At 46.0% G+C, this 144,179-nt stretch overlaps 6 protein-coding genes, 1 non-coding gene and 2 pseudogenes across 9 annotated transcripts; 6 read left to right on the top strand and 3 right to left on the bottom strand.

Annotated features, from left to right (window-relative positions):
* The first annotated feature begins 40,340 nt into the window (after positions 1-40,340).
* On the top strand, positions 40,341-43,195 carry LOC125535677 (uncharacterized). The gene is made up of 2 exons (XR_015615757.1): positions 40,341-41,182; positions 42,761-43,195. It is a non-coding gene; the product is annotated as an uncharacterized LOC125535677 (transcript).
* A 1,300-nt stretch (positions 43,196-44,495) lies between these two features.
* On the top strand, positions 44,496-46,728 carry LOC125535676 (large ribosomal subunit protein eL18y). 2 transcript variants are annotated; one of them, XM_048698742.2, is made up of 5 exons: positions 44,496-44,652; positions 44,736-44,825; positions 44,916-45,044; positions 45,149-45,331; positions 46,377-46,728. In XM_048698742.2, exons 1-5 carry the CDS (start codon positions 44,650-44,652, stop codon positions 46,533-46,535), a joined length of 564 nt encoding a protein of 187 aa, XP_048554699.1. In that variant the 5' UTR covers positions 44,496-44,649; the 3' UTR covers positions 46,536-46,728. The 2 variants fall into 2 exon arrangements, with proteins under 2 accessions (XP_048554699.1, XP_087399284.1); XM_087543158.1 differs by lacking the exons at positions 44,496-44,652; positions 44,736-44,825.
* On the bottom strand, positions 46,616-47,766 carry LOC125535675 (ethylene-responsive transcription factor ERF071-like). 2 transcript variants are annotated; one of them, XM_087543157.1, is made up of 3 exons: positions 47,442-47,766; positions 46,916-47,334; positions 46,616-46,832 (listed from the first exon to the last, which is right to left on the bottom strand). In XM_087543157.1, exons 1-2 carry the CDS (start codon positions 47,635-47,637, stop codon positions 46,931-46,933), a joined length of 600 nt encoding a protein of 199 aa, XP_087399283.1. In that variant the 5' UTR covers positions 47,638-47,766; the 3' UTR covers positions 46,616-46,832; positions 46,916-46,930. The 2 variants fall into 2 exon arrangements, with proteins under 2 accessions (XP_087399283.1, XP_048554697.1); XM_048698740.2 differs by lacking the exon at positions 46,616-46,832 and having other exon boundaries at positions 46,853-47,334.
* Positions 47,767-53,961: 6,195 nt separating this feature from the next.
* On the top strand, positions 53,962-64,621 carry IBR3 (acyl-CoA dehydrogenase-like protein). Its single transcript, XM_048698737.2, has 16 exons — positions 53,962-54,312; positions 54,851-54,991; positions 55,449-55,580; positions 57,329-57,517; positions 57,620-57,697; positions 60,736-60,855; positions 60,957-61,055; positions 61,124-61,241; positions 61,473-61,741; positions 61,874-62,068; positions 62,386-62,528; positions 62,945-63,029; positions 63,115-63,324; positions 63,403-63,555; positions 63,938-64,042; positions 64,122-64,621. The coding sequence occupies exons 1-16, from the start codon at positions 54,040-54,042 to the stop codon at positions 64,311-64,313; spliced, it is 2,502 nt and encodes an 833-aa protein (XP_048554694.1). The 5' UTR covers positions 53,962-54,039; the 3' UTR covers positions 64,314-64,621.
* LOC147983831 (uncharacterized) lies at positions 59,518-60,729 on the bottom strand (annotated as a pseudogene).
* LOC125535673 (pectinesterase) lies at positions 64,618-68,638 on the bottom strand. The gene is made up of 2 exons (XM_048698738.2): positions 67,397-68,638; positions 64,618-65,464 (listed from the first exon to the last, which is right to left on the bottom strand). Exons 1-2 carry the CDS (start codon positions 68,463-68,465, stop codon positions 64,770-64,772), a joined length of 1,764 nt encoding a protein of 587 aa, XP_048554695.1. The 5' UTR covers positions 68,466-68,638; the 3' UTR covers positions 64,618-64,769.
* Positions 68,639-71,824: 3,186 nt separating this feature from the next.
* On the top strand, positions 71,825-75,002 carry LOC125535674 (uncharacterized). The gene is made up of 10 exons (XM_048698739.2): positions 71,825-72,142; positions 72,248-72,313; positions 73,020-73,100; positions 73,191-73,244; positions 73,744-73,812; positions 73,889-73,951; positions 74,071-74,153; positions 74,221-74,286; positions 74,378-74,478; positions 74,617-75,002. The coding sequence occupies exons 1-9, from the start codon at positions 71,924-71,926 to the stop codon at positions 74,406-74,408; spliced, it is 732 nt and encodes a 243-aa protein (XP_048554696.1). The 5' UTR covers positions 71,825-71,923; the 3' UTR covers positions 74,409-74,478; positions 74,617-75,002.
* A 26,976-nt stretch (positions 75,003-101,978) lies between these two features.
* Positions 101,979-103,438, top strand: LOC125535004 (aspartyl protease family protein 2-like; annotated as a pseudogene).
* A 3,276-nt stretch (positions 103,439-106,714) lies between these two features.
* LOC125540992 (aspartyl protease family protein 2-like) lies at positions 106,715-108,204 on the top strand. Its single transcript, XM_048704499.2, has one exon. It carries the CDS (start codon positions 106,742-106,744, stop codon positions 108,101-108,103), a length of 1,362 nt encoding a protein of 453 aa, XP_048560456.1. The 5' UTR covers positions 106,715-106,741; the 3' UTR covers positions 108,104-108,204.
* The last annotated feature ends 35,975 nt before the right edge of the window (positions 108,205-144,179 follow it).

Genomic DNA, 144,179 nt, shown 5'->3' with positions numbered 1-144,179 from the left:
GCCGGCTGCGGAGGAGCCGGAGGCGGCTGACCAGCAGGCGGAGGCGGCGCCATCCCCTCACCCTTGGAGATCCGAGTGAGCCAATGGCATTTTCTGGTCATGTGGTTTAAAGGCTTTGCGCCGCTGTGAAACTTGCATGGGGCATTAAGTGCTTGCTCGTAGGAGAAAGCCGGCTGCCAAGCCGGCCTGCCGCCCTTCTGCTTCTTGGGTGCGGGCCGTCCTTCGGGTTGTTCGTCTTCGACTGTGGCCACCTGCCGACTGGTGGAAGGCGGCAGGGGAGCCTTGCGCTTGTGGTCGTTCTGGTGCGGGCGTCGGCTGGATTCTCCAGCTGGCGTCTTGGGACTCGGAGCGAGCACCTTCCCGGAGGCGTCTACTCGGAGCTCGGTCTTCATCGAGGAATCGGTTGTGGCGTATTTATCAGCTATGACCAGTAGCTCGTCAAGCGTAGTCGGCTCGTCGTAGAGGAGACAGTGCTTGAGGAGGGTGCCTTCTTGGCACCCAGCGGTGAAGTACTCTATAGCTTGGACCTCGTGCACTCCCTCGCAGGAATTGCGGAGCTCGGCCCAACGCGTGAGGTGGTCGCGAGTCGATTCATTGGGCCCTTGGATGCATAAGGAGAGCTGTCGGGGCTTAGGAGCCCGCTTGTAGGTGCTGGTGAAGTTGTGTATGAAGGCTTCAGTGAAGTCTAGCCAGCTGTTGACACTGTAAGGCTTGAGGCTGTTAAGCCAGGTGCGCGCCGTGCCTTGGAGCATGAGGGGCACATATTTTACGGCAACACGCCTGTTGCCGTTTGCGATGCTAACCGCGGTGGAGTAGTCGATCAGCCAATCTTCCGGCTTCACGGAGCCGTTGTACTTGGGCGTGTCTCTTGGGAGCGAGAACCCTTTGGGGAAGGGCTCGTCGCGGATGCGGGGACCAAAGCAAGTGGGGCCGACATCATCTTCTTCTTCCAGGGCCAGGGATCACGCAAGGCGGTCGATCCGGTGGCGGGCGTCATTCTCGCCGACTCCTTCGCGGCGACCCAGCCGGCCGCTGAGAGTCGGGTGCGTGACAGGCGGCGGGGTAGGGTATCTCTCCCCACGAGGTGGAGGAGGAGGAGGGTTGCCCCGCCACTCCACGGCTCGAGGGCGGCCCTCGGCGTCACGCTCGATGGAGATTCGAGTCCGGTTGCGGCTGGCAGCCGGCTCCTTTTCTTTTCTCATGCGGGTGTTGCCCGCGGTCGGTGTTCGGGACGTCGCACCGTCCTCTCGGCGCGGGGGAGGACTCTCGGCGCGGACGCCGGCTTCATGCCGCTCTGTGGCCGCGTCGATAAGTTGTTGGATGCGTCTGGTCATGTAAGGGAGCTCATCAGGCCCTAGCCCATTCAACTCGTCTGCGGCCGCCTGGGCGGCGCGCAAGTTCTCGAGAGGCGTGGCATAGACTGGGCGGTCTGCTCCCATCATGTCGGCGATAGCCGCGCCGTGTTTCTTGACGATACCGACGCGGCTCGGCCCGTCGGGAGGCGGCATGCCGAAGGCAGCTCGGTCGACCTCGCGCTGGTGCTCCTCGGTGAGGCGTCTCATGGTGGCGAGCCTCTGGCCCTCCGCAACGAGGGCGAGGCGGCGCACCTCCAACGTCTTGGCATCCGTGTCCGCGTCGTGGGCATTTTCGCCTGAGGGGGCGCCGTGGCTGATAACCAGTACCTCGGTGATGGCACTGCCGCTGCTGTCGGCTCGAGGAAGAGGGTCATTGAAGACCACCATGTTGGTGGGGAAGGCGTCAAGGGATGTTGTGTCGGAGTCGACAAGCATCGGGTCGGTGGAGCCAACCGACTCCAAGTCCGCGGCAAGCTCGCCGGAGACGTGGAGTTGATCGAGGAGGCTGACGAGGTGGCTCTCGGGGCAATCTATGCCCGCATCGGATGCGGGCTCGTCAGAGATGCGAGCCTCGCCAAGAAGATCGGCGAGCCAGCTCGCCGCACAGGCGTCGGTGACGTCTTGCAGCGTGTCGGGGCAAGCGCCATCAGGCGAGCCAGGCTGGCTACGCACGTTGGGAAGGAAGAGGGTTCCCGTCTAGAGCAGGTCTCCGGACGATGGTGCACCTGGCCCCACGGTGGGCGCCAAATGTTGGGTGGTTGGTGCGACATATGCCAATGGATGGCTTATCATTGTGGAAGCCAATAAAACACCGTCGGTGCCTGGAAACGGTATAAGGCGAAGACATGCACGCCGGCGAATCTTACCCAGCTTCAGGGCTCTCCGTGGAGATAACACCCCTAGTGCTGCTCTGCGGGGTCTTCGCATGATCACTAACTCGATGGGTAGCTACAGAATGCTCCTTGAGTTGTTCGGTGAAAGGATGAAGGAGGGCCTGGCCAGCCCGCTCCTCTTCTCCTTGTGGTGTCTAAAATCTATCGAAAGAGCGATCTCCCCTACATGGGAACCCTGGGGGGTTTATATAGGCCTACCCCCCATGGTACAATGGTAACCCGGCTGGGCGTGGGCCCTAGCCGTCTGTGTCTACGCCCGCCGGCTTCTCCACCGACTGGTGGGGCCTGCCGACTGGTGGGCCCGCCGGCTGCCGACCCTTTGGTTGATAGGCCGGCCCCACCGCTCGGGGGTCTTGTCGGGGGCTGGTTACTGTTACCTTGCCCCTGGTGACGATGGCTTTGTCGTGGTAAGCATGGCTACAGTGCCGCCGCGAGGCGGCTCATCACTGTAGCCTTACCTTCTCTTGTCTCCTTAATGGAGCACCTCCTTGGAGGGAGAGAGCTGGCCGGCTGTTGGAAGCCGGCCATACCCTTGGCTGACTGTGGGAAGCCTGGCCGCCTTTGGGATCTCCCTGACCGAGGGGGCCCGCCACCCACGGGTCGTACTGACCGCTCGCCGTGGGTGATGTCACGATCATCGTGGCAACAGTGCCGCGCCGGACGGGGATGGCCACCGCGTACGGTGCACTGTGGCCAGGCGTGTGCCGGGATTCGGGGGTGGCAGGCTTAACTATAGCCATGCCTCGTCTTGTCGTCGTTATGTGGGTGCAGACTCTGAGGGCAAGATCTTAGTCGCCTGCTGAGGGGCCGGCTCCTGGGAGTCGGCCCTTTTATGGCCGGCTTCTGGAAGTCGGCCTTCTCGTGGTCTTGTTTCTCAAGGATTTCAGGGCTGGGCCGCCTTCGCGCAGCCGGCTTGAGAGGTAGCCGGCTAGGGGAAGGCGGCCCCGTGTCTTGGACGCTTGGAGGCTTGATCGGCCTGTAATTTTTCTGAAGTGCCAGGGGAAGCCGGCTAGGCTACCCGTGGTCATTTACTCTGACAGAACCTTTGTATCCTGAAGGCCACCCTAAGAGAATTGAGCAAGATTCTCAGAGAAATAATATAGTTGTACCTAGTTCTTCTAAAAAGAAGAAAAAGAAAAATGATAGGACTTTGCATGCTTCTAGTGATCCTATTGTTGAAACACCTGAGAATCCAAATGATATTTCTATTTCTGTTGCTGAAACTCAATCTAGTAATGAACCTGGAACTAGTGGTAATGTTAATAATAATGTTCATGATGATGCTCAACCTAGTAATGATAATGACATAGAAATTGAACCTGCTGTTGATCTTGATAACCCACAATCAAAGAATCAACATTATGATAAAAAAGATTTTGTTGCCAGGAAACATGGTAAAGAAAGAGAGCCTTGGGTTCAGAAACCCATGCCTTTTCCTCCCAAACCATCCAAGAAAAAGGATGATGAGGATTTTGAGCGCTTTGCTGAAATGATTAGACCTATCTTTTTGCGTGTGCGATTAACTGATATGCTCAAAACCAATCCTTATGCTAAGTACATGAAAGATATTATTACAAATAAAAGAAAGATACGGGAAGCTGAAATTTCCACCATGCTTGCTAATTATACTTTTAAGGGTGGAATACCAAAGAAACTTGGAGATCCAGGAGTACCCACTATACCATGCTCTATTAAAATAAACTATGTTAAAACTGCTTTATGTGATCTTGGAGCCGGTGTTAGTGTTATGCCTCTCTCTTTATATCGTAGACTTGATTTGAATAAGTTGGCACCTACTGAAATATCTTTGCAAATGGCTGATAAATCAACTGTTATCCCTGTCGGTATTTATGAGGATGTGCCTGTTGTAGTTGCAAACGTTACTATTTTAACGGACTTTGTTATTCTTGATATTCCCGAAGACGATAGTATGTCTATTATTCTTGGAAGACCCTTTTTGAATATTGTAGGGCTGTTATTGATTGCACTAAAGGCAATGTCACTTTTCATGTTAATGGTAATGAGCATACGGTACACTTTCCGAGGAAACAACCTCAAGTTCACAGTATCAATTCTATTGGGAAAATGCCATCGATTATATTTGGAGGTTTTGAATTTCCTCTTCCTACTGTCAAGAAGAAATATGATATTCTTATTATTGGGGATGTGCATATCCCCGTTGAGGTAACATAGTGTTATTCGAAATTTCTCCGGATCCATGTTATTCAGAATGAGTTCGTTAACAAGACTTGATCAACCTTGTTAGTGGATTCCTTTTGATGATCATGAGATGGATGAAACTAGAAGGCACGACCTTCTATACCCCACTTTTACTTTTTGTTAATTATATTAAATTAAATAAAATAAATATTTTTTTGTTTGTTATCTGATTATCCATGCAATATAAAAATACCTCGAAAATAAAAGTTCTCCAAATGCCCTGAAATTTAAATATGCTTTTTTCCAGAATATTTGAGAATATTTGGCACAAAGAACACAGTAGGGGGGTCAACCACCTGCCCACGAGGGTGGAGGGCACGCCCTGCCCCCTGGGCGCGCCCCCCTGCCTAGTGGGCCCACGGTGGTCCTCCTCCACTTATTCCTGCACCCACACACTTCATCTTCCTCCCACAAACACAAATATCCAGCTCAAGCACGAGTTCTAGCTCATCTTGCTGCCATTTTCGATCTGCTTGCTCAAAGCACCTCTCACAAAACTGCTTGGGGAGATTGTTCCTTGGTATGTGACTCCTCCATTGGTCCAATTAGTTTTTGTTCTAGTGCTTTATTCATTGCAAATTTTTGTTGCTTAGGTGACCCTGTTCTTGAGCTTGCATGTCAAATTTATATGGTTCCAAGTAGTTTTGATGCATGATATAGGCTCTAGGCACTTGTAGGAGTAGTTGCTATCAATATTGTTGAGTTTGGTTTACTTTTATTTTGAAGTTACTAAAAAAATTCAGAAATTTTCAGAGAAAGAAAAATGCTTAGGAAAATGTTCCAAGGTGGTTCCTCAAGGAAGCAAGGACCCAGGCTTGCAATGCGTGATGCTGATGAAGAGCCACCAAGAGACGCTCCAGTGCGTCCTTGTGAATGGCCTTCTGAGAACTTTATGGATCGGGCGGGAATTAAGGAAGAATTCAACGCATATTTGCGTAACGCTGATCTCGTGAGCTTCGAGGAAGAGAAGTGCAGCTAGTATCACAACCTCACCAGTACCTTTATGAGGAGGTTTGAATTTTCAACTTCACGTAATTCTCCAACTGTCCTGTTTGATCTTTATGATAAATATTACACTATGGACTTAGAGGATTTTACCACTGTGTCGGTGTCAAAACCGGCGGATCTCGGGTAGGGGGTCCCGAACTGTGCGTCTAGGCCGGATGGTAACAGGAGGCAGGGAACACAATGTTTTACCCAGGTTCGGGCCCTCTTGATGGAGGTAAAACCCTACGTCCTGCTTGATTAATATTGATGATATGGGTAGTACAAGAGTAGATCTACCACGAGATCAAGGAGGCTAAACCCTAGAAGCTAGCCTACGGTATGATTGTTGTATATGGAGTTGATTGCCTACGGACTACAACCCTCCGGTTTATATAGACACCGGATAGGGTTAGGGTTACATAGAGTCGGTTACAATGGTAGGAGATCTTGAATATCCGCATCGCCAAACTTGCCTTCCACGCCAAGGAAAGTCCCATCCGGACACGGGACGAAGTCTTCAATCTTGTATCTTCATAGTCCGGCTACCCGAACACCCCCTAATCCAGGACTCCCTCAGTAGCCCCTGAACCAGGCTTCAATGACAACGAGTTTGGCGCGCAGATTGTTCGGCATTGCAAGGCGGGTTCTTCTCCAAATCTTGTGTACCTGTAGGAATAATGTCCGATTTTTGTAATGTAGTGCTCCTCGGCTTCCACGCCCAATAATGGCCGTCTTCCACGAATGCGAAAAGCCGGGGCGTTTTTACATCCACACCCCTAGCCGTATAAACGAGCCGCCTATTTAACGGGATGGGGATTTAGGTCCAAACCACATCTTCTCCTTTCCGCGAGTTATCATCAGAGCGCTTCCAGCAAAGGTCCATTCCAACATGACCAGCCGTCGCAGCTCCTCCCCTCGTCCCTCCGGTCCCAAACCCGGGGACTGGGAGAGTTGCACCATCCCGCATAGCGAGTTAGTGTCGCTTCAGGCCAAGGGATTTCTCCCTCAGGCATACATGGTCCTAGTCCGAGCCGGTCTCGCCACCTACAATGGCGGAAAACAAGCAGAGAGCACCCCCAATCCTTCTAAAGGAGAGCAGGTGTGCCTCGTCCCCTATCTAATAAGGGGACTGGGATTTCCAGTTCATCCATTTCTCCGCGGGCTTCTGGAGTTCTACGGCCTCCAGCTGCACAATCTCACGCCCGCCTCCGTATTGCATATTACGGGTTTCGTCGCCCTTTGCGAGCTATTTTTAGGCGTTGAGGCTCATTTCGCGCTGTGGAAGAGGTTATTCTGCCTGGTGCCCCGTTCTCAAGAGGGGTCTATATACCAAGTGGGTGGAGCCGAAGTATGGCGCATCGCCGGGACCGGATACCTATCCGGAACCCCAAAGAAGGCGTCCGAGGACTGGCCTTCGGAATGGTTTTATATAGATGACGTCCCGCTACCGGACCCTATCCGGGTCGGTCTCCCTGAGTTCAACAGTGCTCCATTGAAGAAACGCTTGAGCTGGCGTCCGCGGAGCTCTCAGAGAGAAAGCGACAGAGACGTCCTTTACCTGATGGGCCGGATAAGACTGTTGGCTCATTCTGGACTAACCATGATTGGAGTCATGGCCGCATGCATTATGCGGGGGGTGCAGCCGCATCAATATAGAGGCCACCCCATGTGGGATTTCAACGGGGAGGATGACGCCACACGTTACGGTCGTAAGGGGCCGGCCTCAGCCGCCGCCTTAGTAAAGATCTTATCCTCTTTGTACAAGGGAGAAAAGGAGGAATTCCTCCACGTCAACCCGCGGGCCGGATTCAGTATGTACGATCCTCCAAGTTGGGTAAGTGAACAATTGCGCTTGCCCGTTTGTTTTATACTCCAATGGTTAGATAGGTAGTCTAACGACTTCAATGCAGGAACTGCGACAGGAGGTAAAGGATATAAGCAGCCGCCCTCCACAGCCCGAGGACCCAGAACGGTCCCTCAATCCGGACTCCGAAGAGGATCCGGACATATCGGTGGAGCTTATCGACGGGGTGTTCCATCAGCTAAGCAAGGACAATACCTTGGTAGCCATTACGGCGGATTACCCAGGGTTAATCCCGGCCTCCCAGGTGACAGAAACCGGGGTCTTATTCCCTTGAAAGAGATTCCACCCTCACGTAGCCCGGTGTTTCTGACAACAGCCATGTTTTGCAGGGGAGATTTCCGAGGCAGGAGGCCGAACCTGCGGCGGCTATCCAACGAGGGGCCGCAGGGCCCCGTGGGGCAAAAAGGAATGAAGTCCGGACTGAGATGCCGGCGCAAAGGTATAATGCACCCTCTGTTTCCCTGGAGTTATTTTGTCAGGGCATATTAATGTTCGTGCTATCTTCAGAACGAAGAGACCTCGCCGGACTACATCCGGAGAGGTTGCCAATCGCGCCTCCACCAGCCAGGCTCCAATGTCTGGCCAGGAAGCGGAGGCGAGCACAAGGCGCGCACTGGACGCTCCTCCGACAGAGGATGCGGACAGGCTGTCTGCCACAAATTCTGAAGTGGAGAGTGCCATGAACCACGGGCGTCACCGGACAATTCTACACGACGCTTGTTTCTCCCAAGAGGCTTTAGATGCCTTTAATTCGGGAGATGCGTACCTCCGTGCCGCTCAAAATGGTTTAGCCAGAGCCACAGAGAAGTATGTAAAAGACATACGGGTAAGAAAATTTTGGTTAAATATATATGTATGCCAGTAGCCCCCGAGACTTGAAGCAGTTAGAGCAACTGATTTAAGGATCATTTAATATGCAACTTCTTACAGAGAAGAATACCGTACTGTCCCAGGAGCTGGAAAAGTGCAAGGCCCAACTAGAGGCCGCACTAGCCGCAGCAGAGGAGCCCAAAGAGACCCCCTCAGGTAAGATACACTTCGAAAGATTAGTATTGTGCGGTGTGGGTGCAAATCTGACAAATCATATTGCAGATGGCGCCGGACTCGATCCGGACAAGCAACAACTCTTACACCGGCTAAAGGCCGGTGAGAGTATGTTGACAAAGGTGAGGCGAGAGAAGAATGATCTTCAGGATGCCAACACCAAGCTGGACGTCGAACTTAAAGATGTTCGTGGCCAGCTGTCGGACTCCACGAAGGAGAATCAGTGGCTTCGACGCGGCATTTTTAGTAAGTGCTTGAACGAACTTTGAAAAAAGAGTTCGGCGAGGAAGTCGACTAACAGAGTAATGTCTGTAGGTATGCTCACAGGTCGTCCTGCAGAGGAGATGCCCGGTTCTACGGGTGACCTTCTTCCCGAACTCTTGCAACTGCACGAGCGAATTCGGCAGGCGATGCGGGATATTGCCCAAGCCTTATGGCCTGCCCACTCCGTGCCCGAGGACCTTGGAGAGCTTGCGGAGAAGCTGAAGGGAGCTCGACAGCGCTTCCGGTTGTGGAAGATATCGGCCTGCCGACAAGGCGCTAGGGAGGCCTGGGCCATGGTGAAGACCCGTTTTACGAAGTCTGACCCAAACCACATGGCCGAGGTCGGACCAGTGGGGCCTGACGGGAAGGAGATCCCTGTAAGCTTAGTATACGGCCAAGTAGAGTTGTTCGCGAAGTATTCCCAGCAGGACTGTAAATTAGACAGCCTGTTAGATGGTATAGAAGAGGAATACAATCAGTCAGAATGACTGTGTAATTTTGAATTGACATGTGTAATGCCTTCTAGCCGGATTGTAGATCATTTGTCGTTGCCGACCTTTTCGCTTCAACCTCGGACCTGACAGTCCGGAGTGTGTCTGAATACCCTAGCGGTTATATAAGAACCGGGATATGCGTGGAGACCAGGCGTAGGGGTCATTAGTGCTTTATCAGACAAGTGCCCAACTAGTTATGTTATATTACATGGTTAGTAAGAAACATCTTCCAGAGAGAATAGTTCCGTTAAGGGTTCCTTTCGCTAGGAGGCATGCCCTAAGGTGCATGTCCGGACTGCGTGAAGAGACGCAGAAAAAAAGGCATCTGGGGGTGCATAAAATGAGTAAAAAGATCATCTTTTATTTCACCGACCGAATATTCCCTTAAGAACGCTAGCTTTCGGCTTCACCCAGTCTGAGCTACACATCCGGCTGACCCGGTAGTAACAATCGCAGAGGTGCTCCCTTTACCGCCTAGCCGAACAATCGGGAACGTAGGGGTAAGCACAGGAGCCAGGCAACCCAGCTTGGCCAAAACTTAAGTCATATTGATGCATATAATGGTGAAGAAAAAAGGTACATGCGGAAGTTTGACGCATGTGTTGGGCGTGAAGCCCGTATAAATAAGCTTCTGTTAAAGAAGCCCCCAGGATTAATGAGCGCGAGTGGCGCGTCACTAGATGAGCCTTTAAGGGCTATGAAAGAAAAAAAATGGGAAGGAGAGAAATGTAAGACAGAAAAATACAAGAAGGGATGGACAGAGGAAGGAGATGAACACAGAGTCCGGCGCTAGGCATAGAATCTTCGGAGATGGGTGGCGTTCCACGGGTTCAGCTCGAGTCGGTTGTTCGACGCATCTCGCAGGCGGTACGCCCCACCAGTCAGGACTTGGTCGATTATGAATGGACCTTCCCACTTGGGCTTGAGTTTGTCCTTTTTCTTATCCGGCAGGCGTAGAACTAGTTCGCCAACATTGTAATTTTTGGCCCGTATTTCTCTGCTTTGATATCTTCGGGCCTGCTGTTGATAAAATGCGGAACGGGCTTTTGCCACATCACGCTCCTCCTCCAAGGCGTCCAAGTTGTCCTGCCGATCGACCTTGGCTTTTCTTTCTTCGTACATGCGCACTCTAGGTGAGTCATGAATTATGTCGCGGGGCAGAACTGCTTCTGCGCCGTACACCATAAAAAATGGTGTGTACCCGGTGGTGCGATTTGGCGTGGTCCGCAGCCCCCATAGCACGGAGTCGAGCTCCTCTACCCAGTGCGTGTTAGATTCCTTGAGGGACCGCACCAGTCTGGGTTTGATGCCGCTCATGATAAGACCATTTGCACGTTTGACCTGGCCGTTGGTTTGTGGGTGATAGACGGAAGCATAATCAAGCTTGATGCCCATGTTTTTGCACCAGAGTTTTACCTCGCCGGCGGTAAAATTTGTACCGTTGTCGGTTATGATGTTGTGGGGGACGCCATAACGGTGTACAACCCCGGATATGAAGTCTATCACAGGTCCGGATTCGGCCGTTTTAACAGGCTTGGCTTCTATCCATTTGGTGAACTTATCCACCATGACCAGTAAGTATTTTTTTCTATGGGTTCCACCTTTAAGGGGTCCGACCATGTCAAGCCCCCAGACCGCAAAAGGCCAGGTGATGGGTATAGTTTGGAGTGCGGTGGGTGGCATATGGCTTTGGTTGGCAAAAAGTTGGCAACCAGCGCATCGTTGGACTAGGTCCTGAGCGTCTGCTCGGGCCGTCGGCCAGTAAAAGCCTGTACGGAAAGCCTTGCTAACGAGGGACCGAGCGGCGTGGTGACCCCCGAGTCCGGCATGAATTTCAGTTTCCCGCTCGACAACGAGCACTGCGCTGACAACTTGGTGTGTTGCTGCAATGTACAATAACATTGGTTCGCCGGTGATTGGCGCGGCCAGGACTAGGTTTGTTGCCGATATGGCTTTTATTTCATCAAGTCCGGCCGTGGCGGCATCCGTCCACTCGAAGTGTTCGGTGCGCCGAAGGAGGCGATAAAGGGGTAGTGCCTTTTCTCCCAAGCGGGAGATGAAGCGGCTTAAAGCCGCCACGCACCCGGTTAATTTTTGTATTTGTTTAAGGTCCTTTGGGACATCCAATTGTGACAAAGCTCGGATCTTGGCTGGGTTTGCTTCAATTCCTCTACCGGATACAATGAAGCCCAAGAGCTTTCCGGCTGGAACGCCAAAGATGCATTTTTCTGGGTTGAGCTTGATGTCATATTGTCGGAGGTTATCGAATGCAAGCCTCAAGTCGTTTACTAGGGATTCGACATGTCTTGATTTGACGACCACATCATCCACATATGCCTCCACTGTTTTGCCGATCTGGTTTGCCAGACATGTCTGGATCATGCGCTGATATGTTGCGCCGGCGTTTTTCGGCCCGAAGGGCATTGTGTTGAAGCAGAATGGGCCGTATGGTGTGATGAATGCTGTTGCAGCTTGGTCTGATTCTGCCGTCTTGATTTGATGGTAACCGGAGTATGCGTCGAGGAAACACAACAAATCGTGTCCTGCGGTGGCATCGATAATTTGATCGATGCGGGGGAGGGGGAAGGGATCCTTTGGGCAAGCCTTGTTAAGGTCTTTAAAGTTGACACACAGGCGCCAGGATTTGTCCTTCTTTGGTACCATCACCAGGTTTGCTAGCCAGTCTGGATGTTTTATGTCTCTGATGAATCCGGCCTCCAATAGCTTGGCTAGCTCCTCTCCCATAGCCTGTCTCTTGGGTTCGGAAAAACGCCGAAGGGCTTGTTTGACAGGTTTAAATCCTTTTAGGATATTTAAGCTGTGTTCGGCCAGCCTGCGTGGGATCCCTGGCATGTTTGAAGGGTGCCAGGCGAAGATGTCCCAGTTCTCTCGTAGGAACTCTCGCAGTGCGGCGTCTACATTAGGGTTCAGTCGTGCCCCGATTGAAGCTGTTTTATTGGGGTCCGTTGGATGGACCTGGAATTTGACTATTTCGTCGGTTGGCTTGAAGGATGTGGATTTGGATCTCTTATCGAGTATCACATCATCCCTGTTAACCGTGGAGCGCAGCGAAGTCAGTTCCTCGGCCGCTAAGGCTTCGGATAGCGCCTCAAGGGCTAATGCAGCCGTCTTATTTTCGGCGCGGAGTGCTATGTCCGGATCACTAACTAGAGTGATAATTCCATTTGGCACGGGCATCTTAAGCTTCATGTACCCATAATGGGGTATTGCTTGGAAGATTGTGAATGCTTCCCTCCCTAGTAAAGCGTGATATTCGCTCTTAAACGGGGCCACCTGAAACGTGACTTCTTTGGACCTGTAATTATCCGGCGTGCCGAACACCACATCTAGTGTGATTTTTCCTGTGCAGCGCGCTTCCCGACTGGGGATTATTCCTCTAAAGGTTGTGCTGCTTTGCTCGACGCAGTTCCAGTCTATTTCCATTTTTTGAAGGGTTTCCTCATAAATGAGGTTCAGTCCGCTGCCTCCATCCATGAGCACCTTGGTGAGGCGAAAGTCGTCCACTATGGGACTGAGGACCAATGCGGCTGGTGCTCGGGCTGTTCGGAATCTAAGTTCATCACTTGCGTTGAAGGTAATGGCGGTGTCGCTCCATGGATTTATTGTTGCAACTTGATAGACTTCGGCGAGGCTGCGGAGTGTTCTTTTTCGCACATTGTTTGATGCGAAAGTCTCAAAGACTGTGAGAACGGTACTGGTGTCCTTGGGCTGGCTTTCTGCGGCCTCCAGAATTAAGAGCTCCTCGCCGATTTTGGCCACCTGCCGGAGTATCCAACATGCTCTAAGGCTGTGAGTTGGTGTGGCGTCCTCTGTACTGTGAATTCTACAGGGTCCATCAAGCCATCTTTCTAGTACGGTTCCATGCCCTGTAGAGGGTTTTGGCTTTTTGGTGTTTATCCCGGGTGTCCTGTGATGATGCACCCTCTTAGTTCGGACGGGATTACTATTCAAGGCCGGATTATCCCAATAATTTATTTCGGTTTTCCAGGCGCTTTCCATCGCACAGTATTTTTGTACTATGGACGCCAAGTCAGCGAAGCGTGTGATATCACGATGACTTATGGCGTTAAGGATTCCCTTGTCCGTGCAATTACCGCAAAAAATTGAGATTGCATCTTCCTCGCGGCAATCCTTTATCCTGTTCATAACCAGGAGGAATCTGGCCCAGTAATGATGTACGGTTTCCTCGGGCCTTTGCCTGATTTGGGAGAGATCGCTTATGATTAGGTGGGCGGGTGTCGTTGAATCTGAAACCTCACCCAATCCAAGATTCGGAGGCCGAAGAGTTTCCGAACTCTGAAGTTCGGATTCTTGGATGTTGTCCAATGAATCTGGCCCGTTGCCTGATCCTAAGCTCAAGTCTTGAGTTATATCTCCCCCTCCGTGGGTATCCGGCTTGGAGGAGTCGGGAATTCGGATGTAGCTAGTCCTTAAAATAGATGAAGGGTCGCCGCACAGCGTCTCTACCACGGCAACATGGTGGGTGACTTGGGGAGAGTTAATTTCTCTTAGATCGGGTTTAAGCCCAACCTAGTCGTAATCCGTAGCGACCCCCAGGGCGGCGATGCGATCCAAGAGCTCGTTTACGGAAGAGAGCTCCATTGGATCTAGCTGCTCGACGAGCTCCGAGCTGACGTGTAGGTTGCTTTTGATGACCCGAGAGGTCACCGTCGGCGCAACAGCCGAACAGGCGGTCATGAGGAAACCACCTAGCCGGAGGGTTTGGCCAACAGCCAAGGCTCCCTTAGCAATGGCGCCGTCTTTAAAGACGGGAGGAGGCATCCTTCCTGATTGTGACGGCACAGAGGAACTCTCAATGAAAGCACCAATGTCGGTGTCTAAACCGGCGGATCTCGGGTAGGGGGTCCCGAACTGTGCGTCTAGGCCGGATGGTAACAGGAGGCAGGGAACATGATGTTTTACCCAGGTTCGGGCCCTCTTGATGGAGGTAAAACCCTACGTCCTGCTTGATTAATATTGATGATATGGGTAGTACAAGAGTAGATCTACCACGAGATCAAGGAGGCTAAACCCTACAAGCTAGCCTACGGTATGATTGTTGTATATGGAGTTGATTGCCTACGGACTACAACCCTCCGGTTTATATAGACACCGGATAGGGTTAGGGTTACATAGAGTCGGTTACAATGGTAGGAGATCTTGAATATCCGCATCGCCAAACTTGCCTTCCACGCCAAGGAAAGTCCCATCCGGACACGGGACGAAGTCTTCAATCTTGTATCTTCATAGTCCTGGAGTCCGGCTGAAGGTATAGTCCGGCTACCCGAACACCCCCTAATCCAGGACTCCCTCACACTGCTTGCAAACTTCCACAATGGGGTAGTATAAGGGATCCTCGCAAATCTGAATTTAGAGATTTTCTTGCTAGCATAACTGTGGGAGAATCTAGAGATATTACACAAGCTACCATAGGGAGCATTCACTTTCCTGCTATACATTATTTTGCTCTCTTCATAGGTAGATGCATAAACGGTAAAGATGAGGCATGTCACATCTGTATCCCTGACCTCAGTATTCTTAGGAGTGCTGTGTTAGGAGACAAATCATATAATTTGGGAGGCATTGTTGCACGTAGGTTGCATCTTAATAGACTTAATGGAGATTTCTTTGGTGGAATTTATGCAACCCGCATAGCTATTTTTCTTAGTATAGCCATACGCGAAGATGATATTGAATTACCTCCTGCTTATCTAGATTTTAATGCTATGGTTCACCACCAGTTTGTCGAGAGGAACGAATCACCTCTCCAGTATCGACTAATCTTTGACTGACGTCGTGCTGTCCGTATTACTCTCCCTGCTCCTGCCTTCTTTGATTATCAGGCAAGAGGAGGATATACTATTACCAGAGAGGAGGCAGATGAGTACGAGAGGAGAGAGGAGGCCGCTCGTCGCCACGCTGCAGCTCAGCAGGCGATAGCTGCTGCATCGCAGTACGACCCCAACTACTATTATGGATATCCGCCAGGCCAGCCGTCGCCATAGACCAACTTAGGCCAAAAGCCTAAGCTTGGGGGAGTACGTATTTCCCACTGACATTACATTTATGTTCACACACTCATCGCTAGATATCGGTGCTCATACTTTTTCATTGTATTATCCATGCTAGTTTATTTCACTTTTATGCTTTCTTCTTGTGTGTTTAATAAACCTTAAGAAAAACCAAAAAAAATTAATTGTAGCTTTTAATTAATTTACTTTCCATGCTTGTAGTAGTAATTAAAAAGAAAACCCAAAAAGATTTCATGTTCTTCTTTTGCTTGTTGGGAGCTTTCCCATGTAAATAGTTTTATTTCTTTTCTTTGGGGGTCGATAGGAGAAGACCATAATTAAATTGCTGAAGTGGCTCTTATATGCATTATTGTTTATCTGACAAAAGAGCCCATATTGCCTTTTCTTCTCCTGTTTATTGAATGCTTGCAGATTCCAGCTTAGTCCAATACACGTACACTATTATTATTATTCACATCATTCGATCGTGCAAGTGAAAGGCATTATGATGTTATATGATGGACTGGCTGAGATGAGAAAAGCTGGTATGAACTCGAGCTCTTTTGTTTTGTAAATATGATTAGTTCATCGTTCCTGATTCAACCTATTATGAATAAACATGTTTGCAATGACAATTAGAGATCATAGTTTCTTGTGCCATGCTTGATTAGCTATGAGTTATAATGGTTTACCTTGCGTGCCAACATGCTATTAAAATGGTTATGGTGTGGTATGATAGGGTGGTATCCTCCTCTGAATGATTTAAGTGACTTGACTTGGCACATGTTCACGCATGTAGTTGAAACAAAATCAACATAGCCTTCACGATATTTATGTTCATGGTGGATTATATCCTACTCATGCTTGCATTCGGTGTTGATTAATTTTAATGCATGTTCATGACTGTTGTCGCTCTCTAGCTGGTCGCTTCCCAGTATTTTGCTAGCCTTCACCTGTACTAAGCGGGAATACTGCTTGTGCATCCAATCCCTTAAACCCCAAAAGTTATTCCACATGACTCCACTATACCCACCTATATACGGTATCTACCTGCCGTTCCAAGTAAATTTGTATGTGCCAAACTCTAAACCTTCAAATAAATATCCTGTTTTGTATGCTCGAATAGCTCATGTATCAACTAGGGTTATCTGTATCTTCCATGTTAGGTGGGTTATTCTCAAGAGGAGTGTACTCCGCTCCTCACTCACGAGATAAATGGCCGGTCACCGGGATGCCCAGTCCCATGCTTTATGCAAACTAAATCAAAATAATTGCAAACAAAACTCCCCCTCGGACTCTTGTTAGTTGGAGGCACTCGTTCTTTCAAGCAAGCCATGGATTGATGCTTGTTGGTGGAAGGGGGAGTATAAACTTTACCATTCTATTTGGGAACCGCCTATGATGTGTGTAGCATGGAAGATGTCACCATCTCTTGGTTGTTATGTTGACAATGAAAGTATACCGCTCAAAATATTATTCACCACTATTTCAAAACTGAGCTCTGGCACCTCTACAAATCCCTGCTTCCCTCTGCGAAGGGCCTATCTATTTACTTTTATGTTGAGTCATCATCCTCTTATTAAAAAGCACCAGTTGGAGAGCACCGCTGTCATTTGCATTCATTACTGTTAGTTTACATTGAGTATGACTTGACTGGATCTCTTTTACCATGAATTACAATGTCTAGTCAGTCCTTGGTCTTTAAAGGTGCTCTGCATTTATGTTTTGCGATCTCAGAAAGGGCTAGCGAGATACCACCTTGTTATATCATATTATGATTGTTTTGAGAAAGTGTTGTCATCCGAGATTTATTATTATGGCTCGCTAGTTGATTATGCTATTGATATGAGTAAACTTGAGACCTATGCGTTATTGTGAATGTGGTTAGTTATAATATTTGCTGAAAACTTGAATGCTTGCTTTATGTATTTACAACAACAAGAGCAAACAGAGTTTGTAAAAGTTTTTCTTTATCACTTTCAGTTTATCAACTGAATTGCTTGAGGACAAGCAAAGGTTTAAGCTTGGGGGGAGTTGATACCTCTCCAACGTATCTACTTTTCCAAACACTTTTGCCCTTGTTTTGGACTCTAACTTGCATGATTTGAATGGAACTAACCCGGACTGATGCTGTTTTCAACAGAATTACCATGGTGTTATTTATGTGCAGGAGCAAACGTTCTCAGAATGACCTGAAACTTCATGGAGCCACTTTTCAGAAAATAAGAAAAATACCTGCAAAAGATGAAGGCCAGGGGGCCCACCGTCTCTCCACGAGGGTGGGAAGCGCGCCTGCCCCCCTAGGGCGCGCCCCCCTACCTCGTGGGCCCCCTGTTGCCTCTCCGACTCCAACTCCACCTCCATATATTGAGTTTTGGGGAGAAAAAAAATTAGAGAGAAGAAATCATCGCGTTTTACGATACGGAGCCGCCGCCAAGCCCTAAAACCTCTCGGGAGGGCTGATCTGGAGTCCGTTCGGGGCTCCGAAGAGGGGAATCCGTCGCCATCGTCATCATCAACCATCCTCCATCACCAATTTTATGATGCTCACCACCGTGCGTGAGTAATTCCATCGTAGGCTTGCTGGACGGTGATGGGTTGGATGGGATCTATCATGTAATCGAGTTAGTTTTGTTAGGGTTTGATCCCTGGTGTCCACTATGTTCTGAGATTGATGTTGCTATTGTTGGGGAACGTTGCAGAAAACAAAAAATTTCCTACTCGTTTCACCAAGATCCATCTAGGAGTTCATCTAGCAACGAGCCATCGGATGCATCTACATACCTTTATAGATCGCGTGCGGAAGCGTTCAAAGGAACGATGATGATGTAGTCGTACACGACGTGATCCAAATCACCGATGACCAAGCGCCGAACGGACGGCACCTCCGCGTTCAACACACGTACGGGACGGGAGACGTCTCCTTCTTCTTGATCCAGCAAGGGGAAAGGAGAGGTTGATGAAGATCCAGCAGCACGACGGCGTGGTGGTGGATGCAGGGCGTCACAGTAGCAGGGCTTCGCCTATACTACGAGATAGAGACGTAACGGGGAGAGAGGGAGACGCCAGGGGCTAGTGTATGAAATCCCTCCTCTCCCCCACTATATATAGGAGGGCCAAGGGGGGTGGTGCGCAGCCTAGGAGATCTGATCTCCTAGGTGCGGCGGCCAGGGGAGGTTTCCCTCCCCCCCAAGGCACCTCGGGGTGCCTTCCACTAGTGGGACTCCTCCCCCATGGAAACCCTAGGCGCATGGGCCTAGTAGGGCTGGTGCCCTTGGCCCATCTAGGCTAAGGCGCACCCCCTACAGCCCATGTGGCCCCCCGGGACAGGTGGCCCCACCCGGTGGGCCCCCGGGACCCCTCCGGTGGTCCCGGTACAATACCGATAACCCCGAAACTTGTCCCGATGGCCGAAACAGCACTTCCTATATATAATTCTTTACCTCCGGACCATTCCGGAACTACTCGTGACGTCCGGGATCTCATCCGGGACTCCGAACAATATTCGGGTTACTGCATATACATATCTTCACAACCCTAGCGTCACCGAACCTTAAGTGTGTAGACCCTACGGGTTCGGGAGACAAGCAGACATGACCGAGACGATTCTCCGGTCAATAACCAACAGCGGGATCTGGATACCCATGTTGGCTCCCACATGCTCCACGATGATCTCATCGGATGAACCACGATGTCGAGGATTCAATCAACCCCGTATGCAATTCCCTTTGTCAATCGATACGTTACTTACCCGAGATTCGATCGTCGGTATCCCAATACCTCGTTCAATCTCGTTACCGGCAAGTCACTTTACTCGTACCGTAATGCATGATCCTGTGACCAGACACTTGGTCACTTTGAGCTCATTATGATGATGCATTACCGAGTGGGCCCAGTGATACCTCTCCGTCATACGGAGTGACAAATCCCAGTCTTGATCCATGTCAACCCAACAGACACTTTCGGAGATACCCATAGTATACCTTTATAGTCACCCAGTTACGTTGTGACGTTTGGCATACCCAAAGCAATCCTACGGTATCCGGGAGTTACACGATCTCATGGTCTAAGGAAAAGATACTTTGACATTGGAAAACTCTAGCAAACGAACTATACGATCTTGTGCTATGTTTAGGATTGGGTCTAGTCCATCACATCATTCTCCTAATGATGTGATCTCGTTATCAATGACATCCAATGTCCATAGTCAGGAAACCATGACTATCTGTTGATCAACGAGCTACTCAACTAGAGGCTTACTAGGGACATGTTGGTGTCTATTATTCACACATGTATTACGATTTCCGGATAATACAATTATAGCATGAATAAAGACAATTATCATGAACAAGGAAATATAATAATAATGCTTTTATTATTGCCTCTAGGGCATATTTCCAACAGTCTCCCACTTGCACTAGAGTCAATAATCTAGTTACATTGTGATGAATCAAACACCCATGGAATTCTGGTGTTGATCATGTTTTGCTCTAGGGAGAGGTTTAGTCAACGGATCTGCTACATTCAGGTCCGTATGTACTTTACAAATCTCTATGTCTCCATTTTGAACATTTTCACGAATGGAGTTGAAGCGACGCTTGATGTGCCTTGTCTTCTTGTGAAACCTGGGCTCCTTGGCAAGTGCAATAGCTCCAGTGTTGTCACAAAAGAGTTTGATTGGCCCCGGTGCATTGGGTATGACTCCTAGGTCGGTGATGAACTCCTTCACCCATATTGCTTCATGTGCTGCCTCCGAGGCTGCCATGTACTCCGCTTCACATGTAGATCCGCCACGACGCTCTGCTTGCAGCTGCACCAGCTCACTGCTCCACCATTCAACATATACACGTATCCGATTTGTGACTTAGAGTCATCCAGATCTGTGTCGAAGCTAGCGTCGACGTAACCCTTTACGACGAGCTCTTCGTCACCTCCATAAACGAGAAACATTTCCTTAGTCCTTTTCAGGTACTTTAGGATATTCTTGACCGCTGTCCAGTGTTCCTTGCCGGGATTACTTTGGTATCTGCCTACCAAACTTACGGCAAGGTTTACATCAGGTCTGGTACACAGCATGGCATACATAATAGAACCTATGGCTGAGGCATAGGGGATGACACTCATCTCTTCTATTTCTTCCGCCGTGGTCGGACATTGAGTTGAGCTCAATTTCACACCTTGTAACACAGGTAAGAACCCCTTCTTAGAATGATCCATATTGAACTTCTTCAATATCTTATCAAGGTATGTGTTTTGTGAAAGACCTATGAGGCGTCTTGATCTATCTCTATAGATTTTGATGCCTAATATATAAGCAGCTTCTCCAAGGTCCTTCATTGAAAAACTCTTATTCAAGTAGGCCTTGATGCTGTCCAAGAGTTCTATATCATTTCCCATCAACAGTATGTCATCTACATATAATATGAGAAATGCTGCAGAGCTCCCACTCACTTTCTTGTAAACGTAGGCTTCTCCATAAGTCTGTGTAAACCCAAACGCTTTGATCATCTCATCAAAGCGAATGTTCCAACTCCGAGATGCTTGCACCAGCCCATAGATCGAGCGTTGGAGCTTGCTTACCTTGTCAGCATTCTTAGGATCGACAAAACCTTCCGGCTGCATCATATACAATTCTTCCTTAAGGAAACCATTAAGGAATGCCGTTTTGACGTCCATTTGCCATATCTCATAATCGTAGAATGCGGCAATTGCTAACATGATTCGGACGGACTTTAGCTTCGCTACCGGTGAGAAAGTCTCATCGTAGTCAACCCCTTGAACTTGTCGATAACCCTTAGCGACAAGCCGAGCTTTATAGATGGTCACATTACCATCCGCGTCTGTCTTCTTCTTAAAGATCCATTTATTCTCTATGGCTCGCCGTTCAACGGGCAAGTCAGTCAAAGTCCATACTTCGTTTTCATACATGGATCCTATCTCGGATTTCATGGCTTCTAGCCATTTGTCGGAATCTGGGCCCGCCATCGCTTCTTCATAGTTCGAAGGTTCACCGTTGTCTAACAACATGATTTCCAAGACAGGGTTGCCGTACCACTCTGGTGCGGAACGTGTCCTTGTGGACCTTCGAATCTCAGTAGGAGCTTGATCAGAAGTATCTTGATCATTATCATTAACTTCCTCTCTAGTCGGTGCTGGCACCTCAGGAACATTTTCTTGAGTTGCGCCATTTGCCGGTTCAAGAGGTAATACTTCATCAAGCTCTACTTTCCTCCCACTTACTTCTTTCGAGAGAAACTCTTTCTCTAGAAAGGACCCATTCTTGGCAACAAAGATCTTGCCTTCGGATCTGAGGTAGAAGGTGTACCAAATAGTTTCTTTTGGGTATCCTATGAAGACGCATTTTTCCGACTTGGGTTCGAGCTTCTTAGGTTGAAGTTTCTTCACATAAGCATCGCATCCCCAAACTTTTAGAAACGACAGCTTAGGTTTCTTCCCAAACCATAATTCATACGGTGTCGTCTCAACGGATTTCGACGGAGCCCTATTTAAAGTGAATGCGGCAGTCTCTAAAGCATAGCCCCAAAAAGATAGCGGTAAATCAGTAAGAGACATCATAGACCGCACCATATCCAATAGAGTGCGATTACGACGTTCGGACACACCGTTACGTTGAGGTGTTCCAGGCGGCATGAGTTGTGAAACTATTCCACATTTTATTAAGTGTGTACCAAATTCGTGACTCAAGTATTCTCCTCCACGATCTGATCGTAGAAACTTGATTTTCCTGTCTCGTTGATTCTCAACCTCACTCTGAAATTCCTTGAACTTTTCAAAGGTTTCAGACTTGTGTTTCATTAAGTAGACATACCCATATCTACTTAAGTCATCAGTGAGGGTGAGAACATAATGATAGCCACCGCGAGCCTCAACACTCATTGGACCGCACACATCAGTATGTATGATTTCCAATAAGTCGGTTGCTCGCTCCATTGTTCCTGAGAACGGAGTCTTGGTCATTTTACCCATAAGGCATGGTTCGCACGTGTCAAATTATTCATAATCAAGAGACTCTAAAAGTCCATCTGCATGGAGCTTCTTCATGCGTTTGACACCTATGTGACCAAGGCGGCAGTGCCACAAGTACGTGGAACTATCATTATCAACCTTACATCTTTTGGTACTCACATTATGAACATGTGTAGCATTACGTTCGAGACTCATTAAGAATAAGCCATTCACCATAGGAGCATGACCATAAAACATATCTCTCATATAAATGGAACAACCATTATTCTCAGATTTAAATGAGTAGCCATCTCGAATTAAAAGAGATCCCGATACAATGTTCATGCTCAAAGCTGGCACTAAATAACAATTATTGAGGTTTAAAACTAATCCCGTAGGTAAATGTAGAGGCAGCGTGCCGACGGCGATCACATCGACCTTGGAACCATTCCCGATGCGCATCGTCACCTCGTCCTTCGCCAGTCTCCGTTTATTCCACAGCTCCTGCTGTGAGTTACAAATATGAGCAACGGCACCGGTATCAAATACCCAGGAGTCACTACGAGTACTGGTAAGGTACACATCAATTACATGTATATCAAATATACCTTTGGTGTTGCCGGCCTTCTTGTCCGCTAAGTATTTGGGGCAGTTCCGTTTCCAGTGACCCTTCCCTTTGCAATAAAAGCACTCTGTCTCAGGCTTGGGTCCATTCTATGGCTTCTTCCCGGCAGCTTGCTTGCCGGGCGCGGCAACCTCCTTGCCGTCCTTCTTGAAGTTCTTTTTACCCTTGCCTTTCTTGAACTTAGTGGTTTTATTGACCATCAACACTTGATGTTCCTTCTTGACTTCTACCTCCGCTGATTTCAGCATAGAGAACAACTCAGGAATGGTCTTTTGCATCCCCTGCATGTTGAAGTTCATCACAAAGCTCTTGTAGCTTGGTGGAAGCAACTGGAGGATTCTTTCAATGACCGCATCATCCGGGAGATTAACTCCCAGCTGAGACAAGCGGTTATGTAACCCAGACATAGTGAGTATGTGCTCACTGACAGAACTATTTTCCTCCATCTTACAGCTGAAGAACTTATCGGAGACTTCATATCTCTCGATCCGGGCATGAGCTTGAAAAACCATTTTCAGCTCTTCGAACATCTCATATGCTCCATGTCTCTCAAAACGCTTTTGGAGCCCCGGCTCTAAGCTGTAAAGCATGCCACACTGAACAAGGGAGTAGTCGTCAACACGTGTCTGCCAAGCGTTCATAACGTCTTGGTTCTGTGGGACAGGAGGATCACCTAGCGGTGCTTGTAGGACATAATCTTTCTTGGCAGCTATGAGGATGATCCTCAGGTTCCGGACCCAGTCCGTATAGTTACTGCCATCGTCTTTCAGCTTGGTTTTCTCTAGGAACGCGTTGAAGTTGAGGACTACGTGGGCCATTTGATCTACAAGACATAGTGTAAAATATTTTAGACTAAGTTCATGATAATTAAGTTCATCTAATCAAATTATTAATGAACTCCCACTTAGATTAGACATCCCTCTAGTCATCTAAGTATTACATGATCCGAGTTAACTAGGCCGTGTCCGATCATCACGTGAGACGGACTAGTCAACGTCGGTGAACATCTTCATGTTGATCGTATCTTCTATACGACTCATGCTCGACCTTTCGGTCTTCTATGTTCCGAGGCCATGTCTGTACATGCTAGGCTCGTCAAGTTAACCCCAAGTGTTTTGCATGTGTTCCGAGGCCATGTCTGTACATGCTAGGCTCATCAACACCCGTTGTATGTGAACGTAAGGATCCATCACACCCGATCATCACGGCGTGCTTAGAAACGACGAACTTTAGGAACGGTGCACAGTTAGGGGAGAACACTTCTTGAAATTGTTATGAGGGATCATCTTATTTACTACCGTCGTTCTAAGTAAACAAGATGCAAAACATGATAAACATCACATGTAATCAAATAATTAACGTGACATGATATGGCCAATATCACATAGCTCCTTTGATCTCCATCTTGGGGCTCCATGATCATCCTGTCACCGGCTTGACACCATGATCTCCATCATCATGATCTCCATCATCGTGTCTCCATGAAGTTGCTTGCCAACCATTACTTCTACTACTATGGCTAACGCGTTTAGCAATAAAGTAAAGTAATTTTACATGGCGTTTCTCGATGACACGCAGGTCATATAAAAGAATAAAGACAACTCCTATGGCTCCTGTCGGTTGTCATACTCATCGACATGCAAGTCGTGATTCCTATTACAATAGCATGAACATCTCATACATCACATATAGATCATTCATCACAACTTTGGCCATATCATATCACAAACCACTTGCTGCAAAAACAAGTTAGACGTCCTCTAATTGTTGTTGCAAGTTTTACGTGGCTGATTTAGGGTTCTAGCAAGAACGTCTTCTTACCTACGTTAAAGCCACAACGTGATTTGTCAACTTCTATTTACCCTTCATAAGGACCCTGTTCATCGAATCCGCTCCAACTAAAGTGGGAGAGACAGACACCCGCCAGCCACCTTATGCAACTAGTGCATGTTAGTCGGTGGAACCGGTCTCACGTAAGCGTACGTGTAAGGTTGGTCCGGGCCGCTTCATCCCACAATACCGCTGAAGCAAGAAAAGACTAGTAACGGCAAGAAAGTTGACAAATCTACGACCACAACTAATTGTGTTCTACTCGCGCAAGAAGAACTACGCATAGACCTAGCTCATGATGCCACTGTTGGGGAACGTTGCAGAAAACAAAAAATTTCCTACTCGTTTCACCAAGATCCATCTAGGAGTTCATCTAGCAACGAGCCATCGAATGCATCTACATACCTTTGTAGATCGCGTGCGGAAGCGTTCAAAGGAACGGTGATGATGTAGTCGTACACGACGTGATCCAAATCACCGATGACCAAGCGCCGAACGGACGGCACCTCCGCGTTCAACACACGTACGGGACGGGAGACGTCTCCTCCTTCTTGATCCAGCAAGGGGAAAGGAGAGGTTGATGAAGATCCAGCAGCACGACGGCGTGGTGGTGGATGCAGGGCGTCACAGTAGCAGGGCTTCGCCTATACTACGAGATAGAGACGTAACGGGGAGAGAGGGAGGCGCCAGGGGCTGGTGTATGAAATCCCTCCTCTCCCCCACTATATATAGGAGGGCCAAGGGGGGTGGTGCGCAGCCTAGGAGATCTGATCTCCTAGGTGCGGCGGCCAGGGGAGGTTTCCCTCCCCCCCAAGGCACCTCGGGGTGCCTTCCACTAGTGGGACTCCTCCCCCATGGAAACCCTAGGCGCATGGGCCTAGTAGGGCTGGTGCCCTTGGCCCATCTAGGCCAAGGCGCACCCCCTACAGCCCATGTGGCCCCCCGGGACAGGTGGCCCCACCCGGAGGGCCCTTGGGACCCCTCCGGTGGTCCCGGTACAATACCGATAACCCCGAAACTTGTCCCGATGGCCGAAACAGCACTTCCTATATATAATTCTTTACCTCCGGACCATTCCGGAACTACTCGTGACGTCCGGGATCTCATCCGGGACTCCGAACAATATTCGGGTTACTGCATATACATATCTTCACAACCCTAGCGTCACCGAACCTTAAGTGTGTAGACCCTACGGGTTCGGGAGACAAGCAGACATGACCGAGACGATTCTCCGGTCAATAACCAACAGCGGGATCTGGATACCCATGTTGGCTCCCACATGCTCCACGATGATCTCATCGGATGAACCACGATGTAGAGGATTCAATCAACCCCGTATGCAATTCCCTTTGTCAATCGATACGTTACTTACCCGAGATTCGATCGTCGGTATCCCAATACCTCGTTCAATCTCGTTACCGGCAAGTCACTTTACTCGTACTGTAATGCATGATCCTGTGACCAGACACTTGGTCACTTTGAGCTCATTATGATGATGCATTACCGAGTGGGCCCAATGATACCTCTCCGTCATACGGAGTGACAAATCCCAGTCTTGATCCATGTCAACCCAACAGACACTTTCGGAGATACCCGTAGTATACCTTTATAGTCACCCAGTTACGTTGTGACGTTTGGCATACCCAAAGCACTCCTACGGTATCCGGGAGTTACATGATCTCATGGTCTAAGGAAAAGATACTTTGACATTGGAAAACTCTAGCAAACGAACTATACGATCTTGTGCTATGTTTAGGATTGGGTCTAGTCCATCACATCATTCTCCTAATGATGTGATCTCGTTATCAATGACATCCAATGTCCATAGTCAGGAAACCATGACTATCTGTTGATCAACGAGCTAGTCAACTAGAGGCTTACTAGGGACATGTTGGTGTCTATTATTCACACATGTATTACGATTTCCGGATAATACAATTATAGCATGAATAAAGACAATTATCATGAACAAGGAAATATAATAATAGTGCTTTTATTATTGCCTCTAGGGCATATTTCCAACAGCTATGACTTTGCTATGCTTAATGCTTGTCACTAGGGCTCGAGTGCCATGATTTCAGATCTGAAACTATTATGTTTTCATCAATATATGAGTGTTCTTGATCCTATCTTGCAAGTCTATAGTCACCTATTATGTGTTATGATCCGTTAACCCCGAAGTGACAATAATCGGGATACTTACCGGTGATGACCATAGTTTGAGGAGTTCATGTATTCACTATGTGTTAATGCTTTGTTCCGGTTCTTTATTAAAAGGAAGCCTTAATATCCCTTAGTTTCCGTAAGGACCCCGCTGCCACGGGAGGGTAGGACAAAAGATGTCATGCAAGTTCTTTTCCATAAGCACGTATGACTATATTCGGAATACATGCCTACATTATATCAATGAACTGGAGCTAGTTCTGTGTCACCCTAGGTTATGACTGTTACATGATGAACCGCATCCGGCATAATTATCTATCACCGATCCATTGCCTACGAGCTTTTCATATATTGTTCTTCGCTTATTTACTTTCCCGTTGCTATTGCTATCATCACTACGAAATACCAAAAACATTACTTTTACTATCGTTACCTTTTGTTACCATTACCACTACTATCATATTATTTTGCTACTAAATACTTTGCTGCAGATACTAAGTTTCCAAGTGTGGTTGAATTGACAACTCAGCTGCTAATACTTGAGAGTATTCTTTGGCTCCCCTTGTGTCGAATTAATAAATTTGGGTTGAATACTTTACCCTCGAAAACTGTTGCGATCCCCTATACTTGTGGGTTATCATGGGGGCATGCCTACCCCCCTGGACGTGCCTCCCTGCCTCGTGGCCTCCTCGCTTCTTGCTTGACATCCACTCCAAGTCTCCTGGATCATGTTTGTTCCAAAAATAACTCCCCCGAAGGTTTCATTCCGTTTGATATTCCTTTTCTGCGAAACACTGAAATAGGCAAAAAAAACAGCAATTTGCACTGGGCCTTTGGTAGTAGGTTAGTCTCAAAAATAATATAAAAAGGTATATTAAAGCCCATTAAACATCCAAAACAGATAATATAATAGCATGGAACAATCAGAAAATATAGATACGTTTGATGTCTACTACACAACCTTCTTCTTGTAGACGTTGTTGGGCCTCCAAGTGCAGAGGTTTGTAGGACAATAGCAAATTTTCCTCAAGTGGATGACCTAAGGTTTATCAATCCGTGGGAGGCGTAGGATGAAGATGGTCTCTCTCAAACAACCCTGCAACCAAATAACAAAGAGTCCCTTGTGCCCCCAACACACCCAATACAATGGTAAATTGTATAGGTGCACTAGTTCGGCGAAGAGATGGTGATACAAGTGTAATATGGATGGTAGATAAAGGATTTTGTAATCTGAAAATGTAAAAACAGCAAGGTAACTAATGATAAAAGTGAGCGTAAATGGTATTGCAATGCGTTGAAACAAGGCATGGGGTTCATACTTTCACTAGGGCAAGTTCTCTCAACAATAATAACATAATTGGATCATATAACTATCCCTCAACATGCAACAAAGAGTCACTCCAAAGTCACTAATAGCGGAGAACAAACGCAGAGATTATTGTAGGGTACGAAACCACCTCAAAGTTATCCTTTCTGATCGATCTATTCAAGAGTCTGTAGTAAAATAACACGAAGTTATTCTTTTCGTTCAATCTACCCTAGAGTTCGTACTAGAATAACACCTTAAGACGCAAATCAACCAAAACCCTAATGTCACCTAGATACTCCAATGTCATGTCAAGTATCCGTGGGTATGATTATACGATATGCATCACACAATCTCAGATTCATCTATTCAACCAACACAAAGAACTTCAAAGAGTGCCCCAAAGTTTCTACCGGAGAGTCAAGACGAAAACGTGTGCCAACCCTATGCATAAGTTCACGAGGTCACGGAACTCGCAAGTTGATCACCAAAACATACATCAAGTGGATCACGTGATATCCCATTGTCACCACAGATAAGCACATGCAAGACATACATCAAGTGTTCTCAAATCCTTAAAGACTCAATCCGATAAGATAACTTCAAAGGGAAAATTCAATCCATCACAAGAGAGTAGAGGGGGAGAAACATCATAAGATCCAACTATAATAGCAAAGCTCGCGATACATCAAGATCGTGCCGACTCAAGAACACGAGAGAAAGAGAGAGAGAGAGAGAGAGAGAGAGAGAGAGAGAGAGATCAAACACATAGCTACTGGTACATACCCTCAGCCCCGAGGGTGAACTACTCCCTCCTCATCATGGAGAGCGTCGGCATGATGAAGATGGCCACAGGAGAGGGATTCCCCCTCCGGCAGGGTGCCGGAACGGGTCTAGATTGGTTTTCGGTGGCTATAGAGGCTTGCGACGGCGGAACTCCTGATTTGGGTTTCTTTCTGGAAGTTTCAGTATATATAAGAGGTTTTGGCGTCGAGAACAAGTCAGGGGGTCTCTGGGCTGTCCACAAGGCAGGGAGGCGCGCCCAGGGGGTGGGCGCACCCCCACCCTCGTGGGCAGCCCGGGACTCTTCTGGCCCAACTCTTTTACTCCATGGCCTTCTTCTGGTCCAAAAATAAGTTCCGTAAAGTTTCAGGTCAATTGGACTCCGTTTGATTTTCCTTTTCTACGATACTCAAAAACAACGAAAAAAATAGAAACTGGCACTAGGCTCTAGGTTAATAGGTTAGTCCCAAAAATCATATAAAATAGCATATAAATGCATATAAAACATCCAAGGTTGATAATATAATAGCATGGAACAATCAAAAATTATAGATACGTTGGCGACGTATCAACGTTGGAGACATATCATTACCCCTACTATTTTTCTGTGTTCACATGATTAAGCTACTGTAGTAATCATGTATTATAGCTTTCGTTTCAATAAAGTGCCAAGTAAAGCCTTTGGGATGGTCTATGGTGATAGTTGGTTTGATCTTGCTGAAAAATAGAAACTTTTGCGCTCAGGAAAATAATTCTCATTTTTAACAGAAGCGTTATAAAATACTGATTCTTTTTGCAGAATATTAATAGAAAATTTCCCAGGTTTTCCTAATTTTCCAGAATTTTTGGAGTAACATAAGTATGGTTGGATTACAGATTACTACAGACTGTTCTGTTTTTGACAGATTCTGTTTTCAATGAATAGTTTGCTTGTTTTCTAATTTCTATGGCTTATATTGCTCAATATAAATTGTGGAAATGATATGCTACAGTAGGCATTGTGTGAGAACAATTATGAATCTTGTCTTTTACAGTACCAAAGTGAAATGGTTTGCTCTTTATCATACTAACCTATCTCACAAAGTTCCGTTAAGTTTTGTGTGATTCAATTTTTCAAGTTTTGGGTGAGATATCGATATGAGGAGAATAAGGAGTGACAAGAACCTAATCTTGGGGATGCCCAAGGAACCCCTAGTTAATATCTAAGGAAGATCGGGCATCCCCTCTTTCGTCTCCAACATTATCGGTAACCTCACTTGGAGCTATGTTTTCATTCGTCACATGATATGAGTTTTACTTGGAGAGTCATTTTATTTTGTTAGGATTTGCTTTCTGTTATTTAGAATAATGTTTTGCATCTTTTATTTCAATAAAAATGTCAAGTATAGCCTTTGACATGCTTATTTTGCAAGTCTACACGTTGTTGTTTTATAACAGAAAGTTTATCGTTGTTGAAAACAATCCCTAGAAAAGTCAGAATGTGATAAAATGTTGAAACTTTATGCATATTAAGCTCTGATAAATTTTCTAAAGTGTATTAAATTTTCATAATTTTTGGAGTTAAATAAGTATTGATACTCATGCATTCCTTACAGACTGTACTATTTTGGCAGATTGCTGTTATGTTTGCATTGTTTGCATATGTTTTCTTGTTTAATGATTCTATTTGAGGATAGGAGTGTTAAATATGCAGAGGCGTTTAGTATGAAATGTTAAATAATAATTTTAGTGATTTGCTACAGTAGAGAATGATAAAGTTTTTGCATTGCTTTATACTAACTTATCTCACATGTTCTTGTTGAGTTTTGTGTGGATGACGTTTTTAAGATTTAGGGAAACTGTGATATGAGAAGAATTAAGAAGACACAGTCATCCCAAGATAATATTTCAAGAAGTCTCAAGTATCTAAGCTTGGGGATGCCCCGGTAGGCATCCCACCTTTCTTCCTCAACAATTATCATTAGTATCGGTTGAGCCTAAGTTTTTGCTTCTTCACATGATGTGTGCTATCCTTGGAATGTCATTTTATTTTGTTTTGCTTGCTGATTTAATAAAATACTTAGATCTGGAAGTTTTTTTAAATAAGAGAGAGTCCTCAAGTAGCTACCCATTTACATAACTACTCGCTTGATCTTCACTTATATCTTTTTGGAATAGCTTGTCATTTACTCTTGTGCTTCACTTATATACTTTGACTAATTGTTGAATGAATTGAATATCATGAAGTTGAAATTATATCATGCCTAGTAGTAGCTTCACATTGGGTTTAGAAAGTGAAATCTTTTGAAGCTTCATAATCACAATATTGGTCATACAAGTAATTCATGAATTATTAGTAGAAGGAAGAGAACTTTCACATGCAAATACACTATCATGGAAATCTTTTGTGATTGTGAGCCCCCATCAAAATATTATATGCCAAAATTATTGATGTTGGACAAGGAAGACAACGTAATGGTTTATGTTTGTTCATATTCACATAGAAGTTATATTGTCATAGATCCTTGTGGTGCTTGCCCCCCATCCTTGCTAGCCAAAAATTCCGCATCAAGTAGAGATACTACTTGCGCATCCAAAAACCCTTAAACCCAAATATTATCTTCAAGAGTCCACCATACCTACCTAAGTATTGAGCAAGATCCTTCAAATAAGTTGTCAGCAGTGCAATAAGGCAATAAAAATTGCTTCTAAAAGTGTGAGATCATTTAGTGTAAGAGAAAATTGAGCATTGTACGACCTTGTGATGGTGAAGAATAAAAGCGACAGACTGCATAATAAAGGTTACCATCACAAGGGGCAATACAACGTGATGTTCTTTTGCACTAAGGGGTTGAGCATACAAACAAACTGCTTCCCTCTGCAAAGGGTCTATCTTTTACTTTTATGCAAAGAGTCAAAGTTCTTCTCTCTGTTCCTTTTTATTTTTATATTTGGCAAGCATCATGTGGTGAGGAAAGATCTAGACACATATATCCAATTGGATATGGGTAGCATGAGTTATTATTGTTGACATCACCCTTGAGGTGAATACGTTGGGAGGTGAAATTATAAGCCCCTATCTTTCTATGTGTTCGGTTGAAACGTTTTGCTCATGTGTATGCAGTGAGTGTTAGAAATCATAGAAGACTATATGATGGTTGAGTATGTGGAGCTCTTACTTAAACTCTGTTGAATAAGTTGAATTACAATTGTTTGGTGACTGAGAACATAGGTTGTTGAGTTTCAAGAGAATTCATCGTTTGAACCTTAACAAGTGAATTGGTTGCTAGTTTAACATGAGAAGTTTTATAAGAAAGAGTTTCTATTATGATGCTAGGAAAAGTGACTGAAATTATCATTGATCAAACTTATGCACTTTGTTAGCATTCACACTTCATAATTTTTTTATCATTTACCTACTCGAGGACGAGTAGGAATTAAGCTTGGGGATGCTGATACGTCTCCAACGTATCTATAATTTATGAAGTATTCATGTCATGTTTACAGTAATTTTATATGGTTTTGGTATGATTTGCATGAAACTAACCAGAACTGACACCGTTTTCAGCAGAACTACCGTGGTGTTGTTTTTTGTGCAGAAATGAAAGTTCTCCAAATGAGCTGAAACTTTTTGACGATTTTTTTTGGAACGAAAGAGACCCCCGAAGCTTCGTGGGAGGGGCAGAAGAGCCACGAGGAGGGCACAACCCACCAGGGCGCGCCTGGTGGGCCAGGCTCACCCCGGTGGGTTGTACTCACCTCGAGGCCCATCTTTGCGTGAAAACGACACCAAAAAATCCTATAAATAGAGAAACCATCAGAAATAACCCAAGATCAGAAGTTTCGCCACCGCAAGGCTCTGTAGTCACCGAAAACCAATCTAGACCCCGTTCTGGCACTCTGCCGGAGGGGAAAATCATCACCGGTGGCCATCTTCATCATCCCGGCGGCCACCACGACAAGGAGGGAGTAGTCCACCCTCGGGGCTGAGGGTTTGTACCAGTAGCTATGTGTTTCATCTCTCTCTCTCTCTCGTGTTCTTGAGATGTCACGATCTTGATGTATCGCAGGCTTTGTTAATATAGTCGGATCATATGGTGTTTTCCCCTCTCTGTCTTGTTGTGATGAATTGAGTTTTTCCCTTTGAGATTTCGTTGTTATCGGATTGAATACTTTTATTGATTTGAGAGCACTTGATATATGTTTTGCATATGAATACTCGTGGTGACAATGGGGTATCATATTGATTCACTTGATATGTGTTTTGGCATTCAACTTGCGGATTCCTGCAGTGACATTGGGGTAATCTATGCATAGGGGTTGATGCACGTTCTCGTCTTTTGTTTCTCTGGTAGAAATCTTGGGGCACTCTTTGAGGTTCTTTGTGTTGGAACGAGTATTATGAATCTGAAATTATTTGCTATTATTTTAGTACAAACTCTTGGATAGATCGATCGAAAAGAATAGCTTCGAGGTGGTTTCGTACCCTACAAACGATTTCTTCTTATGCTCTCTGCTAGATAGGAACTTTGGAGTGATTCTTCATTGCACGTTGAGGGATGGTTATATGATCCAATTATATTAGCATTGTTGAGAGATTGCACTAGCGAAAGTACGGACCCTAGGCCTCATTTTTGTGCCTGTTTACATTGCAGTACCATTTTTGTGCCCGTTTACTATTTGCTACCTTGCTATTTTTATTTATTTAGATTATAAAAATATATTTCTACCATCCATATCACACTTTTATCATTATCTCTTCGCCGAATTAGTGCACCTATACAATTTGCCATTGTATTAGGTGTGTTGGGGACACAAGAGATTTCTTGTATTTGGTTGCAGGGTTGTTTGAGAGAGACCATCTTCATCCTACACCTCTCACGGATTGATAAACTTTAGGTCATCCATTTAAGGGAAAATTGCTACTGTCCTACAAAACTCTGCGCTTGGAGGCCCAAGATGAGTCTACAAGAATAAAGTTGCATAGTAGACATCATTGGGCCCAGCTCAAGTTGGCCCATATATTGAGGCTAATTGATTAGACTGAAAAGCTAGGTAGTAGTGGGGGGTGTACGAGGCTGCCGGCCTACAAACTTGCTTGAAACCGGGCAACCTTCCTAATTGTCGCCTAAATTGATTGATTTTGGCCTAGAGGGGTGGATTGCGAGATTTGACAAGTTTTGCCACTTTTTACCTAAATCTAGGCCACTTTTAGGTGGAACTTAGGCGTTCCTGGCTTCATATGCCTAAAACCTGACTAGTGCCTCCGTCAACTTATGGGCTTGGTGTTGAGAAACGTAGTATGCAGTTTTGGAGTCGTGCGTTGGAGTTGGCCTAATGGGGTGGGGGCTCCAGGTTCACCCTTGATTGTGTCCGGCGGCTAGGTGTCGACGAAGGGGTCCTCGGGGTGTGTTATGTTGGTTTGTTTTGGTATATAATGGGGGTGGTCTTGCTCTGCACCGGTGCTCGTCCCACACATACTTCTCTTCATGTCGCTCACAAAGCCTCTTCTAGATTTCTCTGCGGTGGTCCTTCCTTGTTGCTGGTTTTGGAGGGCGGTGCATATGGTTTTCATGCCAGGATAAGAACCCAGCGCCTAGCGCCGGCCACAGGGTTGTGGCCATCTCATTTAAATAAAGCATTCTTTTCGAACTGAGAGCAATTCCCTGATATCTGTCACTATTTCAGAGCATCTCTAGCAGATCCCGTAAAAGGCATCGACCCTTATAATAACTGTCAATTTTAGTTTTGTCAAAAAACTGACCTGAACTGATCCCGCATATTTGGCCAAACCATAAAAAAATAGTGATCCCCCAATATGAGAGCCCAACTACCTCATCTAACATTCTTAAGAAGTTGCTCCCCACTTCTACCTATTCTCTCAACATGCACCCTGTCCACATCAGCATTATGCCACGCCATCAATCAGTTTTCAAAACCAGCCAATGAAAAATCAGCCAGTCAACCTTATTCGCCCTATGGTCATGGCGTTGAAAAAAACAGTTTTTTCATCTTTTCCCCATCCCGCACGGCAGGCCTCCTCATCGAATCTACAGCGCCGGGCTACCCTCCTCCCTCCGTTATCCTCGATGCGCCCACGGTGACCTCGCCTCACCACTGGAGTGCCTCCCGTCTGGCGCAATTCCTCCTCTCCTACCTCCCGTCTACTCCTCCTTTGTCGCAGCGCCCTGCCATGCGCCTGTCATGCCACAAGCAGAGCGCCGGCTCTCCGTCGCGCTTCCTCCTCTCCCTCCTCCGGTCACCTCCTCCCACTGTGCCCACGGCCATCGATCGTGCCGACCAGTCGCGCCACAGGCAAAGCACCGGCCATCCGCCGTGTTTCCTCCTCGCTCTCCTACTGTTGTGCCCCCGGCACCCACGCATCCACCTGCCCACCATGCGCGCCGCCACCCCTGTACACCTCCTCCATCGCCAGACTGACTCCCGGTCCCACCTTCAAGCCGTCGTTGCTGCTCACCACACCATTAGCAGCTCCCCTCACAACACACTTTCCTCAGCTCCGAGCGTGACGCGGGTTGTCCGCCATGGTCACCGGCCAGCGTTGTCCGCCATGGTCACCGGCCACCCAGAACGGACCCTCTGCACACCGGTCCTCTGCACCGCGGCGTGGATGGCGAGGCGAGGAGCCCGATTCAAAGAGGTGAGCACTTCCGCAGTTTTTCACTGCTGCTCGCTAGGCGTCTGAAGCTGGAAGCTAGAGATCCTCAAATTTTTCGTTTGCTGACACCAAACCAGCCCACTTTGTGGACGCCTTTGCAGCCCAATGCTCCAAATGGCCCATGTTGTTTATCTTCTCCGATGCCATCACTTAAACCCTTCAGCTGCTGGTCATTAGTGACGGGCGCTTCACTTCCTCTTCCTATGATCTCTGTAGAAGAAACTGATGGATTCTTCTTTAAATTCGGTGCTCCACCCGAACTCACTTTGTACCAATCATCCTCCATACGGGTGGGCGTCTGCCATACCTCTCATGCCTGTACCACTGGTGATCAACTCCCTCCCCTCTCCTTCTCGACATTCCCTGTGACGTATTGATCTATGCACGTGATTCAACCTCCCGTCGGCGTCTCCCACCCTCCTCCCTCGCCCAACGGCCAGCGACGATGTGCCCGTGGCCCCAACAACCAGCCTGCTTCTTCCGCCTTGATCTGAAGATGACGATCTGGAGGAGGCCCACGACGGTGTCCCGTTTCTTCTCTGGTCAAGCTCTTCTTTTCTTCTGAACAAGGCTTTTGTCAGGTTCTTGTGCTCTTCTCTAATTATTATTTTTGGCGAAACATAGCTAGATCACTATTTTCATTCATTAAGAACGGGAGCACACCTCAAAATGAGGTGGAAAGTTTTGTTACAGATCCACTGTGCAAGGTCGACAGAAGGAAATAAAGAAGGATGGATTACAGTAGGAGTATAAATAGGATTAGATGATTAGTGATTGAAAGCTGCAAAGCAGCAAAGGCCTGGACTGGTTAAACTTTTCTTATCCATGATTACCCAGCCACCGGACGCTCTTGATCTAACCGTCCGCAAGGTGCCTAGCTCCAGAACAATGAAATCATACTTATGCAGGAACGGCGAAGCTTGGAGATTGAAAATACGGTCAGATCGCTCCATCCATATGCGCCACAAAATAATCATGACAATGGACAAGAAAGTATGCACTCTGCAATCAGGAATATAATCCAGAGCATGCAGCCACCAGTCAATCAAGCTAAGAGTATTGAACTGAGTAAAAAATGATACTCCCTCTGTAAACTAATATAAGAGCGTTTAGATCACTAAAGCAGTGATCTAAACGCTTTTATATTAGTTTACGGAGGGAGTATGTCTCTCTTGTGCCTCACCTGCCATACATTGGCATATTCCGCCGGCTGAACCTGACCTCTCTGTCACGGGATGTATGTAGGTAGTGGTACAAAGATAAATGGTGGGGTGTGATTGTGTGAAGCAGCTGGTGGGTTATGGAGGATACCATCGTCGCATCACACGCCGTCGCCATCCGCTTACATGAAGGTTTCAGAAGCTCCCTCTTTGCCACCACTGTTATCTTTTCTCTATTTGGTTAGCGTTGTTTTTTCTCTTCAATATTTTAGCTATTAGAAATGTTGAATCTCTTGGTATTTGACCATCGACCTGAGAAGTAGTACCTTTTTGATAAATAGTTTGGTAAAACTACATCATTCAGTTTATTTCATGGATCACCTCCGGTGGTAGTTATTTTTAATTTTTAAATCAAGATGGAAGTACAACAAAAATTCTGATTGTTGCTTTGCTACAAATGAAAAGGATAAAATCATTAGAGTAGGAAACTTCTAGACAAAGTAAAACCTACATGTATAAGTCTTCGAAAAAAGTTATCATACCAGTATATATAAATAAAATTTAGTTTTTTTGTACAGTATTGCTTCCTTAGCAACTAAAAGAACTTTATCGATTTATGCTATTCATGATGCCTCTCTGGATGTTTGGAACATATATCTCTGCTGACTTATTAGGTGTGCTTTACCTCCACTATCATATGCCCATACTTTATTTTTCCAGTTGTCAAAATTTTGCCATACAAATTTTGTCTCATTTGGAGCGACTGTACTAGAAATACTTCAATGTTCTACAAATTCAACATAGTTACTTGGGAGAGGAAATCGGTGCACGTTACTGATAATTCTCTTTATCTTTGTGCAGAAATATATTTGTCCAACATTTCAATATGTATTAATAATCATTCATACAATATATGTTTTTCTTCGAATCTACCCATAGAAACCACAACGTCCCGCAGCAACGCATGGGGTATCATCTAGTATCTTCAGTTTTCGTGGGCTCTTTTCCAGCTCTGATAAAAGAAAACTGTTGGTGAGAGGAAAATTTCTCGTCAAACTGCCACAGTCACCAGCTCCCGATTCTGAACGTCCCCGCTGCCATCGACCAGCCGCGTGCGCGCTAGCTAGCCGTCGTTGCCGCACGTGCGTGCATGCTAGCCGTCAGACGCTGTTGTCGGGCGTGCGTGGGTGGTAGCTAGCCGCCCCGTCTGGGATAGCACGAGGCGATAAAGGAGGCTTGGCCAGGAGCCGTGGAGGGTCGCCGCACGAGGCGGGCCAGGAGCCGCTTGCAGCACCATTGCCATGGCTGCGGCCAGGACCCAATTGCAACCTATATTTTGCTTTTAGGGGGCTTCATGCTATTCTTTAGGGGCTCTATTATAATTTTTTTCGAGGGTACGCAAATTACGTACCGTAGCTTTATAGAAGGAGAGAAAAATAGTACATAACATCTACCACTCACTGTGAACAGCGGGCGTAACACAACACCACATCCGGCTATCCTCAGGACAGCCACGCACGACAACACAACTACAACATGGAAAAACATGCCCAAAACCAAAAAACCTCGCCGCGTCTTGATCGACACCGAACACCTCTGAAGAACAGCAACTCCAGCTTCCTTTGGATTCATCAGCAATGACCATACATAGCGCCAGAGGGGAGCGGTCAGGGCCACGACGAACACCGGAGGAGCGCCAACAGGAAACTCGGTCTCCTCACACGATGCTCCCAACAGAGAAACGACGTTGCAGACGCCGCCATCATGCCGCTCCAGAGGACCAAGGCTTTCGCCTGGAGACAACTGCCAACACCAAGCACGAGGGAGATGGCGACACACTCGACGTCGCCTCCAGAGAGGGGAACGACACCCCGCGGGTGCCATCGACGCCGGTCGGCCAAACCGGATAGGATTTTCATCCGTAATGTTGCGCATCTCGACTCCGACGAGGTACCGGGCAGCACTGTTCCTGAAGCCTCGCACTGCTGTCATCGTAGCAAATCCGCCGAAGCCGTGTAGACGTGGCCCAACACCATCCGCACTGTCGAGAGAGCGCGAATCAGGCCTCCACCAACATCGCCGTCGAGAAGCAACCATATCCTCCAAGCCTCAAAAGCCAGATCCGCTCCATCGGCCTTCATCGACACCGAGAGACTACTGCCAGATTGGATCTGGCCCGCCCCTCCAACCTCACTCCGGCGCCATCTCCACCGGGGCATCACCGCGATCCCCTCACACGGAGGCGGCCGGAAGCCCGCTGCACGCCAGGACACCTTCCTGGCAGGGCCATCTCGGCGCCGCCGCCCCCATGGCTGATCCAACACCGTCGCCGCCGTTGCTAGCGCTCCACCTGTAGCCACCTACCGGTAGTGCTCCTCGCCAAGATCCGGCGAACGCCCTCGCCGTGTCCCCGCGGTGCCTCCAAACCTCCACCAAACAGCCGACACCACCCCGCCAAGCACACCGCAACCACCAACACCACCATGGTGCCCAGCAACAGTCAGCCTTGGCGAAACCACAAGACAAGGAACCAAAGGCGAGAGCTTCCCTACCGCCATCACCTGCACCATGCAGAGATGACCGGCCAAGCAGCCTGAACATCACCACCGGAGCCAGATCCGGCAACACCAAGCTAGCTCTGACGTCCCAATGCACCACGACTGCTGCCGCTCTTCTAACCACACCTAGACTAGAGCACGAGCAACACGTCTCCCTTCTAGCCGCGCCAGAACCCATCTAGCGCACCAGATCGAGAGCACGAGCACACCGCCGCCCTTCAAGCCGCGCCAGATCGGCAGCTCGCAACCGCCGCCTTGAAGCTCCTTTCCCCGAGTAGCTCCCTATCCAAGCCGACCACCGCGTCGTTGAAGGAGCCCGAGGCCAACTCCCCGGCGCCCATGAACCGCGTGAGCAACGCGCCGTCCAGGGCCGTGCGCCGCACCGGCCGGATCCAAGCGAGCCAGGCCGGGCGGGGTAGGAATCCGCCGCCGCAGACAAGGTCGCGCGAGGGAGAACACCCCGCCGCTGCCGACCACCATCGGAGTTTTGCCCGGCGGCGGCGAGGGGGCAGGGAGAGGAGGTGTGGTGGGCAGCGGCGGGCTAGGGTTCATCCGTGTCGCCCCCCTGGGAGCGACGCGGACGCGAGGAGGATGACCTGGTATTCCTGGTAGAGTGGTGAGTAGGAGAAAGTGAAAGTCTGCTATAAATTTAGATTGCAACAAATGGGCTCCATGCGAACCAACCTCAGGTTGAGATGGTTAGGTGGACAGTGGTATCCCCAACCCAACAGGGTTCAAATCCTGATGCTCGCATTTATCCTGGATTTATTTCAGGAATTCCGGCGATACGCTTTCAGTGGGAGGAGACGTTCCCGTCAACTACGAGGCGCCTACGATGATTTCGTAAAATCTCAAGATGAAATGCCGGCTCAGTCTCTCGGAGGTGCTCATAGGGGTAGGGTATGCGTGTGTGTGTTTATAGGGATGAGTGTATGCGTGTTTATATGAGCGCTTGCGACTGAACTGTGTTAAAAAAAAAAGGGCTCCATTTCATCAATCTGAGGGAACACAAATGAGCTCCATTTCATCAATCTGTAGGGGATAGAGATGCTATCATCCAATCCAACCGGATATAATACGGTGAATAATAATAAATACTAGAAAATATCTCCCTCCCCTCCTCGCCCGCCCCGCTGCAACCGCTCCCCCCACCTCCCGCCCGCCCGCGCTGCCGCAACCGCTTCCCCAGCCTCCCGCCCGCGCTGCCGCAACCACCGCCGGGCGCCCGCCCTGCTTGCACCAGCGCCCGCCGACCATGGGCGGGCCCGACGCTGACCCCATCGACCCCTCCGCCTTGTCCCCCATCGACCCCTCCGCCTTGCCCCCCATCGACGGCGCCATCTCCTCCAAGTTTGACCCGGCGGACCGCCGCCCTCGCGCTCTGGTCGGCGTGACCGGCTCGGGGGACGGGACGTGGGCTCTGGTCGGGGCAGCCGTGTCAGGCGACCCGAACTTCCCCGGACACGTCTTCGGCCTCTACAAGGACACCACCGCCGTGGACGAGGAGCTCTCCCCCACGTTCCTGCGATTATTCGATGATTGGAACGCTCGGGAAGAGCTCGCTATCGCCAAGCGCAAAAAAGAAGGGAAGAGCACGGGCTCGACGACGACGACGACGACCCCGACGACGCCTCTGCCTCCACGACCCCCGGTGCCCGCGCGGACTCCTTCGCTGATGTCGGAAAGCCCGCCGCCGCCAACGCCGACCACTCTTCGTCCGCGACGCCTGCCTCCGCAGCCTCGTCGTCTCCCTCCGTGGAAGCCGCGCCGCGGGGCGTGAAGAGGGCGCGGGGAGACGACGACACCGCCGCCGCCTCCTCCACACCGGGGGTTGGCTCCCTCGGCGAGTCCGCAGGGGCCAATCCCGACCCAGGGCGCCCCGCCCCTCGGGTGCTCGGCGCGGCCACCGACTCCGATCCGTCCGCGACTCCAGACACCTCTCCCGGTGTCGACCGAGACAACGACGCCAGTTCCGCGTAGGTACGAACCGCCGCTCCCTCCCCTCCTCTCCTCTCCGCTCATGGCCGTAGTCTGGGGTCGGAAAGGCCGCCGGGGTGCATCAGGAAGGGCTCCTCAACCTGGTCTTAGAGTTTGCAATGTGGATCGAGTTCGTAATCGCGCTTGGATTAGTACTGTAATGTTGTGCTGTTAGCAGCATGTTGCAATTCACATAATGATTTGATTGTGGGTATGTCACGTACTGTAGATTTTTGTATAACATTATAACTGCTCTATCTGGTTGTCTATGAAAATCTAGTTATCAGCGAGATTGAGCGTAACTTGCTTTGGTGGGGCGTGGTCATTCAATCACATCATCTTGATTCACATACTCACAAATATGATTTCAGTTTCATATATAGTACTGTCATGGCTATCATGCAAAATTATAGGAATACGTTCTCTGAAAACTTCTAAAATATCCCATTTCACTTTGCTGCTATCATAGTTTACATTTTTTTTTGTGGGGAATCATAGTTTACATTCTGAATGTGTGTACATGTGACTTTGTGGTACTTGTATCTTTACGCTTAACTGAACCAACTTATTACGTACTTAACATGATTTTTGTGTGTCAGATCATTACTCTTGCTACCAGAACAATATTTAGTATGTTATGACAGTTGCACACATACCATATCCAAATTTATCTAACCTTTTGCCTGGGTTGCACTCGGTCTTAGTACATGTGTAATCTATTAAAGTCTTCCTAATCTATCATTTCATTGTCATTTATGTCCGCCCTAACCCATGCCCAATTCAAGAGTACCTTATCTTGACTCTTTTCTACTCACGCAACTCGTCTTACATAAATGAATCCAACATGTCCATAGAATAGACCTAAGATATCCAAGAATACGACATGATTTGTTGATATTAAACCAATGCCAGTTGATGCTTTGTGATGTCAAATGGTCCTATCCAGATTGCTCATTTTAATTCTAATTACACATTCTAGTTAAGGTTGACACGATTTTATGTGTTAGTCATGATCCTGATAAAGCTATTAATCTCAACCTTCTGTTTATATGTTTGAGCTTATGTCTGGACTGAAATTGAACTATTCTAAGAGGGGGGGGGGGGGGGGGGGGGGGAATTCAGTTGCTGAATTTACTCTGATGTTTTTGGCTGCCCTGTTGGAACTCTTCCCCTTGAGTACCTAGGAGTCCCTGTTTCTTTTGCTGCTTTGGAAGCTTGTAACCTTGATTTCCTGGAGGCTAGTATGATCCGAAAACTTGATGCCTGGCTAGGTTTGCACGGAATGAGAGTATCAAGCACTTATTTTCTTATTGTCCCCTTGCTAGGTTTGTATGGAATGTTGTTGGTGTGTCAACTGGGATAGGGTTTAATTTCAGTGATCCTGAATCATGCTTCCATATTTGGCTAAAGGGCATGGGGGCTGAATCTAGGACGGTCTGCACTGTTGGGGTAGCATCTGTCTTCTAGAGTACATATGGAAAGCACACAACCTTGCATGCTTCCAGCAGAAGTAGCCTGCTGAACCCATTGATGTCATTTTTCGAGTGGTTTACTGAATTGATTGTTTGTCTGATTTGGCAGGTGAAGGACTCTTGAAAACAACAAGCAAGATCACTGGAGCTAGTCAAAGCTGAGGTGTTCCGTGCGAGGAGTAGTTGGATCTTTTGGGTCCCAAGACTGGAGATAAAGATCATCTGTCCTTGATTTGCTAGTCATGACTGAGGTGTTCGAGCATAGCGCTGTTGTTTTTTGCTTCTGTAATGCGCTTGGTTTCGTATGCCAGAGATTTTGAGCTGTGGCTACCTTTGCTTAGGATGTAATCGGGAGTGGTTGAACTTCCCCCCCTCTGCTTTCTTTGCTGGTTACTTCTGTTATAGATGATTGCAGTCTTATAAAGGTTGGAATGAAACTAGAACTCTAGAAAGTATGATGAGGAGCAAAGCACCAAAGAGAAGAGTATTGGTTTGGTTTTGTGCAGTGTAACAAAAATGACTAATGTAGTTACCCATTGTTGTCTTCTTTTTGTTGACAGCCTAGATGTGATAGTAGTCATCTCATTTAACATGGTGAACTGTTCTGACATGCAATCTTTATTGGCATCACAACTCTTTTTTCTCTCGTCCATGCATCTAAATGAATGTCATTGTGTATTACTGTAGAAGTTACCAGCTTCAGTTTTGTTTGTTTTTGTTTTCGGTCCACGTCGCCACATCTCAGATACCACAAGGTAATTTCTGTTGCTTCCCTTCATCTCCATTGCTTCGTGCTTTTGCCTTTATTACGTTGGTGCATCTAGGTGGACAAAGGCCATCTCAGATGTGCTTCATACAATTGGATTTCAGATTATTTTGTCCACCATGGTGGTTAGAGAAAGACAAGAATCCAGAGACCTATAGTAGATATGCAAATGTCAGTACTCTGCTCCAGTGGGAAAAATGGGAAGAGCAGGTTGTTTACTGAAAGTAACAATAAACCACACGTAAAATTAATGCATCACCAAGGAGCTCTAGTCCAGTGAGAATAATCTGTTTTGACCAGGCCATAAAATGTTGTATGCTGGTTATTTTGTCATCTGCAAGCCATGAGCCGTAACAAACCATATAGCAATAGCGCAATGGTGCACAATCTCCTTGCATGTGTTTATTAGAGCAGTTCTAAGCCCCTCAGCAAGTTATGGGTGGAATTTGGGCTGATCCATGTCTCTTTTTCTGCTGTGCTATCTACTTCAGAGTTCCTAACGCATGTCAAGCCTACATGTTCCCGGCGCTACAAAGCGTGCCTAATCTTCTTCTCTTCTTTTTTTGCGATGGGTGCCTATGATTTATAGTAACAAGAAAGACATAACACCAGGTTTTGCACTGTGATTCCGACTCTAAATCACAACAAAACAATAAACCACCGGCGCATAAGTCAGCTCCACCAAGCACCAACAGAAGCATCATCGTTGCAAAAAAAAATGTACCACCTCCTTATTGCAAGATGCCAAACGAAATATTACATGATCGAATGAAAAGGTTCTTCTCCATTTTCGTCTGTCTGAACATCCAAACTTCAAATAGTTGAGCACGAGTGCACGACTCACCTTGATCACATGTTCCAAGTGGAGAGAGAGAGAGAGAGAGAGAAATATCATCTGGCTATCGCCAGCACAATAAGCTCTTCACTTTTACTTTTTTTTTGGAAATAAGCTCTTCACCATCTTTTGGAGGCAATAAGCTCTTCACTTGATTTTTTTTTTTGGAGGGAAAACTCGTCATCCGTTAAGGAACAAGGAAGGCTTCTTTGGGCCCAAACGAAAGAAACAAAGACCACCAATTTAGGCCCAGCCCAAACGATTCTCCGCCCACACCACCATATTTAGACTCCACTCCTCACTCCATCCAAAACCCTAGCACCCGTCCCGCCGCCGCCGCTGCCGCTGCCGCTGCCGCCCTGACCCTCGCCGCTGCTGCAGCCTCCACCGCGCAACCATGGTAATCTCTCATTCCGCTCCCTCCTCCTCGTCTTCCTCTGAACTGTACGCCTAGCTGACACCATCCGTTCCCGTGGCACCCAGGGTATCGACCTCGTCGCCGGCGGCCGCAACAAGAGGACCAAGCGCACGGCGCCCAAATCGGACGATGTGTACCTCAAGCTGCTCGTCAAGGTCAGTCCCCCTTCGATCCGGTGTCACCGCAGCACCCCCGTCTACTGCTCAGGGATTCAGATTTACCGCAATTGGATTTCCTGTTCGTAGCTCTACCGCTTCCTGGTGCGGAGGACCAAGAGCCAGTTCAACGCCGTGATCCTGAAGCGCCTCTTCATGAGCAAGACCAACCGCCCCCCGCTCTCGATGCGCCGCCTCGTCAGGTTCATGGAGGGGAAGGTATCCCTCTCTCGCGCGCGGTGCCATTTTTTGTTTACCTTTGGTCAGGATGAATCCATGTGAAGCTTACCTGGGCGGTGTTTGTGGTTGTGACACGCGTGTAGGAGGACAAGATCGCTGTGATAGTGGGCACCATCACCGATGACCAGAGGGTCTACGAGATACCGGCAATGAAGGTGGCCGCGCTCAGGTTCACCGAGACGGCGAGGGCAAGGATTGTCAATGCCGGTGGCGAGTGCCTTACCTTTGACCAGCTCGCGCTCCGTGCTCCGCTTGGACAGAACACGGTATGGCTTGAGTTCTCCTTTTTTAGCTACTGTATTTGCTAATATTGCTGTTTGATGCATTTTATATTGCATGAGGTAGTATCCAAAGCTTTACAATCGAAGCAGACAATTCTATTGTTTGAACTATTAAGTATGCTAGACTCCTGCAGGTGGAGAAAACCAAGTTTATTGTTCATGCTCATAGTGTGTTACAGAGAGACTTTTAGGTGTAGGTTGTGGTAGGGTATTCAAGGAACGATGTATTATTTTTCTGATTCATCGGTTTTCCTATTGTCAGGTGTTAAGGGTACACATAAACGAAGTTGATATATCTGTCTAAATCTATATCGTGTACCTACAGCCAATTGCAGTTTTTTCATGGTTGTGCCGGACAGCTGGTCAAATTTCCAACTTTAACTAACTTGTTGATGATTATTTAACTACTATATCTTTTCACTGAGAAAGTCAATCTTAATGGTCAAATATGTACATATGCTTATTTTATGGTAGTAGTTGCGGTCTTGGTTACGAGGTCTTGTCTACTTTATTTTCCTTTGTTAAGAGTTGTTTAAAACTTGCATATGTTCTCTTTGCATAAATAGTAATGTAAATCTTTGTTGATTCATAGTACTCCCTCTGTCCTGGATACTTTTCGCGGAATGAATAGAAATGTATGTGTTAGAACTTAAAATATGTCTAGATTCATCCACTTTTACGACAAGTAATTCCGGACAGAGGGAGTACGTGATAATTCAGTGTGTGTGTTGTTGCCGCTGTTCCTTCTTGACATGGTCTTTATGATTTCATTGCGTTGCCGTGTCTTTAGACTTTAGTACATGCTACTGATGCTAGAATCTTTGGTATTGTAGTCATGTAGAGGTATTTGCTCTGATTTACGGTATCCTTTTTCTTTTGTTTTGAGATGTGTCAAACATGTGGTATGATGATGGTTTCCCCCTTCCCATAAATTAGTGATGAACCTCAATATGAGGTGCATGCTTTTGAAGCGTTATTCATGGATAAATGCCATAGACAACCATTTTAACAGTTTACATTTTCTTAATAGCTTCTCCTGAGGGGTCCCAAGAACGCCAGGGAAGCTGTTAGGCACTTTGGCAAGGCTCCAGGAGTGCCACACAGCCACACCAAGCCATATGTCCGCTCCAAGGGCAGGAAATTCGAGAAGGCAAGAGGAAGGAGGAACAGCAGGGGCTTCAAGGTTTAAGCCGTGGAATTTTCGGCACCCTTGTCACATTTGCTATTACCGGTCAATCTTCACTTTTCTGGGTACCAGAATCATACTGCTTTAGATGTCAGAGTCTTGTGTCGATGAGTATTCAGAACCAGTTCATTCTTGTTTCAGTATTTTGCAACTTGAGACCATGCTTGCAATCCAGTTATGAATATCATTCCTAGTATCAGAAGTTGTCTCCGTTTGCAGTGTCGTTGGTGTTACGCTGCTTGTGCTCATTCTACTTTTCCAATGTAACTTTTCAGTGTTCGTTAGATCCGATGACAGTGGCTGTCAAAAACAAATCATAATTCATGACAAGCTTAATAATAATTAGGTAAAGGCAATATTACATGCATGCAGAAGGGACGAACAGTTTGTATCTAGTATCACATAGGCACTTGGGTGTTGATGTTGTCGAAGTTCCAGAGCTCCATCCCGGGCTCGTCCTGCTGCTGGTGCGCGTACGTCGCCAGCGTTGCCACCGGCGCGGCGGCATCGGCCATGTACGACGGCTGGTGGAAGAAGCCGGCCACGTTGGCGACGTCGTAGTCGTCGAGGTCGAGGGGCGGGTCCTCGTTGGGGAAGTTGACCTTGGCCTTGGTGCCGCGGATGCGGCGGGCGGCGCGGTCGTAGGCGCGCGCGGCGCCCTCGGGGGTGGCGAAGGTGCCGAGCCAGACGCGCGCGCCCTTGGCCGGGTCGCGGATCTCCGCCGCCCACTTGCCCCACGGCCGCCGCCGGATGCCGCGGTACATCGTCTTGCGCTCCCGCTTCCTGCTCGGCTCCTCCTCCGCTGCACGCACGCACGCACGCCGGAAGGCAGAAGGTTTTCACGGTACGTTCGGGCACAGATAGTACGTAGGAGCAAGTGCTTGGCGTGATGCTAGAACGTGATGGTACCTTGGTGCTCAGGCGTGAAGGCGCCGGCGCCGGTCAGGTCGGCTGGGTAGAAGTCGTGGTGGCCGGTAGGGTCGTCGAACGCGGCGCCGGCGCCGGCGGCATTTGGCCAGAAGTCGGCGGTGCAGAGGCTCCGCTTGCTCCCGCCGCGGTGGTCGCGCTCCGGGATGAAGTCGGAGATGATCGCGCCGCCACACATGGTGTATGCTGCTTATAGAGCAAGTAGAGGAGAGCGCTGGATCTGGTGTAGGAGATGATCGAGTTCTGTAGAAGAAAGGTGGCGCTGCTGTGGTAGTGGCAGGAGAGGTGAGGTGATGTGAGTCGTGTGCGGCGCGCGCTTAAGTAGAGGGGCCGAGCGAGGACTCGCCCGTGAGTGAATTCCTCGGAGGTGGAACGTGACGGCGGCCGTCCCGTCGGGGCAGCTTCCTCGGACGGGCGAATCGGTGGACGCCGCATCGCCGCGCGCCGCTGTTTTGCTCGGGTGGTGACCGTGAGACGGTGCGTCGCGTGCGCGTGATCCCGGCCGACCGGGCCCGAGATCATCTGCTCACCGTGCCGCCTTTAGTTCAGATAGAATTAACAACTCCCTGGCCTACGAGCCTACGACAGTCTCGGACCCCCGGGTTTCATCATCGCAGACGCGTGGTCTGGTCTGGTCTGGCGTGGCCGCCGCCTCTGCTTTGCTCTGCTTTCAGGAAGCCCTGTGCGGAGCCGCAGCCGCGCCATGCGTGTTGGCAGCGATGCGTGCGCTGCTGAACAGTCTGGGTAATGCACTGCTGTCCTGCCGAATGGAATGCGTAATAACCCGACGGCGGCCCACCGAATGCCGCGGCCGTCGACGGGTTATGCATCGGGGCCTTTGTCTGACCTGGAGATCCGTCTGACTTGACGGCTAAGCTCGCGTCGCATCGCTTAATTGCACGTGATATAGTCGTTATCATTCGAGCAAGTTATGCGCATTTTCTTCAGCAAGTAAGCGTTATGTACTACTCCCTCCGTCTCAAAATAAGTGACTCGACTTTTGTACTAACTGAGGGAGTACAACTCAGTACCGTCTCTTTTCTTTTTACTCTGCATATTAAAATTGTTTGAAGTCAAACTTTGCAAAGTTTTTTTTTCTCGGGCGAAAACCGTATTGGAAAATATCCACATCTACAATGCACAATAAATATAATATAAAAATATATTCCATGATGAATCTAATGATGGTAATGCTATATTATGAATGCCAATAATTTTTGGTACAAACTTGGTCAAATACCGCCTCCACGCATGTCATGCGTCCCAGTAAGGCCCACACACCGCCCTCTCTTTACCGCATGAGAATCCAAGCAAGTCGTTTATTTTCCAACGACAACCTGATCCTCCATTCCTCCTCTCTCTTGCAAGTCATCGGCCCAACCTCCCCCTTCGGCCTCATTGCGTTGAGGCTCTAAAGTTAGGGTGCATGTTGCAAGATCGGCGCCGCGCTGCGCACAATATGTGCTGCGAGCTTGTCTCCGCCATGCCGCAAGGCCGCGACCAAGGCACTGCTACAAGCCTATCCCGACCACTCCACGAGCGGAATTGTCGGCTGGCTAGCGAGGTATTGTTGCACTTGCAGGGGGAACACTACCTAGGCTACCACCACCGCTGCAAGTTGGTGGCTGAAGGCGAGCTGTGACGGTGCCCATGGGATGTTGCGACCAACGACAACGTGTTGCAACCGTTGCCGGCAAAGCGTCGATGCTTTGAGCGGGTAACGAGTTGACTGTTGTGACCAAAGCTGCAAGGCTGTGGGGTGACGAGCGAGCGGTGCTTCCAGCAACAAGACTAGGAGCTGGCGGGAGATGTGTGTGTGTGTGTGTGTGTGTGTGTGTGTGTGAGTGGGTGGCTTTATTAAACAGTTCCGCACAGCCCATCCAAACTAAAACCAAAAAGTTAATCCCAATCCAAATACTACACCGGTACACCCCGTTTGCCGGGAATGTAAATCTCTCCCCGTGCATACCTTGTGTGAGATGACGCCACGTGGTCCACCTGGCGATCCGACGATTCGCCGCTGAGACGCTCAGTTCGTTGGTTCTCGGCTCGGCAGCCCCTGCGCTCGGCTCCAAAACTTCGGCTCGGCTGGGATTAGGCGCACGACCTGCACCCCATCTGGACTGGAGTCAGCGCATCTCTTGTCGCCGCCGCAGCCGGATTCCATCCCTTGGCGCAGTCGCCTCCGTCATTCGCCACCGGCTGATCGTCCGCTTGCCGCTCGTCATCTCCTTCGTCCCCGACCTGCCCCTCGTCCGACACAGGACAGCGGGAGCGCGGCCGGCAGCCAAGCGACACAGGTACGCCTCCAAATCCGCATATTCCCTTTTTTTGCTTCTAGTGTCAATCTATTTCGTTCTAGTGGAAGTGGTGACCATTAACATTTGATTAATCACCGTGCAGTACCTTAGCTGCCAGGAAACGTTGGTTTCAGCAGAAAAACCTTGATGATGTAAATAATGACAACGCAAAGATTAATATTGTCTCACCCTAGACAAAACTCTCTTCCATGTTTGTCACTTTGAAGCTGCGATGTCATGCATAACACATGTGTATACTTCACTGTCTAACTGAATAAACTTGAAACCGGTTCTTTGCAGAAGATTTGGGAACCACTTCAGCATTGCAGAAAAGGAGACTGAAAGGAAACCATTGGAGATGATGGAATGCTTCCTGATTGTTTCTTGTTCAACTACACCCACACAAGGCGTGATAATCTAAGATCACCTAAGATCTGTACAAGCAGCCAGAGTAGGCTTCGTTCATCAAGTGGGAAAATGTAGAACTAGCTGAAGCTTTAGCTATAAGACATGCTCTGAACTTTGCAGCACAAGCATGTTTCAGAAAATGGAAAAGGCATCAGCTTGCTTGTCGTTCATCAACAAGATGAAGAGTGCGGCAAGATAGATCCCATACTAGCATCATAATTGATGATATCATATGTAAAACTGTGAACAGGGCCAGTCCTGAGATTTTGGGGGCCCGGGGCGAAACTAAAACTCGGGGCCCTTCATATAGACATCATAATAATAACAATGAAATATGTATGCATGAAATATTATGAATCAGTATGCGAATCAAATAATTTATACATATTACCTTTAAATTTTCTTCTACATCCCTCAATGCAAAGCCACTTATGATAGGGTCGATGTCAATCTCATCCAATAATTTCTTCTTGATTCATAACGCAGCAAAGCCATTTAACCTCTCATGAGTCATTGTTGACCTCGAATAATTTTTCAATAAATTCAACTTCTAAAAGCTTTTTTCGGCCGATGCGACCGTGACGGGCATAGTAAATAAGACTGGATAAGCAATGAAGATATTATGATAGCAATCAACTTCTCTGACATGCTCGAAAATCTCCATAAGAAACACTACAATAGAAAATCTTACAACATAAGCAAAAAAAACTTTGTCAGGCATCTTTTGAATAAACTAGCCACTTTTTATCATGTTGCTTTCCATTGCTTAATTTCATAATAACGAGCCTATGAAAAATGTCTTCCTGCTTCTTCTACATGGTATTCCGTTTTTTCTCTCCGACATCCCTTTCTCAACTAGGATGTATCTTGCTTTATTATTATGATTATCCTAATTTCTTGGATCTTAAATATCAGGAGCATGAACATGTTGTTCATCAAGACTAGCAGATTGTGCATGTGCATCTGATGAATTACCTACATTCTCGAAGCCACTTACATTGTTATCACCGATGTTGGTGTCAGCATTTTCTTCTCGTTGATCATATTTTGAATTCCAAATAGGTTACTGCTCTTCCTCGATGGCAACCATCGCCAACTCATCATCTTGGTTTACCGAAGCAGTGGAAGCATCACTTTTACTCTTGAGGAATTTGTGCATATCTCCGCGCCGTGATTGTACCAATTTATCCACGGCTTTCTTTATTTTCCTTTTATCGCTACCCGATGTATACGTATTGTTTCCTTTACGACATGATAACACAATGCTGGAAAAAAAGTTGCATCAATTTTTGAAAAGTATCGGCTTATGCATCAAGGAACGGCAATATGTTATACCTAATGGTCAATTTGGTGATGAGTGTTAGTGCGTGTACCTACACAGAATTACAGATCGAGGTCCGTGGAATTGAAATCAGCGGGAACTAGATTATACGTGTTCCTAACTGCCTATATAGAATTGCAGATGGGGGCCCTAAGAACTGAAATCAGCAGCTAATCAGGAAGGAAATTACCAGGACACATGAGGGAGGAGGCGGCAGTACCAGTACTAACGTCGGGCGGCGGCGGCTTAGGGCTCGAATAGCTGCACCGACCTGATTGCCGTGATGGAATTGGAAAGGCTCGCGTCGATTGCTCCCTTTTTCCACGTGAAGGACTCGCTCCCGGTTGAATCGATCTCGGCAAGCGATCGGCCTGCTGCTTGCTGCGCTACTGCGTGAAGCCTAGCGCCCAGCCCTTTCATTTTTTTCCTGACATAGGCCCATAGCCTACCTAGGCCTAGTTCTTGCATACCTGGGTGGGGGCCCCTGGATTTTGGGGGCCGGGGCGGCCGCCCCCCCTCTCAGGGCCGGCCCTGACTGAAATTTGTTGTGTAACATTCATCATGTAAATATGTCAAGGAAGCAGCTCATGTTCCGCGGCAAAATCAGTCAAACATTATGTAGGTTCCTGCTGGTATAATGAGTAACCTTAGATTGCGAGGACCAAATTATGTAAATGACAGAATTTCAATGAATGACAGCTAATGAAATGTCCATCTTACTTCTTGCAAAATATCTGTCCAGATGCCTAAAAAATTATGATTGTATCTCTAGTTTCTCTGATTTGCTGTTCAACTGTAGCGAAGATGCTATATCTTTTTGTTTAGGCCTAAACTTCAGTTGAAGTCAGGCTAATTTTGAGTATGAAATCTGAGAACCTTTTATCACAGGCAGTTTGGAAAAATACTTATATTGTAAATAAATCAGCACTCCCAAATTTTCAAACTTTTACAATAGTTTTGCCTTGAGAATAGCTACAACTTTACAGTTGATGATTTCTGCAGGGAAAAGCATATTACTCATGAAAACCTCTGCAACAGCAGGCTACTCAACCTGTCTGCACACAGAAAACTCTGTTTAGTAGCCGACATGTTTACCGTTCCGACCACTGTAGTAAGCGTTGAGCCGGCAAACTCGCCGATAGTTCCATCGCGTACATGACCGTGTTCCGGTCTCTCAGCCATGAGAGATTCACGATCGAATGGCCGCTGCACCGAAGAGGCTGAAGCTAGCAATCTTCCTGCATATCTGTTTGGAATCAATCCATGCGTAACTGACGGGAGCCGTAATCATACATGGCAAGTTTTGGAGCCGAGCGCAGGGGCTGCCGAGCCGAGAACCAACGAACTGAGCGTCTCAGCGGCGAATCGTCGGATCGCCAGGTGGACCACGTGGCGTCATCTCACACAAGGTATGCACGGGGAGAGAATTTTTTTCCGTTTGCCGGGCACTGGTAGTCCGATCGTGCCACGCAGCCGGATGCCACGACCGCACCAAATCCAAGCCTGTCACGTCGCTAAATTATTTTTTCAACAAAAACCCCTAAAAACATAATTTTGATAACAAAAAGAATTGAATAATAAAACATCCTTGTGGCGGCACAGCCGGAAAAATAATTTAGCATGTACACACAGCGTATATCTATAGTGTCACAAAAAGAGTAAGAAACAAAAATAACAAATTCAGCACCCATCGCGTAAATGGGCCAAATTTATGGACCAATATAAAAAGAGTACTATTCATAAGAAGATTTGGTTGTACCAACTAAAAAAATAAGATTTGGTTGTGCTAATAAATAAATAAATAAGAAGATTTATTTCTCATTTTTTTGTGCCTGATGGAAGATTTTATATTTTCTGTTTCAAAATTTGTAGGTCTAATCCGAATTTAAAATCTTGTGACGTGCCAACGTACATTTTGTATGCATGCTAAATTATTTTTAGATTTTTTATTAAACGTTTTTAGGGGATTTTTTTATTAAGTGCTTATAGAGTGTAGTATTTTTCTTATCGATCGGTACAGGGTAGCACCAAAAGGCCCTTAAGAAAGGGACCCGATAAAATGCCACACGTGTGACACGAACACATGGCAGCTCCGAGCATTTTGAATGGCAACTTTCTTTTCAGATGACAAATTTCATTTTACCGAAAAAGCACCACAAGGCGGCTCCACCGGATATTCTCCCTGCCACCACCGTACCGAATCCAATCCAAGCCTGTCACGTCGCGTTCCGGACTCCCAGTTCGGCAAGCCGGCAACGAAAGCAAAATGGCGAAACCAATCGTGTTCGCCCAAAGTCGCATCATCCGAGATAAGTACGCATATACGCCGATGTTTACGAGGCGCGCACGCAAGTACGCAACTCCGTGCGGGCCGGCAACGGCCACGATCAGCCATCAAGGCCCGCCGAAACAAGAAAGGAGGAAAAAAAACAGAGAGGGCGAAGCGAGCTGTTCCACAGTCGTCGTCCCCTGTCCCTCCCCCCCCCCCCCGTCCTCCGCCCGCTCCGCCCGCAATCGAATCCCGGGGGCTGGTGACTGGCGAGCGAGCGGGATGGCGACGATGACCTCGGAGCTGCTGCGGCCGGTGCACGCGGCGCAGGCGCTGGACGAGGCGGCGCTGCTGCGCTACGCGGCCGCGCACGTCCCGGGCTTCCCCGGGCCCGCGCCGTCGCTCGCCCTCACGCAGTTCGGCCACGGCCAGTCCAACCCCACCTACTGCATCCAGGCCTCCGCGCCCGGCGGGGAGGCCCGGCGCTACGTGCTGCGGAAGAAGCCCGCCGGCGCCATCCTCCAGTCCGCCCACGCCGTCGAGCGCGAGTTCCAGGTTCGCCCCCAGATCCTTCCGCTTCCCAGTTCGGTTCGCGGGGTTGCTGTTGCTCCTGTTCCCGTTCCCCGGCTTTGTTGGATTTAATCCGCTGCGAAAACTGGGTTCGATCTGGGATGGGATAGAGACGCTCTTATAGTCTTAGGCGTTGCTTATGCTCGGGCTTATGTGGTTGTGCTACAGTGGTAAGTACCGTCTACTTCGGAACTCGGAAGGGAGTCATTCTAATTCTACCTCTTCTCTGATTGATGAAATTGTACATGTAATGTTTGGTCTCAGTTAACCGAACAGTTCGTTTTGGGTGCTTATGAACATCCATTTGGGCCTTCTAGCTGTTGTGTGATTATTAGGAGATTTATCAGAGCAGTTGTCATATTTGTTTAGAGCAAAACGATTGTGATATTTTGGCTTTAAATAGCTGTCGTATGTCATACTGGGTTTACATGATATGTTGATGCGAAATGCATCTCATGTGATGTTGCTCCCTTCTCTGAACTGGTGTGAGTTTATTGTCTGATCTGTTCTGTTATGGACGCAGGTTCTCAAAGCTTTGGGTGCCTACACGGATGTTCCTGTCCCTAAGGTGTTTTGCCTTTGCACTGATGCCAGTGTGATCGGAACCCCATTCTACATAATGGAGTATCTGGAAGGAGCATTATATCTTAATAACAAGTTAACGGTACGCTTCTTACTAAGTGTTCTTATTGTTACCGATTCTTAAGATTTATTGACCAGTTCATCAACCTGTTAGGTTACATGTTAGTAGCTAACGCTTCCATGAGGAATCTGGACAGTATTTGCCTATCACCAGACATTTTCCTAGTTTACCATAGTAGTGGTTTTAGCACAAACACAGTGTTATTGTGCTCATATCCAATGTATTGGAATATACAGAGAGCAGTCTTAAAATCGCATCGACAACTAGAAACCTTAGCATTGCTTTGAACCCACAAGAGTTATATTAAACACAAACTGTAAAAGGCAATGACACTTTCCAAGCCCCTCGCTCCTGTACGCCACTTTGAGAGCTGGGATCAGATTTCCCATAATTCCAGTTTAAGGAAATGAATGTGTGAAATTGGCAATGATTATATTCATGGTAGTTTTCTGATCTCTTGTACCCATTTCTTACACAGGGAATAACCCCAGATAAACGGAGGAATATATACTTGGCTGCTGCGAAAACTTTGGCTGCTATACACAAAATTGATGCGACCGCAGTTGGACTGCAGAAGTATGGAAAAAGAGACAATTATTGCAAAAGACAAGTAAGTGTTATGGAGTATTTACCTCCCTCCCCTGACTGTTTTCTGAGGACAAAAGTAAATCAAATCCATTTCCATTATCATTGAGTTGAGTTGCATAAGAGAACTCTCCTCTCCTAGGGTGCAATGCTGGGAGTAAAAGCTTTTGTACTCTCACACTAAGTACAAGTCTCACGTGTAGCTTAATTTTGAAGGATGAACTATGCCTCTTGGGGAGATATAAACTAAAGTACTTTGGTGTTGCTTTTAGGTCAATCTACCTCTAATTGTACAGAAAACTAGGGGCATAATTATGTATTGTCCTTCAGGACCGGACAGTCTTTATTTACATTTCTATGATTACAACTAGACTCCAATACATATCATCATGAGACCACCGCTCAAACACTTATTACCCCTTCTGTTTTGAAATATGTCATTTTAACCTCTCTACTGTTTGTCGAAATACTTCTCTACACTTCTAATGTAACTTTAGCCATTTCGTCTCTAGTTTGTCCTTCATAAAAAGAGCTAATTACTGCACTTTCAAACGTTTATCAATGCTCTTATGCATTAGCTTGCATGGAACATTATTTATTGTCCCTGAGAGGAAAAACCGATGAACATGGAGATAATTACACAATTATCCTCACTGGGATCTATCCGCTTAATGAAACCGTAAGCCACTGATCACCGGATTTGACACGCTCAAACTTCAGCATGTTGCTGTCCAGCTTCTCATTGACAAATAACCTATCAAATTCAACCTGCTTGGTAGAGTCACGTTTTTTTTTTAGAAAAGGAGGATTACCCCCGGCCTCTGCATCAAAGCGATGCATGCAGCCATCTTGTTAACCAAAAGGTCCAACAAGTGTGTAGTACGATACAAAAACTCATCAAGAGATAAATAAAGGGAGAACTCGAAGCCACAACCGACAAAAAATAGAACTAGATGCCTATACACCTATCCTGTTGTTGGACCACCATCCAAACCGGTTGTAGGTATCCCATGCTACCGTCTCCCATCGGTTGCACCCATAAGCCATATGCTCCTTGGCTTCCGCACGGTTGAGTAACGACCACATACGGATCCAGCCAGTTGATCTGTCGATTACCTGCAAAAATTTGTGATGTTTTGTCTGTTAAAAATCGCGTCACTCCGGCAGTTCTATATGGCCCAAAGTAATGCACACACTCCGACTCGAATATGCACCGCTAACTTAGGCTGTACCCCGTTTAGCCAAGTCCCAAAAAGGTTGTTGATATATGATTGGTAGAGCCACGTAGTAGTTGGCTCTTTTGGCATTCACAGGGCTACTCTTCAAGCACCTCATCATCTAGTAGGAAGCTCTAGGAATCATGCATATATCAACTTAACACATTCTATGTGCATCTAATATCTGGTTTAGTAAGGATAAATGAATGAAACACCAACAAGCCTTTGATATGCCTCCAGAGGGTTTGTGATTAGTTACTATCAACAGCGAAGCAAAGCAATGATACTTGGAAACACTTCCGATTTGCTTATAGAGTTCTTAATCAGTTTGACTACCTTGTCTTTTTTTTTGCACTTTGGCAGTTAAGCAGATTAAGAATTCTACAAGCAAATGTGCTGTCCTTTTTTCACAAATGCTTTCTTATGTGGACTTGATTGATTAAATTAACAAATAAAAAATGGAATTCTTGTTGTCATGTTATGGATAATGATACATTGATACCAGTGAATGTGATATTCCATTTGTTTCTAAAGATGCTTACTGTTTACTGGGTAGGTAGACAGATGGGGGAAACAATATCTTCATTCAACTGGTGAAGGGAAGCCCGCGCGTTATCAGAAGATGCTTGATCTGATTGATTGGCTGAAAGAAAATATACCAGAAGAAGATTCATCAACAGGATTGGGAACTGGCCTTGTTCATGGTGATTATCGTGTTGATAACCTTGTTTTTCACCCAACTGAGGTATTTATGCAATCTCCTAACAACTTTACACTATTTAAATATTTTATATGATTATTGCTTCTGTTTGATTGATCTGAAAATATCGTTTCTGTTTCTTTACAGGATCGAGTGATAGGTGTACTTGATTGGGAATTATCTACTTTGGGGAATCAGATGTGTGATGTTGCTTACAGCTGTATGGTATGAAATATGAAACTCTGTTAGGGAAAATGTGAAATACTCCCTCCGTTCCTAAATACTTGTCTTTCTAGGCATTTCAACAAGTGACTACGTACGGAGCAAAATGAGTGAATCTACACTCTAAAATATGTCTACATACATCCGTATGTAGTAGTCATTTGAAATGTCTAGAAAGACAAATATTTAGGAATGGAGGGAGTACCTTCTTATACATAATATGGTTAGGAATTACGGGAAATACACTTTGGTTCCTGGTTGTATATGCACCCTATATGGGGATTTTTTTTTAATATTTTAATAAAAAGTCAAAATAGGTAAGAACTATTTTGACAAAACATTTGGCTTACTTTTGCACTGATATATAAATGTCGACGAAAAAAAAACAAAAGTTGACCTCACAGCAAAAAAGACAAAATTTATTTGCTATTATAGGTCACTATTCACACTATTTTGGCCAAAAATTTGTCTTTTTTGAAAAGAAGTCAAAAGGATATATTTTTTTGTGGATTTTATTTCTCACGAGTACAATAGAAGGTCAAGTTTATTTCAAAAATATTTTCAGGAATTTTTGACTTTTTGTTGAATTACTAATTTTTTTTCCCATATAGGGTGCATATGTCCCCATAGACCAAAAGTTCCCCTCCTAGGAATTACTCACCTATTTATGACATGTTTTCTTGTGCTATTTGCATGTTCTCTAAAAACAGTTCTATCTGAAGTTGTCTTGAAAGAAGTTGTTATGGCGCTGCTAGAAGGAGGGCGCGAGAGGGCCGGCCGGGGGACTTTTGCCCACGGCCGGGCAAGATGGAAGGGATTTCCTTCTCAATTCTTGCTTGATTAGATTGATACATCTCCTCTCTTTATATAGAGAGGTTTACTTGACTCCCAAGCAAGGCTTACTTGACTCCTAAGCAAGCGACCCTTATCTCTAATTAACCCTAAGACTAAAGGGCTATACCGCCAGCCCAGGCCCATTAGCCGCATTATGTACTCTAACACTACACCCCACCTGGACATGCAGCTTGTCCTCGAGCTGCAGCCTAACCAACTTATAACCATGACTCGACGCAACACAAACCTAACACCTAACACCTAAAAACAAGCCTTTTACATCTCGGCTTGTTTTATTACTCTCAACCTGAAATGGACTGGGACGCTTTATTTGGGACCCCTGAACATAAAGTGGACACCATCCGCACGTCGGACGTGCACGTGTACAGCCACCTGGATCCCATGGACACCATCTGGACAAAAGGAGTGCATGTGTATGGCCACCTGAAAGTGGTCGCAAGAGTGACCAGCAGAGGCGCCCTCGCGGCGGCCGGCGGCGGAATGCAGTGGTGCTACATGGTGCGCTCCTGTCGGTGACACCATGCCTTCTCCCCGCCGGACTGCTGTTGGTCTGCACCGCACAGAGAAGAGTGGAGGGCTGTCGATGGAGAATGGCGAGGAGGGGTGCGCCCCCCCAACCGCCGATGTCGCAGACTTTGAGGTCGCTGTCCGTGGGGAAAACAACATGCCCAAGATCCTCGACGCAGTGGACGAGATCGAGGTCCTTTGCGCAGCGAAGCGCAACTGGGAGGAGCTGCAGCTGCAGACCACGCATCTCCCGCACACGCAGACGCGCTAGGAGGCCGCGCGCAGCAGCCTGCAGCCTCACCGCCGCCGACACGTGGCAGGTAGTGAGCCAAGCCGGAAGCGGTAACGGCGACGGCGGGAACTTGATCTGCTGGATGGGGACGCCCTGGAGAAGCGGTGATGGCGACGGCGGGAACTTGATCTGGTGGATCGGGACTCCCGCCGGCGCGGTCGATGCGGGGCCGAAGCTAATCGGCGGTGGCTGCTGCAGTGTCGCACCGGGCAGCGGCAGCGGCTGCTGTGGCGGAGCGCCAGGCGCGGCGGAGGCCGCCAGGAGCGGTGGCTGCCACTGCAGCCAGGGCGGGGCGGTGGTGGCGGTGGGTAGCAGCTGCTGCAGCGGCCACGGCAACCACGGCGGTGGGCGCAGGAGGCGCGGCGAGAGCCGGCGCCGGCCACGGCGACCACTGCGGGGTGGTGGTGGGCGGCGGCTGCAGCTGCAGCCGAGGCCGCTGCGTGCGGCGAGTACCACGACAGGGCTGGCGGCCCGGTGGCGGCGGCGGCCCGTAGGGGCTGGCCAGGTACAGCCGGATCCCCTGGACGGCGGTGACGAGGTCGTTGAGGACCCTGGTGACCTCCTCCGGGGTGTAGGCGGCTGCCGACGGCGCGGCGGAGGGCGCCGGCATCTGCGCGGTGGCGGCGCCGGAGGTGGAGAGCAGCGGCGCGGTGGTGGCGGTCGGCAGCGGAAGCGACAGGGTTGGCGGCGGGGAAGACATGATCGAACCGAAGCTAGCTGATACCAAACTGTTATGGCGCTGCTAGAAGGAGGGCGCGAGAGGGCCGGCCGGGGGACTTTTGCCCACGGCCGGGCAAGATGGAAGGGATTTCCTTCTTAATTCTTGCTTGATTAGATTGATACATCTCCTCTCTTTATATAGAGAAGTTTACTTGACTCCCAAGCAAGGCTTACTTGACTCCTAAGCAAGCGACCCTTATCTCTAATTAACCCTAAGACTAAAGGGCTATACCGCCAGCCTAGGCCCATTAGCCCCATTATGTACTCTAACAGAAGTACTGTAGGGAATTGCCCTACCATACCTTTGACTGAAGGCCTATAATAAATGCAGGATGAATATACTCTTGATATCTTGGGGTCACTTTGATATGAATATTTCGTTTTCAGCAAGCTTATTTTTCTTGAGTTCTCCACATGTTCTGTTTTAATTGAGTTGTGTGATAGTCACGACCATCAACATAGGTCAAAGGTCATAACTGAACTTTATGTGTTAAGTCTGAGAAGTTTTTTCTAGGTAATTCTGAAGAAAAGTTTGTGTCCTATTTGCTCAACATTATTGTACCGGTACCATGTGTTCACCAAAAATAGAAATTCTTGTACCTGTTTGCATAGCATTTAGGTCATGTGATTTTGTATGTTTTACTTTGTTTATTATTTATCTTTGCAGCCATATATTATTGATGCAACACTCAGTGAAAATAGTTCGTATGGAGGATTTGAACATTCTGGCATTCCAGATGGCATTCCTCAACTGGAAGAGTACCTAGCTGTGTACTGCTCTATGTCTGTAAGCATCGTGTTGCTTATTTTTTTCATGCTGGCTGGATAACACGCCAATCATATTCACTGGTTTTTATCAATCACTTTCTTCTTTTAAATTTCCCTCAGGCACGACCTTGGCCTGCAGCAAATTGGAAGTTCTACATTGCCTTTTCACTGTTTCGAGGGGCATCTATCTATGCAGGAGTATACCACAGATGGACTATGGTACTAGTCTTTAACTCATGAAATCCGTGTCTGTTTATATATTCTAATTTATTTTAGCTGCCACACAGGGTAATGCTTCAGGTGGTGAGCGTGCTAGATTTGCCGGTAAGGCTGCCAATGTTATGGTTGACTGTGCCTGGCATTACATTAATAGAGAAAATGTCCTGCGAGCACACCCTGCTACAGGTAATTATATTTCACAGCCTCGTCTTAACAATTTCCTGCCACCTGTTTGAGTGTGCTTTGTGGGCAAGATCTTTTCGTTTTCTTAAACCTTGTTCCTGTTTCCAAATAAACTGCTTCACATAGACATGGAAAATGTTGTTATGATCCTTTATTCGCCTTTTAGGAGCAATCATCATTCTTGTAAAGTCTAATGCACTCAAATGTTGTTAACTAAGCATTCACATTTCACAGGTATGCATGTCTTGAAGGCTCCCCGGCAAGGTTTTCATGTAGAGCAGGAAGATTCAACTTTGACAAATGGTCAAGGAAAATTTGTTCCTAGCGAAAAGGTTATGCAGCTACGGCAAAAAATAATAAAGTTCATGAAAGATCATATATATCCCAAGGAGGATGAGTTATACAAACATGCACAATCAACCTCACGGTGGACAATCCATCCTGAAGAAGAAAATTTGAAAGCATTAGCAAAAGAGGAGGGATTGTGGAACTTATTTATTCCGGTAGTCACTATTTTCTTTTCATGCCTTCATATTTACCTGATCCAGAAAATTAAGAACTTTATTTCTTATAGTAATGGAGGGCACTTCTATATTATGCGAACTTCTGTGCTGATTAAAATTGTTAATCTGCAGCTTGACAGTGCAGCTAGAGCAAGAAAGCTACTACTTGAGGACCAATCTCATGTTTCTGCTGGAAGTTCAAATGATCTTTTGCTAGGTGCTGGTCTCACAAATCTTGAGTATGGATATTTATGTGAGATTATGGGCCGGTCAGTTTGGGCTCCACAAATATTTAACTGTGGTGCACCCGATACGGGTAATATGGAGGTAGGGCTTCTCATCATGTTCATTTATAGGTATAGGCATGATTCTCAAAGACTGTCACTGTATCAGTGTATCTTACCCCACTAGCCAAGCATATTTTGAGAAATTACGTGTTTTGAAAATATCTATCTGTATAAAATCTGCAAATTATCGATGAATGACGCCATCTTTATGTTTCTCCATGGAAATGTGCCATCTTTAGCATGCCAATATTTTTTTTAGGTATCTTAAAATATATCTCAACTGTGAATGCTTTGTTATGATTGGTGCTAGTAATTTTGTATCTGACAATTTTTTATTATATGAAAATCTCATTGTAGGTCCTGTTGAGATATGGGACTAAGGAGCAACAGAAGCAGTGGCTTGTTCCTCTACTGGAAGGGAAAATTCGTTCGGGATTTGCAATGACAGAACCACAAGTTGCATCTTCAGATGCAACAAATATAGAATGTGCAATATCCAGGTAATAATACGAATAAAATATTTGTGGGCAACAAGTATGTTATAGTTGCTGCTTTAGGTTGTTGATATCTTGTCACATGTGCTCTACTGCCTCTCCGCCTCTCTTTAGTTGCAAAGCTATTATACCTTGTTATGGGCTATCATATAGTTATGTTTAGCCGGTCCTAGTTCCTACAGATGCCAGCATTTCTTTTGTCTATTTTTCTCATCTGAAAACTATTTTCAGTTTAACAGCAAACAATAATTATAGTATGCTGGCGGAGACCTCCAAATTCTTGTGTATTAACAGGAAATCAATTATATCCTCATGGCATACATTTCCTGCTCTACTCTTTTGATAGTTTATAAAAATGTCATCGTTTTCTTTACTTTGAGCTTTCTGCATTGCTAATTACTTTAATATTTTTCCCTTGACAGGCAGGGAGATTTCTATGTGATAAATGGCAGGAAATGGTGGACCAGTGGGGCTATGGACCCGAGGTGCAAAATCCTGATATTAATGGTAACTATAACATCTATCCATGAGAGCAGTGCTGTGGGTGATGTATATGTTTCTTGTAATGTTAAACGGTGTTTATTTCATGCAGGGAAAAACAGATTTCTCTGCACCTAGACATAAACAGCAGTCGATGATCTTAGTGGATATAAACACTCCCGGAGTGCAGATAAAGAGACCATTGTTAGTCTTTGGGTTTGATGATGCACCGCATGGACATGCAGAGATTACTTTTGATAATGTGCGTGTTCCTGTCACAAATATCCTCCTCGGAGAAGGACGTGGTTTCGAGATTGCTCAAGTAAGCAGAACTGTTCTGATACTACTATCGATCATTTCCAACCTGTACTTTCGATGTCATATTTATGTTGCTCTGCAGGGAAGACTAGGTCCTGGAAGATTACATCATTGCATGCGACTAATAGGAGCAGCGGAACGTGGCATGAATATGATGGTTGAGAGGGCCTTAAGCAGGACCGCTTTTGGAAAGAAGATTGCACAGCATGGTTCCTTTCAGTCAGACCTGGCAAAGGTATAACCTCTTTGATTGCTTGCATGATCCAATTAACTGTTTACATGGTTTATTTACAAAACCTTGAATAGATTAAAAAATTGTTTCTTCAGACGTCGAGAACCACATTAGTTAGATAGAATTTTTTTTCCAGGGAGTTATAATGTTAATCTACCACCTTTACATATAGGTGGTCCAGAGATCATACAAATAACACCCCCACTCAGCTTCTCAGATTGAACTGTTCATCCATTTGTTTCTTTGAATTGAAGCATGTTAGTGATGATGTATATCTAGCTTAAGCTAGCATAATGCTTCACTTTTGTACTGTTCACTCATGTGTTTCTTTGCTCGCATCTTTTGTTTTGTGCATTCCATCCACTAACTTGAATGCGGACTCCAGTGTCGGATAGAACTGGAGCAAACTAGGCTTCTGGTGCTTGAAGCAGCCGATCAACTCGACCGGCATGGGAACAAGAAAGCCCGCGGGATCCTCGCAATGGCCAAGGTAAAGTTCCAGCACTTTAGCACCTTCATTTTCAACGAACCGTAGCAACAAAAATTCAGTGAATCTGGCCTCTGTGTAGGTGGCGGCCCCAAATATGGCCCTGAAAGTGCTTGACATGGCAATACAAGTCCACGGCGCTGCTGGGGTCTCATCCGACACGGTCCTATCCCATCTATGGGCAACCGCTAGGACACTGCGGCTCGCCGACGGCCCTGATGAAGTCCATCTCGGCACGATCGCAAAGCTGGAGCTGCAAAGGGCGAGGATGTAAGATCAGGACCATATATGTTGAATAAAAAGGGGGACGGCAAACTTCTGGAGAAGGTCAGTTAAGGACATCATCAGAGTCACGGGTAGATAGAATGGTGAAATAAGTGGCGTTAGATTCCTCCTCCATGTACACTCCCTGTTTGCCTTGTCGATTCCCTTGTCATTTGTCCACTAGAACCATGACACATCTTTAATTTTCGTCCTCTGTTGTAAAGAGTCCAACCCTACCAGCACAGTTACATGAGTACCAGTGACTATTACAGATCTGAACAATAGTTATACACTACCAATGGGCATTGCAGATCTGAACATTGGCTGGCACTTCAGTTTTTCTTCAGTGTATACAGTAGAGACGAACGGGAAGAAACGAGGAGAGCCTAGTATAACCCCTTTCCTGACTAAACCTGAGATGAACCGCCCCTTATTTTTGTCATTCAAAAACCCTCTCATCTCTATTCTATCCGAGGCCCAGCGTGTAGGGGAAGGAGGTGGAGTTGAGCCAGAGGTCGCCCTGGATGAACGCCTGCGCGGTGAAGTTGCCGGCGTCGGCGTCGCTGGTGATCACCCGGTAGCCCGGCCACGCCACCCTCGCCGACGTGTTGGCGCCCGGCCCCCGGTTCATGTACTCGGCGTAGTAGAGCGTGTCGAGCGCGAAGGTGCCGTTCCACTCGAGCCACCCGCGCGGGTGCACCAGGCTCTCCATCTTGGACTGCATGAACACGGTCCGGGAGTAGGTCTTCCACGGCCGGCCGAGGTAGGAGGAGAAGTTCGACAACACGGGGACGAGGTCGGCGGCGGCGGCGATCTTGCAGCCCTGCACGGCGATGCCGGTGTTCTGGTTGGGGTCCTCGCGGCCCTGCGCCGTGAAGACGTTCTTCTGGCCGGGGCCCGGGCGGCGCGCGTAGAGGCTGCAGTTCTGGAGCACGACGGCGGCGTCGCCGAAGACGAAGTCGACGGTGCCGTAGACGTCGCAGTCACGGTAGAACTGGCGGAGCGAGTGCGCGTAGAGCGTGTCCTGGTACCCCGCGAAGCTGCAGCGGTAGAAGGCAGAGAGGTCCGCGTTCACCCGCAGCGCCACCGCCTGGTGCTTGGCCGGCCCCGCCGCGTTCTCCACCGTCAGGTCCCGCGCCAGGAACCCCGTCCCAATCACCGCTGCGAAATTGAATTAACGGATGTCGGTCAGATACATCCATCGACCTACCAGAACTGAAAATTTATGAGCCATTACATTCAGGCGAGCAGTGGTAGATTCTGTCTATGGCTCTTGCTGCACGTGAAGGCGTCCGCGTACTTATTGCCGGTTGCCGCACTGGTGTGGTACAAGTCGTGTCGTGCAGCCGAGCCGGACGCGGGCGGCCAGCCCAGGCCCCAGGCCATGAAGGAGTGAAGGCGAGGAACAGAGGCACGTGAGGCCGTACCGGTCTTGCGGGTGGCGACGCGTCGTCTCGTCGCACCGACACCCACCGTGGACGACGACAGCGGCGTGTCAACCGCACCGCGCGCCACATTCGGCGACGGAGTTAATCAGGGCTCCGCTGTGGCCGGGATCGTCGCAGTGGAGGGCCCTCCCTGCTGCACCGCACCCGTCCCAAATCTATCCTGAGGCGCCCATGCAATGCATCTTGTGTCCTAAAATTGTCCTAGAATGCGTGTGCTAAAATTGTGCCGATGGGGCAAGCGGACAAGGCCGGAAAGTGGCGGCGTGGTGGACGAGGCCGCGTCCGGCCGGCCGGATAGGCCATGCACATCGGTCTAGCCCGACTCGAATGATCGTCACGACCGGCGTCGGGTTCCTCTTGTTGCTTGGCTTAAGGTGGCATCAGAGGACCTAACTGGATTGCTCCTCTTGCTTAACATGAGTATTGCCAACGATAAGGACTTGCTTTCTGGTGTGAAAGGCGTGCATGCATGTGCTAGGTGTTGCCCTCCACTGGACGAGTGCTCACTGTTTGGCAACCTACAGTACTCAGACGAATCTATGTGTCGGTGCGTGCAGAAGATCGAGGTTGGGCCATCGGCCATCCCTACTCCGATCCAGGGGGACCAGCTCGACCGATCGGAGCTACTAGTAGACACCAGTTCTTTCACGTCCACTGAGCACTGGGCAGAAAAGCGGAAAAGATGAGAAATGTAAAAGGAGATCGAAGCGAAGCGCCCAAAGAAGGTGCTCCATTGTGCTACAGTTGGGCCTCCCTCTGTACGTACTCCAGTACAGTAGTGGACTAGTGGCTGTTGAATGCGGTCAGATCGCAGGATCGGTTTCTGCTACCGTCAACCTCATCCTGCCGTCGCACTTGCAATTCTACAAAACCGGCAGAGCTAGCTCACGTAGCGTCAGTGTAGTAGGTTTGCCGTGCTCGTACATGGCTAGCTAGCTCACGGCGCCCTCACCCACCAAGCCTAACCATGATAACTAACGCCCGTGCTCCACTACTCCAAATGCCAATGATCAATGGCTCGAGTCCGCATTGCAGAAAATATCCGAACCGTGAGCTCTTCCACCGGCCGATCGAGTGTGTTAAGTGCATCCTCCAAAATTACTTGTCGAACAAATGGATAAAAAATGGATGTATCTGGAATACCTCCATTTCTCCGGAGGGAGGGAGCAGAGCTCGTGATGAACTGTTATAATACAATCCAAATGCGAATGGCACCCTAGCTAGCACTAGTATTTGTCCAACCCGCCACGACGTGGTCCAGTCCCCTGCACCTAGTACGCTACTGGTAGAGTCCTAGAAGAAGCAATGGAAGCAGGCCCTGTTCCCCGTTGTTACCTGACCGATGCCACTCGTGATCAATGTACCGCGGACGGACGCTCCGTCACGAGCGGCGTCCCGCGCAAACGACCAAGCCGCGCGTGCACTTGCATTCCCACGACGCGTCCGTCAGTACGGCGTCACTCGCTCGTCCGGCCGCCCATGCCCATGCCGGCGTCGGCGTCGGCATGCCGACATCGGCTCGTGGCGAGCAGAGCATGGCAACGGCCCGTGCGATCGACCGTGCAGCGCCACTGTTCGTGTTCATTATGGGGCTATGCAGACTGCGGTAAATTGGCTATGTCTGAGCGGGCGTGGACTCGCATACCTAGCGTGGCGGAGCGGAAGGTGGTGTAGTTGTCGACGACGTTGCGGCTGGCCTTGATGACGGTCCTCCACATGCCGTCGCCGACGAGCATCAGGTTGGTCTTCTCGGCCCCGACCTCCACGTTCTCGAAGTAGCCCCCGGCCTTGATGTGGATCACGTACCGCGTCGCGCTGTTGTTGGGCGCCGCCGCCACCGCCTCCCCCACCGTCGTGAAGTTGCCGCTCCCGTCCTTGGCCACCACCAGGTCCGGGGCGCCGGCGACGCCCTCGCCCTGCTGCTGCTGCAGCAGCCGCCTCCGGTCCGCCGCCGCCACCCACGCCGGGAACCCGCGCCGCACGCGCCCGTACCCCTCGAACGCCTCGCTTCGTGTGGTCCTCGCGCGGAGGGCGCGCCCGCGGCGGCGCTGCGGGAGGCGGCGGACCATGGCGAGCGAGTTGGACACGAGGTGGGCGACGTGGTAGATGCGGCCCTGGATGAAGGGCCGCACGCGCCCGTCCTCCGACGCCGACGGCCCCGCGAACCCCTCCAGGCAGGTGTACTGGTTCGTCATGGCGGCCGACAGCACCGTCTGCACGCCCGCGATGGAGTCCTCCGCGCTGCGGTTCCCGGCCGAGAGCTCGGCCGCCGCCGTGCCGAGCTGGCTCAGCGTGTGCCCGAACAGCTCCAGGCAGTCGGAGAGCGCGAGGCGGTCGCGCAGGCGCAGCCGGTGCGGGCGGGAGAGGTAGGACGTGCAGTTGGACGCGGCCGCGCGCACCGCCGACGCCGCGCGCCCCACCACCTCCGAGATCACCTCCCCGAGCGGCTTCCGCGCGAGCCCCTCGATGCCCGCCAGCGTCGACACGCACACGTCCCGGTGCAGCATGCCCGCGCAATGCCGGTCCACGGCCGCCGCGTGCTCGGCGTCGGCATCCGTATCCGCATTGGCGTCGAGGAGCGTGCGTGCGTGGTGACCACCGTCGTGGTGGTCGTCGGCGGCGAATGCGCTCTGGGCGAAGAGGAATGTGAGGAGCAGGAGGAGGAGGAGCCTGGCCGCGTCCCGTCGCTTGGTTCTGGGAGTCGGAGGTGGCATTCCGCGGTGGGAGTGGGATCACTGTGGTGTGTGGGAGTGAGCGGGGCCGAACGTGACAAACAGGGACCGTGGCGCGCGTCGGTGCGAGCGAGCGAGCGAGGGGGGTTGATTGGAGGAGCGTCACTTTTTATAGCAACGTCGACACTCTCTCGTGCAAACGTACGTGATAGGAAATGAAGAGCTTGTGATTGCAGGAGGGCACGACCAGCTGACATGATTTAATCAACTTGGTGCCTACGCAAACACAGCCCAAATTTGCCATGGGCACGTGTGACGGCCGATGGCAAGTGCGCCAGCATGAACTGCGTGCTTTTTTGAAGGCTGTCAATTATTTCGGTCGCTGGCATGGCGTCGGCGTGAACTCTGGCCAATGGCATGGCCGCTAGCATGATCTATGGCCACATGTCTTGTTTAAATTCATATTGTTTTCTGCCCGAACGAGAATTGTCTTGGCAGATTGGGCGCACGACCGATCCAAACGCATAAGAGGGCGGACGAGCCGACTCAAACGAAAAAAAAGAACAAAATGCGTGTCCGATCGGCGCGTTGGAGTTGCTCTTAATCTTCATTTAGACTGAGAGGAAGGAGCAGTCCTTGGCAAAATCGCTCTGGAGGAGCACTGATCTCCCTGCGTCTATGAATGGACGACAGCTTTCAAGCTGCAACCACCCATGCCATGACCACTGATAGATAGACAGAGCTGCGCTGCGAGGCTGCAAACGAACAGCAAAACGGGCGATAGAAGTGCACACGGCCTACCGGGACGGGACGACGACCCGCGCGTGTCGCGAGCGCAGCCACCAACGATGCGAGATTCTCGCGTCCCTTCTATCACCGGGCTGGTGGCTTGGCATTGCACGAAGAAGAGGCATGGAGTGAGGTTGCAGCCATGGAGGGAATGGGATGGTCCACCAAGCAAGCCACCGTAGGCTACCTGTGGCCACATTGCTAATCTGGCGCACGCGCAGGGCCAGCCGCGACGCACTGATCGGGCCGGAAAGCTTCGCGAGGCCGCCATCGTCCTGGCTCCGGTGCTCGACCACATGCCCGGTGCTCCGCCCAGCACAGTGGGGTGCCGCTTTTACCGACGCGGTTTGGCCACACGCCGCACACCGGCAGTGGCGAGCAGGCAGGCACATTCACCGACAAGTAGATCCGGCTGGCTCATGCTCTTGTCAGCCGACGCAGGGATGGCCATGCGCTCTCTGGTAGGAGTAGTAGCAAACAAGCAGCGGACCGGCGGGCCGAACAGTTGCTGTCGCTTGGAGCTGACTCTCTGTCCGGTCCGTTAACCTCGTCGGTCGTCATTCAGGAAAAAGATACGCAACGCACAACGCAGACTAGAGGATAAACGCGCGCTTCACCGCGTCGTGTTTCGCTCGTGGTTTTAGGGTTTAGGGACGTGGTCTGTGGACATGACACGGGAGAGAGCAATCCAACACTTATTGCAAAGTATCCATGCATGTAGTGGAATATTTGTGGGTTAGGAGGAGAAAGAGAAGAAGGAGGGCCATGCATGTGCAGATGGGAGAAGAGAGAGAAGAGATGAACCATGTGATTAGTCAATTGCATGTCCAGACTCCAGCAAAGCTTGCCTACTTTTGCCTCCAAAATACCGAAATTTGGACGTCCGGACAACTTCACAGACTGATACAGGTCTCATTGGGTTGCAAAAGTGAACACACATGTCCGGCTGAACATATACCGATGTTCTACAAGTCTCCCATGAAGATGCCCTAAGAGAGCGTATCAACTTGTTGAGGATGTTTTTTTTTAACCTTTGTACCCTTCCGCCGAACTGAATTCTTACCTTTTTGGGGGAATAGACCCCTCTTATCAACAAAAATACGCTAGCGAAAGCATAGCTAGCCAACACGTGTCTCTTTCCTCATACACAATGGTAGAAAGTACCCTTACTTTCCCGTTAGCCAAAACACATCCGCACGTCCTGCCATGCATAAGGGGGGTGAACGTGCATGAGTGGGTTTAATATTCTTATGCTTTGAGTTGTGAGGAAGGCCATAGCTGGGTGGAAATAAGTGTTCATGCCCTAAGGTTTTAAGAAGGATAGAGGGTTATTTTTTGTAATTGGTCTTTTAGTTCCTACTGGAGGTCTAGGTGGTCACAGGTTTAAAGGTCTTAAATAAGTGTGAGTGATGGTTGTTTCAGTATCAGTGGTACGGTAACTGGCGGTTCAAGTGGTTTACAAAAGATGGCTGGATGTTCCTTTTGCCACATGGTACATGATGACGAGGAGATCACCAAGGCGCGTGGACTCTCCTTAGGGGTGGAAAGTGGTAGCGGATAATCCGAAATATCCGATATTCATATTCGAGAAAATGCCTATTCGTATCCGAAACATCCGCATCCGAACCAAAATGAAAATGGAAATTATCCGTATCCGAATTTATTAAACAAATACAAATAAAATATGATAGGAGATTTTGACACAAATATGGATATGGAAGTGGATATATCCGTATCCGAATAAGATTATGGGAGGTATTTTTTTAAATTCTAGGCCCAATATTCCAATTATCCAATATAAAAGCCAAATAAGTGGTCAAATTTTACTTTTTATATGATTAAACTTATAAATTATTATGCATTACAATAGTATTTATTCATAAACCTATTTATCATTGACTTATTGTATGTCACAAGTTGATTATTTTAGGTCACATAACTATCGACTAATTTACTGAAGCAATATATTGATATTATTCGTATCCGTTCCGAATCAAGAAAATATCCGATACGTATCCGTATTCGAATAATATCTTAGCCCCATCCGGATCCGAGAACATCCGTATTCGGATTCGTATTCATTTTGAAAATATGAAAATAGAAGTGGTAAAAGCACTATGCGATCCGTTTCCACCCCTAACTCTCCTCCTCCTGGCCCAGGCAGCCGTGCTCATCCCCGTTGCCGTATCTCCGCTCGTCTCCGTTACCCTCCGTTCAAATAGCCGTTGTTTCCCTCGTCTCTACTCCGTATCACCTAGTCGTCTCATCGCTCAAAGTCTTCCGGTAAACCAACCACCTCTACACGCGTTGACCTGCCATTCAGCGAGTACCGCACGATGACAAATGTGTGGGTTAGGACCCTGAGGGCATGATTTTAATCTTGTTCTGTTTTTGGGGGCGGTTTATGCAGGGCGTTCTTTTTTTGAGAAATCATGCAAGACATATGTGCTTTCTTCGACTTTTTCTGAGTTTTTTTTGAGGTGTAAATGTGTGTTTTTTTAGGGGTAAATGTGCTTTCTTCAACTGGACGGGACCAATGGACCATCGCTCTCTTTGGGCCATTTTCTTCCGCAAACTGGACTACTTTCTTAAGCTGTCAGCCCATCTACGGAATCGGGAGATACGCCGAACGGAAGCCAGGATTTCGGACAGTGGCAGCCACACAGGCGCATAGCAGCAGCAGAGAAGGGAAGGGAAGAGCAGAGCGCGCCATGTCCCTGGTCGCCGGAGTGCGCGCCTCCCTGCTTTCCTCCCCCGCATCGTCCTCGTCCCGCCCATGCCAGGCCCTCGCCCACCAGGTCCGTGCGTATCGGTCCCTTATCTCGCCGGCGGCGAGCAGGGGAGGCCGCCGTAGGACGCGTCTCCGGGTGCGCGCAGCCAGGCTGGAGTCCACCGGCGTCTCCGTGGGCTTCCGCGCTCCCCAATTCGAGGTCGCTCTTGCTTTTTAGTAATCTCTAGCCCATGTTTTAATCAAGATTGAAGCCTCATGTAGCTGCCGTGTTGTTCCTCATGGTTTCTTGCTGCTGATTGTGCAGCTCCCGGAGCCCCTGACAGGGAAAATCTGGACGCTGGATGACTTCGAGGGTAGCCCTGCTTTGCTGGTCAGTGAATCTCTTGGTAGTCTGTGCTATAGATAGACGCATCGTTCGCTTTAATGACTGAAAAAAGTTAGCATGCATGCTTTCTATTCAGCATTCGTTGAGTTGGCATATGAGATGACATAAATGTGTTTTTTGATGTGTTGATGATAATGCTGGGGTGTTGATGGATCAATGAGCTATGCAACTATATTGCTGATCTGATGGTTGGAAACAAGTTGAATTTGTAGGTCTTGAAGCAAGTTGATTTATTAGGCATGCATACATATATTGTTCCTTAAAATGCTTGTGAAGATAGCCATCTATTTTTCTAGCTTTTACTACTCCACTGCAGTCACATGTTTCTTAAGCGCTGTTTTTCCGGAAATTTCGCCATGAATAGTTTAGACTCCAAGAATTAATTTCTAACCTTTACAATAGGTATCTAAAACGAGGGTAAAAACAAAAAATATATATTTCCACGGCTAACAATTCGGAAATTGGTGTTTTAAGTACGAATGGTTCAGTAGACTGCCCTAAAGGCTAGGTGTTCAGCCAAATCATGTCCTTGAGGAGAAATATGGAGTGTCATATATCTACTCAGTTGTGCAAACATAACTGTAATTCTTGAAGGTGTTTAACACAAGTCCGTTCTTAATTTTTGTCAAATAACCATCTCATTCATCGCCTTAATTTAAGAGAGTAATTCTCGACTTTGTCTTTCTTTCAGGTTATGTTCATATGCAATCACTGTCCATTTGTGAAACATCTGAAAAAAGATATTGCAAAGCTCACTTCATTCTATATGGAGGTAAGAACATTGCAAGACCAGATGAAAATTTCTCTTTGATTTGTGCTTGTAGCTTGAAATTGACATGGATACAAATATAATGCAATGCAGAAAGGACTTGCTTCTGTCGCCATATCCTCAAATTCAATTGTGACACATCCCCAGGTTATGCTTTACTTACAACCAATAAGCATGAATAGCTTTTAGTTCCTTTCTATGTACTCCCTTCGTTCCTAATTAAATATAAGTCTTTGTAGAGATTTCACTATGGACCACATATATCCGCATGTGAATGCATTTTAGAGTGTAGATTCACTCATTTTGTTTCGTATGTAGTCCATAGTGAAATCTCTATGAAGACTTATATTTAGGAATGGAGGTAGTACTTCTTAACCAGGACATTTCTTCCTGCAAACTTAAAAATGTTTTCTCAGAAAATTCATATTTTTAGTTAATTTATGACCGAACCTTATCCATCTAGCTAATAAAATGAATGATAGGTAACTGGAGGAATTTAGTACTTAAATGGGAGATGCCTTTTGTTCTTTGCTCATTAGACTTATGTATTGTGCTGCTTCTGTATCAATACATATTATTCCATTATGGTTGATGCAACTTGTCAGGTTTTCCCATTTGAACACAAATTAATCTTGTGATTCTGCAGGATGGCCCCGAGTACATGGCGGAGGAGGCAAAATTGTTTAAATACCCTTTTCCTTATTTGTATGATGAGGTCTGCCCACTATATGTGCTTCCTGATGCAGTCCCTGTGATCTCTCCAACTCTATGCTTACTATTGCACCTTGCAGTCTCAAGAAGTTGCTAAGGGTTTTCGAGCAGTCTGCACACCAGAGTTCTACTTGTTCAAAAAGGTAACAACATCGACTCGTATGCTCGTAATCTATGAATTCATGATGCTTATATGTTCCGTGTCTCGGTTTTCTTGTGTCACATCGTTCCTTATTTCTTATCTGTCTAAACTTTGTGCCAGGATGGGCGAAGGCCATTTGAACTTTTTTACCATGGGCAATTTGATGATTCAAGACCCAGTAACAATGTGCCAGTCACCGGAAGGTATATTGTGAATTGATGCGCAAACGCTCCAGGTTACCATGTGTTCTTATTCGTTTGCAACTTGTAGAGATTTAAGCCGTGCAATCGACTGTGCACTTAGTGGCCAAGAATTGCCTTTCGACCAAAAACCAAGGTATGTTCAGGTCAAGTAGAATCTTAGCATGTTTTCATATGTCTTTAATCCACTTTGTTAGTTTCCCGACGTTTCGTTTCTGTTCCTGTAGTGTCGGGTGCAGCATCAAGTGGCACAAGTGAAGAGCTTGTTCCGTTGACGACAAGCAGATGATTTTTGTTTTTCTCCCTCGAATTGAAACACGTGATCAAGGTGAGTCATGCTCAACTGTTTGAAGTTTGGTTGTTCAGACAGATAGGAAATGGAAAAGAATCTTCTCATTTGATCATGTAATATTTCGTTCTGCATTTGCCATGTTGTGATAAGGAGGCGGCACCTATATTTATGCAGTGCTGACGTTTCTGTTGGCGCTTGGTGGAGCGGACTTATGCGCCGGTGGTGATTGTTGGGGATCAGAATTGCGGATAAACAGATTGTCGGCGTCGGAGGTTGTTTTGTTGTGTATTACAGACAAAGTAGCAGTGCAGAGCCTGGCAGCCCAAATTCTACCCGTAGCTCTCTGAGGGGCCTAATTAGAACTGCTGTGATAAACATACACAAGGAAATAGTACCAACTGTTGATGTATCAGTACTTCAAACCTATGTGGACCACTGCCCTACTGCTATATGGTTTGTAGATGACAAACTAACCAGCATATAAACAGAGAGCATCAGCTAAAGAAGATCTGTATTGGTTCAATTCTGTAATGAAATAAACACTACCACATGCAAATCTTTATTAAGACGTCAAATTATGAAACACAAGTCATTTTAGCTATACCTATATTGCAAACTTTCATCTTCCCTAGTCAATTAGGCATGTGGTACGGATTTTTGGAACATGTGTGCAGGCGCACCCGATTAAGCAATTTTTTTTAGAAAATAGTAAAAAAATGTGAAACTTTTTTGCGACAAACATAGTCTAGCATAATACTCATTTTTAAAGTTTCGGAACAAAATGAGCTATGTCATATTCTGAGCAAAAAAATAAAAAATAAATAAAAGTGCTGATACAAAAACCGTGAATAATGGGGTTTTTGCTTGGAATATGGCGTAAGTCATTTTGTCCCAATTTTTTTACCGTGAGTATTATGCTAGACCATGTATGTTGCCAAGAAGTTTAAAAAATATTTGACTTCTTAAAATTCAGGTGCACCATGCCGGTTAGCGGCGGAGGTGTCGATGAACGATGAACATTGGACGACGTCGCCAGCAACGGTGGAGGTGTGTCGCTGCAGCGACAGACATTGGATACCAAGTTCTTGATAGAACGTTCACAAGAGAAATATGATGGAAAGAGAGAGATTGCCACATGGAGAAAGACCGCTCAAAACCACGCTCAATCATTAAGAATGCTGGGTCAAGGGACTAAAGTTGTCCTGTTTGAAGACTTAACTGTGCAAGTTGTCTGATTTGAGATTTGAGGGATCAAACCTGCACTTTGCAAATGAGGGACGGAAATTCTATATCGAGGTAGATGTGTTCGAGGGCTTTACCCGTTGATTCCGGAGCTTAGGAGATTGAATAAACAAGCCTATGGTGTCACCAAAGTCTCTTCAACACGGTGGCATGATAGATTAGGACATGCCTCTTTTTCCTTAGTTGAACATTTGCTTAAAAAGAATAAGCTCCCGTTTGTTGGTGAGCGTGATTGTGAAACAGTTTGTGATTCATGTCAGCGTGCTAAAAGTCATCAGTTACCTTACCCTGTGTCTACAAGCATTTCCACTAAACCTCTCGAACTCATTTTTTCCGATGTTTGGGATCCCGCCCTTACTTCCGTTGGTAGACACACATATTACGTAAGTTTTATAGATGCCTATAGCAAGTACACCTGGATCTATCTCGTCAAAAAGAAATCTGATGTGTTCCAAGTTTTCCATAACTTTCAAGCACTAGTAGAAAGAAAGTTTGATTGTAAAATCTTAGCTCTTCAATCTGATTGGGAAGGGGAGTACAGAAACCTCAACTCCTTTCAACAAATTGGCATATCACAACATGTGTCATGCCCCCATGCTCACTAGCAAAACGGATCAGCCGAGCGCAAGCACAGGTGAAAGAACATGCGGTGCCCCCATGTTTGGTTTTGGTAATTGATGACAATCTCTATGGACTAATGGTTTCCTTGAGTTATATTTGAAGGTTTTGTCCATAGGCTTTTCTTGGAGTGCATGTGTTGATTTCAAGGAGAGTTTGTGTCGACCAAGGTGTTATTCAAGGAATTATCCAAAGATTGGTCATGTGAGAGTTGAGCTTATTGCAAGCATGTCTTGAAGAAGAAGATTGTGTGACCATTCATGTCTACCTTTTCAAGACATCATTCAAATGAAGAGAATTGGAAAGGTTCAAGGTTGATCAAGACTAAGTCAAGAGTGAATCAAGTTGATCAACTCACAAAGCGCAAAAGATGTACCGAGAGGGATCAAGTGATCCCATGGTATGGTAAGAATTGTCAATTATGCTTTGTGTACTAACCCATGGTCTTCGTGAGAGTTCTTTGTGGGGTTAGGTTGCGGTGTGCAAGTTCAAGTGGAGCATCACGAAGAGATCAAATGATTGAAGCTTGCCGTCCTTTGTGGTGATAATGGACTTGTGAAGATGTGCGGAAGAGTGGCTCACCCATAGTGGAGTATGGGGGAGCAATCAACTAGTCTTCATCGAGTCAACACAATCAAGAAAGGTGGTCCAACTTGAGGGAGTCAAGATTATCATCATCTAGCTCAAGTGGACTATGTGCAAGGCAAAGGTTTGCCCTTGATAGGTTTTCTATTTTACCGGTCTCATGATGGTAGTTGGGAGACCGGGTTATAGGATCGATTGCCGTACTATCAAGGGGGGCTCTCGATGAGTAGCTTGATCGTATCGTTCGTAGAGAGCTCAAACCATTGCATCCTTGCATCATCTTTCTTGGTTCTTGTTTGGTTCTTTTTGTGAGTCTTAGAGCTTATGGTCATCTTGATGACAAGCTTGAGTTCATCGAAAATGGAGTTCGCATGCATCTTCTATGATGTTTTCGATGTTGGAGGTTTTGCCGATTCTTCTCGGTTGGAGGTTTCACTCCTCTTTTTGTTAGGCATACCTCCCCTGCCTCTTCTTACTATTACAAGTCGTTGTTTTGATGCTACTCGTCGTCTTGTTTCCAACAAGCTTGAGTTTGCTTAATTCGGAGCTCATATGCAGAAGTTATGGCAGTTCTTGTTTTCTTGGAAGTGGTTTTTGTCTGGTCCCAGCGGTAGTACCTCGAGCCCCAGCGGTAGTACCGCTTGGAGCTCTCAGCCGTTGTACCGCTGCTTCTGGGCGGTGGTACCGCCATCTTGCTCAGCAAAGACTTGGGCGGTTGTTCCGGCCAGGCACCGCCCAAGTATTGGTCAGGCCTCTGTTTTGATGCGGTACTCGGGCGGTGGTGGCCCGGTTGGTCCGGTCGTACCGGTACCACCGGTGTCCGGAGCGGTTCTACCGCTCAGGACTTAGCCGCCCGAGCGCTCAAGGCCATGCGGTTGCACCGGTCCGGTACCGCTCGACTACCGCACTCAGGGGTGACTCCCTTCTGTTCCTATGCTGTGGTTGAGCGGTGGCTGGGTGGTTGCTCCGGTTGTTCTTCTCAACCGGTGCTACCGCCTGGTCACTCGGTTGTACCACCTGGTAGGGTTCTGCACGTATACTGTGAGTCCCGGTTGTACCGGGACCAGGAGCGGTAGTACCGCTCGTGTGCGGGCTGAGCACATAACGGTTGGATTTCCCCCCTCCTATAAAAGGGGGTCTTCTTCCCCAATGAACCCTATCTCTTGAGCTTGTTTTTGCCTCCATTGTTGACCTTCTTTGAGCTTGCTAACTCTCACTCCCTTCATGGATTCTTGCTAGTTTTTGAGGGAAAAGAGAGAGGAGATCTAGATCCACATTTCCACCAATCACTTTCTCCTCTATGTGAGGGGAACCCCTTGGATCTAGATCTTGGAGTTCTTAGTGTTCTCCGTCTTATTCTTCCTCTCATTTCCCTCCCTAGCATTAGTTGCTCCGGTGGGATTTGAGAGAGAAGGACTTGGGCACTCCGTGTGCCCTTGCCATTGCATTTTGGTGCATCGGTTTGAGTTCTCCACGGTGATACGTGGAAGTGAAGTTTGAGAAGCTTATTACTCTTGGGTGTTTGGGCACCCTAGAGCTTGTTCCTCTTGGGTGCCTTGGCGCCCTAGACGGTTGGTGTTGTTCGCAGCTCAATCATTGTGGTCTAAAACTCCAGGCAAGCGCTGGGGTCTCCAATTAGGTTGTGGAGATCGCCCCGAGCAATTTGACGGGTACCGGTGACCGCCCCCAAGGGTTGCCAAAGTGTACGGGTTCGGTGACCGCCCCCAAGGGTTGCCATTTGTACGGGTTCGGTGACCGCCCTCAAGGGTCCCTTAGTGGAATCACGGCATCTTGCATTGTGCGAGGGCGTGAGGAGATTACAGTGGCCCTAGTGGCTTCTTGGGGAGCATTGTGCCTCCACACCGCTCCAAACGGAGATTAGCATCCGCAAGGGTGTGAACTTCGGGATACATCGTCGTCTCCGCGTGCCTCAGTTATCTCTTACCCGAGCTCTTTACTTTGTGATAGCCATATTATTTCTTGTCATATATCTTTCTATCACATAGTTGCTTATCTTGATTAGCATAAGTTGTTGGTGCACATAGGTGAGCCTAGTTGTTTTAGGTTTTGTGCTTGACAAATTAACTGCTAGGTTTATTCCGCATTTGTTCAAGCCTAAATCGTAATTATTTTAAAACGCCTATTCACCCCCCCCTCTAGGCGACATCCATGATCTTTCAATTGGTATCAGAGTCTCGTCTCTCTTTATTAGGATTTACCGCCTAGAGAGTAAAGATGTCGACTAGGGGATTAGGATTCTCTGACACTCTTAGTTTCGATGGCACAAATTTTGATGTTTGGGTAATTCGCATGCTTAATCTCTTTAGGGTCATGGACCCAAATTTAGAGCGAATTGTAGATATGGGTTTTTCTCCTCCAAAGGATCCCCAAAGATTATCTTTAGAGGATGAGAAAAACTCTTATCTCAATGCTCAAGCTTCTAATGTGCTTTTCGATGCTTTTAGCAATATAGATATATTTCAACTCATGCCGTTCCGGGATGCTCATGAGTTGTGGACGAAGCTTCAAGAAAAATATGGTGTGTCCAAGATTTGTGGGGATGATTGTTCTCCCTCCACCTCCAGTCATATAGTCTTCTCAACTTCTTCTACTTCACCTACATGTGGTTTGCCACAAGGTAATGATATGGTGAGTAGTGTTGGTCATTGCAATGATGATAGTATGCTTATTGTGGATGATCCTTCATCACTATCTTATTGCAATGCTCCTTCTTTGGGCTTTAACACTTCGAGCACTCAAAATGTTTCACATGCTTGTGTTGAAAGTCCTTGCATGTCATGTAGAAATTGCTTGACTAAATCTCATGATGATATGTTTACTATGTCTTGTTGCCATGATAAAAATGCATATATGTCCTCGAATTGTTGTGCTAACAATGTAGAGGAAACCCAACACCCCATGGAACAAGATGTGGTCTTGAATGGTGCTTCAACGGATCCTACATCATCATCTATTGCATTTTGCCTTATGGCCAAGGCTTCAAAGGTATCTCCCACTTTGAATCCCAATATATCTTGTGATGATGGCAAGAGTGATGATGATGTTGATTATGATGAAGAGAATGATAATGTTGCCTCCTTAAAAACTAAGGGGGAAATGATTTTTAAAGCTCTTCACAAAAATAAACTTGCTCGTTTCAACTTCATGGAAATCATGTCTATTGCCATTGAAGCCAAGAAATACATTGAGGAGTTGGAATCTCATCTAGAGGAGCATGAGGTCACCATTGAGAAAATGGAAGCTCATGAGCGTGATTACGCAAATGAGATCGCGGAGCTATCTCAAGCTCTTGAACATGAACAAACCTCATCCGAATCTCTTGAGGAGACCTTTGCTATAGAATTATCTAGAATAAAGGAATCTCATGATAGAGCACTCGAGGTGGCCAATGATTTCAAAACTAAAAATGCTAAGCTTGAAGTTGCTCGTGCTAGACTCCTTGAGGATTTTGAGCACCTCGAAAATGGCTCAAGGGTCATCAAGGGTGAGCTCATAAAACTCACCGAGTCTCATGCTCAACTTGAAGCTTCTTACTTAAAAGAGCTTGCCAAGGTGTCCTCTCCTATTGTTGTTAATGATGATGCTTGGGATACTAACTCTATTACTTGTGAAGCATCCATTTTGAAGGAGAATGTTGAGCTTCGGGCTCAACTTGAGTTGCTATCTAGCAATTATGGAATGTTGGAAGAAAATCATGTAAAGCTCACAAGCTCTCATGATGATCTTCTAGTATCCCATAATGTGCAAAAATTAGCTCATGAGGCCATGCTTGCTAAGGTAACATCTAGTGAGCCTCATGTGGATACTAGCACTACTTCTAGTCAAAATGCTATATTGCCATGTGCTAGTCCTTGTAATTCATCTACTCACAATGTTGGTACATCTTGTGATGAATTGCTTTCCTTGCCGTGTTGTTCTAACGATGAAGCTTATACTTCCTCTAGTACTTGTGTTGAGACTAACCGTGTAGAGGAAATCAAAGAGCTCAAGGCCCAAGTCACTTCTTTGAAGAAAGACTTGGAAAAGAGTCATGAAGGGAAATCCACACTCAACAATATCTTGAGTGTGCAAAAATCCCCCAATGACAAAGGTGGACTTGGATTCAACTCCAATAAGAAGAAGTCCAACATGATCAAGAAGAAGGGCCAAGAACAAGTCAAGAATTCGGCCAAGATTATTTGCTTCAAGTGCAAAATTGAAGGGCATCATGTTAGATCTTGCTCATTGAAGAAGAAGTACGTTAATGACAAGCAACAAGGGAAGAGGCCACAAGTTCATTCTCATGCTAAACCTCAAGTTGAAGAAAGGCCTCTTCTCAAGAAGACTCAAGCTTATGCTTCTCAAGTTGAGAAATCAAGTGAGAAGAAAGTGAGGAGTAGACGTTGCTACCTATGTCGCGAGAAAGGTCACCTCGCCTCTTCATGCACTAGTGGTAACTTATCCAACCCAATTATTATTGATGATGTCTATTCTCTTGGGAAGGATAAGGTTGGCAATGTGGTTGCCAAGTTTGTTGGTACTCAAAGTGGTTTGAAGCAAAGAACCATTTGGGTAGCCAAGCCTATTGTGACTAACCTCTTAGGACCCAACTTGGTTGGGGACCAACAAGCTCAAACTTGATCAATAGGTGATGTTGGAGGTCATTGGAGACTTGGCTACATTATGAAGAATTAAGGGGACTTCATCATTCTTATTGTCTCAAGCCAAGTCATTCGGATTATCAAGTTTCTATCTTATATCCAATGTTCCTCCTTGCGGTAACTCGTGCTTAAAATTGTTTACATTGAAAGTTACTTGCCCCTTTGCATGTTTGGTTTTGTTCCTTGCATGTGTTTGTATATGTTGTGCTTCCAACTTGATTATCTTGAGCAATCAAGTATGTGTGTGTTGGTTTGCACATCATGTACATGTGTGTCGTTAGTTGAGCCTTTGTGCATCTTGTTCTTTTCTTAGTTGGCTCTTGTGAGAGATTAATGGAATATCCCATTATGGGGGAGTGATGTGCTTTGTGCACCTCACAATCCTATATATGTGTGTACATGAGTAATACCATCTAGTATTGATATTTCAAGATTATCTAGTCGCTATGTGGTATGTCTTCTCATGAGAAATTCAAATTCTATATTGTCCATTAATTATCTCGTGTTGGATCGTTATTTTGCCTCTTGTTTATCGTTAATTGGTATCACATTATGGGGGAGTAATATGCTATGTGTATATTACTAGCCTAGAAAATGTGTACATTTGAGATATTGTCACCTAGAATTGATATTGTAAATTATCTTGTTCCTAGGTGGCATGTTAGCTCTACAAGTTGCAATTTGTTTTTTTTGTTTGCTGTGAAGATGATGTCGGATATCCTTGCTATCTACCACCGGGAATTATTTCCAAATACTTCTTGTCTTTTGACAATTGGTACTCACTTGTGTGGTAGATATTATTGATCATCTTTACATTAGCCTTTGCTTTTATTTGCCTTATCTCTTGCTAAGGATTGTATCAACTCCCTTTGTCTTCCATACCACTTGTGGATCTTGTTTATTTCTTGATCTTGTCTAGTGTTTTCTAGATATAGTGAAAGTGGTGATCCCACCTTGTGCATTTTGTATTCAAATGCAATTTCTCTTTAATGCACTAGTCTTGGGGGAGCTATCATATTTTCTATAAAAACACTCATCTTGTGATCCTTATCAAGTGTGTCGGTGGAAGGCAAGTCGTTTCTTTTGGGTACTTTGTGCCATCTTGAAACTTTGTAGAGAGCTTGGTTTGTTTGGAACCATCCTCTCTTTTGGGGGTTTGATATCCTTTATTTAGTGGGTATCAATGGATATCTCATTCCTTGATGTATCTTTTATTGATATCCTCCAAGTGATGATTTATTCATTTGGTATCTTTTCTTCACTTGGTATTTCTTTGTCTTTTGGTCTCGGTTCTTGAAAGTCTTGAGCTTGCATATTTACTTCTTGTAGTTTCTTTGGCATGTTTTCTTTCTTTGACCCAATATATAGGGGGAACTCCACCAAGTCTCAAATTGGATGAGATGTGCATGCAATTTATTTTCGTATCTATATGCACATTTTTATGAGGAGTTTATCCTATGTATTGTCGGTTCTCTAACTCCTTGGTCCCAATGAGTTTGGGTACCATTTTTTTGTGTTGTTGTTCTAGGAACAATTGGAGATACATTGGAAGCTCGGCTCACTCACAAGGAAGGTGTTGTCATCATGTGCTTATTGGAGTCGAGCTAGGATGATCAATGAACTACTATCTACCTTCAATTGGTATCTACTACATCCTTCCAATGTTAACTCGGTAACAAGTATCTTCATATTCTTCATGCACACATTTCTTGTTTCAACCTTGTGTAGGTTGTATCATGGCATGATATTCATTCATTCTTGTGATACTTGTTTTCTTTCTCAAAGCATCCCAACAATGATCTCTTGTTGCTAGTTGTGATGTCTTTGTTGTTCGTGTGTGGACTTCATTTATATACAATAAGAACATATCTAGCCATGAGCTATGCTTCCAAGCAAATATCTTATTGGTATATGTATGACCTCCCTTTGGATATCTTGTTCCTCGTGTTGTAACTATTTCGGGTGTACATCCTTCTTTGTAGATATATATCATCATGATTTCGTCTACCTAGAATCTTATTCACTTGAGAGAAGTTGCATATCTAGTTGATATCCTTTCTTTCACGGCCACCTTGTCTTTCTTATGTTATTTCTTTGATGGCTCCATGAAAGCTTTTGCCTTGAGTGCGTGTCTTCTATCGTTGCATCTTGATGCACTGTTGTGTGTGGTGAAGATTATTTTCCTCATGCTTATCTTTACGAGGCTTTTGCCATCTTAATTGGTATCCCTCGTCTTGATGAGGCTTTCATCTTCTATCTTCACCACGGGTTGTCACAAGCATAGGTTCTTAATATGCTTATTAGTAAGCTTGTGAACCCATTTGCTAGTTGTGTGTGGGAATGATAGGCCTTGCACCGTGTGCCTCATTCTTTCAAGACTTTATTGATTCCTAATGCTCATCCGTACATTAGTCTTCTCAAGTGCATTGCCTTGACTCACACACATCATTTCGGTTGAGCCCATTCTTAAGTTGCCTCTTTTATTACTTGTTGCTCAACCATGTGTGTGTTTCAAGTACTAGGCTTTGTTTCCTATATGCTCACTTACACTTGTTGTAAGTTTCTATTGATTTTGGGGGAGCTATGATCCTATTTTGTGCACTTTGTATCCAAATACAAAATTATTGATGTGCACAAATCATGGGGCGCTTCTCTAGTTTCTTTAGCACAATCCTCTTCTGATATCACAATATCTTTATTCTTGTGGCACGTAGGATGTTTGGTCTAGTTGGTTCAATTGATATCCTTTGATTGATTGCTTCAATTGGTACCTTTTGATTGCTTGATTGCTTGTGTCTCTCTTTGTTATGTCCTTGTGGCATATCATTCCTTTAGCAATCTTGGTGCCTCAATATAGTTGGTCTCCCTCCAAGTATTACCTTTGGATATGTGTATGGCATTCCACTTTCTTGTTGAGAAAGACACAACTTTTGGAGGAACACCTTTTATATTGGACTTCTTAGCTTTTCACCCATTTTGGCAGTCGATGCCAATGGGGGAGAAGTTTTAGAGAGTTTTGTGGAGGTTTCAGAAAGTTTTGTGGAGAAGTCTTTAGAGTTTTCTCCTTGCTTTAGTTTTGTTCCTAAGCATTTGCATCTCATACGCATGCTTTATTGGTTGTTGCATTGCATGGTGATGCATAATTCCTTGTATTAAACTCTCTTGAAAGTGATTGTCATCAATTACCAAAATGGGGGAGATTGAAAGAACATGCGGTGCCCCCATGTTTGGTTTTGGTAATTGATGACAATCTCTATGGACTAATGGTTTCCTTGAGTTATATTTGAAGGTTTTGTCCATAGGCTTTTCTTGGAGCGCATGTGTTGATTTCAAGGAGAGTTTGTGTCGACCAAGGTGTTATTCAAGGAATTATCCAAAGATTGGTCATGTGAGAGTTGAGCTTATTGCAAGCATGTCTTGAAGAAGAAGATTGTGTGATCATTCATGTCTACCTTCAAGACATCATTCAAATGAAGAGAATTGGAAAGGTTCAAGGTTGATCAAGACTAAGTCAAGAGTGAATCAAGTTGATCAACTCACAAAGCGCAGAATATGTACCGAGAGGGATCAAGTGATCCCATGGTATGGTAAGAATTGTCAATTACGCTTTGTGTACTAACCCATGGTCTTCGTGAGATTTCTTTGTGGGTTAGGTTGCGGTGTGCAAGTTCAAGTGGAGCATCACGAAGAGATCAAATACTTGAAGCTTGCCGTCCTTTGTGGTGATAATGGACTTGTGAAGATGTGCGGAAGAGTGGCTCACCCATAGTGGAGTATGGGGGAGCAATCAACTAGCCTTCATCGAGTCAACACAATCAAGAAAGGTGGTCCAACTTGAGGGAGTCAAGATTATCATCATCTAGCTCAAGTGGACCATGTGCAAGGCAAAGGTTTGCCCTTGATAGGTTTTCTATTTTACCGGTCTCATGATGGTAGTTGGGAGACCGGGTTATAGGATCGATTGCCGTACTATCAAGGGGGGCTCTCGATGAGTAGCTTGATCGTATCGTTCGTAGAGAGCTCAAACCATTGCATCCTTGCATCATCTTTCTTGGTTCTTGTTTGGTTCTTTTTGTGAGTCTTAGAGCTTATGGTCATCTTGATGACAAGCTTGAGTTCATCGAAAACGGAGTTTGCATGCATCTTCTATGATGTTTTCGATGTTGGAGGTTTTGCCGATTCTTCTCGGTTGGAGGTTTCACTCCTCTTTTTGTTAGGCATACCTCCCCTGCCTCTTCTTACTATCACCAGTCGTTGTTTTGATGCTACTCGTCGTCTTGTTTCCAACAAGCTTGAGTTTGCTCAATTCGGAGCTCATATGCAGAAGTTATGGCAGTTCTTGTTTTCTTGGAAGTGGTTTTTGTCTGGTCCCAGCGGTAGTACCTTGAGCCCCAGTGGTAGTACCGCTTGGAGCTCTCAGCTGTTGTACCGCTGCTTCCGGGCGGTGGTACCGCCATCTTGCTCAGCAAAGACTTGGGCGGTTGTTCCGGCCAGGCACCGCCCAAGTACCGGTCAGGCCTCTGTTTTGATGCGGTACTCGGGCGGTGGTGGCCCGGTTGGTCCGGTCGTACCGGTACCACCGGTGTCCGGAGCGGTTCTACCGCTCAGGAGTTAGCCGCCCGAGCGCTCAAGGCCATGCGGTTGCACCGGCCCGGTACCGCTCGATTACCGCACTCAGGGGTGACTCCCTTCTGTTCCTATGCGGTGGTTGAGCGGTGGCTGGGCGGTTGCTCCGGTTGTTCTTCTCAACCGGTGCTACCGCCTGGTCGCCCGGTTGTACCACCTGGTAGGGTTCTGCACGTATACTGTGAGTCCCGGTTGTACCGGGACCAAGAGCGGTAGTACCGCTCGTGTGCGGGCTGAGCACATAACGGTTGGATTTCCCCCCTCCTATAAAAGGGGGTCTTCTTCCCCAATGAACCCTATATCTTGAGCTTGTTTTTGCCTCCATTTTTGACCTTCTTTGAGCTTGCTAACTCTCACTCCCTCCATGGATTCTTGCTAGTTTTTGAGGGAAAATAGGGAGAAGATCTAGATCCACATTTCCACCAATCACTTTCTCCTCTATGTGAGGGGAACCCCTTGGATCTAGATCTTGGAGTTCTTGGTGTTCTCCGTCTTGTTCTTCCTCTCATTTCCCTCCCTAGCATTAGTTGCTCCGGTGGGATTTGAGAGAGAAGGACTTGGGCACTCCGTGTGCCCTTGCCATTGCATTTTGGTGCATCAGTTTGAGTTCTCCATGGTGATACGTGGAAGTGAAGTTTGAGAAGCTTATTACTCTTGGGTGTTTGGGCACCCTAGAGCTTGTTCCTCTTGGGTGCCTTGGCGCCCTAGACGGTTGGTGTTGTTGGGAGCTCAATCATTGTGGTGTAAAGCTCCGGGAAAGTGTCGGGGTCTCCAATTAGGTTATGGAGATCGCCCCGAGCAATTTGACGGGTACCGGTGACCGCCCCCAAGGGTTGCCAAAGTGTACGGGTTCGGTGACCGCCCCCAAGGGTTGCCATTTGTACGGGTTCGGTGACCGCCCTCAAGGGTCCCTTAGTGGAATCACGGCATCTTGCATTGTGCGAGGGCGTGAGTAGATTACGGTGGCCCTAGTGGCTTCTCGGGGAGCATTGTGCCTCCACACCGCTCCAAACGGAGATTAGCATCCGCAAGGGTGTGAACTTCGGGATACATCGTCGTCTCCGCGTGCCTCAGTTATTTCTTACCCGAGCTCTTTACTTATGCACTTTACTTTGTGATAGCCATATTGTTTCTTGTCATATATCTTTCTATCACATAGTTGCTTATCTTGATTAGCATAAGTTGTTGGTGCACATAGGTGAGCCTAGTTGTTTTAGGTTTTGTGCTTGACAAATTAACCGCTAGGTTTATTCCGCATTTGTTCAAGCCCCGCGCCGCTTCACGACAACAGCGGCCCGGTGGACCGCCAGGAGACCGCCCCACGCCAACCCGCCAGCGCCAAGTGGCGCCACCTCGAGCCACCCGCGTCTGGCCCCGCGCCTAGTCGGTTTGGCGCCGACACCCACTGCTACACTCGACACTCATCACGGCGGGATGAGGTGCGGACTCCCATGCAGATCCTGCCCCGACGGCTTCATCATTGGCCTATCATGAGCCTGCCACCGGTGTGGGATCCTCTGCGCCGCTCCCTCCTTCTGCGTCACACACGCCGGCCACAGAAGATCGGCTCGCTTGTCCTCACTTGACAGGCCTGCGGTAGATCCTGGCGCTGGATATTCTGTGGATGCTTCTTCTCCACCTCGCACCAGGCTTCAAAGGGGAGTAACTCAACCCAAAAACTACAAATATCTAGCAAAATTTGGATTTGCTTGTGTCTCACATGAACCAGATATACCACATACTGTTGCAGAAGCCTTAGGTGATCCAAAGTGCCAGAAGACTATGGAAGATGAGTACATGGCGCTTCACAAAAACAAAACTTGGCATTTAGTTCCAGCATGTCAAGGTAAAGGTAAAAATGTGATAGATTCTAAATGGGTCTTCAGAATTAAAAAGAAATTTGATGGCACCATAGACCGTTATAAGGCTAGACTAGTGGCAAAAGGTTTCAAGCAAAGGATCGGTTTAGACTATGAGGATACGTTTAGTCCTGTTGTGAAGGCTGCTACTATTCGTCTTGTTTTGTCTATTGCCGTATCCATAGGATGAAGTCCACGCCAACTAGATGTACAGAACACGTTCCTTCATGGTGTTCTGGAAGAGGAAGTGTTCATGAAACAACCTCCTGGGTTTGATAACACACAAAAACCCCTTCACATATGCAAGCTTGACAAGGCCTTGTATGGGCTAAAGCAAGCTCCTAGAGCATGGTATTCTCGGCTGAGTTCAAAGATTCAAGAACTTGGGTTTGCTCCCTCTAAGTCTGACACCTCATTGTTTATTTTCAACAAGTCAAATATCTCTATATTTGTACTCATATATGTTGACGATATTATTGTCACAAGCTCATCTGATGAAGCTATTTCAGCACTGCTCAAGGATTTGAACTCCGAGTTTGCTCTTAAGGATCTAGGAAACTTGCACTACTTTCTTGGCATTGAGGTAAAAAGAAATGGAGATGAGCTTCATTTATCTCAAGAGAAGTATGCAACTGATCTTGTAACAAGAGCAGGGTTGCAAGGTTGCAAGCTGGCTCCAACACCTCTGTCCAGCTCCGAGAAATTATCCTTAACAAAAGGAAAACTCTTGAATCAAGAGGACGGCACCAGGTATAGAAGTATGGTTGGTGCACTGCAATATTTAACTCTGACTAGGCCTGATATTTTCTTTGCTGTGAACAAAGTATGTCAGTTCCTTCATGCACCCACTACAGTACACTTGACAGCTGCAAAACGCATACTTAGATATATTAAGAACACTTTCAGTGTTGGACTCACCTTCACCAAGTCACCGTCAATATTTGTCAGTGCTTTTTCTGATTCTGATTGGGCAGGTTCTCTTGATGACAGACGCTCAACAGGCGGTTTTGCATTGTTCTTTGGTCCAAATTTAATCTCATGGTGTGCTAAGAAACAAGCTACTGTGTCTAGATCCAGCATAGAAGCAGAATACAAAGCACTAGCAAATGCTACCGTAGAAATTATCCGGGTTCAATCGCTGCTGAAAGAGCTTGGGATATATTGTAAACAAGCCCCATGCTTATGGTGTGACAATCTTGGCGCCACCTATCTTTTTGCTAACACAATATTTCATGCAAGGACAAAACATATCGAAATAGACTTTCATTTTGTCAGAGAAAGAGTTGCAGAAAAGAAGCTGGACATTCGGTTCATTCGATCTCAAGATCAAGTTGCAGATGGATTCACTAAAGCCTTATCTACTAGAATTTTTGAAGAATTTAAACGTAATCTCAACTTGTCCTAGTTGTGATTATGGGAGGGTGTTAAACAACATGATGATCACGTTCCAAGGGGTGCACCACGCACCGGTTCTGTTGAGTCAAGTCGGTCTAGGTTGTTAGAGTATATGGTTGTAATCTTTTCATCTTTATATTATCTCTACCTTCCTTGATCCCCAAGATGTAATCTCAAAAAACTTGTATGCTTATCAGGGATACGCCCCTGTTGGGGAACGTAGTAATTTCAAAAAATTTCCTACGCACACGCAAGATCATGGTGATGTATAGCAACGAGAGGGGAGAGTGTGATCTACGTACCCTTGTAGACCGACAACAGAAGCGTTAGCACAACGCGGTTGATGTAGTCGTACGTCTTCATGGCCCGACCGATCAAGCACCAAAACTACGGCACCTCCGAGTTTTAGCACACGTTCAGCTCGATGACGATCCCCGGACTCCGATCCAGCAAAGTGTCGGGGAAGAGTTCCGTCAGCACGACGGCGTGGTGACGATCTTGATGTACTACTGTCGCAGGGCTTCGCCTAAGCACCGCTACAATATTATCGAGGATTATGGTGGAAGGAGGCACCGCACACGACTAAGAATATGATCACGTCGATCAACTTGTGTCTAGGGGTGCCCCCTGCCCCCGTATATAAAGGAGCAAGGGGAGGAGGCCGGCCGGCCCCTATGGCGCGCCAAGGAGGAGTCCTCCTCCTAGTAGGAGTAGGACTCCTACTAGGAGGGGGAAAGAAGTGGGGAGGGAGAAGGAAAGGGGGGCGCCGCCCCCCCTCTCCTAGTCCAATTCGGACCAGGGGGGAGGAGGCGCGTGGCCCACCTTGGCTGCCCCTCTCTCTCCACTAAGGCCCATATGGCCCATTACTTCTCCCGGGGGGGTTCCGGTAACCCTCCGGCTCTCCGGTTTTCTCCGGAATCACCCGGAACACTTCCGGTGTCCGAATATAGCCGTCCAATATATCAATCTTTATTTCTTGACCATTTCGAGACTCCTCGTCATGTCCGCGATCACATCCGGGACTCCGAACTAACTTCGGTACATCAAAACTCATAAACTCATAATATAACTATCATCGAAACCTTAAGCGTGCGGACCCTACGGGTTCGAGAACAATGTAGACATGACCGGGACATGTCTCCGGTCAATAACCAATAGCGGAACCTGGATGCTCATATTGGCTCCTACATATTCTACGAAGATCTTTATCGGTCAGACCGCATAACAACATACGTTGTTCCCTTTGTCATCGGTATGTTACTTGCCCGAGATTCGATCGTCGATATCTCAATACCTAGTTCAATCTCGTTACCGGCAAGTCTCTTTACTCGTTTCGTAATACATCATCTTGCAACTAACTCATTAGTTGTAATGCTTGCAAGGCTTATGTGATGTGCATTACCGAGAGGGCCCAGAGATACCTCTCCGACAATCGGAGTGACAAATCCTAATCTCGAAATACGCCAACCCAACATTCACCTTTGGAGACACCTGTAGAGCTCCTTTATAATCACCCAGTTACGTTGTGACGTTTGGTAGCACACAAAGTGTTCCTCCGGCAAACGGGAGTTGCATAATCTCATAGTCATAGGAACATGTATAAGTCATGAAGAAAGCAATAGCAACATACTAAACGATCGAGTGCTAAGCTAACGGAATGGGTCAAGTCAATCACATCATTCTCCTAATGATGTGATCTCGTTAATCAAATAACAACTCTTTGTCTATGGTTAGGAAACATAACCATCTTTGATTAACGAGCTAGTCAAGTAGAGGCATACTAGTGACACTCTGTTTGTCTATGTATTCACACATGTATTATGTTTCCGGTTAATACAATTCTAGCATGAATAATAAACATTTATCATGAAATAAGGAAATAAATAATAACTTTATTATTGCCTCTAGGGCATATTTCCTTCAGTCTCCCACTTGCACTAGAGTCAATAATCTAGTTCACATCGCCATGTGATCTAACATCAATAGTTCACATCTTTATGTGGTTAACACCCATAGTTCACATCGATATGTGACCAACACCCAAAGGGTTTACTAGAGTCAGTAATCTAGTTCACATTGCTATGTGATTAACACCCAAAGAGTACTAAGGTGTGATCATGTTTTGCCTGTGAGAGAAGTTCAGTCAACGGGTCTGCCATATTCAGATCTGTAAGTATTTTGCAATTTTCTATGTCTACAATACTCTGCACGGAGCTACTTTAGCTAATTGCTCCCACTTTCAATATGTATCCAGATGAAGACTAAGAGTCATCCGGATCAGTGCCAAAACTTGTATCGACGTAACCCTTTTACGACGAACCTTTTGTCACCTCCATAATCGAGAAACATATCCTTATTCCACTAAGGATAATTTTGACCGCTGTCCAGTGATCTACTCCTAGATCACTATTGTACTCCCTTGCCAAAATTAGTGTAGGGTATACAATAGGTCTGGTACACAGCATGGCATACTTTATAGAACCTATGGCCAAGGCATAGGGAATGACTTTCATTCTCATTCTATTTTCTGCCATGGTCGGGCTTTGAGTCTTACTCAACTTCACACCTTGTAACATAGGCAAGAATTCTTTCTTTGACTGTTCCATTTTGAACTACTTCAAAATCTTGTCAAGGTATGTACTCATTGAAAAAACTTATCAAGCGTCTTGATCTATCTCTATAGATCTTGATGCTCAATATGTAAGCAGCTTCGCCGAGGTTTTCTTTGAAAAAATCCTTTCAAACACTCATCTATGCTTTGCAGAATAATTCTACATTATTTCCGATCAACAATATGTCATACACATATACTTATCAGAAATGCTGTAGTGCTCCCACTCACTTTCTTGTAAATGCAGGATTCACCGCAAGTCTGTATAAAACTATATGCTTTGATCAACTTATCAAAGTGTATATTCCAACTCCGAGATGCTTGCACCAGTCCATAGATGGATCGCTGGAGCTTGCATATTTTGTTAGCACCTTTAGGATTGACAAAACCTTCTGGTTGTATCATATACAACTCTTCTTTAAATCCATTAAGGAATGTAATTTTGTTTATCCATTTGCCAGATTTCATAAAATTGCGGCAATTGCTAACATGATTTGGACAGACTTAAGCATCGCTACGAGTGAGAAAATTTCATCGTAGTCAACACCTTGAACTTTGTCAAAAACATTTTTCGACAAGTCTAGCTTTGTAGATAGTAACACTACTATCAGCGTCCATCTTCCTCTTGAAGATCCTTTTATTTTCTTTGGCTTGCCGATCATCGGGCAAATCCATCAAAGTCCATACTTTGTTCTCATACATGGATCATATCTCAGATTTCATGGCCTCAAACCATTTCGCGGAATCTGGGCTCATCATCACTTCCTCATAGTTCGCAAGTTCGTCATGGTCTAGTAACATGACTTCCAGAACAGGATTACCGTACCACTCTGGTGCGGATCTCACTCTGGTTAACCTACGAGATTCGGTAGTAACTTGATCTGAAGTTACATGATCATTATCATTAGCTTCCTCACTAATTGGTGTAGTAGTCACAGGAACAAATTTCTGTGATGAACTACTTTCCAATAAGGGAGAAGGTACAATTACCTTATCAAGTTCTACTTTCCTCCCACTCACTTCTTTCGAGAGAAACTCCTTCTCTAGAAAGGATCCATTCTCAGCAACGAACATCTTGCCTTCGGATCTGTGATAGAAGGTGTACCCAACATTTTTCTTTTGGGTATCCTATGAAGACGCACTTCTCCGATTTGGGTTTGAGCTTATCAGGTTGAAAATTTTTCACATAAGCATTGCAACCTCAAACTTTAAGAAACGACAGCTTAGGTTTTTTGTCAAACCATAGTTCATACGGTGTCGTCTCAACGGATTTAGATGGTGCCCTATTTAACGTGAATGCAGCTGTCTCTAATGCATAATCCCAAAACGATAGTGGTAGATTGGTAAGAGACATCATAGTTCGCACCATATCTAATAAAGTACGGTTATGACGTTCGGACACACCATTATGTTGTGGTGTTCCAGGTGGCGTGAGTAGTGAAACTATTTCACATTGTTTTTAACTGAAGGCCAAACTCGTAACTCAAATATTTTACTTCTGCGATCATATCGTGGAAACTTTTATTTTTGTTACGATAATTCTCCACTTCACTCTGAAATTCTTTGAACTTTTCAAATGTTTCAGACTTGTGTTTCATCAAGTAGATATACCCATATCTGCTCAAATCATCTGTGAAGGTCAGAAAATAACGATACCCGCCGCGAGCCTCAACACTCATCGGATCACATACATCAGTATGTATTATTTCCAATAAGTCAGTTGCTCGCTCCATTGTTCCGGAGAATGGAGTCTTAGTCATCTTTCCCATAAGGCATGGTTTGCAAGCATCAAGTGATTCATAATCAAGTGATTCCAAAATCCCATCAGCATGGAGTTTCTTCATGCGCTTTACACCAATATGACCTAAACGGCAGTGCCACAAATAAGTTGCACTATCATTATTAACTTTGCATCTTTTGTCTTCAATATTATGAATATGTGTATCACTACGATCGAGATCCAATGAACCATTTTCATTGGGTGTGTAACCATATAAGGTTTTATTCATGTAAACAGAACAATAATTATTCTCTAACTTAAATGAATAACCGTATTGCAATAAACATGATCAAATCATATTCATGCTCAACGCAAACACCAAATAACACTTATTTAGGTTCAACACTAATCTCGAAAGTATAGGGAGTGTGCGATGATGATCATATCAATCTTGGAACTACTTCCAACACACATCGTCACTTCACCCTTGACTAGTTTATGTTCATTCTGCAACTCCCGTTTCGAGTTACTACTCTTAGCAACTGAACCAGTATCAAATACCGAGGGGTTGCTACGAACACTAGTAAAATACACATTAATAATCTGTATATCAAATATACCTTTTTTCACTTTGCCATCCTTCTTATTCGCCAAATACTTGGGGCAGTTCCGCTTCCAGTGACCAGTCCCTTTGCAGTAGAAGCACTTAGTCTCAGGCTTAGGACCAGACTTGGGCTTCTTCACTTGAGCAGCAACTTGCTTGCCATTCTTCTTGAAGTTCCCCTTCTTTCCTTTGCCCTTTTTATTGAAACTAGTGGTCTTGTCTACCATCAACACTTGATGCTCTTTCTTGATTTCTACCTTCATCGATTTCATCATCATGAAAAGCTTGGGAGTCATTTTCGTCATCCCTTGCATACTATAGTTCATCACGAAGTTCTACTAACTTGGTGATGGTGACTAGAGAATTCTATCAATCACTATCTTATCTGGAAGATTAACTCCCACTTGATTCAAGCGATTGTAGTACCCAGACAATCTGAGCACATGCTCACTAGTTGAGCGATTCTCCTCCATCTTTTGGCTATAGAACTTGTTGGAGACTTCATATCTCTCAACTCGGGTATTTGCTTGAAATATTAACTTCAACTCCTGGAACATCTCATATGGTCCATGACGTTCAAAACGTCTTTTGAAGTTCCGATTCTAAGCCGTTAATCATGGTGCACTAAACTATTAAGTAGTCATCATATTGAGCTAGCCAAACGTTCATAACGTCTGCATCTGCTCCTGCAATAGGTCTGTCACCTAGCGGTGCATCAAGGACATAATTCTTCTGTGCAGCAATGAGGATAAACCTCAGATCACGGATCCAATCCGCATCATTGCTACTAACATCTTTCAACACAATTTTCTCTAGGAACATATCAAAATAAACACAGGGAAGCAACAACGCGAGCTATTGATCTACAACATGATTTGCAAAATACTACCAGGACTAAGTTCATGATAAATTTAAGTTCAATTAATCATATTACTTGAGAACTCCCACTTAGATAGACATCCCTCTAATCCTCTAAGTGATCACGTGATCCAAATCAACTAAACCATGTCCGATCATCACGTGAGATGGAGTAGTTTCATTGGTGAACATCACTATGTTGATCATATCTACTATATGATTCACGCTCGACCTTTCGGTCTCTGTGTTCTGAGGCCATATCTGTATATGCTTGGCTCGTCAAGTATAACCTGAGTATTCTGCGTGTGCAACTGTTTTGCACCCGTTGTATTTGAACGTAGAGCCTATCACACCCGATCATCACGTGGTGTCTCAGCACGAAGAACTTTCGCAACGGTGCATACTCAGGGAGAACACTTCTTGATAATTAGTGAGAGATCATCTTAAAATGCTACCGTCAAACAAAGCAAGATAAGATGCATAAAAGATAAATATCACATGCAATCAATATAAGTGATATGATATGGCCATCATCATCCTGTGCTTGTGATCTCCATCTTCGAAACACCGTCATGATCACCATCGTCACCGGCGCGACACCTTGATCACCATCGTACCATCGTTGTCGTCTCACCAATCTTATGCTTCCACGACTATCGCTACCGCTTAGTGATAAAGTAAAGCATTACAGCGCAATTGCATTGCATACAATAAAGCGACAATCATATGGCTCCTGCCAGTTGCCGATAACTTGGTTACAAAACATGATCATCTCATACAATAAAATTTAGCATCATGTCTTGACCATATCACATCACAACATGCCCTGCAAAAACAAGTTAGACGTCCTCTACTTTGTTGTTGCAAGTTTTACGTGGCTGCTACGAGCTTAAGCAAGAACCAATCTTACCTACGCATCAAAACCACAACGATAGTTTGTCAAGTTGGTGCTGTTTTAACCTTCGCAAGGACCAGGCGTAGCCACACTTGGTTCAACTAAAGTTGGAGAAACTGTCACCCGCTAGCCACCTTTGTGCAAAGCACGTCGGGAGAACCGGTCTCACGTAAGCATACGCGTAATGTCGGTCCGGGCCGCTTCGTCCAACAATACCGCCAAACCAAAGTATGACATGCTGGTAAGCAGTATGACTTATATCGCCCACAACTCACTTGTGTACTACTCGTGCATATAACATCAACACATAAAACCTGGCTCTGATACCACTGTTGGGGAACGTAGTAATTTCAAAAAATTTCCTACGCACATGCAAGATCATGGTGATGTATAGCAACGAGAGGGGAGAGTGTGATCTACGTACCCTTGTAGACCGATAGCGGATGCGTTAGCACAACGCGGTTGATGTAGTCGTACGTCTTCACGGCCCGACCGATCAAGCACCGAAACTACGGAACCTCTGAGTTTTAGCACACGTTCAGCTCAATGACGATCCCCGGACTCCGATCCAGCAAAGTGTCGGGGAAGAGTTCCGTCAGCACGACGGCGTGGTGACGATCTTGATGTACTACCGTCGCAGGGCTTCGCCTAAGCACCGCTACAATATTATCGAGGATTATGGTGGAAGGGGGCACCGCACACGGCTAAGAATATGATCACGTGGATCAACTTGTGTCTAGGGGTGCCCCCTGCCCCCGTATATAAAGGAGCAAGGGGAGGAGGCCGGCCGGCCCCTATGGCGCGCCAAGGAGGAGTCCTCCTCCTAGTAGGAGTAACTCCTACTAGGAGGGGGAAAGAAGTGGGGAGGGAGAAGGAAAGGGGGGCGCCGCCCCCCCTCTCCTAGTCCAATTCGGACCAGGGGGGAGGAGGCGCGCGGCCCACCCTGGCTGCCCCTCTCTCTCTCCACTAAGGCCCATATGGCCCATTACTTCTCCCGGGGGGGGGGGGGGTTCCGGTAACCCTCCGGCTCTCCGGTTTTCTCCGAAATCACCCGGAACACTTCCGGTGTCCGAATATAGCCGTCCAATATATCAATCTTTATGTCTCGACCATTTCGAGACTCCTCGTCATGTCCGTGATCACATCCGGGACTCCAAACTAACTTCGGTACATCAAAACTCATAAACTCATAATATAACTATCATCAAAACCTTAAGCGTGCGGACCCTACGGGTTCGAGAACAATGTAGACATGACCGAGACATGTCTCCGGTCAATAACCAATAGCGGAACCTGGATGCTCATATTGGCTCCTACATATTCTACGAAGATCTTTATCGGTCAGACCGCATAACAACATACGTTGTTCCCTTTGTCATCGGTATGTTACTTGCCCGAGATTCGATCGTCGGTATCTCAATACCTAGTTCAATCTCGTTACCGGCAAGTCTCTTTACTCATTTCGTAATACATCATCTTGCAAGTAACTCATTAGTTGTAATGCTTGCAAGGCTTATGTGATGTGCATTACCGAGAGGGCCCAGAGATACCTCTCCGACAATCGGAGTGACAAATCCTAATCTCGAAATACGCCAACCCAACATTCACCTTTGGAGACACCTGTAGAGCTCCTTTATAATCACCCAGTTATGTTGTGACATTTGGTAGCACACAAAGTGTTCCTCCGGCAAACGGGAGTTGCATAATCTCATAGTCATAGGAACATGTATAAGTCATGAAGAAAGCAATAGCAACATACTAAACGATCGAGTGCTAAGCTAACGGAATGGGTCAAGTCAATCACATCATTCTCCTAATAATGTGATCCCGTTAATCAAATAACAACTCTTTGTCTATGGTTAGGAAACATAACCATCTTTGATTAACGAGCTAGTCAAGTACAGGCATACTAGTGACACTCTGTTTGTCTATGTATTCACACATGTATTATGTTTGCTGTTAATACAATTCTAGCATGAATAATAAACATTTATCATGAAATAAGGAAATAAATAATAACTTTATTATTGCCTCTAGGGCATATTTCCTTCAGCCCCTGCCTATATTAACACGAAACCGTTGCCTCGAGAGAGGTACGACGTTCTCTGCTTCTTCACATGTCTTAAGAATTACAATTCATTAACTTTTTTTACTGCCCATGCTCTATTTTCCTGGTTATCCCTGGTCTTACCTATATTTTCATCAAATTTGCTTGGGGTAGGGGACCACATCTAGACGGATTTTACACTTGAGCGCCAAAAATGCCCGATATTAGGGTGTTGGAATGGGGCTACACTTAGACTTCAACAATTTTTCAGTGGTTACAAAATTGATTTTCTTTTCTTTTTATATTGGTCAATTAATTAATGCATGAGTAATAGAATCGATATGGAGATGCAACGATCGATGAACTCTGTGTATCTTTTGAGAAGGCTTTGGATAAATTGATCAATTTTATTTTGGGGGTCCTCAAATATAAATGGCTTGGAGAGAAAGGGTATACTTGGGTCAAGAACATTTTCTCTACTACCTCCTTAGTTGTTCTATTAAACGGTGTCTGGGAAAAATTTCAAGTGCAGAAGAGAAGTAGGATAGGGTGACCCTCTCTCACCTCTCTTCTTTGTCATTTGCCTATGATTTCCTACAAAATCTAATAATGATGCAATGAGCTATGGAAGGTTGGATCGGCCCTTAAGAAAATTTGCCTAGACTTTCCTATGATACAATATGTTGATGATACTTTGGTTATTATGAGAGCCTGTCAGGCTGAGTTGCAGTTACTGGAAGAAATTATTAACTCACATGCTAATATGCATCTGGCCTGAAAGTTAATTATTATAAATCTTTCTTGGTGCCAATAAACATCAACTCTGAAATGATTCATTCCTTTAGTATTAACAGGGCTCCTCCCCTTTCCTATACCTTGGAATTTATCTAGGTCTCACCAAACCCAAGATGGATCACTTTATCCCTCTGATTGAAAAAGGTGAACAAAGATTGAGTGTATGTGTCGACTTCCTTGGATATGGGGGTAGACTCCAAATCGTTAATGTTGTGCTCTCCTATATCCCTATTTTCATCATGAGTTGCCTCAAATTATATAAAGGTACTATTAAAAAATATAGAAGGCATTATTTATGGAGAGGGAAAGATCTTGAAAATAAAAATCAACCCCTGGCAGCTTGGGAACTAGTTTGCAGGCCAAAGGAGCAAGGAGTCTTGCGTATTTTGAATTTGGAAGCTCAGAATGATGCCCTCCTAATGGAAAACATCTTTAAGTTCCTCAATACGCAGAATATCCCCTAGGCCAATTTAGTTTGGGATACTTATTATCAGGATGGCCCTCACTTGCTCAAAATGTAGACTACTCCTTCAGGTAGAGGGACTGCTTCCTAAATTCAAAGATATGGCATCATGTCAGGTGCAAGATGGTGCTTCTATCCTTTCCTAGAACGATAACTGGACTTGCAACAAACTGGAAGATTCATGGTCCCATTTGGTCTCTTTTGCCCTTGAGGAAAACACAACTGTCGAACAGATCATGCATCATGATCATAGACCTGAAGCTTTTCACCTTTGCTCCATCTATGGAGGATTTCTAGAAATTCACCGCCCTTGAGCAGATGTAGAGTGATTTTCAGCTAGAAACTGATCATGATATATGGAAATGTGTCTCATCTCCTTTGGAATACTCCGTCTCTTCCCTGTATATGGATATCACTAGAGAAAAAGACCCCATTGCCGCTCTCAATTAGCTTTGGAATTCCTGCTGCCAGAAAAAACACAAAGATTGATTTTGGCTGCTCATATACAACAAATTGAACACAAGGGAGCTGCTCCCCAGTAAATACTTCTTCCTCCTTGATTGCACATTTGTGCTATGTGGAGGCCCGACAACCGAATCAAGAGATCACTTTTTTACGAACCTCGTCTGAGGGCGGAGAGCCCCATATTGCATTAAAGAAGAAGAGAGTTAGTCCAGTTAATAGGGGAAACCAGACCCAAAACCATTCCAATGTCTCTTTGCTTATGTATGTTGGCAATATCTCTGCTAAGGATGGTTACCTGGGTTAGACCACATTCAAGACCAAATTCAATCCTTAAGATCTGCTCTCAAAGTTCCATTTGCCATGGAAATCATTGTCTCTACTGCGTAGGCTATGTAGATCACTAGGAATTATTTCATCCACTAGGGCATGCAACCAAACATTTATTCTTGCGTAATAAACTTCAGACAAGATATTTTTCTTCTAATTCATAGGACCTACCGCAGAGGATATCATTCTTGGGCCAATGCCTTTCGTTATACTTTTCTTAGACCATGTTTTATTCATTGTTTTATTTTATGTGTATGGACTTCTTCTTTTTATTAAAAATATATAAAAAATTAAGTAAGGAAAAATCCCTTCTGGTTCCCTACAAAAAAACTCTATGTATCTCCGTTGTGCAAAATCATGATTGTACATTTTGGCAGAAGCAATAGTTCATATCCGCATCATGTGAGATAAATGATTCATATCCACTACTCCAACTCCAAGCGACGAATATAATTCTTGTGATGAAATCAAAGACATTAAATGATGTGTATCTGGTACATGTATTGTTGTAGTAGGAGTGGGAGGAGTCTATCTATTTAAGACGTGCCATCCAAGCGAAGAAGGATCATTGTGCTAACCGCAAAGGATATGAAGGATATGAACTATGGGCCAATGCCTTTCATTGATTGTACTTTTCTTAGAACTTGATTTATTAATTGTTTTATTTTACATGTATAAACTACTCTTCTTTCTTGAAAATCAATTAAAAAATATAGTACGGAGAAATTCCTTCTAGTTCCCTACAAAAAACTCGGTGTATCTTCTCTGCGCAAAATCATGGTTATATATTTTGGCAGTAGCAATAGTTCACATCCGCATCATCTGAGAGAAATGATACATATCCACTACTCCAACTCCAAGCAAAGGATCTTATTATTTTAATGAAACCAGAGACATTAAATGATGCATATCTCATACATGTATTGATGCAGTACGAGTTGGAGGAGTCTATCTATTTAAGACACGACATCCAAGCGAAGAAGGATCATTGTGCTAACCGCAAAGGATATGAATCCTGGGCCAATGCCTTTCACTATTTGTAATTCTCTTAGACCTTGCCTTATTCATTTTTTATTTTACCTATATGAACTTCTCTTTTCTATTGAAAATCTATAGAAAAATACATTAAGGAGAAATCCTTTCTGGCTCCTTATAAAAAAACTCAGTGTATCTTTGCTGCGTAAGATCATGATTATACATTTAGTTCACATCCACACCATTTGAGATTGAGATAAATGATGCATATCCACTGCCCCAACTCCAAGCAAAAGATCTCATTGTTGTAATGAAACCAGAGACATTAAATGATGCATATCTCATATATGTATTGATGTAGTACGAGTTGGAGGAGTCTATCTATTTAAGACACGACATCCAAGCAAAGAAGGATCATTGTGCTAATTGCAAATGATATAAATCTTGGGCCAATGCCTTTCACTAATTGTACTTCTCTTTTCTATTGAAAATCTATAAAAAAATACATTAATGAGAAATCTTTTCCGGCTCCCTATACAAAACTATTGTATCTTCGCTGCATAAAATAATGATTATACATTTAGTTCACATCCACATCATTTGATATTGAGATAGATGATGCATGTCCATTACTCCAACTCCAAGAGAAGGATCTCATTATTACTCCAACTCCAAGAGAAGGATCTCATTGTTGTGATGAAATCAAAGACATTAAATGATGCACATCGTACATGTATTGATGTAGTACGAGTGGAAGAATTCTTGTATCTATTTAAGACATGATGTCCAAGCAAAGAAGGATCATGCATTGTGCTAATCCAGCCAGAGACATTAGCCATGTCCAGTGTATACGCTTGCATGTTGTGCTTATTCCTTGTAGTGCTAAATCCGGTGAGCCTCGCCCTCGGCGCCGCCGGAAGCAGCGGTGCGGCCGGATTCAGCCTGCCCCTCGTGCCCCACTACCGCACTGCAGGAGGCGTACTCGAGGAGCTCCTGCCGGAAGGTGATGCCGAGGGCGGCGTGAACATCACGTCCATACGCCCCAAGATGATCCCATACTCGGGGCCCCTCTACAGCGTCCGTGTCGGCGTCGGCAGCGGCGCAACCCAGCACTTCTACAAGCTCGCGCTGGACCTCGCTCGCCCACTGACGTGGATGCAGTGCCAGCCCTGCGTACCGGAGAAGCGGCAGGACGGCTCCGTCTTCAACACCGCCGTCTCCCCTCATTACCACTACGTTGCGTCCACAGACCCACGCTGCACGGCTCCGTACGGGCGCGCCGGCCACGGCCGGTGCATCTTCGACGTCGAGTTCCAGTACGGTGGCTCCAGCGCGCATGGCATCCTTGGCCGCGACGACTTCGTCTTTGACGGAAGCGGCCCCGGCAGCCCCATCAGTAGCGTCGACGGCCTTGTCTTCGGCTGCGCACACAGCACACACGGGTTCGACAACCGCGACGTCTGGGCCGGCGTCATGAGCCTCAACAGGCACCCGACCTCCTTCATCCGGCAGCTCTCAGACCGCGGCCTCGCCGGCTCGCGCTTCTCCTATTGCCTCGTCGGCAAGGAGCACGAGCACCTCCACCGGCGTGGCTTCCTCAGGTTCGGGGCAGACATCCCGGACCAGTCGCACGCACGGAGCACGGCGCTGCTGCACTGGGACCTCGTCAAGGGTAGAGGCATGTACTACGTCAACCTCGTTGGCGTCAGCCTGGGTGGGCGAAGGCTCACGGCGATAACGCCGGAGATGTTCAAGTTCCACCCGCACAGCCTCCGCGGCGGGTGCACCCTCGACGTCGGGACGGCGTACACCTTGATGGCCCCGCCCGCATACCATGTCCTGGCGGCCGAGGTCGTGAAGCACATGTAGCGCCATGGGGTGCACCACGCGATATTGCCCCCAGCGCAGAAGCTCTGCTTCCATGGGACGTGGGACAGTATCCGCGCGCACTTCCCGAGCGTGACGCTCCACTTCTACCCGGAATCGGCATCGCTCTTTATCAAGCCGGAGCTGCTGTTTGTGGAGACGATGCATCAGCATACCCACTACGCGTGTTTCGCCATCGCGGCATACGCAGAGAGGACGGTGATAGGCGCAGGGCAGATGTTGGACACGCGCTTCACGTTTGACCTCCAACACAACCGCCTCTTCTTTGCTCCCGAGGATTGCCATCTAGACACTGGCGCAGTTAACTATATCATCGGTTCATGCAGGACTTGTGTGAAAATAATGAATAAATGTTTTTTGCAATAGTACAAACACGGACGCTTAAGAGAAGAGAAAACTGATTTACAAGAAAGTCATAGCAAGGAGCTCTGGCCCACAGAGGCTCTAATCGACAACACGAAACACAAACACCATCAAGCAAAATATGAGGAAAAGAGTTCATATTACAACCATGAACTGAAATCTGAACCAAAACAATAAAAACATTCTCACCAAATCTGACCATTCCACTTAGATGGGGTAGATGGCCGTGACACCACAAAATGAAGGGGGGCCAACAACCGGGAGGAGATGCCGGCGGCAGAGAATTGACCCCAACTGGATTTGCGGTGGTGGCTCGGCTCAAGGTGAAAAGGGGGAGAAACATGATGCCAGTTGCGGCTCGTGACGTGCAGGTGCTCCCCTCCCCTCCCCCTTCTTCATCTCAATGGGTGGCGGGTGCGTGTGCGCGTGGTGGTGCCGTAATTCGGCGGCGGCGGAACCCAACGATGTCGAAGCAAGGCGGCGAGCCCACAACATGGGCGTGGAGCAGCGCCGGCAGATTCGCTCTCCGGCGAGGGAGTTCGCATCGGTGGCGGACGAGGGGGCTCAGGTGGCGATGGCGGGTTGGTGTGCTCGATCGGATCTGAAGCGTGGGAGAGACAAAAAACTAAAGGGCGATCCATGCGCGAGGCTGGCTGGCGGATACTCCCGATTCTCATGTTTCCCTCAGCCTGGCTGAGAGGCCCTCTTTTGCATCTGATGGGCCAGGCTGAGAAGGCCGCAGGATACCAAACACGTTGGATTTTGCACGTCAGGTGTGATACAGGTGTGACCCACCAATCCAAACACACCCTTAGTGGCCAAGAATTGCCTTTCGACCAAAAACCAAGGTATGTTTAGGTCAGATATATTGGCTTGGCCTTCTCCATCCATATGATGGTTTTAGTCCAGCCGAAGAAGTGGAATTTGTGCATATGCCAATATGGTTACAAATTCACAAGATTCCGGACGTGTACTGATAGACGGAGTTCATTGAGAAGCTACTAAAAAACGTAGGCAGAATTTTGGATATGAGACTTAATCTATCTATATCTATACCTAATAATAATAAAGGGACTATTGCTTCGGGTGATACGTCATCAAAATTGCCCCTAAAGTTGCAAAATATTACCCGTCGATGCCACCTATAAGTGATAAAAAAAAACGTTTCACACATGGAATCCCCGCCTGGGCCGGCCCATACAGTAGAAACCTACTATATTGCGCTCTATGCGCTGGGAGAAGACAGAATGCATCTATTTGGGCCGGTCCATGTCCGCGCGGCCTGTTTCTTAAATTTCATTTTTTTACTTTTCGTTTTCCTTTTCCGTCTTTATTTTTCTATTTTAAATAATTTGGGACTTAAAAAAAGTTCCGGAAATTTTAAAAATGAAAATTTTGAAATAAAATGTTTAATAATTAATAAATGTTTGTGGATTCAGAAAATATTTGCATATTCAAAAAATATTATCAATTTTGAAAACAAATGTTCAGGAAATTTAAAAATTTTCAGGATTTTTTTTAAAAAGTCCGTGTATTAAAAATGTTAATGAAATTGAAAAAAACGCCAATTCAAAAAATGTTCATGAAGTGAAAAATATCCTAAAATTTCAAAACCCTTTCGTGACTTATAAAATAGTTTATTGATTCAAAAATGATCATGCATTTCAAAAAATGTTTGTTAAATTAAAAAAAGTTCATGAATTTGAAAATTTGTTCCACCAAACAATTTGCAAGAAAATGTTCGTCGGTTCTGGAGCTGCTGTTTGTGGAATCGATGCACAAGCATTCCCACTACGTGTGTTTTACCATAGTGCCGTACGCAAAGAGGATGGTTATAGGCGCGGGGCAGATGCTGCCTTGCTGGACACGCGCTTCACGTTTGACCTCCAACAGAATTGCCTCTTCTTTGCTCCGGAGCAGTGCCATCTAGATACAGTTAGCTAGCTAGCTAGCTACATCCCTATATCATCGGTTTGTGCAAGACTTGTGTGGAAGTAATGAATAAATGTTCTTTGCAATAGTACATACGCAGACTCTCAAGAGAAGAGAAAACCGATTTACATGGAAGTCGGAACAAGGAGCTCCTGCCCGCATAGGCTCTAATTGACAACACGAAACACAATCACCATCAAGCTAAAAAAGAGGAAAAGAGTTCATATTACAACCATGAATTACCACCAAAGTCTAAGATACAACTTCGACTTCAAAAACATCTACTTTACAACCGCAAACTTCTAAAACCAGACAAGAATCGACCCTGAGCCGGTTTCAACCATTTTTGATTGGTTTTCACTAGTCAAATGCCTAGTCAACATCCAACCCAAACTCTAAAACCGTCTACTTTACAACCTCAAACTTGCAAAACCAGACAAGAATCAACTCCAAACCGGTTTCAACCATGTATTGACTTGTTTTGAGTCAAATACCTAATCACCATCCCTGGCATTCGACTTGTCAAAACAAATTAAAATCATCTACTTTACAACCTTGAATGTTTACACTTTTGAATATTTCTAAATACAAAAACTTTTCATTTATTTTTTGAACATTTTGGAAAATTTGAATGTTTTCAATGATATGCTTTTTGGGAGAAACTTAGTGTATCTTCGCTGCATAAAATCATGATTATACATTTTGGGAGAAACAATAGTTCAGATCCGCATCATTTGAGATAAATAATGCATATCCACTACTCCAACTCCAAGTGAAGGATCTAATTGTTGTGATGAAACCATGGATATGAAATGATATGTATCGGGTACATGTATTGATGTAGTACGAGCAGGAGGAGTCCATATATTTAAGACGGGGCATCCAATGATGCGTATCTGATACATGTATCATGATATCCAAGCAGCGAACAAGGATCATTATGCTAATCACAAAGGATATGAATCTTGCACCAATGCCTTTCATTGATTGTACTTTCCTTAGACCTTGTTTTATTCTTTCTTTTATTTTACCTGTATGATCAACTTATCCTTCTATTGAAAATCTATAAAAAAAGAAAATCTATAAAAAAATTGAGAAATCCTTCCTGGTTCCCTACAAGAAACTATGTGTATCTGCGCTGCACAAATTCATGATTATACATTTAGTTCACATCCACATCATCTGAGATTGAGATAAATGATGCATATCCACTACTCCAACTCGAAGAGAAGGATCTCATTGTTGTGACGAAGGAGATTAAATGATGCATATCCTACATGTACTGATACAGTATGAGTGGGAGGAGTCTATGTACTTAAGACATGACATCCAAGCCAAGGATCATTGTGCTAACCCAACCAGATATTAGCCATGTCCAGTGTATACGCTTTCATGTTGTGCTTCTTCCTTGCCGTGCTAAATCTGGTGAGCCTCGCCCTCGGCGCCACCGGTAGCAGCGGTGCGGCTGGATTCAGCCTACCCCTCGTGCCCCACTACCGCACTGCAGCAGGCACACTCGAGGAGCTCCTGCCGGAAGGTGATGCCGAGGGCGGCATGAACATCACGTCCATACGTCCCAAGATGATCCCATATTCGGGGGCCATATACAGCGTGAGTGTCGGCATTGGCAGCGGCGAAACCCAGCACTTCTACAAGCTCGCGCTCGATCTCGTCCACCCCCTAACGTGGATGAGGTGCCAGCCATGCATACCGGAGAAGAAGCAGGACGGCTCCGTCTTTAACACTGCCGTCTCCCCTCATTACCACTTCATTGCGTCCACAGACCCTCGTTGCACGGCTCCGTACAAGCGCGCCGGCCAGGGGCGGGGCCGGTGCACCTTCGACGTCAAGTTCCAGTACGAGGGCTCAAGAGCGAACGGCCTCCTTAGCACCGACAACTTCGTCTTCGACGGCAGCGGCCCCGGCAGCCCCATCAGCAAAGTGGACGGCCTTGTGTTCGGCTGCGCGCACAGCACGCACAACTTCATTAACCACGACGTCTGGGCCGGCGTCATGAGCCTAAACAGGCACCCGACCTCCTTCATCCGGCAGCTCTCGGACCGCGGCCTCGCCGCCTCGCGCTTCTCGTATTGCCTCGTCGGCAAGGAGCACGACAAGCGGCGTGGCTTCCTCCGGTTCGGCGCCGACATCCCGGACCAGTCGCACGCACGGAGCACAAAGCTGCTGCACGGGGAACTCGCCCAAGGAGGAGGCATGTACTACGTCCGCCTCGACGGCATCAGCCTCGGCGGGCGAAGGCTCACGGCCATCACGCCGGCGATGTTCGAATGCAACCCGCACAGCCTCCACGGCGGGTGCACCCTCGACATTGGGACGGCGGACACCTTGATGACCCCCGACGCGTACCGTGTCCTGGTGGCCGAGGTCGTGGCGCACATGCACAGCCGCGGGGTGCACCGCGCGACTGTGCCAGGGGTGCAGAAGCTCAAGCTCTGCTTCCACGGTACGTGGCAGAGTATCCGCGCGCACTTACCGAGCGTGACGCTCCACTTCTACCCGGAACCGGCCGTGCTCTTTATCAAGCCGGAGCTGCTGTTTGTTGCGGTGACGCACGAGCATATCCACTATGTGTGTTTCGCCGTCGCGCCGTACGCAGAGAGGACGGTGATAGGCGCGGGGCAGATGTTGGACACGCGGTTCACGTTTGACCTCCAACATAACCGGCTCTTCTTTGCTCCGGAGGAGTGCCATCTAGACACCGTTGCAGTTTAGCTAGCTACATCCCTCCTTTTCAAAAAAAGCTAGCTACATCCCTATATTATCGGTTCGTGCAAGACTTATGTGAAAGTAATGAATACATGTTTTTTTTGCAATAGTACAAATGCAGACACTTGAAAGAAGAGAAAGCTGATTTATCGGGGAAGTCGGAGCAAGGAGCACCGGCCCACACAGGCTCTAATTGACAAGACAAAATACATAACACCATCGGGCTAAAAAAAGAGAAGGGTCCGTATGACAAACTTAAATTACTACCAAAGTTTAAGATACAACCTCGACGTCAAAACCATATACTTTACAATCTCGAACTTCCAAAACCGGACAAGAATCAACTCTAAACCGGTTTAGACCTGCTTTGACTGGTTTTGACTAGTCAAATGCCTAGTCAACATCTAGCCCCGAACTCTAAAATCGTTTACTAGATACTTTACAACCTCGAACTTTCGAAACCCCAAATCGGTTTCAAAGCTGTTTTGACTTGTTTTGAGTAGTCAAATACCTATTCAGCATCCCTAGCATTTGACTAGCCAAAACAAATTAAAACCTTCTACTTTACAACTTTGAATATTTCTAAATGCAAAAACTTTTCATTTATTTTTTGGAAAAAATTAAATGTTTTTAAATGATGTGTTTTTTTCAGGAACCCAGTACAATTTATAAATTTATGAACATTATTTTAATATTGCATTACATTGTTTTCTTATATCCGTAATGAAATTTTGTGATTGTATTCTCGGAGAAAAAAGGTTAACAAAACAAAAGCTGTGCTGCAAGAAAATTGCTCCAGTGCCCGAGCGTGAAAATGGGTACGCCCGGTCGCTGACGCTCTGTACGGTTGTCCGGTAATTTGACACACATAGCCTCAAATAGGGAGACAATTAAAAATCAAAAGTCTTAAATTTTTTAAAAGACTTCTTTTTAGACAATCCCGTGGAGCTTTATTTAACTCGAACCCAGCTTACAGGCACGAAAGAAAGATCACCAGGGGCGTGTTTGGTTGCCGTCGCCTACAGTACCCACGTTGCATACACATCTCCACTCGGCCTGGCTCTAGAAAAACAGCCTAATATGCGAAATCTGCAAGTTGTTTGGTTGTCTGCATATGGACTGCCTGCATTAGGAGATCAACTTTGGCATGTTGTTTAGTCGCCTACATTGTCTCGGCGCATGCAACTACACGCTGTTTGGTTGCCCACATGGGGTATGATTAAGAGTTAGCACTTGCACTTAGCACACAGGGTTAAGAGATAGCAGAGAAAGTGGGAGAAGAAATGCAGTGTGCGCCGGACCATGGCGACTGCGGTGGATAGTGGCCGTGGCGCCGTGTCCGACCTGACAAGCATGGAGTCGTGGACGAGCGACCCCGTAGGCGGCACGGCGAGCGACACCGTCGGAGAACTACTCGCGGTGCTCGCGCAAAGACACTCGAGAGAGGAGGATAATGCAGTCCCCTCGCCATGGTATCGTCAGTGCATTGGACGAGAGAGGAGGCCGAGATGATCGACACCGGAAATGACTCCGGTGTAGTAGGGCGAGAGAGAGGAGCCCAAGATGATCAACCCCGGCGACGACGCAGCGAACTGCAGTGTGCACGGAGGCAGAGGACACAAGAAGCAGCATGCGCGCCATTGCAGCGTCAGTGCAGTAGGAGGACGACAAAGAGTAGGCCGAGATGAGCGACGCCGGAAACGACTCTAGTGTAGTAGGACGTGGACAATGAGATCAAGGGGAAGGGCTTCGGCGTCGAGAGGAACGAATAGGAGGGCTCTGAGCAGAGGACAAAGGAGCTCGACATGGCGACGTCAGTGCAGTAGACTGCTGCTCAAAGAGAGATGAAGCTACGATCATCGAAATCAAAAATTTACAACACGAATGTTGTGAGGAACTGCGAGATTAGGCTGCTGGTCAAAGAAAATTTCAAATGATCGATCGTGCGCGATGAATCTGACAAAATTCATCCAGAATAGCTCCAAACGGGAAGATGAGATTAAGAACTTACGACCGACGAAACTACGAACCGATCGCCTGAACGAAACTGTAGCATCGAGGTGCATCTTTTTCGTGTAGAGCTTACCACGAATCGAAGCATCGTTGTGTAGATTAGAGGGGCATGGAAGAGAGGAGATTAGAGATGAGCTTACTGGATGTTGAAGAAGACACCACGTAAACACCTCGCATCCCTCCCATTTCTCCTCGTGCAGGGGGCCGCTCGCTGCGCTTCCGCTCGGCCTGGCTCGAGAGAAACTGCCGATTTGAGCGTTTCTAGGGAGCCAGGCCCAGAAGTGCTTTAAGAAGCATGCGATGCACGCCCAATAGTGTGTGCGGGCTACCAAACAGGCTGGATACTTCTCGCGCGGGCCTGGTCGAGGCCTATGCAGGCAACCAAACACGCCCCAGAGTGTCCTAACCAAACATGGCGGCACACCCCAAACTTAAAAGATGCTTCGCTAAATTGTGAGCCTCGAAATTCGAACTCCTATACTCGTGAACAAAAGTACATCTCAAGAAAGAGCGACTATGATCTATAATTTCATGTAATATTGCTCCATACCTAGTCAAGTGTCGCTGCTTGATATCATCCACCACAACCTTGCAGTCAGAAGCAACATGAATGCTTTGAAGATTGAGGTCTTCAACGAGTGCTAGTGCCTCCCGGATCGCCAAGGCTTCAAGTGTCGGAGGGTCAGCTATACCCTTGAAAACAATGGCCGATGCCCCTTGGAAGACTCCTTGATTGTGGCAGATAGCTGCTGCAACTCCTCGGCCCCTGTTACGTGTGACGGAGGCATCAACATTGATATTAAGAAACATGTCAGGCGGCTGAATCCAATGTGTAGGTCAGGCCATTGGTTGTCATACTGTGTTGTTGCTTGGCTTGTTAAGGGCATAAAGATCTGCTAGATAAGATTGGATGAACTGATTTTTTGATATCGGATTCTGGAAGATATCCTCGTAAATGACCTTCCTCCTTGCTCGCCAAACAACCCAGAGAGTGACTACCAGCAGTAAAAATTCTTTCTGTGGTAGATCAGTGTACATCGCAAAGGGCCAGTTCTGTGGTTTTTAGAAGACTTGATCATACCTTGGGGTCCCGGCTAGGTTTTGGGCCGGCCTTAACAAAGCTTGGCCTGGTTTTTTAGGTACTCACCCAACTGCCATCAACTTTGGTGATAGTGTGGCACTAGTTTTAATTGTTTTTACTGCCCATGTCTTAAGAACTACACTTCATTAACTTCTTTGCTGATAGCGTGCGCAAGCGCTGGATCTGCGTGACGCTCGATCTGGGCGACAGAGCGACATTGGATGTGGAACGGTGCCGGAGCAGCGGAGCTCTTGAGAAGCGTGAAGAGTGAAGACGTCCTCGTCTCGCTCACGATGCACCCACCGTGGTAGCACGGGCCCTACCCCAACACGCCATGGCTCAGTGCGCCTGGTAATTTGGCTTCATTAGATGTAGTAGTGCTATGTGCTCCGTCGCCTGGAACATGGGCGTGAGATCTCTCTGTCGCCTCCCCTCCCCCCGCGCGGGCGACCGAGGGGCTCCAACCCTAGCTGTCGGGTCACCGCTCCTTCCTTCCCTCCCCTTCGGTGGTCGGCGCCGGTCATAGCCTATGCGTGCGACGGCGATGGCGGAGGCACTCCTCCCTCTCGCAGGTCATAGGGTGATGCAGGGCGCCCTAGCTCGAGGGTGTGACCATGATCTGGACTGCGGCGGCGCCGATCTGGTTCATGATGGCCCAGATCTAGACCAGGGCGGTGTGGCGGCCATCCGACGTCCTAATGGCGGTTGTGGTGGCAGTGTTGGCGACGGTGACGGGTGTGGTGCGATGGCATTAGAGGCGGCGTGGGCTGTGAAAAAAAAATCATACGATCACGCAAGATCTATCTAGAAGATGCATAGCAACGAGAGGGGGAGAGTACGTCTACGTACCCTCGTAGATCAAAAGCGGAAGCGTTATGAAACGCGGTTGATGTAGTCGAACGTCTTCGCGATCCAACCGATCAAGTACCAAACGCATGGCTGATCTCTACTACACAACCTTCTTCTTGTAGACGTTGCTAGGCCTCCAAGTGCAGAGGTTTGTAGGACAGTAGCAAATTTCCCTCAAGTGGATGACCTAAGGTTTATCAATCCGTAGGAGGCATAGGAGGAAGATGGTCTCTCTCAAACAACCCCGCAACCAAATAACAAAGAGTCTCTTGTGTCACCAACACACCCAATACAATGGTAAATTGTATAGGTGCACTAGTTCGGCGAAGAGATGGTGATACAAGTGGTATATGGATGGTAGATAAAGGTATTTGTAATCTGAAAACAGCAAGGTAACTAATGATAAAAGTGAGCACAAACAGTATTGCAATGCTAGGAAACAAGGTCTAGGGTTCATACTTTCACTAGTGCAAGTTCTCTCAACAATAATAACATAATTGGATCATATAACTAGCCCTCAACATGCAACAAAGAGTCACTCCAAAGCCACTAATAGCGGAGAACAAACGAAGAGATTATTGTAGGGTACGAAACCACCTCAAAGTTATTCTTTCGGATCGATCTATTAAAGAGTTCGTACTAGAATAACACCTTAAGACACATATCAATCAAAACCCTAATGTCACCTAATACTCCAATGTCACCTCAAGTATTCATGGGTATGATTATACGATATGCATCACACAATCTCAGATTCATCTATTCAAACCAACACAAAGTACTTAAAAGAGTGCCCTAAAGATTCTACTGGAGAGTCAAGACGAAAACGTGTGCCAACCCCTATGCATAGGTTCATGGGCGGAACCCGCAAGTTGATCACCAAAACATTCATCAAGTGGATCAATAGAATACCCCATTGTCACCACGGGTATCCCACGCAAGACATACATCAAGTGTTCTCAAATCCTTAAAGACTCAATCCGATAAGATAACTTCAAAGGGAAAACTCAATCCATTACAAGAGAGTAGAGGGGGAGAAACATCATAGGATCCAAATATAATAGCAAAGCTCGCGATACATCAAGATCGTACCACCTCAAGAACACGAGAGAGAGAGAGATCAAACACATAGCTACTGGTACATACCCTCAGCCCCGAGGGAGAACTACTCCCTCCTCGTCATGGAGAGCACCGGGATGATGAAGATGGCCACTGGAGAGGGATTTCCCCCTCCAGCAGGGTGCCGGAATGGGTCTAGATTGGTTTTTGGTGGCTACGGAGGCTTCTGGCGGCGGAACTCCTGATCTATTGTGCTCCCTGAAGTTTTTAGGGTATATGGGTATATATGGGAGGAAGAAGTACGTCGGTGGATCTCCGGGCTGTCCACGAGGCAGGGGGCGCGCCCAGGGGGGTGGGCGCGCCCCCCACCCTCGTGGGCAGCCCGGGACTCTCCTAGTCCAACTCCGATACTCCGTGGCCTTCTTCTGGGCCAAAAATAATTTCCGTGAAGTTTCAGGTCAATTGGACTCCGTTTGATTTTCCTTTTCTGCGATACTCTAAAACAAGGAAAAAACAGAAACTGGCACTGGGCTCTAGGTTAATAGGTTAGTCCCAAAAATCATATAAAATAGCATATAAATGCATATAAAACATCCAAGGTTGATAATATAATAGCATGGAACAATCAAAATTATGGATACGTTGGAGACGTATCAGCATCCCCAAGCTTAATTCCTGCTCATCCTCGAGTAGGTAAATGATAAAAACAGAATTTTTGATGTGGAATGCTACCAAACATATTTATCCATGTAGTTCTCTTTATTGTGGCAAGAATATTCAGATCCATAAGATTCAAGACAAAAGTTTAATAATGACATAAAAATAATAATACTTCAAGCATACTAACCAAGTAATCATGTCTTCTCAAAATAACATGGCCAAAGAAAGCTATCCCTACAAAATCATATAGTCTAGCTATGCTCCATCTTCACCACACAACATATTTAAATCATGCACAATCCCGATGACAAGCCAAGCAATTGTTCCATACTTTTGATATTCTCAAACTTTTTCAATCTTCACGCAATATATGAGCGTGAGCCATAGATATAGCACTATAGGTGGAATAGAATGATGGTTGTGGAGAAGATAAAAAGGAGAAGATAGTCTCACATCAACTAGGCGTATCAACGGGCTATGGAGATGCCCATTAATAGATATCAATGTGAGTGAGTAGGGATTGTCATGCAACGGATGCACTAGAGATATAAATGTATGAAAGCTCAACAAAAAAACCTAAGTGGGTGTGCATCCAACTTGCTTGCTCACGAAGACCTAGGGCACTTGAGGAGGCCCATTGTTGGAATATACAAGTCAAGTTCTATAATGAAAAATTCCCACTAGTATATGAAAGTGATAACATAGGAGACTCTTTATCATGAAGACCATGGTGCTACTTTGAAGCACAAGTGTGGTAAAAGGATAGTAGCATTGCCCCTTCTCTCTTTTTCTCTCATTATTTTATTTTATTTTTTTATTTGGGCCTTTTCTATTTTTTATGGCCTCTTTTTTTGGGACTTTTTTCTCTCTTTTTTATGGCCTCCTTTTTTTATTTAGTCCGGAGTCTCATCCCGACTTGTGGGGGAATCATAGTCTCCATCATCCTTTCCTCACTGGGACAATGCTCTAATAATGATGATCATCACACTTTTATTTACTTACAACTCAAGAATTACAACTCGGTACTTAGAACAAAATATGACTCTATATGAATGCCTCCGGCGGTGTACCGGGATGTGCAATGACTCATGAGTGACATGTATGAAAGAATTATGAATGGTGGCTTTGCCACAAATACGATGTCAACTACATGATCATGCAAAGCAATATGACAATGATGAAGCGTGTCATAATAACGGAACGGTGGAAAGTTGCATGGCAATATATTTCGGAATGGCTATGGAAATGCCATAATAAGTAGGTATGGTGGCTGTTTTGAGGAAGGTATATGGGTGGTTTATGGTACCGGCGAAAGTTGCGCGATACTAGAGAGGTTAGCAATGGTGGAAGGGTGAGAGTGCGTATAATCCATGGACTCAACATTAGTCATAAAGAACTCACATACTTATTGCAAAAATCTATTAGTTATCGAAACAAAGTATTACGTGCATGCTCCTAGGGGGATAGATTGGTAGGAAAATACCATCGCTCGTCCCCGACCGCCACTCATAAGGAAGACAATCAATAAATAAATCATGCTCCGACTTCATCACATAACGGTTCACCATACGTGCATGCTACGAGAATCACAAACTTTTAACATAAGTATTTCTCAAATTCACAACTACTCACTAGCATGACTCTAATATTACCATCCTCATATCTCAAAACAATCATCAAGTATCAAACTTCTCATAGTATTCAATGCACTTTATATGAAAGTTTTTATTATATCCCTCTTGGATGCCCATCATATTAGGACTAAATTCATAACCAAAGCAAATGACCATGCTGTTTAGGACTCTCAAAATAATATAAGTGAAGCATGAGAGTTCATCTATTTCTATAAAATAAAACCACCACCGTGCTCTAAAAAGATATAAGTGAAGCACTAGAGCAACAACAACAAATTACTCCGGAAGATATAAGTGAAGATCAATGAGTAGTCGAATAATTATGCAACTATATGAAGACTCTCTAACCTTTAATAATTTCAGATCTTGGTATTTTATTCAAACAGCAAGCAAAACTAAATAAAATAAAATGACGCTCCAAGCAAAACACATATCATGTGGTAAAAAAAATATAGCTCCAAGTAAAGTTACCGATGAACGAAGGCGAAAGAGGGGACGCCTTCCGGGGCATCCCCAAGCTTAGGCTTTTGGTTGTCCTTGAATATTACCTTGGGGTGCCTTGGGCATCCCCAAGCTTAGGCTCTTGCCACTCCTTATTCCATAGTCCATCGAATCTTTACCCAAAACTTAAAAACTTCACAACACAAAACTTAACAGAAAACTCGTAAGCTCCGTTAGCGAAAGAAAACAAAATGCCACTTCAAGGTCCTGTAATGAACTCATTCTTTATTTATATTAGTGTTAAACCCACTGTATTCCAACTTCTCTATGGTTTATAAACTATTTTACTAGCCATAGATTCATCAAAACAAGCAAACAACACACGAAAAACAGAATCTGTCAAAAACAGAACAGTCTGTAGTAATCTGTAACTAACGCAAACTTCTGGAACCCCAAAAATTCTAAAATAAAATGCTGGACGTGAGGAAGTTATCTATTAATCATCTGCAAAAAGATTTAACTAAATAGCACTCTCCAATAAAAAATGGCAGCAATTCTCGTGAGCGCTAAAGTTTCTGTTGTTTACAGCATGATCGCAAAGACTTCCCCAAGTCTTCCCAACGGTTCTACTTGGCACAAACACTAATTAAAACATAAAAAATCAATCATAACAGAGGCTAAATAAATTATTTATTACTAAACAGGAGCAAAAAGCAAGGAACAAAAATAAAGTTGGGTTGCCTTGTTGGGGAACGTATTAATTTCAAAAAAAATCCTACGCACACGCAAGATCATGGTGATGCATAACAACGAGAGGGGAGAGTGTTGTCCACGTACCCGCGTAGACCGAAAGCGGAAGCATTAGCACAACGCGGTTGATGTAGTTGTACGTCTTCACGATCCGACCGATCAAGTACCGAACGTACGGCACCTCCGAATTCAGCACACGTTCAGCCCGATGACGTCCCTCGAACTCCAATCTAGCCAAGTGTTGAGGGAGAGTTTCGTCAGCACGACGGCGTGGTGACGATGATGATGTTCTACCGATGCAAGGCTTCGCCTAAGCACCGCTACAGTATTATCGAGGTGGACTATGGTGGAGGGGGGCACCGCACACGGCTAAAAGATCAAACGATCAATTGTTGTGTCTCTAAGGTCCCCCCTGCCCGCGTATATAAAGGAGCAAGGGGGGAGGTGCGGCCGGCCAGGAGGGGGCGCGCCAGGAGGAGTCCTACTCCCACCGGGAGTAGGACTCCCTCTCTTTTCCTTGTTGGATTAGGAGTGGAGGGGGAAAGAGGAGGGATAGAGGAAGGGAAAGGGGGGGGGGCGCCCCCCTCTCCTTGTCCTACTCGGACTAGGGGGGAGGGGCACGCGGCCCTACCCTGGCCGCATCTCCTCTTCTCCACAAAGGCCCACTATGGCCCATTAAGCCCTCAGGGGGTTCCGGTAACCCCCCGGTACTCCGATAAAATCCTGATTTCACCCGGAACACTTCCGATATCCAAATGTAGGCTTCCAATATATCAATCTTCATGTCTCGACCATTTCGAGACTCCTCGTCATGTCCGTGATCACATCCGGGACTCCGAACAACCTTCGGTACATCAAAACTCATAAACTCATAATATAACCGTTATCGAAACTTTAAGCGTGCGGACCCTACGGGTTCGAGAACTATGTAGACATGACCGAGACACGTCTCTGATCAATAACCAATAGCGGAACCTGGATGCTCATATTGGCTCCCACATATTCTACGAAGATCTCTATCGGTCAGACCGCATAACAACATACGTTGTTCCCTTTGTCATCGGTATGTTACTTGCCCGAGATTCGATCGTCGGTATCTCATTACCTAGTTCAATCTCGTTACCGGCAAGTCTCTTTACTCGTTATGTAATACATCATCCCGCAACTAACTCATTAGTTGCAATGCTGGCATGGCTTAAGTGATGTGCATTACCGAGAGGGCCCAGAGATACCTCTCCGACAATCGGAGTGACAAATCCTAATCTCGAAATACGCCAACCCAACAAGTACCTTCAGAGACACATGTAGAGCACCTTTATAATCACCCAGTTATGTTGTGACGTTTGGTAGCACACAAAGTGTTCCTCCGGTAAACGGGAGTTGCATAATCTCATAGTCATAGGAACATGTATAAGTCATGAAGGAAGCAATAGCAACCTACTAAACGATCGAGTGCTAAGCTAACGGAATGTGTCAAGTCAATCACATTATTCTCCTAATGATGTGATCCCGTTAATCAAATGACAACTCATGTCAATGGCTAGGAAACATAACCATCTTTGATCAACGAGCTAGTCAAGTAGAGGCATACTAGTGACACTCTGTTTGTCTATGTATTCACACATGTATTACGTTTCTGGTTAATACAATTCTAGCACGAATAATAAACATTTATCATGAGAATAAGGAAATAAATAATAACTTTATTATTGCCTCTAGGGCATATTTCCTTCAGTCTCCCACTTGCACTAGAGTCAATAATCTAGATTACACTGTAATGATTCTAACACCCATGGAGCCTTGGTGTTGATCATATTGTGCTCGTGGAAGAGGCTTAGTCAACGGGTCTGCAACATTCAGATCCGTATGTATCTTGCTAATTTCTATGTCTCCCACCTGGACTAGATCCCGGATGGAATCGAAGCGTCTCTTGATGTGCTTGGTTCTTTTGTGAAATCTGGATTCCTTCGCCAAGGCAATTGCACCAGTATTGTCACAAAAGATTTTCATTGGACCCGATGCACTAGGTATGACACCTAGATCGGATATGAACTCCTTCATCCAGACTCCTTCATTTGCTGCTTCTGAAGCAGCTATATACTCTGCTTCACACGTAGGTCCCACCACGACGCTTTGTTTAGAACTGCACCAACTAACAGCTCCACCATTCAATGTAAACACGTATCCGGTTTGCAATTTAGAATCGTTCGGATCAGTGGCAAAGCTTGCATCGACGTAACCATTTACGACTAGCTCTTTGTCACCTCCATAAACGAGAAACATATCCTTAGTCCTTTTCAGGTATTTCAGGATGTTCTTGACCGATGTCCAGTGATACACTCCTGGATTACTTTGGTACCTCCCTGCTAGACTTATAGCAAGGCACACATCAGGTCTGGTACACAGCATTGCATACATGATAGAGCCTATGGCTGAAGCATAGGGAACATCCTTTATCTTCTCTCTATCTTCTGCAGTGGTCGGGCATTGAGTCTTACTCAACTTCACACCTTGTAACACAGGCAAGAGCCCTTTCTTTGCTTGATCCATTTTGAACTTCTTCAAAACTTTGTCAAGGTATGTGCTTTGTGAAAGTCCAATTAAGCGTATTAATCTATCTCTATAGATCTTGATGCCCAATATATAAGCAGCTTCACCGAGGTCGTTCATTGAAAACTTTTATTCAAGTATCCCTTTATGCTATCCAGAAATTCTACATCATTTCCAATCAATATATGTCATCCACATATAATATCAGAAATGCTACAGAGCTCCCACTCACTTTCTTGTAAATACATGCTTCTCCAAAAGTCTGTACAAAACCAAATGCTTTGATCGCACTATCAAAGCGTTTATTCCAACTCCAAGAGGCTTGCACCAGTCCATAAATGGATCGCTGGAGCTTGCACACTTTGTTAGCTCCCTTTGGATCGACAAAACCTTCTAGTTGCATCATATACAACTTTTCTTCCAGAAATCCATTCAGGAATGCAGTTTTGACATCGATTTTCCAAATTTCATAGTCATAAAATGCGGCAATTGCTAACATGATTCGGACAGACTTAAGCATCGCTACTGGTGAGAAAGTCTCATCGTAGTCAATGCCTTGAACTTGTCGAAAACCTTTTGCAACAAGTCGATCTTTATAGACAGTAACATTACCATCAGTGTAAATCTTCTTCTTGAAGATACATTTATTTTCAATGGCTTGTCGATCATCGGGCAAGTCAACCAAAGTCCACACTTTGTTCTCATACATGGATCTCATCTCAGATTTCATGGCCTCAAGCCATTTTGCGGAATCTGGGCTCAACATCGCTTCTTCATAGTTCGTAGGTTCGTCATGGTCTAGTAACATAACCTCCAGAACAGGATTACCGTACCACTCTGGTGCGGACCTTACTCTGGTTGACATACGAGGTTCAGTAACAACTTGATTGATAACCCACAAGTATAGGGGGTCGCAACAGCTTTCGAGGGTAGAGTATTCAACCCAAATTTATTTATTCGACACAAGGGGAGCCAAAGAATATTCTCAAGTATTAGCAGCTGAGTTGTCAATTCAACCACACCTGGAAACTTAGTATCTGCAGCAAAGTGTTTAGTAGCAAAGTAATATGATAGTGATGGTAACAGTAACAAAAGAGTAATGAAAGCAAAGTAATGTTTTTGGTATTTTGTAGTGATTGTAACAATAGCAACGGGAAAGTAAATAAGCGTAAACCAGTATATGTAAAGCTCGTAGGCATTGGATCAATGATGGATAATTATGCCGGATGCGGTTCATCATGTAACAGTCATAACATAGGGTGACACAGAACTAGCTCCAATTCGTCAATGTAATGTAGGCATGTATTCCGAATATAGTCATACGTGCTTATGGAAAAGAACTTGCATGACATCTTTTGTCCTACCCTCCCGTGGCAGCGGGGTCCTAATGGAAAGTAAGGGATATTAAGGCCTCCTTTTAATAGAGAACCGGAACAAAGCATTAGCATATAGTGAATACATGAACTCCTCAAACTATGGTCATCACCGGTAAGTATCTCGATTATTGTCACTTCGGGGTTAACGGATCATAAAACATAATAGGTGACTATAGACTTGCAAGATAGGATCTAGAACTCTCATATATTGATGAAAACATAATAGGTTCAGATCTGAAATCATGGCACTCGGGCCCTAGTGACAAGCATTAAGCATAGCAGAGTCATAGCAACATCAATCTCAGAACATAGTGGATACTAGGGATCAAACCCTAACAAAACTAACTCGATTACATGGTGAATCTCATCCAACCCATCACCGTCCAGCAAGCCTACGATGGAATTACTCACGCACGGCGGTGAGCATCATGAAATTGATGATGGAGGATGGTTGATGATGACGACGGCGACGAATCCCCCTCTCCGGAGCCTCGAACGGACTCCAGATCAGCCCTCCCGGGAGGTTTTAGGGCTTGGCGGCGGCTCCGTATCATAAAACGCGATGATTTCTTCTCCTCTATTTTTTTCTCCTCGAAAGCAGTTATATAGAGTTGGAGTTGGAGTCGGGGGGCTTCCAGGGAGCCCACGAGGTAGGGGGCGCGCCCTAGGGGGGGGCGCCCTCCCACCCTCGTGAGAAGGGTGTGGGCCCCCTGGTCTTCATCTTTGGCGAGGATTATTTATTATTTATTGTAAGATATCCCGTGGAGTTTCAGGTCATTCCAAGAACTTTTGTTTTCTACACATAAAACAACATCATGGCAATTCTGCTGAAAACAGCGTCAGTCCTGGTTAGTTCCATTCAAATCATACAAGTTAGAGTCCAAAACAAGGGCAAAAGTGTTTGGAAAAGTAGATACGTTGGAGACGTATCATTGATCTGAAGTTCCATGATCATCATCATTAACTTCCTCACTAATTGGTGTAGGCGTCACAGGAACCGGTTTCTGTAATGAACTACTTTCCAATAAGGGAGCAGGTACAGTTACCTCTTCAAGTTCTACTTTCCTCCCACTCACTTCTTTCGAGAGAAACTCCTTCTCTAGAAAGGATCCATTCTTAGTAACGAATGTCTTGCCTTCGGATGTGTGATAGAAGGTGTACCCAACAGTCTCCTATGGGTATCCTATGAAGACACATTTCTCCGATTTGGGTTCGAGCTTATCAGGTTGAAGCTTTTTCACATAAGCATCGCAGCCCCAAACTTTAAGAAACAACAACTTTGGTTTCTTGCCAAACCACAGTTCATAAAGCGTCACCTCAACGGATTTCAATGGTGCCCTATTTAACGTGAATGCAACCGTCTCTAAAGCATAACCCCAAAACGATAGCGGTAAATCAGTAAGAGACATCATAGATCGCACCATATCTAGTAAAGTATGGTTACGACGTTCGGACACACCATTACGCTGTGGTGTTCCGGGTGGCGTGAGTTGCGAAACTATTTTGGATTGTTTCAAATGTAGACCAAACTCGTAACTCAAATATTCTCCTCCACGATCTGATCATAGAAACTTTATTTTCTTGTGATGATGATTTTCAACTTCACTCTGAAATTCTTTGAACTTTTCAAATGTTTCAGACTTATGTTTCATTAAGTAGATATACCCATATCTGCTCAAATCATCTGTGAAGGTGAGAAAATAACGATATCCGCCACGAGCCTCAATATTCATCGGACCACATACATCTGTATGTATGATTTCCAACAAATATGTTGCTCCCTCCATAGTACCGGAGAACGACATTTTAGTCATCTTGCCCATGAGGCATGGTTCGCAAGTACCAAGTGATTCATAATCAAGTGATTCCAAAATTCCATCAGTATGGAGTTTCTTCATGTGCTTTACACCAATATGACCCAAACGGCAGTGCCACAAATAAGTTGCACTATCATTATCAACTCTGCATCTTTTGGCTTTAACATTATGAATATGTGTATCACTACTATCGAGATTCATCAAAAATAGACCACTCTTCAAGGGTGCATGACCATAAAAGATATTACTCATATGAATAGAACAACCATTATTCTCTGATTTAAATGAATAACCGTCTCGCATCAAACAAGATCCAGATATAATGTTCATGCTCAACGCTGGCACCAAATAACAATTATTTAGGTCTAATACTAATCCCGAAGGTAGATGTAGAGGTAGCGTGCCGACGGCGATCACATCGACTTTGGAACCGTTTCCCACGCGCATCGTCACCTCGTCCTTGGCCAGTGTTCGCTTAATCCGTAGTCCCTGTTTCGAGTTGCAAATATTAGCAACAGAACTAGTATCAAATACCCAGGTGCTACTGCGAGCTCTAGTAAGGTACACATCAATAACATGTATATCACATATACCCTTGTTCACCTTGCCATCCTTCTTATCCGCCAAATACTTGGGGCAGTTCCGCTTCTAGTGACCAGTCTGCTTGTAGTAGAAGCACTCAGTCTCAGGCTTAGGTCCAGACTTGGGTTTCTTCTCTTGAGCAGCAACTTGCTTACTGTTCTTCTTGAAGTTCCCCTTCTTCCTTTTGCCCTTTTTCTTGAAACTGGTGGTCTTATTGACCATCAACACTTGATGCTCTTTCTTGATTTCTACCTCTGCAGCCTTTAGCATTGCGAAGAGCTCAGGAATCGTCTTATCCATCCCTTGCATGTTATAGTTCATCACGAAGCTCTTGTAGCTTGGTGGCAGTGATTGAAGAATTCTGTCAATGACGCTATCATCCGGAAGATTAACTCCCAGTTGAATCAAGTGATTGTTATACCCAGACATTTTGAGTATATGCTCACTGACAGAACTATTCTCCTCCATCTTGCAGCTGTAGAACTTATTGGAGACTTCGTATCTCTCAATCTGGGCATTTGCTTGAAATATTAACTTCAACTCCTGGAACATCTCATATGCTCCATGACGTTCAAAACATTGTTGAAGTCCCGGTTCTAAGACGTAAAGCATGGCACACTATACTATTGAGTAGTCATCAGCTTTGCTTTGCTAGACGTTCTTAACGTCGTTAGTTGCGTCTGCAGCAGGCCTGGCACCCAGCGGTGCTTCCAGGACGTAATTCTTCTGTGCAGCAATGAGGATAATCCTCAAGTTATGCTCCATGACGTTCAAAACGTCGTTGAAGTCCCGGTTCTAAGCCGTAAAGCATGGCACACTGAACTATCGAGTACTCATCAGCTTTGCTCTGCCAGGTGTTCATAACATCTGGCGTTGCTCCTGCTACGGGTTTGTCACCTAGCGGTGCTTCCAGGACGTAATTCTTCTGTGCAGCAATGAGGATAATCCTCAAGTTATGGACCCAGTCTGTGTAATTGCTACCATCATCTTTCAACTTAGCTTTCTCTAGGAACGCATTAAAATTCAACGGAACAACAACACGGGCCATCTATCTACAATCAACATAGACAAGCAAGATACTACCAGGTACTAAGTTCATGATAAATTTAAGTTCAATTAATAATATTACTTAAGAACTCCCACTTAGATAGACATCCCTCTAATCATCTAAGTGATCACGTGATCCAAATCAACTAAACCATAACCGATCATCACGTGAAATGGAGTAGTTTTCAATGGTGAACATCACTATGTTGATCATATCTACTATATGATTCACGCTCGACCTTTCGGTCTCAGTGTTCCGAGGCCATATCTGGATATGCTAGGCTCGTCAAGTTTAATCTGAGTATTCTGCATGTGCAAAACTGGCTTGCACCCGTTGTAGATGGACGTAGAGCTTATCACACCCGATCATCACATGGTGTCTGGGCACGACGAACTTTGGCAACGGTGCATACTCAGGGAGAACACTTTTATCTTGACATTTAGTGAGAGATCATCTTATAATGCTACCGTCAATCAAAGCAAGATAAGATGCGTAAAAGATAAACATCACATGCAATCAATATAAGTGATATGATATGGCCATCATCATCTTGTGCTTGTGATCTCCATCTCCGAAGCACCGTCATGATCACCATCGTCACCGGCGTGACACCTTGATCTCCATCGTAGCATCGTTGTCGTCTCGCCAATCTTATGCTTCTACGACTATCGCTACCGCTTAGTGATAAAGTAAAGCATTACAAGGCGATTGCATTGCATCCAATAAAGCGACAACCATATGGCTCCTGCCAGTTGCCGATAACTCGGTTACAAAACATGATCATCTCATACAATAAAATTTAGCATCATGTCTTGACCATGGCACATCACAACATGCCCTGCAAAAACAAGTTAGACGTCCTCTACTTTGTTGTTGCAAGTTTTACGTGGCTGCTACTGGGCTTAGCAAGAACCGTTCTTACCTACGCATCAAAACCACAACGATAGTTTGTCAAGTTGATGCTGTTTTAACCTTCGCAAGGACCGGGAGTAGCCACACTCGGTTCAACTAAAGTTGGAGAAACTGACACCCGCCAGCCACCTGTGTGCAAAGCACGTCGGTAGAACTAGTCTCGCGTAAGCGTACGCGTAATGTCGGTCTGGGCCTCTTCATCCAACAATACTGCCGAACCAAAATATGACATGCTGGTAAGCAGTATGACTTATATCGCCCACAACTCACTTGTGTTCTACTCGTGCATATGACATCTATGCATAAAACCAGGCTCGGATGCCACTGTTGGGGAACGTAGTAATTTCAAAAAAATTCCTACGCACACGCAAGATCACGGTGATGCATAGCAACGAGAGGGGAGAGTGTTGTCCACGTACCCTCGTAGACCGAAAGCAGAAGCGTTAGCACAACGCGGTTGATGTAGTCGTACGTCTTCACGATCCGACCAATCAAGTACCGAACGTACGACACCTCCGAGTTCAGCACATATTCAGCCTGATGACGTCCCTCGAACTCGGATGTTTCGTCAGCACGACGGCGTGGTGACGATGATGATGTTCTACCGATGCAGGGCTTCGCCTAAGCACCGCTACAGTATTATCGAGGTGGACTATGGTGGAGCGGCACCGCACACGGCTAAAAGATCAAACGATCAATTGTTGTGTCTCTAGGGTGCCCCCATGCCCCCGTATATAATGGAGCAAGGGGGGAGGTGCGGCCGGCCAGGAGGGGGCGTGCCAGGAGGAGTCCTACTCCCATCGGGAGTAGGACTCCCTCCCTTTTCCTTGTTGGATTAGGAGTGGAGGGGGAAAGAGGAGGGAGAGAGGAAGGAAAAGGGGGGGCGCCGCCCCCCTCTCCTTGTTCTATTCGGACTAGGGGGAGGGGCGCGCGGCCCTGCCCTGTCCGCCTCTCCTCTTCTCCACAAAGGCCCACTATGGCCCAATAAGCCCTCGGGGGGTTCCGGTAACCCCTCGGTACTCCGGTAAAATCCTGATTTCACTCGAAACACTTCCGATATCCAAATATAGGCTTCCAATATATCAATCTTCATATCTCGACCATTTCGAGACTCCTCGTCATGTCCGTGATCACATCCGGGACTCCGAACAACCACTACAAGAGATCGGGCCTACTATGACGAGTTAAAAATGTCATGAAAAATCCATAAACGTCACAAAATACCCATGCATGACATTTTACGTGCGTCACGAGCATCGTCACAGAATCCCCGTCACAGATTACTCCTAGTGACGGCGCGCGCACAAAACGTCACTCAATATGGGACCTTCAGTGACGTCCGACGTCACTAGATTTTCGATGGCTCAATACACATTATATTTCTAAATGGGCCGAGCCCGATAATTTGGTTGATTTGAATTTATATCCATTTTCTCGGCCATGGCCAATTTGCAGCCCAATATCGTTTGATGCAGTACTCAATTTTTATTGGGCCTTTGTTGGGCTATATCCATTTTTCACCAATTATTTTAATTTTTTATTTAATTTTTCTACTCATTCAATCCATCTTTCGATTGTCCACACATACTACTTTTACTTGATATATGGCAGGCAATTAATCTCGCCTATTTCACAGCACAGATCACCATCGTAATTTTTATTAAAAACAGAATCATAGCTCACATACTACATAGGCCGAAATAACACGAGTTACATAGAAACTTGATGAAACAAGTAGCATCGGCACTAAGGACTAAATTAACAAATGAGTTGTCTTGGCCCCCAAACATATTTGTATAGCTTCCGTCTTCATCAAAGGAAGGAACATTTTTTGGTCGTCTCTTCTCCTAATTTTTTGAAGGCGACTAAAGTTGTTGTAACGCTTCTTTGTCCATCGCGATTTTCTTCAAAGGTGACTTGCATATTATCCTGTCAAAAGCTAGCATAGGATTAAAATTTGCCACAAACTCGTAAACAGATCAAAAGAAGAGGGCATGCTGTGATTATAAGGCTAATAGTGACTTGCTATATCATGCATGTGCGGCTAACAGACTTATAGACACATTACAACTATCTGCACATATATAAATCCATGCATATCCATTACTTGCGAGAAAGAGCAATTTTGCTTTTTTTACAGTGGGAAGACAAAGAGGGGAGGTGAGCAATCTCACTGGTACCTATTAGCATCTAGAGAGAATGACAACTGTTTCAGATAATGCTCGATTCTGGCATGAGCGCTACTCCACCTGCAAAACAATCATTGATTGGCTGATGAGGGGTAATCACACAGGGAACAAACTTGTCGCCTATGTAGCACTTTGGCACACACGCAAAAATACAAAATCGTGTACGGTGTGGATTGTAACAATCCAAAATTTTGGAACAACATGGTTGAGGAGGAAGACGGAGTCGCAACTATCGTGTGTTGTTGGATCCCGATGGAGGGAGTGCCGCATTATTGTTCATCCTGTGTAGAGAGGAATGATGTTAGATCGGGATCCTGTGAATCGGAGGCAAAGACGAACCAGAGGCGGCGGGAATAGGCTTACCTGAAGAGACAAAAAAACAAGACAGCGGCTGGATCGTCGATGCCTCATAGTTCTGTGCTACGACTGGCACCCGTACCACGACTGAGATAAGAGAAAAGTGGATCTGGACTGGCGAGAAAGACGGTGTGGCGGTGGCGGTGTTCGTGACAGCCAGATCCGTGTGGCGTCAGCCGTCAGGTCCTCCTGAAGTGTGCAGGTGTTGGTGGCGTCGAGTGCCATGGCGATCTGGCCGGGCGGCAACGACATCCGGGGCGGTCAGATCGGTTGTGAGGTCGAAGGTGGATGAACGCCCTGTCAGCGGCCTTCGCAACTTGCAGGAAGGGGGCGAGTTTGAGGCGCTAGGGTGAAGGAGGTATGTCGCTCGCAGCCGAGGATGACGCCGGTGCTGCCAGATCCAGATTTCAGCACGGTGGCCGCGGCGTCTAATCTAGTAGTGCTATATAGCGATTTGGCTTTGTATCCAGAGAAGAGACGTGGATTGTGGGAGGATTTTTTTTTTGAGAAATCGTGGGAGGAGATATTTGTGGTAGGAGAACGTGTCACTGACATTGCTAGCCCCACATAGACTTCACGCCCTGCCCTTCTTTTCTTGAAATTTGTTCTCCCGTCTCCATGCTTTTGCTAGATTGCAAAAAATATGTCCTATTTTTTGTGGGCAAAGAAGATAAATCCTGTGTTCAGTCAATTAGTTTCTCACCAAAAATAACTTGTTCTATTTTTTAATTATCTTCTATAGTTTATATGTGGAATATTTGATCTGATGGTTACTTGGTGCAAAACGTAATAATACGTACGGAGTATTTATTTTGTGGGGGAATAATACATACTCCTATATTTTAGCACAACGTAAATTGTACTCTGATTGCCTCAAAAAAAAGTACTCCCATTGTCAACTCCCTTGGGGTCGAACCTCTGGTGCCATACTTTTCCCATCGACTCTCCTATTTCTTTTATTTTTTTATTTTTAGATAGAATGAAACCTCACCTCATAAGCGCTCGATTCAGAGTGGGTGGGTAAAAAACCTTATTTTTCAAATAGAACGAAACCTATTTGTAAGTTTTCCCATTTTCCGTTCAATCTCCTATTTCATTTTTTTGGACTGACTGAAACAACATGAGCGCACGAATGTCAGGTTGAACATTTTTGCCCAGCAACTACCTATTTATATTAGATAGAACACACCATAAAAAAGATATAACACTCCCCGCAAAAAAAAGATATAACACAATAAGTTTTTCCTTAGCCACTATACCTATTTATATTAGATAGAACAAAATAATTACATCGCTTCTCTGTAAATAAAATATGGCAGGCCCCACTACCAACACTGACGTGTGGGTCTTGCCGCTCAATAAACCATGAAGTAGCTATGGGGGTGCCACTACTCGACATTACATGACAAAAAGTCAATCATCACACATTCGTAATATTCGGTGACTCTAGTAGGTTGGTCATGGAAATTTCCAAAACGTCATACAAATTGTCAACCAGGTGCGCTCTATGGTCGAGGCAATTTAGTGACGTCTATCATCATCGATTTGAAGTAATCAATGATGCCACCTGCGAAAATGTCACATATTAGTTATTTGCGTGACGTTGTCCACCAACGTCACGTGGATTTTCGTCACAGTATCTCAATTTTGTTGTAGTGAACCTTCGGTACATCAAAACTCATAAACTCATAATATAACTATTATCGAAACTTTAAGCGTGCGGACCCTACAGGTTCGAGAACTATGTAGACATGACCGAGACACGTCTCCGATCAATAACCAATAGCGGAACCTGGATGCTCATATTGGCTCCCACATATTCTACGAAGATCTTTATCGGTCAGACCGCATAACAACATACGTTGTTCCCTTTGTCATCGGTATGTTACTTGCCCGAGATTCGATCGTCGGTATCTCAATACCTAGTTAAATCTCATTACCAGCAAGTCTCTTTACTCGTTCTGTAATACATCATCCCGCAACTAACTCATTAGTTGCAATGCTTGCAAGGCTTAACTGATGTGCATTACCGAGAGGCCCAGAGATACCTCTCCGACAATCGGAGTGACAAATCCTAATCTCGAAATACGCCAACCCAACAAGTACCTTCGGAGACACCTGTAGAGCACCTTTATAATCACCCAGTTACGTTGTGACATTTGGTAGCACACAAAGTGTTCCTCCGGTAAACGGGAGTTGTATAATCTCATAGTCATAGGAACATGTATAAGTCATGAAGAAAGCAATAGCAACATACTAAACGATCGAGTGCTAAGCTAACGGAATGAGTCCAGTCAATCACATTATTCTCCTAATGATGTGATCCCGTTAATCAAATGACAACTCATGTCAATGGCTAGGAAACATAACCATCTTTGATCAACGAGCTAGTCAAGTAGAGGCATACTAGTGACACTCTGTTTGTCTATGTATTCACACATGTATTACGTTTCCGGTTAATACAATTGTAGCATGAATAATAAAAATTTATCATGAGAATAAGAAAATAAATAATAACTTTATTACTGCCTCTAGGGCATATTTCCTTCATGCCTCCCAACAAGCGCTATCATTTGACGTCCCTAGCTAGGCATGATGATTTCAACGATGCTCACATAAAAGATAAGAATTGAAACATAACGGGAGCATCATGAAGCATATGACAAGCACATTTAAGTCTAACCCTCTTCCTATGCATAGGGATTTTGTGATCAAACAACTTGTGGGAACAAGAATCAACTTGCATAGGAAGGTAAAAACAAGTATAACTTCAAAACTTTAAGCACATAGAAAGGAAACTTGATATTATTGCAATTCCTACAAGCATATATTCCTCCCTCATAATAATTTTCAGTAGCATCATGAATGAATTCAACAATATAACCAGCACCTAAAGCATTCTTTTCATGATCTACAAGCATAGAAATTTTATTACTCTCTACATAAGCAAAATTCTTCTCAATCGGAATAGTGAGAGTATCATAAGAGACTCGAATACTATAAATTGTTTCCACATTAAAAGAGTAATGTTTAGAAAAAGGGTAATCATAATCTTGACAAGTTTTATAAATATAATCATCACTACTTTTTATAGCATAAGTTTCATCACAATAATCATCATAAGTAGCAACTTTGTTCTCATCATAATCAATTGAAACCTCTTCCAAGATAGTGGAATCATTACTAAATAAAGTCATGACCTCTCCAAATCCACTTTCATAAATATAATCATCATAAGTAGGAGGCATGCTATCATCATTACAAATTTGCATATCAAAACTTGGGAGACTAAAAATATTATCTTCATTAAACGTAGCATCCCCAAGCTTGGGACAAACATTAATTGCAGCAAATATATTCTCAAAAACATCATCTTCATCAAACATAGCATCCCCAAGCTTGGGCCTTTTCATATCATAAGCATAATCACTCTCGTCATTAATAGTATGGATAGCACCAATAGTATAGCAATTATCATATTCTTCCAAGCAAGTGCCAAAAAGATTTTCAAGATCATAAGAAGTATCATTATCTTCCCAATCATAATCATCACAACAAGCAATAGGCATAACGAGATCATCATCAAGTGCATCATCTTCCATAATTATATTTTCATGAGGCACAACAGTAATAGGGGCAGCATTATTTGGGAGAGATATCTTTTTACTGCTCTTCCTTTTTATTTTCTTCTTCTTCACCACATCATGTGTGGGTTCAACCCTCTTTTTGGAGCTCCTTATCAATGAGATTGGTTGAACAGAAGGCTCCTTCTCATTACCTGATTCATCATAAGAAATAATAGGAGGGTATTAGGAAGTCTCTTCCCTTTCATTAGTATTCTCCTCATCTTCTATTTGTTTTCTTTTCTTTATGTAATTGGCAATATAAGGATTTTCAATACAATTCACCGCACAATACATATAAATTTCCTCTAAATCAAAACCAAGAAGTTTATCATGGGCAAATACTCGAAGATAGTTAGTTATACATTTCATTTCTTCATAACCCATAAGCAAACTAAGTTCATTATGATGTGCAAGAGAAATTAAGTCATCACAGTTTTTGGAAACGATTAGATCATGAAACAATTTGCATCGGATTGTTAAATGACCACGTTCATTGCAAAGCTCACAAGTATGGCCAAGAAAATTTAAATTTTCAACACAAATATCTAGCCTTTCTTGCAACAATTTAGTTTTTAAGTACTTATCCTCTTGCAAAATCTATCTTCCCTAACTGGTGTGTACTTGCAAACCCAATGCACTCCACAAAAATTGACATGTTTATAGGAGACATTTTCATCATAACTAGTGCAATCATCATTAGTACCATCGATATTTAAAGAGTTCATACTAACAACATTGAAATCATGATCATCATTCAAAGATTTAGTGCCAAACATTTTAATGCATTGTTCTTCTAGCACTTGAGCACAATTATCGGAATCCTTATTTTCATGATAGATATTAAAAAGATGAAGCATATGAGGTACCCTTAATTCCATTTTTTGTAGTTTTTTTATAAACTAAACTAGTGCTAAAACAAGAAACAAAAATATTCGATTGCAAGATCTAAAGATATACCTTCAAGCGCTAACCTCCCCGGCAACGACGCCAGAAAAGAGCTTCATGTCTACTACACAACCTTCTTCTTGTAGACATTGTTGGGCCTCCAAGTGCAGAGGTTTGTAGGACAGTAGCAAATTTCCCTCAAGTGGATGACCTAAGGTTTATCAATCTGTAGGAGGCGTAGGATGAAGATGGTCTCTCTGAAACAACCCTGCAACCAAATAACAAAGAGTCTCTTGTGTCCCCAACACACCCAATACAATGGTAAATTGTATAGGTGCACTAGTTCGGCAAAGACATGGTGATACAAGTGGTATATGGATGGTAGATAAAGGTATTTGTAATCTGAAAATATAAAAACAACAAGGTAACTAATGATAAAAGTGAGCACAAATGGTATTGCAATGCTAGGAAACAAGGCCTAGGGTTCATACTTTCACTAGTCCAAGTTCTCTCAACAGTAATAACATAATTGGATCATATAACTAGCCCTCAACATGCAACAATGAGTCACTCCAAAGCCACTAATAGCGGAGAACAAATGAAGATATTATTGTAGGGTACGAAACCACCCCAAAGTTATTCTTTCGGATCGATCTATTAAAGAGTTCGTACTAGAATAACACCTTAAGACACATATCAACCAAAACCCTAATGTCACCTAGATACTCCAATGTCACCTCAAGTATCCGTGGGTATGATTATACGATATGCATCACACAATCTCAGATTCATCTATTCAAACCAACACAAAGTACTTCAAAGAGTGCCCTAAAGATTCTACCGGAGAGTCAAGACAAGAACGTGTGCCAACCCCTATGCATAGGTTCATGGGCGGAACCCGCAAGTTGATCACCAAAACATACATCAAGTGGATCAATAGAATACCCCATTGTCACCACGGGTATCCCACGCAAGACATACATCAAGTGTTCTCAAATCCTTAAAGACTCAATCCGATAAGATAACTTCAAAGGGAAAACTCAATCCATTACAAGAGAGTAGAGGGGGAGAAACATCATAGGATCCAAATATAATAGCAAAGCTCGCGATACATCAAAATTGTACCACCTCAAGAACACGAGAGAGAGAGAGAGAGAGAGATCAAACACATTTCTACTGGTACATACCCTCAGCCCCGAGGGAGAACTACTCCCTCCTCGTCATGGAGAGAACCGGGATGATGAAGATGGCCACCGGAGAGGGATTTCCCCCTCCAGCAGGGTGCCAGAATGGGTCTAGGTTGGTTTTTGGTGGCTACGGAGGCTTCTGGCGGCGGAACTCCCGATCTATTGTGCTCCCCGAAGTTTTTAGGGTATGTGGGTATATATGGGAGGAAGAAGCACGTTGGTGGATCTCCGGGCTGTCCACGAGGCAGGGGCGCGCCCAGGGGGTGGGCGCGCCCCCAACCCTCGTGGGCAGCCCGGGACTCTCCTGGTCCAACTCTGATACTCCGCGGGCTTCTTCTGGTGCAAAAATAAGTTCCGTGAAGTTTCAGGTCAATCGGACTCCGTTTGATTTTCCTTTTCTACGATATTCTAAAACAAGGAAAAAACAGAAACTGGCACTGGGCTCTAGGTTAATAGGTTAGTCCCAAATATCATATAAAATAGCATATAAAACATCCAAGGTTGATAATATAATAGCATGGAACAATCAAAAATTATAGATACGTTGGAGACGTATCAACGGCACCTCCGCGATCTGCACACATTCATCTCAGTGATGTCCCTCGTACTCTTGATCCAGTTGAGGCCGAGGGAGAGTTTCGTCAGCACGACGGCGTGATGACGGTGATGATGAAGTTACCGACGCAGGGCTTCGCCTAAGCACTACAACGATATCACCGAGGTGGAATTCTATGGAGGGGGGCACCGCACACGGCTAAGCAATCAACTTGTGTCTATGGGGTGCCCCCCTCCCCCGTATATAAAGGAGGGGAGGAGGGGAGGGCCGGCTCTCTCTATGGCGCGCCCAAGGGGGAGTCCTACTCCCAGTAGGAGTAGGTTTCCCCCCCTTCCCTAGTTGGAGTAGGAGAAGAAGGAAGAGGGAGAGAGAGGGAAGGAAAGGAGGGCCGGGCCCCCACCCAATTCGGATTGGGCTTGGGGAGGGTGCCCTCCACCTGACCGCCTCCTCCTCTCTCCCACTAAGGCCCAATAAGGCCCATTGACTCCCCAGGGGGTTCCTTTAACCCCCCCGGTACTCCGGTAAATGCCAGAACTCATCCGGAACCTTTTCGATGTCCAGACATAGCCTTCCAATATATTGATCTTTAAGTCTCGACCATTTGAAACTTCTTGTCATGTCCGTGATCACGTCCAGGACTCCGAACTACCTTCGGTACATTAAAACACATAACTCATAATATAAATCATCATCGAACGTTAAGCGTGCGTACCCTATGGGTTCGAGAACTATGTAGAAATGACCGAGACACATCTACGATCAATAACCAATAGCGGAACCTGATGCTCATATTGGCTCCTACATATTCTACGAAGATCTTTATCGGTCAAACCGCATAACAACATACATTGTTCCCTTTGTCATCGGTATGTTACTTGCCCGAGATTCGATCGTCAGTATCATCATACCTAGTTCAATCTTGTCACCGGCAAGTCTCTTTACTCGTTCCATAATGCATCATCGCGCAACTAACTCATTAGTCACATTGCTTGCAAGGCTTATAGTGATGTGCATTACCGAGAGGGTCCAGAGATACCTCTCCGACAATCGGAGTGACAAATCCTAGTCTCGATCTATGCCAACTCAACAAAACACCATCGGAGACACCTGTAGAGCATCTTTATAATCACCCAGTTACGTTGTGACGTTTGATAGAACACTAAGTGTTCCTCCGGTATCCGGGAGTTGCATAATCTCATAGTCATAGGAACATGTATAAGTCATGAAGAAAGCAATAGCAATAAACTAAATGATCATAGTGCTAAGCTAACGGATGGGTCTAGTCCATCACATAATTCTCTAATGATGTGATTCTGTTCATCAACTGACAACACATGTCCATGGCAAGGAAACTTAACCATCTTTGATTAACAAGCTAGTCAAGTAGAGGCATACTAGGGACACTGTCGTGGAATTGTCATGGCAGATTGTAACGCCCTCGATGCGGCTATAGCTCCCACGTGTCGAGGCACGACTTAGAGACATAACCGCATTGAAAGCAATGTCGCAAGTCAGGAAATCATTACAACATCCCATGTAATATATAATAAAAGGGGGAGATACATAGTTGGCTTACACTCGCCACGTCACATCAGAGTACATAAATAACATCCATCATGCAAACACTCATGGCCCGACTACGGCGCCAAAATAGAAGAAAACCCAACATGCGACAAGGCCCTGAATCAAACCCCAACTAGGCACCACTACTGATCATCAGGAAAAGACACGTAGTATCGCTGAGAGTCCTCATCGAACTCCCACTTGAGCTCGTAATCGTCACCTGGAGCGGAATCACCTGGACCTGCATCTGGAGTTATAGTATCTGTGAGCCACGGGGACTCAGCAATCTCGCACCCTCGCGATCAAGACTATTTAAGCTTATAGGAAAAGGGTAAGGCAAATATATGTGGAGCTGCAGCAAGCGACTAGCATATGTGGTGGCTATCTTATACGCAAAAGAGAGCGAGAAGAGAAGGCAAAGCACAAGCGAGAAGCTAAAGGAACAACCTGCGCAAGCATAACTCCAACACCGTGTCCACTTCCCGGACTCCGCCGGAAAGGGGCCATCACGGTAACACACTCAGTTGATTCATTTTAATTAATTAAGGTTCAAGTTTTCTACAACCGGACATTAACAAATTCCCATCTGCCCATAACCGCGGGCACGGCTTTCGAAAGTTCAATCCCTGCAGGGGGGTCCCAACTTAGCCCATGACAAGATCTCACGGTCAACGAAGGAATAGACCTCCTCCCGAGATACACCGACCAGACTCGGTAACCCGGTACAACAAGACAATTCGACAGGTTAAAACAAGACCAGCAACACCGCCCGAATGTGCCGACAAATCCCGATAGGAGCTGCACATATCTCTTTCTCAGGGCGCACTCAGATTATCTTAGGTACGGGTAGGCCAGCCCAGGGTTGCCCCTGGTGGCCACCGGTAGCTGACAGGTGGACCAACACTCGGAGGAGCACTGGCCCCGGGGGGGGGGGGGGGGGGGGTAAAATAAGATGACCCTTGAGTCTGCAGAACCCAAGGGAAAGAAAAGGCTAGGTGGCAAATGGTAAAACCAAGGTTGGGCATTGCTGGACAAGCTTTAATCAAGGCGAAATATCAAGGGGTTCCCATTATAACCCAACCGCGTAAGGAACGCAAAATCCGGGAACATAACACCGATATGACGGAAACTAGGGCGGCAAGAGTGGAACAAAACACTAGGCGAGAGGCCGAGCCTTCCACCCTTTACCAAGTATATAGATGCATTAAGATAACATAGCAATATAATGATATCCCAACAAGTAAATAAAAGATGTTCCAACAAGGAACGGCCTCCAATCTTCACCTGCAACTAGCAACGCTATAAGAGGGGCTGAGCAAAGCGGTAACATAGCCAATCAACGGTTTGCTAGGACAAGGCGGGTTAGAGGTTCAACATGGCAATTGGGAGGCTGACAAGCAAATGGTAGGCATCGTAGCATTGGCATAGCAAGAGCGAGTAAACTAGCATAGCAAAGATAGTAGTGATTTCGAGGGTATGATCATCTTGCCTGCACAGTTGTCAGAGTTGACTGGATCCTCACAAGCGAACTCAACGGGCTCCTCGGTAGCGAACTCGTCTCCCAGCTCTACCCAACAAGACAAACAAGCAATAAGGATACAATCAACCACGTGCAAGAACAAGCAATAAGATGAAATGATGATATGCTATGCGGGATGCGATGCGGGATGCAAAATGCAAGATATGACAGGAAATGCATGAACCTGGCCCCAACTTGGAAAACCAAGTGTGCCACTCGATAGAGGGGATGAAATCGCTTGAAAACGATATAAAGATCATCGGAATCGGAGTTACGGTTTGGAAATGGCAAGCGATTTAAGAATGACACCGGTCTGTGATTTACAGCAAGTAGGCATCTAAATGCAACGAAACGAACATGCTACAGCCACCAAACATGATAACAAAATACATGGCAGGGATGCACACAAGATGCTTAACAAAAGACTAGCACTGAGCCATGGCCAATTCATCCATTAAGAGGTTCAAACAAGCATGGCAAAAACGCAAATGCAAAACAGATTCCAGACTTAGTGAAATTAACTTGTCTGAAATTTCAGAGCACGAAGCCATCTTCGGAGCAGCAAAACAACATGAAACAAGACCTGATTAAGACAAGTAAGAACATGGCATGGAGCTACTCAACAAGCTTAACGAAAGACCCAAAGTGACCTAGGGCCAAAAGGGTTCACAAAATATACTAACGGGCACACGAGCATAGCTAAAACACAATCAGTCTTCGGACTTAGTGAAAACTGAGACATGCTGAAATATAACTCCCGAAGGCATGTAAACGAGCTCGATGCACTCACTACGGTGCAAGTCATGGCAAGGCAGGCATACATCCATTAAGCAGGCACAGAATGCTAGCTAGAAATGGCAAGAATAATGGCATAGCATGCACGGATCAACTACAATAACATCGGCAAAATCGCAAACGAGTTGACGATCTGCCCAGATTCACCACGAAGTAAAAGTAGAGCTCGATTGACTCAAGCTAGGGTGCACCATAATTGCAACCAAAGACATGGATGGATAGAGCATATCATGATTAACAAAACTCCTTTACTGATCATCCTCAAAAGAGGCACGGATCACTAGGAAACAAGCTGAACATATGGCATCATGAACTAAATAATCCCAGACTTAGTGAAAACAACTAAGTCCCTGAAAACAGATTTCCCGGGTGCCTCACTTTGCAAGCTTGCACAAGTCACCACACACATCCTAAAAATGCATGGGTTACACCTCTGGAAAGAAGACAAAATCCTTAACAAAACATACGAAGGACTCACAGGCATAGCATGCACACAATAATCATGGCAAAAATGACAAAAGTCTAAGATGAACTAGCAGATCTGACAATTAACTCACGAAGCCTCCTTCTAACAGCATTTTGGGCATCAAGATGAACTGAAATGAAAATGATGCAATGGAATGAAATGATGTACTCGTCGAGGCGAACATTTTGATATACTACATGTCCAAATCGGAGCTACAGATGCAAAGTTACGGGGCCTCGAACATAGCAACTTGGACTAAAAATTCTGGGACTTAGACGAAATTCACCTAGGGTTTACTGTTCATTCCGGGTCAGATCTGGATCCGATGAGTCACTGTAGCGGTGCGGCCTTCGAGGATCGCCGGACGGAGATGGGGATCGCCGGAACTTGGCCGGCCGGATCCGAAGCTTGGGGAGGAGGGGCCGGCCGGTCGGCAAGGTCGCCGCGGTGCTGCGGCTCGACCCCGGTGGCAGGGCGGCGGCCGGAGTCAAGGCGCGGGACGACGGGGCGGCGAAACGGCGAGGTCGCCGGCGAGGGTGCGCGGCGGCCGGAGCAAGGAGGCGGGCGGCGCGGCCAGTCGGCTCGGGGGAAGAAGGACAGGCGGCGGCGGGCGGCGGAGTGGCCCGGTCGGGCGGCGGACGGGCCGGCGCTGGGCTTGCGGGCCCGCGTCGGTGGGAGGCGGCGGTGATGTGGGCACGCTGCCACGTGGCGATGCCCGGTTGGGCGCAGGCGGCGGCGGACGCTGTCCGGCCGGGGGCGGACACGTCCGTCGGTGCGGGGAGGTTTTTAGGGTTTCGGGGAGAGAGAGAGATCCGAAAACGGAGGGGTGTATATATAGGCATAAGTGGAGCTAGGAGAGTCCAAATGAGGTGCGGTTTTCGACCACGCGATCGTGATCGAACGCTCTAGGATATGGAGCAGAGTTCGGTGGGTTTTGGGCCAAATTGGAGGGGTGTTGGGCTGCAACACACACGAGGCCTTTTCGGTCCCTCGGTTAACCGTTGGAGTATCAAACGAAGTCCAAATGATACGAAACTTGACAGGCGGTCTACCGGTAGTAAACCAAGGCCGCTTGGCAAGTCTCGGTCCAATCCGGAAATGTTTAATCCCCACACACGAAAGAAAGCTAGAAATGACCACCGGAGGAGAATGAAGCGCCGGAATGCAAAACGGACAACGGGGAAAAAGCTCGAATGCATGAGATGAACACGTATGCGAATGCAATGCACATGATGACATGATATGAGATGCATGAAAACGAAAACAACACACGGAGACAAAGACCCGAACCCGAGAAATAAATATAACTTAACGCCGGAAACGGCAAGAGTTGGAGTACAAATTGGGAAAGTTACATCCGGGGTGTTACACAGATGTCCTAAGGTGAGGACTTAGTCGTGAGGCCAACGCATCTATGTGGTAGCTTGAGAGGGGTTGAGCGGAATCGAGAGACGCAACACAAGACAGGGATTTAGACAGCTTCGGGCCCCGGGAAACATCATCCGGTAACAACCCTACATGCTGTTTGAGGCTAGGTCTCATTATCATCACGAGGGAGTCGTCGTAAACCGGCTCTCCTCTTTGTGTCTAGCCCTAAGATTGTTTCTCTTGCTTGTAGCTTGTCGCTCTTTGGGGAGCCCTACCCCTCCTTATATATGTTGAAGAGGCGGGTTACATGTAGAGTCCAACTCGGACTTAAGACTTAACTATTCTAACTTATCTTCATGGGCTTCTTAACATCTTGGGCTTCATAACCCCTGACAACCCAGTTATCACTGTTTGCCGGTTTAACATTGTCTGCCGGTTTAACATTGTCTGGCGGTTTAACATTGTCCGCCGGTTTAACATGGTCTGACTTAACTCCTGCCGGTTTACCACCTGCCGGTTTACCGTCTGTCATAGCCATCTGTCTTAACTGTCTGTCTTAACTGTCTGTCTTAACTGTTCGCCGGTTTACCAAGTCCCAGCCGGTTTACAACTTCGGTCGGGTCATACCGCGGGGTATATCCCCGACATTAGCCCCCAGTTTAATTTGGATTTATCCATGTTAAACTGGTCCTGATCCTCTTTAAATCCTTGTCATTTCCTTCCAGAAAATCTGGGTCAATAGGCCAGCTTCATAATCAATTTGCCGACATTGGTTTGTCACAGAGAAATATTGTGAAGAATAACTCCTTTGACTCAGCTCCCAATGCTTAACAAAAATATTGGTCTTTGAAATACTCATCTGATCTTCAGCTCCTTTGTATGCATATCACTTGTAGCCCCCAAGTCTTAAGAAGGGAGCGTAGTAACTGCTTTAAGACTTGCTTCAATATGAATGTCACAAGCTTGAAGAAAACCAGGTTGTTCATCTCAATCACTAGTCAGAACTGAGTATTCCACATATGTAGCGCCCAAGTGCCGGGTTGTCATGCTTGCAGCAACCTGGGACTTATAATTTCCTGATGCTCATAAAAACTTCAACCAGTGTAGCCCCCAAGGGCCGGGTCATTTATGCAAATAATGAGCAGGGACTTGAATTGTTGACAGGAGCAATTGGTAGCCCCCAAGGGTCGGCTCATTATGATGTGATGAGTCGGGTCTTCAATAAGAATAATAAAAATGACTTTGCATTAGCCCTCAAGTGTCATGGTGCATGCTTGCAGTGACATGAGACTTGCATATTTGATATAATCTTCAGTTGAATAATGTAGCCCCCAAGTGCCGGGTCGTGAGCCTGCAGCGACTCGGGACTATTCCTTCAATTGTAAAATAAATCATATTCATCGACAAAATAATATCCATTGCGCTAAAGCGACTTTGAAAACCTCAATCATAATATTAATAACCATAATAAAAATCCAGCTATGTTGGCTATTCAAGATAATATAATCCGGTATGAAAATCTTATTCATCATAATGAAAATTCAGCCAAGTTTGGCTATTTGAATAATATAACCCAATCATTTATAAGCGCATGATTCCAATGGCGCAATCCAAATATATACTGGCGACATATAGTCCGAAGCCAGGCCGGTTTAATAAACACCGAATAATTTCTCATCATATACTGGCGACTTATCGTCTTAAAGCCAGGCCGGTTTAATAAACACCGGATAATTTATCATCATACTGGCGACTTATAGTCGAAAGCCAGGTCGGGTTAGTAAACGCCGGTGATTTATAATCATGCTTTATTCAACTTGTTTCTGCATACAACAAGTTTAAAGTGTCCGGGCGGTTTACCGTCGGACGGGTCATAATGCCCAACATATAACCCAGGTTTATAACCAAGGTTGCACTTAAAAATAATCAAATATGAAATATATCATACCTGTGACATTGAATCACATTGTTGGTTTACCAACTTTTTGTAATAGGGGTAATAACCCAGATTTTGAGTACTGAGAACTCCTTCCATATTGTGTCGGTTTATGATAAAACCGTACCAGGTTGTAATAAACACCGGTTTAACCACATATAATACTGGCGACTCGTAGTCAAACCAGACCGGGCTGATAGTCTCTGGATTATAACTTGATCGTGTACTGACAACTTGTAGTTGAAAGCCGAGCCGGGTTGATAAACACCGGTTTACTCCATAATAGGATGGTAACAGAAAATCAAACCGGGTAGATAGCCTCCGGATTAAGATTTGACCGTGTTCCGTCAATTTGTAATTTGACAGTCGAACCGGTTTAAGAATTGTCAGTTTAAAACGCAATAAAAGAAATATTTATCAAAACAAAATTTCAAGCAAAGGCAATGATAAAACCATTTGCAAAAAAGAGGCGGTTTAAGCCGATCAAGTGGCATTACCATGGTCGGACACGACCAAGCCCTCAGTAGGCGTAGTTATGGTTCAAGTCAGCCAGGTCCCCACATGATGCATTGGCATTATGCCGATCAAGAGGGGTGACGATGGTTCAGGTTCGACCAAATCCCCCAAGTGATTCTGTGGCCTTAGGCCAATCAAGAGGCGTGACTGGTTCAGACGTGACCAAGTCCCCAAGTGATCTTGTGGCTTTCGCCTATCAAAAGGTGTTGCATTGGTTCGGATACGACCAAGCCCCCAAGTGATGTTGTGGCATTGAGCCGATCAAGAGGTGTAGCTATGGTTCGGATACGACCAAGCCCCCAAGTGATGTTGTGGCATTGAGCCGATCAAGAGGTGTAGCTATGGTTCGGATACGACCAAGCCCCCAAGTGATCAATAATATGATAAGCCAATAAGGCATGATACCTATGTTTGAACGGCGCATCATGGCAGCAGGTCCTCTTTGGCACCCTTTAACTTTTTGCAAGAGATAAATCCTTCTTGAACCGGATGTTAAACCGGATATTGAGAGCTTCAAAGCTTCGTGGGAGACATCTTTCCCTTGAACTAGATTTTAAACCGGAATCTTCATTTTCAGTCGGAAATTTTCTGACGGCCTTTAAACTCGAACTTGCGAGAAGTTAATTCCTTTTTTGAACCGTACATTGTTAAACCGGATCTGAGCGCTTCAGAGCTTTGTGGGAGAATAAATTTCTCTTGAACCGGATTGTAAACCGGATATTTGAGAGCTTCAGTGAGACTGACTTCCCTTGAGCCGGATTTTAAACCGGAATCCTTTCTGATGACCCCGGATCTTCTTCATTGAGCCGGGATTTTGTAACTGTCATATACTTTCTAAGCCGGAAATTTTCTGACGGCCTTTAAATTTTCATCAATATAACAGTAGCCTCCGGGACCGGGTTATCTTTTCCTCCATCGTCCTGGGTTTCTTAAACCGGCTGAAACTGGCAAGATTTGCTGAGTCATGTCATCGTAGCCCCCGAGTCTCAAAGGTGACTCGAGGAGTTGTCTTGAGACTCTCCATATTTGACCATGATATAAACCGACCTAACTTGTATATCATTGATGTTGATAGCACGATGTGAATCCACAGAAGGTTGAGGTGACTGTGGCAGGTTATAAATGATTTGTATAAGCCGTGTCAACAACTCGGCCAATGGTTCCTTCTAACTGGCTATTTGAAATTAATCAAACTGTAGTGGCGGCGACTTGCGTGCCTGCCCATTGATCCATCCAGTGCAGATGGCGGTTGATGGTATATGATAATTTGCCTCCACTTTGTTGAAAGAAAAACCGGGTTACCCAAGCAGTGACTTGCTCATACTCAATAAACAGCTCATGCAGACAGGTGCGGCCCAGTGTGTCGATGTAGACCGGGCCGCGAGAGACAGACGGAAAATACGACTGCGGCTTCAGAGAGGGCACAGACAGATGAGTCGGCCGCGGCGTTGTAAGTCGGCGCGGGCGGGAGAATCGGCTGCGACATTTGTAAGTCGGTGCGTACGGGAGAGTCCGCCGCAGGGACGGTCCCGGTGAATTGAAGTAGTCCGGGCCGCCAGGACGGTGTCTTGCGCGCATATTCTTTGATCATTATGGCACGGTCATATACTAGCACATGACATTAATTGTGTGATTTATATATCCATGATCCGGCCATAGTGACCAATTGTCCTGCATATAAAATACAAAGACCAAAGTAATTGTTCTTTTGACAAAAAACAATATATGCTAATAAATAAATTTAAATGGAGGTCACCTGATTTGTTCGAACGACGGATGATCTGAACATATGCTTTTTGGACTGATGCAGTACTTGTAACAGTACTTTGAATGTAATACTGCTACTGCATTTTTCTTTTGTATATATATAGTCTGAATGCTTCACGTGCGACTTAGCCGGCTGGATAACCAATCTTCCCGTGAAGTGGGCTTGCCCTCTCCTCCGTTGCTTTTGCTAGGTCCTTGCACACTGAACTTTAACACTTGGCGGCGCAGCGGAGGCCATGCAACTTGAGGCGGCAGTGCGAGGACGACACAGTTGCTGCTGAGGAGGCCCGCGGCCGGGCGGATCACGGTGGCGACTCGGGGAAGGCAAATCCGGGTTGTAGCAGGGGCTTGACTCGGCGGCGGTTTGGCTTTGGGTAAAAACTTGCTGTAGCTCGGCGACGGCGCCGGGTTACCGGTGCGGCAACTCGATGGCGAGTCAAAGCCAGAGGCCGACGAGGCGGTTTGTAACATGAGCTTGACTCGGCGGCGGTTTGGCTCGGTCGGAGGCCACTTGGCCACGGCCGGGACGGAGCATGGCCAGGGGAGACGCGGGCGTTGGAGAAACAAGGTAGAGCAAGGC

The sequence above is a fragment of the Triticum urartu genome, chromosome 2A, assembly GCF_056163025.1.
Source record: "Triticum urartu cultivar PI428250 chromosome 2A, HENAU_Tu73, whole genome shotgun sequence".
Lineage (NCBI taxonomy): Eukaryota > Viridiplantae > Streptophyta > Magnoliopsida > Poales > Poaceae > Triticum > Triticum urartu.
The sequence above is the reverse complement of the archived record's forward strand: the minus strand, read 5'-3'. Positions and strand labels throughout refer to the sequence as shown.

Coding starts and splice junctions, on each gene's coding strand:
- LOC125535676 (XM_048698742.2), top strand. Junction 44,826..44,915: donor ACCTCAAGCTGCTCGTCAAG/GTCAGTCCCCCT, acceptor TCCTGTTCGTAG/CTCTACCGCTTCCTGGTGCG. Junction 45,045..45,148: donor TCAGGTTCATGGAGGGGAAG/GTATCCCTCTCT, acceptor ACACGCGTGTAG/GAGGACAAGATCGCTGTGAT.
- LOC125535675 (XM_087543157.1), bottom strand. CDS start 47,637: ATGTGTGGCGGCGCGATCATCTCCGACTTCATCCCGGAGCGCGACCAC. Junction 47,335..47,441: donor CTTCACGCCTGAGCACCAAG/GTACCATCACGT, acceptor GCGTGCGTGCAG/CGGAGGAGGAGCCGAGCAGG.
- IBR3 (XM_048698737.2), top strand. CDS start 54,040: ATGGCGACGATGACCTCGGAGCTGCTGCGGCCGGTGCACGCGGCGCAG. Junction 55,581..57,328: donor ACAATTATTGCAAAAGACAA/GTAAGTGTTATG, acceptor TTTACTGGGTAG/GTAGACAGATGGGGGAAACA. Junction 63,030..63,114: donor GCAAAATCCTGATATTAATG/GTAACTATAACA, acceptor TATTTCATGCAG/GGAAAAACAGATTTCTCTGC.
- LOC125535673 (XM_048698738.2), bottom strand. CDS start 68,465: ATGCCACCTCCGACTCCCAGAACCAAGCGACGGGACGCGGCCAGGCTC. Junction 65,465..67,396: donor CTTCCGCTCCGCCACGCTAG/GTATGCGAGTCC, acceptor TCAATTTCGCAG/CGGTGATTGGGACGGGGTTC.
- LOC125535674 (XM_048698739.2), top strand. CDS start 71,924: ATGTCCCTGGTCGCCGGAGTGCGCGCCTCCCTGCTTTCCTCCCCCGCA. Junction 73,101..73,190: donor TCACTTCATTCTATATGGAG/GTAAGAACATTG, acceptor AATGCAATGCAG/AAAGGACTTGCTTCTGTCGC. Junction 73,245..73,743: donor CAATTGTGACACATCCCCAG/GTTATGCTTTAC, acceptor GTGATTCTGCAG/GATGGCCCCGAGTACATGGC.
- LOC125540992 (XM_048704499.2), top strand. CDS start 106,742: ATGTCCAGTGTATACGCTTTCATGTTGTGCTTCTTCCTTGCCGTGCTA.